Genomic DNA, 123850 nt, shown 5'->3' with positions numbered 1-123850 from the left:
CTAAACCACAGGAAATTAAAAAGTTAAAAATAGCTTGATAGTTGAGTAAAGCATGATGTTCCCTGCAGCATACTGCTCAGCGTTATTACCTAGTGACCAGAAGTGGTTGGGAACCATTGGTACAGAACAACAAGAAGTGTAGGCCACGTTTTAGTGCTTATTTTTCCTAAGGCTAATTTGGGGCATGTCCAGATGAGTGCCAATGTGCAGGTATTCCCCGTGCTGCTACTTTGCAGTGCGGGAGGGGGAGGTGGGGTTGACCCTGGGAGATATCGGGGTCAAAAATCCCCCACCAAAAAAAAAGCAGGGTGGCACATGTGGAGGCAGCACACACTGCTTAAAACTGTAGCCTGGCCAGTCGGAGCTACATTCTAGCTGTTGGCCAGGCTCCCTGCTGCAGAAGTGCTAGTTGCAGCTCTCAGAGGCCCCCACGCCCCCCAGCACAGTTGCTGGCCCCAACATCCCCTACCCCATGCAGGGTAACTTGCCGTGTGCCAGAACGTGTGTGACATGGGCGTTCCCTGGGGACAAACAGCAGCGGCACAAGGTGTCTACTTTCCTTTGTCTACTCTAGTTAGCTGTGTCCCTCTACATATATATGTGCATAAAAATTGAGTGTTTAACAGGAGAAACTATCACTTTAAATTACAATACTGTCTCATAATTCCATTAACTGTGATTCCTTGGGCAATGTTTTGGCTTAAAGAAGCTTCATCCATGATACTAAAGAAATCCTGCTGGATTGTAAGCTTACTGTTTCTTCATGCTATTCTGTGTCTCTCTTCTCTTTGACCAATTGCTGTTGTCAGTTGCTTGCAGCTATGCACAGGCCAAGCTGTGATGAGTGCTGTGGGGCTGAAAGTTCGAAACAGAACATGTTTGCACAAAGGAGAAGTGTACGTCAGGTCAGCAGAGACATTTTTTGCCATGAGCAGGGGAACAGTGCCAGTACCTGGTAGCACTGCTCCATGAGAGTCTGGAGGGCAAGGAAACTATTTAGATCCATGCTGCAAAGCAATGCATACAAAACTGACTGAGCAAGAAGCCTGGGGGCCAGGTACCCAGAAGGGCATGAACGGATGTTACATTTGCTTTGGGAGAAACTGTTTTCCCTCAAGACAACATGCAGTATTTATCCATATCCAGTGACCCGGGTCAAAGCCTAAAAATCCATGTAGGATAAAAAGTATTAACTCTTTCTCCCAGAATACCATGGAGGGTGGCTCAGTAGGTACTCCAGGCATCCCACAATGCACTGCTTCCACCCTAATCCCTGCCGCTTTTTGACTTGGGGTGGCCACTCTAGCCTTGGTGGCAGGACTCTATTTCTTGGATGTGACAGGGCACAGGTGGCCTCATCCACTTATTAGTTTCTCTGCATGGTGACTCACAAGCCAGTCACTTGCCATCTGCTTCAGGTCAGCATCAGAGCCTGCACCCACCTGAACAACTGGAAACATCTACCCACCGGGGACATCCATCCATTGGGGACATCCTTGGACTCATCCACTGCTGCTGAGCAAAGTAATTTCCACTCATCCATCACCGCCCTGCTCAATCCATCCTCCTTCAACTATAGCCCCTCTATCCATATCCAATGTCACATGCAAGCGCAGCACCAACTAGAGCAGGGAGGAGGTAGTGGATCTCATTGCCATTTGGGGAGATGTGGAGAACCAGCAGGCACTCTGTTTAAGCCACCAAAACCAGGCGATCTTTGCATGGAAACAGTGGTCTGCAGACATGACTGTGACTGGGCCCCGTGTTTTTCCAAGTGCAAGGTATTGAGGCAGCGATGCAGTCCTCACAGATGACCACAGCAGTGACCCAAGGCATGAAGCATGTCAAGGATTCCCAGGCTTTCTCGGACAGTGGTGTGGGCTTGGAAATGGACTTGAGTTTACACAGCAAATGGTCAGAATCCTTCAGCCATCCCCTGTCCACAGCATCCTGGTCAGGCTTATTACTCTGGGTCAGCATTCCAGAGTGAAAAGGCTTGCAGCCAATTCTTGGCCTTCTGAGCCCCCCATTGGTGGCTAAGCTGCCCTCCTTCCAGTCAAGGGATTCAGCGCATGAGAGGACCCAACATGTGCCAGGCCCCAAAATGTGTCTGTGAACAGCAAGTTGCAGCCCACAGCGCAGCCAGGGTAGGGATAGGCTGGGGATTGCTAAAGAATGATCAAGGCAGTGGAATGCTCCCTGTGGAACTGCATGGCCTCCCTTGGGAACAACTTTCCCTTTAACAGTGATTGAAAACCACTTAAGATAATGGCTTAACACCTCAAGCAGCCTGCCACCTTTTCTCAGCAATAGCTGGCACACAGTTACAGAGACCCTCTCTGCTCTACCTGGCTTCATGCCTAGACATCAAGATAAGGCACCAGGCATTGAACTGAGGAATATAGCAGCTTGCCCAACCCCCACTCTGGCCCTTTTCTCTCCCACCTAGGTGGCTGCTGGTCACTTGGTCACTGCTATTGAGGAAACCTGTGGTTTACCTAATTCCCCACCATACCCACTCCAGCTTGGGGCTCTGGATACACCAGGAAAGTCCTGTTGGCACAACTCTCCATCCTGTGGTTCCCCTTCATCCCAAGCAAGCATGCAAACAGAGAGAGAAGAAAGCAAGTGGCTTTTAAACTGTCAGAGCAGTCACTTGGTCAGTGCAACCCACAATGGTTGTGCAAGTCCCCCAGACAAGTCACTTAAAGCATCTATGGCCATGCAGCACAGCAAGCACAGTTTATATGTTTGCACAGCCAGGGCAGGGTGACTAGGGCAGCTGCCCAGTGCACCGACTTGGGGGGTGGTAGAAAAAAACAACTGCTGCCATAACCTCACCTTCATGCTGATGGTATGGCAGCAACCGGACGTTGCTGCTGCCCCAGTGCATGGCAGCTATCCTGGACACCCGGCTGCATTGTTATTTCTCTGTGTTTGCAGGTTCTTGTCAAAGCTGCCATCAGCCACAGACCCTGTTGTCAGTTGCTGTGGTTGCCAGGTGGCAGCATCTATGAGGAGTGGGGAGGGTGAATGACTGCCCCAACAGTCATTCAAGCTTCTCCTAGTCCTTCTGCTCATCAAACACAGTTTGTACAGTCATGGGCTATTTCACAGCTGCAGGTGTTGGTATGCAGCAAAGGCCAAACTGCAGTCCTCTGAAAGGCAGACTCCTAAGTATATCAACTTTTACATCAAGGCGTGTCAGACAAGACAGCAAGGCTGGAAGCAGAGGGAGCTGGAGCACAATGGTTGTAGTGTGGGTCTGGAAGCAGACCCCATTACACCATTAAGCTAGAGCCAGGTCTATGATGATCTTGGTCATGTCCTATAAACTGATAGTGGCTGGTTACGTACGCCATTAAATGTTCCTTGACATTCCAGGGCAGGGCCCTACACTAAAATAAGCCATTGTAGCACACCCTCCCTTTCCACAAGTCAAAGTAATCTGGGACCATCATTTCTTGCAGTAACAGTAAAGCAAAACTGTTTGGGCTGCCTTGTGTAACAACAACCAACTCCTGCTTCCACAGTGGGATCAACTGGATCAGGGTTACATCACCTAGGAAGAAGATGTCCTGGGTTGCAGACAACACAAGAGCTGTTAGGTGTCCCACCACCATCAGGTACTTATGACAGCAGGACACACGCCACCAATGCCAGCATACTTTCTTCACCCTTCTCCTCGCCAAGTGGCCAGATCAGTCCCAGGGAACCCATGGAGCATTGAGTCCTGTGGCCCTTGCTATACCCCTGCAATGTAAGGCTGTGCCTGCCTAACCCCCCTTCCCCCCCCCTCCGCCCCCCATTGTTTTGAGTGCAAGGAGAGCTGAGGGGACAGTGAATTTACCATGTTGAGTCAACAGGTTAGCTTGGCTGAAAGGCCTTGCAAGTTGCAACTTTGGTTGGGGAGTTCTTCATGCTTTCAGGGCAGCAGTGAGCAAAACAATGAATTATTGTTTTTATGCTCTCCTTTCAGACCAGACACCTGTAAATGGCAGTGACAGTAACTTGGCACCTGATAATCTCTCAAGGACTTAGACAGAGACCTGGGTCCAGAGAGTGGCCAGAGAGAGGGGGGCAGCAGCCCACACAAAGATAGACATGTGGGGATCCCTGGTGCCAGTCCTGGGTCAAAGAGTCTAGAGAGTGGTGGGATGAAGTGCAGATATACCATCACCAGTGAATGACGATGGTCAGGCTTGGAATCAAGCAGTCCTAGCATGGTGCCATGTGGCTTCCCAAGTAACATGCAGAAGTGTAGGCCTGCTACACAACATCTCTGAGTGGACAGAGGCATTGATTGAGTCCAGAAGGGTTGAGTGGAGTCCATGGAGTACCTTGCGTCTGTACTTGTGCTCAAGAGCATCCTTGGTGCTCTTTGCATCAACCCCTAATATAACAGTTTAGCCGGACTGTCCAGGGGTCCCTGAGGACACATGTTGCCACCTGGCTTCATGTTCCCACAGGACTCCCCCACAGCTGAGGTAGGTATAAGCACCCACCAGCTGTCAGCCATGCTTACCCCACAGCTGGAATCAATGTCCAGCACTGGCAGAGAGCATTTGGATACCACCTCACACAGTGACAGGCATCACTGCCACCCAGGAATGCACCATATGCTTGCCCTGTGGCCATACCACATCCTCAATATGCTTACATTCATGGGGCAGCAGTAATGGGTGCTGAGACCTTGATAAGTTGCTGGGTCTTGTAACAGGGGGAAAGGCCCCTGTTATTTTAAGATGGAGGGATAGCAGGCTTTATTCTGATGGGGCAGCTGATCTTAAGCCAGTTACTGAGTAAGCCAGGGGTGTCCAACCTTTTTGAATGTGGGGCCGGATCATGAACTTTTTATCACCCAGTGGGCCGGCGAGCTACATTCAAAGACCTCACAGAAAGCGGTATCACATCAGGAAGTGATGTCATGTGACCTTTGACACCAATGAAGTTGTAGGAAGTGACAATGGAATGGGTCTAACCGGTTCAAAACTCTCCCTCTATAGCATCCACCTCTGCCACTGTTCGGGACAGGATACTGAGCTAGATGGACCATTGGGATGACCAAGCATGGCACTTTTTATGCTCTTATGTTCTTTGGATGAGCTTCCAAAATAGGGCTGAGACTTGCAAAAAGGGGTAGATAGGCATGTTACAAAGTTGTCATAAAAGATTTGGAGCCTTCTAAATCCCATTCATTTTAATGGAAGTTGGCCTATTGACTCAGCTTTGAAAATCTCAGCCCACGCTGCCAACCAAATAAATAAAAATATATTTTGCATTTCTATGCAGTGCATCTATGTGGGGCTCTCCAAGCATTTTACAAACATTAAATGAACCTCAGGACATCCCTGCTTTTCAGAAGAAATGTGGTGGTGAGGACATTCTGGGAACATCTCTCACTCTCTGTGTGTGATCTGCTTCTGCTGTCCTTGGACCACCCTAGAAGGGCCCTCACTACCTCATTTCCAGTTCAGAGCAGGTAAAAGTGTAAGTGGGTAGGAAGGGCTTATTTTTTGGCAGCAGGTCTGAGTGGCTTGAAACTAGTGAAGAGATACCCACAATTAATCACTGACCAGAGTGGGAACACAGTTGTCCTCGGTTATTAACATGGCTCCAAGGCCCTGCACTGTCTCTGCCTACATGTTGTTCTCATGTCCTTTTGCTTTCCTAAATATCATGAGAGTAGAGGATTTCCATCATGCCTCCTGGACTGCCATCACCGGATAGCTGTCCTGGTTCTAAGGTTGTGCTTCTGACTCTTTCATGGCCTCTTTTAGGGTGCACACTTGGAACTCTGGCTTTTCCTTTCCGCCCATTTTGCTGAATTGTGATTATTCCCACGGGGCATGAATTTAGTTCAGTGACTATGATTCTGCTTTCTCATACAGAGGCAATGACTCTCACAAAGTATGGCATATTTTAGTAGGATAAAAACATTTTGAAGGCCACACAGAAAGCAATAAGCAGTCTTTACTCACATGAGCTTACCAGGTATCAACCACCTGCTACTTGGGTTCCTGGCGGGTACAGACACAAGTTTATTAGCACATTGTTCCAGAGTGAGTCTCTGTGCCATAGCCTACATCAGGTCTCAGATCTAGGGAGCCTGACCCCTCCCCAGCCATAGGCTTGTCACGTTATACCAATCTGCTGGCCGGTGCAGACCTGGCTGGGCTCCTCTCATCCCCAGCAACACATGGGAAGCCAGATTCAGCTGCATGCCACTTTTCCTGGCTGGTGCTGACCTGGCTGGGTCCGTCTCATCTGGAGCAGCATGCAGCTGAAGCTGGGTTCCCACGAGTTACTAGGGACAGGAGGACCCCAGCCAAGTCTGCACCGGCCAGCAGAAGTGGCGGCGGAACTGTGTGCCACTTGGGACGGAACGAGCCCGGCTGGAGCAGCAGGGGCTGAGCTGCATTTTCCCTCTGCTTGCACTGGTCAGTCCAGAGCAGCACTTGGCTCCACCACTGCTTCTGCTGGCCGGTGCTGACCCAGCCGGGCTCTTCCTGTCCCCAGCAGCACGTGTGAAGCTGGCTTCAGCTGCATGCCGCTTTTCCTGGCCAGTGCTGACCCAGCTGGGTCTGTCCCATCCAGAGCAGCATGCAGCTGAAACTGGCTTCCCACATGCTGCTGGGGATGGGAGAAGCCCAGCCGGGTCTGCACCGGCCAGCAGAAGTGGCAATGGAGCCGTGTGCCGCTCGGGACGGAACGAGCCCAGCGGGAGCAGCAGGGGCTGAGCTGCATTTTCCCCCTGCTTGCACCGGTGAGTCCCGAGTGGCACATGGCTCCGCCCCCGCTTCTGCTGGCCAGTGCCGACCCAGCCAGGCTCCTCCCATCCCCAGCAACACGTGGGAATCCGGCTTCAGCTGCATTGATCTATACAATGTGTCGATCTGTACACCACAAAATATGGTATATAATATAGGCTGACTGTGCATGCCCAGTTTGCCCACATGTCTAAAGTAGGTCATGGTCCTGTAGAGTACATAAGTTCACTATATACAATGTGACCACTGTGGCTGGGGCCAACCTCAGTAACTATTGAGCATGGGAGTTGGGGATACAGCCTCTGAATTAGAATTCCCTGGACCTTAAATGCTGGAGGCTGCAAATAAGAGAGGGGCAGTGATGAAAAAAGCCCCTGGTCATAACCAGTTAACTCTCCCTTTCAGCATCTGTTCTCTGCCACTGTGTGACAGGATACTGGGTAAGATGGGCCTATGGTCTGACCAAGTAAATGGCAGTTCTTATGTAAAGAGAAGCAGGTGCCAGTGGTGCACAGAGTGGAGTAGTGGATTTTGGGGGGTTGTTGCCATTACCCAAATGAGGAGGAGGTGGTCTGGCAAAGGAAGGCCAAGTGCAGACCCAGTGGACACTTGAGGACACTGGGGAACACCTTTGTAATATAAAACACAGTTCTGTCAGGGTGTGGCAGGAAGGACAGTGAAGTGGTCACCCTGAGGAGCTGGAGTGGGGGGCAAAGCTGGCTTGGCTGTCAGGGGGGGCCACAGCTGCCCCTGGGGCCGGGCCTGTTGCAGGTCTGTTCATTTGTTTGGGTGTGTGTTGAGGTGTCAGGTTGCTGCATCAACTGTGTTTGGGGTCTGGTACTGCTCATCGTGCTTTGGTGGTCTTTGTTATTTGCTATTGTGCTGTCTTAATAGTCCTGCCTGCTGCCTGCCATTCAGCCATGGCAAGCACTGCAAATATAGAGCCAAAGTGCCAGCCAGCTGACACTTGACACAGTCAATCTTAACACAACACCCTAACCTGCTACAGGGGACCATGGCAACTAACATCTTGCTGTTCTAAAAGTTCTGAATATACATGTAAGAGATCCCAGGTAGAGGGCCATTAGGGTTGCTATATATCTGGGTTTTCCCAAACATTTCCTATTTTGAGGTCCTCTAATCTCCATCTGGATGGTTTAAAAAAATATGAACAAGTGTCTGGGACTTTGTTCTACTGGTATCAAAGTTTTTCCTGGCACTTCCTGGCTTGCCTTAGTAAGGAACTGCTTGGGGCATGCAGCCAGGCAGGGTGGTAGGAGCAGTCCTGGCAGCTGTTTGCAGGCAAGTCTATGTGGGGGGGCGAGGGTTGGAGGACCAGGGCTTGGGGCCGTCTGGGGGTGGGGTGCCTGCTAGTGTTGGAGGAATCTGTCTGGGCTCTGGGGATGCAGGAGTGGTGGGGTGGAGGTGTCCTCCCCTCCAGCGGGGGAAGGGGGCAGTGGGGAGCTGCGCGGCCAGGCTGGGCCTGCGGCACTGGGGCTGGTACCCTTGTCCACACAGGCAGAGTGGCCAGGAGACGCTGCAGGGCTTGTGGGGAGCAGGGGTCTGTGGCTTGGGAGTGAGGGGCACCAAAAGGGCTGGCTTGGGAATGAAGGGCACCAGGGAGGGTTGGGGACTGGCAGTGCCAGAGGACTGGGAGTGAGGGGCAGCAGGAGGGATGGGGGAAGGGTGATGTGGGCTGGGAGTGGGGGGCACTGGCCAGGGGTCTGCAGGTTAGGAGTGAGGGGCAGCAGCAGGGCTGGGCGGGGGTGGGGCTATGGCCTGGGAGTCAGGGGTAGGAGCAGGGCACTGGCAATCATATATCTCTTTCCCCCCCACTACCAATAGAGTTACCATATTTCCATTTTCAAAAAAAAAAAGACACCTAAGGGCCATGCCCTCCACTACAGAGGAAGGCCAAAAGGCTCACAGTTCCACAGTTTGTACAAATCTGACCAGGGTGTAAAATTCTTTCTTGACCCCAAAAGTGGTAATTGGTCTGACACTGAGCAGAGGGGCAAGACCCTCTAGCTGGGAACCTCTGAGTTTAAGTCTCAGCAGGAGCACTTGCATACCCCAGTCAAAATCTCCAGCCTTAGCTGCAGCCAGCACCCCATGCCTCTGTGGAAGGCTTAAAAATTCCCTGGACACATTTAGCAGCAGGGGCGGGCCCTCTAAACCCCATGCAGCAACCAGCAAATCCTAGGAGCATGGGAAATACCCCTGGAACATAGGCACAGCTAGGCCTAGATCAGGGGTTGTCAACTTGGGGTATGTGTACCTCTGGGGGTACTTGGGAAGGCCCTAGGGGGTATGCACAGGTGGATGGGGATGGAGCACTGCCACCCACCACCCCAAGCCACCTCCAAGCCACCACCACCGCCTCCCAGGAGCAGGGCCCCCGGGGGGGTGGTGGTGCATGAGGGCAGTGGCATCCCTTGGCAAGCCACACAGGTGCCACCTGCCAGGCTGGATATGGGGGGAGCCTGCACATGGCAGTGGTTGCTGCCAGCATCCAACACCCCACGCAAGCCCCCCCACACTCTGTGTCTGGCTGCTGCCACGCCCCCCAGTCCCCTCTCCGCCAGAAGTGTACCCAGAAGGGGCATACTCCTTAAAAAAGGTTGAAACCCCCTGGCCTACATCATCCCCGACCAGTGGCTGTTTAGCCTCTGCTTGAACACCTCCAGTGATGGAGAGTCCACATCTTCCCTAGGCAGTTTATTCCACTGCCTAACTGCTCTAATAGTGAAGAAGTTTTTCCTGATACTCAGTCTAAACCTAGTTTGCTGAAACTTCAAGCCATTGGTCTATGTCCTAGTCCCTGCAGCAAGAGAAAAGGGGTTTCCTTCTGTTACAGCAGTCCTTGAAGGACTGTTACAGCAGTCCTTCAAGTATCATAGAGAAGTAGGGTTGGAAGGGACCTTCAGTGTCCAACCCCTTGCCTGAGGCAGGATCATTCCTATCCAAACCATCCCATACAAACTGTAATCTAAACTCTGCATAAAATTATTGTCAACCCTGACACAATACAGATCTAATAACCTAACCTGCCACAGGTAAAGCAGGGGATCGATGGCAGCCAACATCCGGCTTCTATGAAATGTTGTCAGTATATGCTCAAGTGATCCCAGGTAGAGGGTCAGGCCCCCTACTACAGAGGAAGGCAAAACCCTTGCCATCCATACCAATCTAACCATGGGGTAGAATTCCTTCCTGACCCCAAATATGGCCATTGGTCTGACCCTGAATGAAGGGTCAAGAGGCTCTAGCCAAGAACCTCCATCTTCCGTCCTTGCAAGAGCACTGTCACACCTCAGTCAAAATCCCCAGCCTTGGAGGTAGCCAATACCTAATGTCTCTGAGGAAAGCATAAAAACACCCTGACACATATTGCAGAAAGAGAGGGGAGCGGGGAGGGCAACCAACAAAGCAAAGAAGCATAGGAAACACCCAGAGTAGAACATAGGCATAGCTAGGCCTAGCTCATCCCCAACCAATTGCTGTCCAACCTCTTCTTGAACACTTCCAGTGATGGAGAGTCCACAACTTCCCTAGGCAGTCTATTCTACTGCCTCCCTATTCTAACAGTGAAGAAGTTTTTCCAGATATCCAATCTAAACCTATGTTGCTGCAACCCTAGCCATTGGTCTGTATCCTCCTTTCTGCAGCAAGAGAAAAACGGTGCTTCCCCTCTTCCATATGGCAGCCCTTCAAGTATTTGAAGACTGCTATTATGTCCCCATTTAAGCTCTCTTCTGCAAGCTGAACATGCCTACTGCCTTCAGTCTCTCCTCATATGACTCACCTCCCAAGCTCTTGATCTCATTGTTGCCCACCTCTGGACCCTCTCTAACTTTTCCATGTCCTTTTTAAAATGTGGAGCCCAGAACTGCACATGGTATTCCAGATGAGGCCTAACCAGTGCCAAGTAGAAGCACAATCTCCCATGTCTTGTACCCAGTGATTCTATTGATGCATCCCAAAACCACATTTACTTTTTGTGCAGCTGCAGTGCACTGCAGACTCATTGTGTGCCTGTACACAAGCAGGGAGACTACTCCAATGCACTGTAATTACAGCGTGTCAGAGCAGACTCAATTCACTGAGTCTGCTGGAGCATGGTAATTGCCACGTTCTAGCCAGCCTCCATATCTCATGTATCAGCGTTTGTATGCTTCAGAATGGGGGCAGGGGCACTTTAAATAAAGCTTGTCAAATGAGCGTTAGTTCAAGTGACCCTGCCACCATTTTGAAGTGCAGGGATGCTGACACATGAGTTGCTGTGGCACTTTAATTAGAGTGGCTCTCAGAGCCACTCTAAAGCATTTCCCCCCTCCCCACCCACTTCTAAAGCACGTGTAAAAGTGCCCATTGAGTCTCTGCTCTACCAACATTCCCAAGTCCTTTTTCATAGGTGCCATCCAGCCAGGTGTCACCCATTTTATATTTGTGTTTTTGATTATTCCTCCTGAGGTGTAGCACCTTACATTTGTCAGCATTAAACTTCATCCTGTTAGCTCCAGCCTATCTTTCCAATTTGTTGCTATCCTTCTGAATTACTCTCGCATCCTTTAACATGTTTGCCTTCTCTTCCAGTGTTGTGTTTTCTGCAAACTTCCTCCAGAAGCTCTTAATGCCACGATCCAAATAATTAATAAACACACTGAACAGCAGTGGGCCCAGGACAGACCCCTATGGGACTCCACTGGAAACCTCCTGCCATTCTGATATGGATCTGTTTATAATTATCCTTTGCTTGAAGATTTTGAGCCAGTTTTCTATCCACCTGATAGTAGTTTTCTTCAGCCCATATTTCTCCAATTTGTTTATGAGACGCTCATGCGGGACCTTGTTGAAAGCCTTGCTGAAGTCTAGACACACTATATACACATCATTCCTTTCATTTTCCCAACTAGTTACTTTGTCAAGGAAGATCAAATTTGTTTGACATGATTTGTTTTAATAAGTCCATGCTGGGTGTTTGTGATGAGCCTTTTGTCCTCCAGATGCTGGCAAGTGGACTTCCTTAGGATAAGCTCCAATAATTGTCCAGGTATTGAGGTGAGGATAACCAGTCTGTAGTTTCCCAGGCCTTCCTTCTTGTCTTTTTTAAAAGAGATTTGTTATGGCATATTCAATAGGGTTGCAACTTTCCCTAAACTGGCTGGCTTTTATGGCAGGAAATTCTCAGAACATCTGTAAGATCTAAGTTCTAATCCCCTATTCATTTTGTCTTTTCTCTGAGATTCTCCTTGAGTTACAGGAGGGTTTTAACAGGAGTTAGAGCCACCTGAAGCAGAATTTCCAGAACCCTTACTTTCTGTTAAAAAAAAAAGTCCTCTGACTAGTATTTTTTTAACAAACCCAAATTTGTTAGAGTTCTAAAACTTGAATGAGCAATACATTTATTGTTCTTTCTTATCAATAACCTTTGGAGAGATGACTCTTATCTCTGCTTATGCAGCACCTTCACCAGTTTTGCTGCCAGATAACTAATTCCCCCATTGAAATGAATGAATCATTCTGTACTCAGGTGGTTTCTTACACTAGTACTCAGTTCTGATATCAAATGGCTATTCTCTTTTCACCTAACATGGCTAACTACCTCTCTCTGCTAAGGATACTAGGTTGTTTTAGGAGGCTTGCATTCAAATACAAAATATTTGCAAACAAATATCACAAATGGAGCTTATTTAAGGAATAAACAAAGACTTTTTTACTTTTAATCAGAAACATAAATTTAAAAATAGTCTTCTACAAAATATTTCTCAACTATAAAAGCTCTATTTAATATTTGGGGAATTAAGGCTTTAGAGTGTTCATAAAAGATATTTTTACACAATGTATCCCAAACATTCTTACACAGCCTGTTACTCGAGATAAAAATTCAGACCTCTACCAGGCTTCTGTCTCATACCAGAGGGAAGTGCTTTGATCTCTGATCAGATAGTCTTGCTGTTGTCCATTTTGACCAAATGGACCTTAGATTTAAGATTTGCTGTTTGCACTACATTTATGACTTGCAGTAACAGACATCTATCAAATTATACACAGCACAAATTGCAACAACTTATTGTGTATACACATGGCATAAAAACAGCATTGGAGGTAGAAGCAAGACAGAAGTTACAGGAAGTGAATTTTACTTTCACTTGGAGGTTGATGGCTCAGGAAGGGTTATGGCCCTGCAACCAATTTACAGAAAATGGATTTCTTAAGATGCTTCTTAGCTCAAACATTTTGTATAATTGAATAAACAACTAAAACCAAAAAACATGTGTTGCTAGTTTACTATGCATCCTGTACAGATATAACTTTTGCTGAGTTTAAGAGATATTTTCAAAGCTCAGGCCAATCATGACCAAATATTATAAGAATACATTATAATACTTGTATTAATAGCCAGTTATGCATCAATATTAGCATCTACCATCTAATCCCTGACACATTTCATTCACATCTAAAAATGATGCATTTTCCCATGTTATTACAAATACTGTCTGATAGGCTGGATTCCTTTACTGAACAAATCAAAATAAATCTCTGCTTCCTATCCCCTCATCTTCCTGTGAAGGAGGAAGATGATTATGTTATGCCTTTAGCAGGTGATGCTGTCCTACTCTATGCAGTCATCATGTCATCCCCACTGCGTGTGATCCATTAAAGCCATCATCTGTAGAAATGGGACTTTTTTGCTTATCGGAATATCCCTTTCTGTCTTAAATACTCCTATTTCTTTCTTTTCCCTGTAGTAAAAAGACGTTAGCCCCCATAATTTTGCAGTAATGCTTGAGCAACAACCATATGATAGAAGTGTGTTATGACCATCTTATGACCCTTTTGTGTAAAGATCAGGAGGTCTAATGTCCAAGCTGTGGTTCTTACTGCTTGCCTTGCATTTTGAAATTATCTCTGTCCAGTGCCTTAAGGTTACGTTAAGATAAGAAGTTACTAAAGTTTAACTAACTTTGTTGAAAATGCTCTTTTCTTCTGAGCATGCTGCAATTCTACCTTTGAGTGCACACGTACTAACCCTGATAAGTCACATTAACCAATAACTAGTTAAGTACAGCCTACAAGATAAGACGTCACAATTAGGAACTGGTACTGCAGCCAATAAGCTTCTAGTACGTCAAGACTCTGTTGAATGTAAGCTATAAAAATGTGATTCCAGGCCGGACTCATCGTCGGCCCTGATTTGAGCTCTCTGCTCCTCGGTCGAACTGTTTGCAAACAATAAACCTAGATGGACCCAGCCTGTATGTATGTGTAACTCTTTCCTTGAGGGTAATTGAACAAGCCTCCAGGGGAACGAAACTAGCTGTTTTGGCAACATCCCCTTGAATGCTTAGCCTAGGGGTGGGCAAAATATGGCCTACAGTCCAGATCCGGTCTGCCAGACCATTCTATCTGGCTCACGGGGCCCCTAAAAATGTAGAAAATTAATATTTATCTGTAGTCAGTAGGACCCATGGGAAGCCATGGCAGGATCCTGCAACAAGTAAAGGTCCATCTGACCCGACACCTCTAGCTGGGAGCCCCTGCCTAGCAGAGGCTTCTGGCCTGGGACTGTGGGGCTGTTCATGCCTCCCTGTGCCAAAGCAGGAAATTCAGGTGTGGAGGGGGAGCCAGGGGAGGACCACAGGTGATTGTCCCAGTCCAGCAGTCTGGCCATGCAGCTGGGAGCCACATTGTGCAGAGCACCTGGCGGGTAGGCAAGAAAATGGGGAAAGCAGTGGTGGGGATTGGGGGAGGGGAGTGGAAGTGAGTGGGCGTGTGGGAGCTTGAGGCCTGTACCGATGTCCATGGCCAGTGCCAGCGAGGCCCAAAGCAGGGCGGCAGGAGCACAGGGCACAGGCTGTCATGGGTCTATGAAGCTGGGCTGGGCTGGGAGAGAGGGGAGCTGGCCTGGCTCCATAGAGTCCCTGCCAGTCAGGACTTCATGCTCCTGCCGCCCTGCTCTGGGCCCCACTGGTGCTGGCCCTGGGACACCAGTGCGGGGCCTGCGCTCCCATCTGGCTGTCACTGGCTCCTGTGTGCCCACTCACTCCCAGTGCCCCCCGGCATCAGCCCTGTGCTATAGGCGGGGACCAGCATGCGTAGCCCTGACCAGGTTTGCCCTGTGCTCTCCCATCTTGGCTGAGCAGCAACAGTGCAAGACAAACTGTTGTTCAGTGCGGCAGAAAAGCACCCCTCCCCATCCTGCTGTTCGTGCTTCCTGGTGCAGCCACTTGGAGTCCACGTGGGGCTATCCTGCATCTCCACCACATCACCACCCCACGGGGGCAGTGTTGGCAGCACAGACCAGACACAGGGCAGCCCTGCATGGGCTCCAAGTGCCTGTACGAGGAAGCGCCAACAGTGGGAGGGGGAAGGGCTGCTTTTCCCCTGCACTGAGCAGCAGTTTGTCTTGTGATGCCACTGCTTAGCCTGGGCCCCGTGCCAGCTCTGGACTCTCCCGTCGGGGCTGAGCAGCAGCAGCAGCTAGGTAGAAACCACCGTTTGGCATGGGGAAAGTGGCCTTCCCCCTCGCCGCCACTGGGTAGTTTTTGCTGTGGCCACCTGTAGCCCGTGCCACACTAGTCTGCAGTGCGGCTCCTTCACTGCTGCCTCTGGGCTGCCCAGTTAGCTCTAGGCTGCAGGAAACTAATAAACTCTGTAGCAGGGTAACTTGGAAATGCAGAGGTTTTTTTGTGCACCACAGTACATGTGTAGATGCTGATCCAGCTGGCTAGGGCATGAGGGAGCTTCAGTGTGGGGGCTGCCTGGTGGCTAACCCAGTGCTGAAGCACTCTCATGTCCCACCAGTACCTCTGCAGCACTTTGAGCCTGGTTGGATCAGCCCTGGGCTTTCTTCATAAACAAAAGAAAACATCAAAACAATAACCTGTTCTTACCCTGCGTCTTAAATCCAAGAATTCAGTTCCTACACAACTCAAGAGATTTGAAAGCAGTTTGTGTCTCTGGCATCTCTGCCAGGACCTCCTACATTTTCTTGTCAGCCTGCTTTCCTCAGCCTCCTAGCTGAGGGCCTGCAGTCTTCCCTGTATCCAGGAAGACTAGAGACAAAACCTTGCTCTTAAGGAAAGGCTTTAGTATAATTTCTTATTTGGCTATTCACATACATCACGTATTGGAATCTTAAGGGGCCCATAGGATGCATGTAACTTTGGGTATTTATACATGTGTGTGGAGAGGAACAGGCAAGAGCACTGGAACAGATGAAAAACCTCCCTGCTGGGAAAGAGGAGCCTGCTGGGGAAGAGATGGCACTGGAGGAAGAGGCAGTGGGAGTGACGCTACTGGAGCAGCTGCTCTGTGGTAATAGAGTGGTCCTGGGGAGCAAAAGGTGGGATGCAGGAGGAGAGACAGATTCACTTGGAAGCCTGGGACAGCGGGCAAGAGGGAGCGAATCCCCAAAAACCGTCTCTGAGTTGGGAGGAGAGCTCAGACGGGCTCTACTGAGCTGGGAGACTGTGGCTGGTGAGATACTGCTGAGAAGTGCAAGTGGCGGGAGAGCCCCGCCCAAGACAGGCATGCTGCAGGAGAAGCAGCTGCCACAAACAGGTTCCAGCTGAAGCTGGGGCTTTTTTTCCCCCTTTTGTTGAACCTCAATTGGGTTCATTGGAACTCCCTGGGAATAAAAGTTGTGGAAAGGGATTTTATTTTTTTCTCATTTTGAACTATTTAATTTATAATAATTATGGGCTGGGTACCCTGAGAGATTGCGACAAGTCAGGCCCTAGTTCGACCATATGCAAGACTTACCTGATGGTGGTGGAAGCCAGGGGTCCACTTTCTTCTGGTTTGTTAAGATTTACAAAGATAAAACCTAAAAAGAAAAAAAATAAAGAAAGTATCTCACTCAAGAAAGCCTATGATTTCAATTGGCAGCACCTGAGGACAGGCTAGTGATCCAGGCTGACTTGGATAAACTTAGTAAGTGGGAAGATACAAACCTTATGACGTTCAATACTGATAAATGCAAGGTACTTCACCTTGGGGAAAAAACCCCCACAGCATACTTATAGGTTTGGCAGGGCTTCATTTGCTAGCACCACAGCTGAAAGAGACTATGAAATAACATCTTGATGCTACTAGGACGCAGTGTTGGCTACAAATGTCCAACTCGGGATCCTTCAAATTCTAGTTCATTAGGCGGATTGAAACACTGTAATCATAAACCTTGGGGCTGGTCCCCACACACACACACATGCGCACATGCACACACATACACACACACAGTAGCAGGCTACAGAGTCAGGTATACCTATCCTACAAGTGCTGAAGTCTGTCGTTGAGGCTTCTTTCAGCGTGGTGTTATCTTCCAGAAGGGGGTCGCCGGCTGGTCCTTCTGGCTGGACAGGTCTGGTCGTGTTGGAGGTCCAGAGTGCGCCACTGAGGGTCACTTTTCACTGCCTTTTATCTGTCCTTGGCAGACTTTGGTGACTCCCCAAGGGGAGCAGCACCTCCCCTTTCTAACAGGGTAGCAGCCTCAGCCCTGGTCTCTGAGGAGCACTGACGGAGCCCCATAATGGGACCCCTGAGCAAAGCCCTGGCTCATGGGAGAAATTGGGGACCCTCAATTGGGATCCAGGAGGGAGACCTGAATACCTGTTAAGGTGGGAACTCAAGGGCATACCAGTGCACTCCTGAACACCGGAGCTGCACTAAATGTATTCAGGAGGAAGTGGGACCTGAATTGGGAAAATGGGTACATGTGTCCCAACTGAAACTGTTTAAGGGGGCAGAATAGATCTGAAGACCCTAAGTCAGGTCAGGAGAGGACCCTGGTGCCTGAGGTGAGTGCAATCACGCGGACCTCAGTCACTCGGGATGCTCAGGGAAAACCCACAGAAACCACACAGGTAACGGTCTCCCTCAGTGGAGCTGATCTAGCAGCCCTGGGCAAGACCCTGGGATCTGCTAACATTAGGAATTTGGGACAGTGGTTGCAGAAATCCCTGAATGTAGTAGAGTGTGAAACTCTGAGTGGCCAGGAATGGCATTGCCTGCTAAGGGCTTGCATCACCCCAAAGATTCAGGCATCTATGGATCAGGAGGACAGCTTTGGGGGAGACAATATTCTCCAGAGCATAGTGGGTTTGGGGATCAGTTTGGGGAGAAAGACATTTAAGGGACAGTTTGGGGCTAGCCACCAGACACCTGGGGAACCTGTTAGGGACTATGTGATCCAGTGTGTTATGTTGGGATTGCTGTCAGGGACGGTTCTGCCCCTAGACAAGGAGAACAAATGGATATCGGACATAAGAAGTATAGATTACCCTCCTGGGTTTTGGAAGAAGGTACAGGAAGGCATGCATTAGCCCATAATTGGACTGATGGGGCCGCTCCGAGAGACTGGGAGATATTTGCTGGGAGAAGTCCTAGCCCAGGCTCAGGATGCAGAGAGGTTAATTGGATGTCAAGGGGGGGCGATTGCAGCCACCCAGTTCAGAGAAAAGTTTAATGACACACCGAATTATATGGTTACCTGTTCTAATGAAAGTGCATACCCCAAAACTGATAGGGGGGTTGGGGGTCCAAATTATTGCCCCAGCCCACACTGGGTTAACCCCAGGGTATCAAAGGAAAGAGAGGGGGAAAATGGGATTCGGTCAGCAGTGTGGAAGTTTTTAATGCAGCATGGGGAACCGAAAGGGAGATGGCATGGAAAGCCTCTAGCCGAGCTGCTTATCAGAATGGCAGAGCTGACTGGGGAGGGAGCAGCACCTCCCCTTTCTAACAGGGTAGCAGCCGCAGCCCTGGTCTCTGAGGAGCACTGACGGAGCCCCGTAATGGGACCCCTGAGCAAAACCCTGGCTCATGGGAGAAATTGGGGACCCTCAATTGGGATCCAGGAGGGAGACCCGAATACCTATTACGGTGGGAACTCAAGGGCATACCAGTGCACTCCCGAACACCAGAGCTGCACTAAATGTATTCAGGAGGAAATGGGACCTGAATCAGGAAAATGGGTACATGTGTCCCAGCTGAAACTGTTTAAGGGGGCAGAATAGATCTAACCCTGAATCTAGCCTTATTAATAGGATTCCTTGTGTCATGAGGAGAGCATCCCAGTGACCCAGCTTGGAGAAAAGAAAAAAAAAAAAAAAAGTGAGCCACCAACCACCTGACCCTCGAGGAACAGGGCAACCAATCTTTTAATCCTGCCGGCCACCCTTCTTGGCTAGCAGGAAGGAACGGCTTTGAGCCGTTGGAAAATACGCATCGGACGGGCTGATCAGTGCCCACCTTGATGTTGAGGCAGGAAAAGGCCAAAAATCCTTAACTTAGGATGGCCACCCTCCTGTAGGTAACTGCTCCACTTTTTTAGTATAAAAGAAAAGCACCCAAAGAATGGAAAATGCTGTTTGCACTGCCACTGCACATGTCAGCATTGCACTTTGTAAGTATGAATAATCAGCCACTGCAAGGAGTTTTCCTTGGCAGGTTTATGTGTGTTTGTTTTCTTTTGCAGAAGCCACAGTGTAGTCAAAGGTGACCGACAAACCATGAGGCCTCACTACCATCAGCAGCATCTTCCTCATCACAGCCATGGCAAAAATTGTCTTGTCTGTTTGTGGTGTCTTGTTATATGTTTTGTGTTTGTTTGTTTGGTTTGTTTTAAGTTGTATCAGTATAACAAGATGTGTGTAAAAAAAACCCCAAACAACTGCATTCAAAGTCATATTTTAATAAGCAAAGAGACAACTATACCATTGTAACTGTTCAAATCAACCTCGTTATGTTATTTTCTCTCTCCGCCCCCCAAGGCTTTTCTAAGTTTTGTTTTAACTTCAAACCAGCTGAAGATGACACACCTCCTGTCTACATAGCTGAACAATGGTGTTCAAACAATATAGTGACATCACCCTTGTGTAAGGCTGATGCCAAGAGGGGGAATAATGTAGCAGAAACCCCCCTTTTCCTCTTGCCTGCATTTAAAATTTGTGTGTGCAAGAGGAAAAGTGGGGTTTATGCTACAGCAGTGTAAGGGAGGCTGGAGCCCAAGAAGAAATCCCCGTGTGCGTTGCTGGTAGCACACTGTGGTAGAGAACAAGCAACACTTCCCAACTAATAACATCAAGGAAAAATCAAGATGTGGCAGGAGAGAGTCAGAACATACCGCAGCGAATCAAGGCCAAGCAATAATGGTAAGAAGGGATCAGGCCAAGAAATTACCAACCTGCCAAATACTTACGCTCAACCAGAGGTAACCCACCCACAAAGTGGTGCATTGGCCGGGAACTCAACAACAGCGTAAGCATTACTGGCCAAATGGAGATCCAGACAGGTGCCATGGGAGGCCCTGAACCTCTCCAACAAACATTACATTTCATGGGCCAACTGCTACAACAGCAGGCAGCTTGACAAATCGCCCTCAAAGAAAAGTAGCTCCAGCAAAAAGCATGGGCTCATAGGAACCAAGTCAAAGTGAAAGTCCCCAAGATGACCCCTCAAGACGACCTGGAAGCCTTCCAGGAAAGCTTTGAGCGGCCAGCCTTAGCCTTGGGATTAGACCAAAGCCACTTGGTGGGCATGTTCTTGATAGGAAGAGCACAAGCGCATACCAAGCTATGTTGTGGGGAGAAGCAGTAGATTTTGATAAAGTAAAAAAGACAATTATGTATCAGTTGGACATCAACCCAGAGAGGTACCATCAAGCCTCCTGAGCAAAAAAGAAGAGGGAAGATCAAAAGAGGGGGCCTGGTGGGAATGACAGCCTTCCCACTGTGGATGCTGAGCTGGTGCAAAACCAACTAAAAATGCTAGACATTTATAAGTCAGCAGGACCAGATGGATTTCACCTGAGAGTGCTGATGGAGCTGGATGAGGTATTTGCGGAACCCCTGGCAAAACTCTTTCAGAAATCGTTTCACACAGGGGAGATACCTGAGGATTGGGAGAGGGCCAACATTGTGCCCATCTTCAAGAAGGGGAAGAGGGAGGATCCGGGCAACTATAGGCCAATCAGCCTAACCTCCATCCCAGGGAAAATCCTGGAAAAACCCATTAAAGAATTTATGTGCGATACACTCTTTGAGAGTAATATTCTGAACGACAGCCAGCATGGCTTCGTCACAGGTAGATGTTGTTTTACCAGTCTCATCTCCTTCTATGAACAGGTCTCACCACCTGGACATGGGAGAGAAGGTCGACATTATATACCTAGATTTCCAAAAGGCTTTTGATTTAGTATCTCATGATCCCATTTTACAAGAAATAATAGCCATTACAAGAAATAATGGCCATAAGCTAGCAGAGAGCAGAATTAGACTAGACATTAGGAAGAACTTCTTCACAGTTAGAGTGGCCAAAGTCTGGAATGGGCTCCCAAGGGAGGTGGTGCTCTCCCCTACCCTGGGGGTCTTCAAGAGGAGGTTAGATAGGCATCTCGCTGGGGTCATCTAAACCCAGCACTCTTTCCTGCCTATGCAGGGGGTCGGACTCAATGATCTATTGAGGTCCCTTCCGACCCTAACATCTATGAATCTATGAATATCCTTGTGGAAAAATTGAAAGATTGTGGGCTTAACTGCTCAACAGTTCAGTGGGTGGAAAACTGGCTGCATGGTAGGACCTAGGCAGACAAGGTTCCTTGGGTCCTTAGACCAACACGGCTACAACCTAAACCCCTGGTAGGACCTAGAGAATTCTCATGAATGGATCTGTGTTGTCCTGGTGAGAAGTGGCCAGTGGTGTCCCAGGGGTTTGTGCTTAAACCGGTGCTTTTCAACATCTTTATCAATGATTTGGATGTGGGGGTGAGAAGCTCGCTGGCCAAGTTTGCAGACAACACCAACTTATGGGGGAGTGTCATCATGACAAAAGATAGGTTGCAGATAAAGGCGAACCTGGGCAGGCTGGAGAGTTAGGCGGACTGGAACCGGATGAAGTTCAACACTCAGAAATGTAAGGTGCTCTATCTGGGGGCAAACAATTCCCAACGTGGCCAAAAGGGACCATCGCATGAACATGAGTCAGCAGTGCAATGCTGTGGCCAGCAGGGCAAACAACACACTGGCATACATTAAACATTGCATCTCATGCAAAACTGAGGTAGTGATACTCCCATTGTACTCTGCACTGGTGAGACCACAGCTGGAGAACTGTGTCTAGTTCTGGGCACCGCACTTCAACAAGGAAGTGCAAAAACTTGAGAGGGTCCAGAGAAGAGTCACCCGTATGATCAGGGACTGGCAAGACAAGCCATACGAGGGGAGGCTGAGGGACTTGGGCCTCTTCAGCCTACAGAAGAGAAGGCTGAGAGGGGACTTGTTAGCAACGTACCTCTACATCATGGGAGTACATCAAGAACTTGGTGAACAACTGTTCACCAGGGCACCCTTGGGGAAGACCAGAATACAAACTCCTGGATGGCCGTTTTAGGCTCAGTTCCAGGAAAAGCTCCTTCACAGTCGGGGTGTCCAGACTGTGGAATAAACTCCCTCCAGTGGTGGTGCAGTCACCTACCCTGGAAATCTTCAAAAGATTACTGGACAGTCACCTCACTGGGGTCACTTGACCCCAGTTGTCTTTTCCTGCCTAGTGCAGGGGGACTGGACCCAATGATCTACAATGTCCTTTCCAGCCCCTAACAATTTATGAATCTATGAAATCTCCGAGGATCTTGCTCCAGCATTTGGCATACCTGATAGAAAAGTAGTTACGACCACAAGAGATGTCTAAGGTCAGCCTGTGTGACCAAATTTTGCTAAAACAATTTCTACTGGATCTGGATGAAAATACACAGTTATGGTTGCAATGTCACCATTGGAAATCTTTTGCTGAGACCGTGCAACTAGCTGAAGATTTTAACAGTGCACAAGGAGTAGGTAACTGAGATTGAGGCCCAAAAGAGGGGCCAAATCTCACACTGCAGAAGACTGACTGTAAGGAAGTCCAGGAAGGGTGACGTGCTGCAATCACATGTTTCTGGTGTGGACAGATGAGACACATGGAAAAGGAGTGTACAAGTGCTTCCCACCCAGTATGCAGCTTTGGAGAGCCTCATTTCGAAGCTTGGATACAGCAGAAGGACCCGAGGGATAACAGTCCGGTGAAGATGATGGACTGCAGCATAGTCCAATCTGGGATGCAAAGAAGGAGAAGCCCATAGTCTGGACCAGCGTGGGAGAGAAGAAGATACAAGCCATCATAGCCACGGGTTGTCCTCAGACCCTGAGTCAGGCAGACCTAGCTCCTCAAGATCGGGCCCCAAACACGACAGCAGTCCAAATGGTATGCATGCATGGACAACCCTCTACATACCCTTGAAGGAAGTATTGGGTGAAGGTGTTAAACATGGCGAGGGAGATGCCTGTCAGTTTAGCCAAAGATCCTCCTTATCTGATGGTGTTGGGCTGAGATTGGGCTGAAATTTACCATGTCCTGAATGTGGTGAGAGTGTTGGCTATAAATGTTCAACTCGGGATCCTTAAAATTCTGGTTTATTAGGCGGATTGAAACACTGTAATGAAGTTAAATCATAAACCTTGGGGCTGGTCCCCCCCCCACACACACACACAGTAGCAAGCTACAAGAGTCAGGTATACCTATCCTACAAGCGCTGGAGTCTGCCGTCGATGGCCAGTCGAGGCTTCTTTCAGCGTGGTGTTATCCTCCAGAAGGGGGTCGCTGGCTGGTCCTTCTGGCTGGACAGGTCGGGTGCTGGTTGAGTTGGAGATCAAGAGGGTGCCACTGAGGGTCACTTTTCACTGCTTTTTATCTGTCCTTGGCAGACTTTGGTGACTCCCCAGTTTTCAGGTTTGCCCAATCCAAGGGTCATTGACCCTCGTGGAACTTCCCCCCTCAGTGGCTACTGGATGGCATCTGTCAGCCCCAGGGGTCGTCTGCATGTATGTGCAGGTTTGGGAGTCCATTGATGAATTTTGAATAGGGCTCTGGGAGCGGTTGATCTGGAGCTGTTTTCAGAGGGCCAGAGAGGTGGTCCAAGACCACCTCCTGCAAGCACAAGAGAAGCAAAGGCCTATTATGACAAAAGGGCACAAGAGCGGGAGCTACATGAGGGGCAGAAAGTTTTATTACTCCTACACCACAAGTAAATTCCTAACCTGCTGGCAGGGGCCATTCAAGATAATTAGGTGAGTTGGCCCCATTGATTATGAAGTCCTCTGTCCCAGGCTCAAGAAAGAAAAACAAATTTTTTACATCAATTTGTTGAAACTTTGGAATGAATCTGAAGGCCTGTTGTCAACCCCAGTAAGGGAACAATCTGAATTAAAACTAGAACCAAATAAATTACAGGGAAAACAGGAGGACATCAAAGCGCTTAGGAGCTCAACTGACGGAGGGGCAAAAGGAGCAATTGAGGCTTCTAGTATGAGAATTTGGAGATGTGTTTAATGAGAACCCAGGCTATGCAAAGGGGATAAGTCACAGCATTATCACCCCGGAGGGAAAAGTAGAGAGAGAAAAATGGAGGAGGATTCCCTATCATCTCTATGATCTAATTTGGACAGAGATAGATAAAATGTTGGCTTAGGGAGTTATAACAGAATCTCACAGTACCTGGTGGAGCCCCTTAGTAGCCATGCCCAAATGAGACAGGTCACTATGGTTGTGTGTAGACTTCAGAAAATTAAATGCAATTGCAAAGTTTGATGCTTTTCCTATGCCACAGATAAGTGAATTACTAGAGAGAGTATGGCAGGCTAAATTTATACCCACCTTGGACTTGACCAAGGGCTATCGGCAGATACCTGTCTGAAAAGAGGATCAAGCAAAAACTGCTTTCCACATGCCATGGGGGCTTATATGAATTCAAGTGTATGCTGTTCGGCCTACATGGGGTTGCGGCAATGTTTCAAAGACATATTGATTTGGTCTAGCCCCTCACCAATGATATGCTGTGGCCTACATTATATCATTATTTACTCTAATGAGTGTGGCCAGCACCTAAAAGCCCTTCAGGCAGTCCTCCAAGAACTAAGACTAGCCAGTTTGACTGCAAACCTGGAAAAATGTGCATTAGGGAAGGCGGAGACCAAATATCTAGGGTTCTTGGTGGGCCAGGGCTATATCCATCCACTAACAGACAAGATAGAGGCTAACAGAGAATATTTACTACCCCAAACTAAAAAAAACAAATGTGAGCCTTCCTTGGATTGGCTAGTTACTACTACTGTTTCATCCTGCATTTTGCGGAGGTAACAACCCTGGTAATGGACCTATTGAAGAGAAGAGCTAACGGTCCTATAAGATGGGACAAGTTGCGTTTGGAAGCTTTTTGGAAAACAAAAAAAGCCCGGTGCTGGGACGTGGTCCTTCAAATGCCCAACTTCTTGCATCCTTTTGTTCTACAGATGAATGCCCCCATAAGGCCATGGGAGCCGTATTGTCCCAGGAGAGGGATGGAATGGAATGGCCAATCACCTACACCAGCCAAAAATTAAGTCCCCAGGAGCAAAGGTACGCAACAATTGAGCAGGAATGTCTGGCGGGGTAGACTATTTCTGTTACTACCTCCTGGGATGGGAGTTTACATTAGCAACTGATCACACCCCCCTGAAGGGCTTAAAGACCACACAGACAGACAACTCACAGATAATGCATTGGGCCCTTGCTTTACAATTGTTTAAATTTAACGTTGAATTTAGGTCTGGCTGTGCCAACATGCTGGCTGACTTCCTCTCTTGGTGCTGTCCAGAAGAAGAGTGTCAAGAGAAGCACACCGCTTGTTTGGGTGAGTCCAACAAAACTGAGGAAAACTTACGGCAGGCTGGAAAAAAGGCACCTAGTGGCTTCTTAAGGGGGAGGATGTGTGGAGAGGAACAGGCAGGAGCACTGGAACAGATGAAAAAACTCCTCACAGGGTGAGAGGAGCCTGCCAGGAAAGAGATGGCACTGGGGGAGAGGGAGGAACGCCGTGGGAGCGATGCTTCTGGAGCAGCTGTTCCATGGTAATAGAGCAGCCCCAGGGAACAAGGGGTGGGGTGCAGGAGGAGAGACAGATTCACTCAGCAGCCCAGGACAGCAGGTGAAAGAGAGTCAATCCCCAAGAGCCGGATCCAAGTGGGGAGGAGAGCTCAAATGGGCTCTACTGAGCCTGGAGACTGCAGCTGGGGAGATGCCACCAAGAGGCATGGCACAAGTGGCGGGAGAGCCCCGCCCAAGACAGGTACGGCATGGGAGAAACGGCTGCCACAAATAGGTTCTGTCTGAACCTGTATTTTTGTTTTTTTCCCTTTCATTGAACCTCAGTTGGGTTCACTGAGACTCTCAGTGGGTCCACGGGGTTAGAGTGCCAGAGTGGCAGTGACCCCTCCCAAAATTCTGAAAGGAACAAGATTGCTTAAAACCACAGGCTGTGGCTGGAATCCGGCAGTGGGCAGGATGACCTGTCAAGGAAGCCACAGGTCAAGAGACTGAGAGAGGGGTAATAAACCCCGGGAATAAAAGTCCCAGAAAAGGGATTTTCCATTTTTTAAAATTTTGAACTATTTAATTTATTATAATAATGGGCAGGGCACCCTGAGAGGCTGGGACAAGTCAGGCCCTATTGTGACCATATGTAAGACTTACCTGGTCATTGTGGAAGCCAGGGGGTCCACTTTCTTCTGGTTTGTTGAGACTTACAAAAATAAAACCTAAAAAGAAAAAAATAAAGTTATCTCACTCAAGAGAATCAATGATTTCAATCAGCAGCCTAACATCTGGGTGGTGCTAGAATGGGATGTAGGGGAGGTTGGAGCCCCAGAAGAAATCCCTGCGTGGGTTGCTGGTAGCAGACTGCAGTAGAGAACAAGCAACATCTCCCAACTAATAACATCAACGAAAAATCAAGTTGTGGCAGGTGAGTGTCAGAATATATCACAGCGAATCAAAGCTGAGCAATAGCGGTAAGAAGAGATCAGGTCAAGAAATTTCCAAGCTGCCGAATATTTACACTCGACCAGAGGTAACCTACCCACAATGTGCTCCAGGAAGCTGGGGGTGGGGTTGCTTTATTAGAGCAGCTCCTAGAGCCGCTTTAATTGAAGTACCCAGAGTGTCGAACAAGTTTTAGTTAAAGCACCCCCCACTGCCATTTTTCAGCACAGGGACACTGATGCACGGGACAGCGGAGTCTACTGGAGTGCAGTAATTACCATGGTCCAGCAGACTTGATTAACTGATTGTGCTCTGACGCATTGTAATTACAGCATGTCGGAGCAATGTCAGTGTATGTGTATAGGCTCCCTTTCTGACCTGCTAAATGTGTATGTGTTAACCAGAGCAGAAATCTTTGCTAATCTAATTAAGCCCAGAAAAATATTTGTATCCTTTCAGACACACAAATTGCCAACTAATATCCTAAAGATCCTGCCTCTCACTTAATTTTCCCCACAGTGAAAAATGTACTTCCCTTATAACCTGAAAACCCAGGTGTTATACATATGGGCCCCTTCTCTTAAAATGTAAATTCACCATTATCTGAAAGGACCTGGTTTATGTGTCTCAGAGCAGGTTTGCAAGGGTGATGAGTAAAGAATTCATGTTGAATACTAATTCTTAACAATTACTGCTGTTCAGCCACTTAGGCGTTGAGCCTCTCTGGGGTACCAAATAAATTAATTGTTTATCACCTGGAAGTCATTATCATATTGTGCAATCCTGGCCCTATAATAACATAACAAATACATTTCATATCAAACACCCCAGTGCATATAAACATAAGGATGATAAGGCTAAATACAGCTCTATGCTACCGATATGTAAAGACTACACATGCCTTATTAGTAGAAGAAACTCAAGAAATGTGTGTGACATCCAGTGAATCCCTCAGATCAGGGGTCTTCAAACTTTTTGGGTCAGTGTAACCGTGGCGGCTGTGCGAGAAGGCAGGTGTCCCCCTGGCATATCTCCAATTGAAAACCCCTGCCCCAGACCATAGTGGGGTTCTTGACACAATACAGTAGCTCTTAGGTACCTATAGTAAAACAGCCATTGATTTCCATTGGAAGAAACTTAAGCCAGCAGACAGGGCAAAAGCCTGACTGCGCTGAAGAGAATGGCAACACCACATTGATTTCCATGGGGCCAGGATTTTTGTGTGTGTTCTTGAAAATCCCACCATTATCCCACCATTGCTTGTATGAGCTGTGCAAAATAGATGGAGCCTTAAGAAAGACGAGACCAGGTTAATATCATGTTTTGAAGTGAATCAAAGCATGGCTATTTTCCTGTAGCAAAAAAATGGTGCCTTCAGCTTTGTCTAGATCAGAGATGGTCAACCCTTGGCTTGTGGGCCAGATGCGGCCCCTGCTGCTGTGTCATCCAGCCTGTGGGGCTCCTCATAGATGCATGGGGAGGCTGGTATGCTATGGCCCTGCACACTAAATTGTGTGTGTGTGGCAGCATGGAGCCAGATCATGGTGTGCAGGGCTGAGCAAATTGGCCTGGGGTCCCGATTCCAGCACTCAGGGCTGGGCAGAGGCAGTGCAGGGCTCCAGGCCCCTAATCCCAGCATGTGGGACTAGTTGGAGATGGTATAGAGTCTGATCCTAGCACACATGGGCCAGGCAGAAGCAGTGTGGGGTTGTGGACCACCGATCTCTGCATGTGGGACTGGCTGGGGACAGCAGGGAGTTTGATCCCATTGTGCAGAGGACAACCAAGTCTTCATGGGGCCTGGTCTGGGCAAGCAGCCTGATCCTGGTGTGTAAGGTTCAATTTGGTGTGTGGCTTGGCCAAGTACTACTCATCTGATCTTTGTACCCAAAGGGTTGAGCACCACTGGCCTAGATCTTAGTAGGTAGTGATGTCATAATAGGAGCCAAGTGTTCAGTAGCTTCCTGGCTGCTTGTGGGTTACATCCTTAGCAGAGCTATGGTAAGATAAAACCAAATTATAATTTTAAATGCTTGTTTAACTGTTTAAACCAGTGGGGTTTAACTTCACACATGCGGGCCAGATGGGACCATGAAGCTGGTGTGAACGGCCTGTCACCAGCATGTCAATGCAAGTGAACACTCATGCTGCTTCTCCCTGTCTTCTGCTGCTAAATTCAGTGATGGGAAAGGAGGGTATGAGCATCAGTGGTATTTGCCTGTGCTGATGTGCTGGTGAGCTCAGAGCTTTCATGTAGCTCCAGAGTCCATATGATCATACCCATATGATGATATGCCATATGCATGGCAAGCCATACGAGCAGAGGCTGAGGGACCTGGGACTCTTCAACCTAAAGAAAAGAAGGCTGAGAGGGGACATGATTGCAGCTTATCGCTATATCAGAGGTGTACATCAGGGTCTCAGTGAACAACTGTTCACCAGGGCGCCCTGGGGGAAAACTAGAAACAACAGCCACAAACTCCTGGAAGATAGTTTCAGACTGAACATTAGGAAAAACTTCTTCACAACTAGAGTGTCCAGACTATGGAACAAGCTCCCCCCAGAGGTGGTGCAATCATCTACCCTACAGGTCTTCAAGAGAAGACTGGACGGTCACCTGGCTGGGGTCACCTGATCCCAGATGTCTTTCCTGCTCATGCAGGACGCTGGACCCGATGATCTTTTGGGGTCCCTTCCAGCCCAACAATTCCATGATTCTCTAAGAGCCCAGGAGCTGAGTATCTCTGTTGTTCACCTCTCCTTGCCCCTCTCCTCTACTGAACTCAGTGGTAGGGAAAACGGGTGCAGCAGCAGCAGCCGTTGCTCAGCTCCCAGGTTCTGGAGCTGTGCGAAGATTGTGGCTCTAACTAGATCTTATGCTGACATGCTGATGAACTCAAAACGTTCACACAGCTCTGGACCCCAGGAGCTATGCAGTATGAGGGGACGGGAGGGGAGGCAAACAACAGTAATGCTCAGTTCCTGGGCTCTGGAGCCCTGTGGAAATGTTGGCAGCTAGAAGAGGTGGAGACCCATTTTTGGTGGCCCCATGCATTCACGTGTGGCCACAGGGCTCTGGTGCAGCACAGGGCTGGCTGCAGTCCCTGAAAACAATAGAAATTATTTCAAAGTAAGCCTCACTGCTCTGGTAGTGTATGACAAGTGATGGTGTAGCCATGATGGTCCAGAAATTAAGAGAGGCAAGGATTTCGTAGGGTGAGATCTTTTGTTGGACCAACTCCATAACAAGAATAAAGTTAGACAAGCTTTTAAATGCATGACATTCTTCATCAGGTCTCTGATCACAGGAAGCCAGGCACAGCATAGTGAAAAAATAGCAGAGCAGTAGGGCTTTCTTTGAAATAACTTTCTGTTGTTTTCAGGGTCCCACCAAAAGTGAGTCTCCACCTTTTCTAGCTGTCAATGTTTCCACAGGGCTTCAGAGCCCAGGAGCTGAGCATTACTGCTGTTTGCCTCCCATACACAATTAGCAATAGAGATAAGCTGATTACTAGAAAATCAAGGAAATCAAAAGGGAGGATGGTCATTCTCACCTTTCTGTGGAAAAAATCAGGAGTTGGATAAAATATACTGTACCATGAACCTAATATTAATGTTTAGTCTTGGTTCTTAGTGTCCTTACAGCTTATGAATTTTTGTTCCCAAGTTCTTCTTTCAGGCATGTCTCCAGGTTAATGTCTCTTAGTTTAGTATGTAGTATAAGTGAGTACCTCCTTTTTAAGTAGATCCCTTTTGGAGTCAGTTAGGTGAAAAAGATGGTTTCTAAGTTTTCCTGAAGTTCTTCTGCATAGTTGTGTTGCATAAATGGAGTTGTGTGTGTTGAAAGACAAACTTGGGAACAGTAATTCCACTAATTTTGTGATACTACCCTTGAGCTATTACCCTGAGAAACCCTTGACACTGCTGTGGGACAGAGCATAGTCCCGCATTGACCACAGTCCCAAAGCACAAAGCTCACTCTTCAGGAGACATTGGTAGGGAACTGGGAAGTGCAGGGAGCTGAGGTAAGATACAGTACTGCCAGCTGGGCAATTTCCATTTGTTTTCCCTTCCCACAGTCCTGAGACCCCACAAACCCACATTAACACTAAGAACTCGGAAACTAGCCAGCTGGCCCATCAGCCTTAGTCCCTACTGCTGCATGGGGTACTATTTAATTTTAAAGTTGAATTTATTTTTATAAAAATTAGAATAATACTACAGAATGGTGAACTTTTTTGCATCAATAAGCTTAAAATGCTAAGAAATATATGCTTTTCCTTTCTAATATTACTTCAGATACTTAATATTAGGGTATTCATAGATTCATAGATGTTAGGGTCGGAAGGGACCTCAATAGGTCATCGAGTCTGACCCCCTGCATAGGCAGGAAAGAGTGCTGGGTTCAGATGACCCCAGCCAGATGCCTATCCAGCCTCCTCTTGAAGACCCCCAGGGTAGGGGAGAGCACCACCTCCCTTGGGAGCCCATTCCAGATTTTGGCCACTCTAACTGTGAAGAAGTTCCTCCTAATGTCCAGTCTAAATCTGCTCTCTGCTAGCTTATGGCCATTATTTCTTGTAACCCCCAGGGGCACCTTGGTGAGTAGAGCCTCACCAATTCCCTTCTGCACCCCCATGATGAATTTATAGGCAGCCACAAGGTTGCCTCTCAACCTTCTGTTGCGGAGGCTGAAGAGGTTCAGGTGCAGTAGTCTCCTCGTAGGGCTTGGCCTGCAAGCCCTTAACCATATGAGTGGCCCTTCTCTGGACCCTCTCCAGGTTATCCACATCCCTCTTGAAGTGCGGCGCCCAAAACTGGACGCAGTATTCCAACTGCGGTCTGACCAGCGCCCGATAGAGGGGAAGTATCACCTCCTTGGTTATGTTTGTCATGCATCTGCTGATACATGATAAAGTGCAGTTAGCTTTGCTGATGACTTTGTCACACTGACGACTCATGTTTATCTTGGAGTCCACTAGGACTCCGAGATCCCTTTCCACTTCCATGCTGCTGAGCAGGTCATTCCCTAGGCTGTAGGTGTGCTGGACATTTTTCCTCCCTAGGTGCAGCACTTTGCATTTCTCCTTGTTAAATTGCATTCTATTGTTTTCTGCCCATTTGTCCAACCTGTCCAGGTCTGCCTGTAGTTTTCCCTGCCCTCCGGTGTGTCAGCTTCTCCCCACAGTTTTGTATCATCCCCATAGTTTTGTATCATCCGGTATGTCAAAGTATAGACTATAATGTTTGTCTTCATAACTCTTGGCCCATTTCTAATTTTAAGGATTGGCCCATGTGTAAAAAAGGTTGAGCACCACTGGCATAAAGTGTCACTGTTTAAAATCATGAGAAAAGCCACAATAGATTTTATTCAATAATAAATGTATTCCCAGTCCCTTCCCAGATGATGAAGAGAATGCTCACATGTTGCCATACAGGGCCTTATTCATTATCAGCTGCCTCTGGGCTATGGAGTAGGCACCATTATATAGCGCCCTTTATTTTTCTGCGCAGGGGACTGCAGGCCAACTACACATGCAAAGGTCACTGTACTATTTTGGTTATTATTCTTGGAATACTCCCAAACCTGCAACTGACATTGTGGAAGTCCTGGGACAATCCTGAAGATTAACTGAATGCAAACAAGTCCTTGACAGTTTCCCCCTGCCAAACAACCTGCATCTTGTCTTGCCACAACTGCTTCCCAGTCCTACTCCACATGGAGTCCCCTGGAAACAGGGGCCTATGAGGCAATTCTACCTGTAGCGGCAGCAGGACAGCACTGTTTCAAGGATTTTGCAAGACGCTGGTTGAAAATCAGTGTTCTAGAGTCATCTCAGAAATCACAAACCTATACCCTGACTGCCTATGGCAATGCCAGGGCTTCTTTAAAGTTGGTTCCATGCTTTAGAGGGTCCATATAGATAGCTTAATAGATTCCTAATTCTTCCATGAGGAAGTCATGCTGTGAGGCTGGGTAGGATGAATCACACACATCTTTCAAACAGCCTCTCATACTGGGGGCTTGTGCATGGCCTACTTTTGCCCCTACTCCCTTACACAGATCCTGACCTGAGAAGAATTACTGGAAGTGGGTGGCAGAGCGAAGTGGGCAGATGACACCTGTTTATGGAAGGCCCTTCTGCATAAAGTCATAGACTCATAGGGCTGGAAAGGACCTCATGAAGTTATTTAGTCCAGCCCCCTGCTCAAGGCAAGATCAACCCTGACTGAACCACCCCAGCCAAGTGTGTGTTCAACCCACTCTCGAAAATTTCCAGGGATGGAGATTCCAAAACCTCTCTAGGTAGCCTGTTCCAATGCATTACCACCCTCATTGTCTAAAAGTTTCTCCTAATCTCCAACCTAAATATCCCTTGCTGTGGCTTGATGCTGTTGCTCCTAATCCTGTTCCCTGTTGCAACAAAGAACAGTATATCACCATCCTCTTTATAATCACCCTTCAGGCATTTAAGGACTTTTATTTAATCCTCCCTCAATCTTTTCTTCTCCAGGTTAAATAATCCAACATGTGGATTTAAAATTATGGTTAAGCAGATGTATTGCCTTTGCTCTTTCTTCTGGTCACTCCAGTCTGTTTCATACAGACAAAGGGTACCTTACGACTTAGAACATAGCATGACAAGACATTCTCAAGCAATGAACCACAGCAGGGTATGCCTTCTTGGGTGCATCTACATGAGCACTTTACTGTGGTTACTGTGGAGTTGACTAATTAGCTCAGCAGTAAAGTGTCACTGTCTACACATGTGCCCGTATAGGGTGCAATAAATTAATTAACTCCACCATAGGATAGTGTTCCAGCTGCCAGCGGAGGGTTCAGGATTGAGAGTATGGTTGGGGATAGAAAGGTAAGAAAGGTTTATTGACTTAACAAAAACACGATTATGCACAGATAACAGAACAACAGACAGACAATAATAATTCACTTCGGCAACTTATCAGCAGTCCCCTCTGATGCCTGATGTACAACAAGTTTCTCTTCTGCAAAGCTCAGCAAAGTCCCCGATCAGCGCTGTCCGAGGGGTACTGGGAAGGACGCTGGTATTCAGTCTTTGGGCTCCTCGAGGCCCATGGGTCCACTGATCCAGGCCAGCAGCTAGTCTTAAATCAGTACTTCTTTCACAGAGCTACATCTTCCTTCTGAATGATTTCCGTGTGCCAGCTAATTTATAATTTCTGAGCTGTGCTGATGAGTTACAGCCATTCAGATTCTTTTTATTTCAACTGTCCTTAGACTGACCAATAGCACTACAAGCCTTGCATTCTTTTGATAAGTTTAATTTTAACTATGCCACAGGGCCTTCCTACTTCAAGGGTTTGCTAAAGTTACTAGGCCTTACTTTATACAAGGCCTTACTACATCTTAAACTTTAATTAGGCTCTTAACAACAACATATAGCTTAGTATCTGAACAAATGACAGAAAAACACTTGGTCTAATCTTCACAGATCCTTCAGCAAGCACCTTTATCACACAGAATTAATTTTCAGCTGTCACAGAGAGTACTGTCCAGGACAAGTACTATCCTATGGCGGAGTAATTTACACTGCTACAACTCACATGTAGACAGTGACCGGGGATGACTGGGGCACGAGGGTGCTGCAGTGCAGGGTCTGTCTGTTGGCTAGCTCCATGCTTTAGTACCCTCATGACCCAGTTAGCCCCTCTGCTGCTCAATGCTGTTAGCCAGACTCTGAGGCTGAACCCCTAGGCTTCTTGTCAGTCTGTGGCTGCTCTGCCCTGGCTCAAGGTGCTGTGGTCCCAGGCACATGTGTAAACACTGCACCTGGGACAACTAAACTCTGGTGTAAACTGAGCCAGACTTTATTTCATCACACTAATTGCATGTGTTGATGTACCCCTTTGGTTTCTCTTGGCACCCATGAGGGTGAACATAATTGAGGCATGTACTGCTGGGTCCACTGCTTGCTTAAGTAAGCTTAGGTTTTTTGGGGGAATTATTATTAAGCAGCAGGGACAGGAAACTGCATTGTCTGCAACATTAGCAAAAGAAAGAGGAGGAGGCAGCTCCCATAAAGCAGAACTTGTTGGGGTTTGTCTGGACTTGTGGTTGCCAGCCACAAGAAGACTTCAGCCCTCTAGCCATGGTTCTGCAGTGATCAATAGGCTGGCTGGACAGCACAATGCCTATCCTGGAGAGTTTACTTTCTAAAGATAGACCATGTCAGTGGGAACAGTTCTCATTGTATAATCCAAGCAGGTGGCAGAGGGGATGGACCAGGAAAAGAAAGCATGCAACAGCGGCTGGATTTCTCATCAGTAAAAGATCATGAAAAAGACTCTAAATGCCAGCAGGACATGCAGCCATTTAACAAGGCCTGAAACACCAGGGTACAATTCTCCAAACATCTCTAGCCACTACATTATGTTTTCACATGATAGACAAAGTGAGCAATATGTTCCATACATGGCCAAAAATGTTTCTACAGCAGCTACCAAGCATGGAGTTAGTATGGGACCTCTGGGCTTGCATTCTGTCCGGTTGCATGTTCATGAATCAGCTGTCTCTGAGAAAATGGGGAAAGATGCTGCAAGGTCCATGTATTCAGCAGGAGTCCAAAATGAAGACTATAACACCAGCTGTTCAATACCCAAGCAGGAGTGTCTAAACTATGCCCAGGTTTTCAATTTCAGTGTGATGGCCCAACATGAGGCTCCAACCCAACAGCACAGAATCCCACAAAGAAAAACAAGGCAGCATCTCCAAAAGGAATGCAAATCAGCAACAGTCATTCAGTCTGCCCGGAGAGGTGACCAAGTCAGATGGGAGATGGAGGAGATGAATAAAGCTGCTGCCAAAATTCAGGCAGCTTATCGAGGCTACAGAACACGGCAGGAATTACTTCTTGGATCCAACACACGTATTAAAGGCAAAGGCCTAAAACAGAATATGGAAAATACAGCAAAAAACAAGTACCTACCAGCTGCTTCAGGGTACTATCAGCAGTGGGACTGGGGCTTCCAAACACAAGATGTTATCACTAAAAACAATAGATCAAGATGCCACCACAAGAATAAGCACAGCACAGTCTCTTTTGTCATTCCTACATCAACGTTCCTGAAAACAGAGTCTTCTGTCACACTGGACAAGGAAGAGCTTACAATTGGTCATGGCTTATCTGCCCTAAAGGTCTTCAAAGCCATGACACAGCAGCAAGAATTCAATGATGCTGCAACCAGAATCCAAGCTGTATGGAGGGGATACCATGTCAGAAAGCAAATGAGGGAAATAGAAAAACAAGCTAAGATCTTGGTGGAGGCAATCCAGTCTTTTTCTGATGAGTGTAAAATCAGCCCAGAGAACCACAAGAGCTGCTGGGTTTCAGGAACAGCTGCTGTCATGGAAACTCAATCTTTGTATCTTAAGCAAGAAACCACAGTGCGAAAACCTGAACCTGATCTTGATGTGAAACCAGAAGCAAGCATGGAAAACAAATACACCAATACAGAAAGCAGTGCACCGTTGTTTAGAAATATTAACGTATACACAGTAGTGAAGGGCAGGCCATCTTCTCAACAGTCCCTGATAACCATAAGAGTGTCCAGTCCAAACGCTCTGGTACAGGGATACCACAGAGACACAAGCAGAGGGACCCAGGGCCTTTACACAGTCAAGCATCACAATAGTTCAAAGCCATCTCAAATCTTTGTTCAGATAAACTTTGTGGAGAAGGACGTTCATAAAACAGGAGAAAGGGAATAAAAGCTGGGGACTGTATTGTGCTGGGCAATGCTGTTATTAATGCGGAGAGGGATGACTGCTAACGTGCTTCTGGGAAGCTGTAGTTGTGATAGAGATAAGGGAGCCCACCCATGTGCTGTTTTTCATGGGCTTCTGTATGGAAACAGCAAAGACACAGCCATGATCAGGCTCTGTCCTAGGAGTCACCAGACAGCTGAGCCTCCTCTTCCATCCAACAACCCCCCTGCAACCTTGTCTAACATACACTGGATTATTTTTATTGTATGGGGCTGCTTAAACTGGACATAGTTCAGGGCCTCAGCATATCATAATCCGGCACTATGTACATGTCTGCCTCATAAATGGGTCTAGGCAGGCAAGTTTCTTTGGGCAGATGTGATATCTTTTATTAGACCAACTGAGTCTAATAAATAAATGGGCCTTTCATTTCATAATCCTACAACCCAGGTCATGTGTTTGGCTTGTGTGTGGAGGGCAAGCTTTGTAATTTTGTTGGAAAACCACTAGGTGTCCCCATTGCCCTTTCTACATGTTCAAATTATTTGCTTCTGGTCAAGGCGCCAGCCAGAACAAATCTTTGCATAAGAGCTGGAGTTTCATAGATTTCATAGATTTTTAGGGTCGGAAGGGACCTCATTAGATCATGGAGTCTGACCCTCTGCCCTGGGCAGGAAAGAGCACTGGGGGTCATATGACCCCAGCCAGGTGCTTATCTAGCCTCCTCTTAAAGACCTCCAAGGTAGGGGAAAGCACCACCTCCGCTGGAAGCCCACTCCAGATTTTGGCAACTCTCACCATAAAGATTTTTTTGCTAATGTCTAATCTAAATCTGCTCTAGAAACAGGACCAGATGTTTGTGCAAGGGTCTCAAGCTTCCAAAAACGTGAGTACCAGCAGAACAGAATTAAACAGAGCTTATGGCATCCACATTATGTGACAAAATGTGTCATATAATAATTATCTGGGATTCAGATCTTCATGCCCAGGCACCTCATGTTAGGCTTTTAAATAACTTTTACACACGTGAGCAGCTTTTTATGCAGGGGCAGTTCCAGTGAGTTTGATAGAACCAGTTACATGCGTGAAGTGACTTGTGTTAGCCAAATCACTGCCTCCAAGAGCTGCTGCCTGCTGTGTCTCAACCTGGCCATCAAGAGGTGCTGCAGCAACAGAAAAGAAATGAAAAGTATCTGTAAGAAAGGGAAAATATCTGTAAAAGAGTTAAAGGGGGAGAAAACAGGCACAGGAATTGGAAAACAGAAACGGGTGTGTGGAAGGGAAGATAAATAGTGATATGTGAGAAGTAAAATGCAGGAAATGATGGTGATCATTTTGGGCTGTCATGGGAAGAGAAGATGAGGAGATCTGGGTGCACAGTGGCTGTATTTGGGGGGAGAAGTGTTGTGTGTGAGAACAGGCAAGAAGAGAGGAGAAGCTGAGAGAGATGGCTTGTGGGGAGTGGCCCAGGAGAGAAAAGGTGGCTGTGGGAGTGGGGTTCATGCCTTGAGGATATCTGCTGGATTGGGGAGGGGGTCTGAGTCCACAGCTATTGTGGGGAGGTGGGAGTAGCAATGCTGCTCTGCCCTGCAAAGTGGTGTAAGTGAAATAGTAGATCTGAGACATGGAGGGCAGGGGAGGGGGACAATGCAAAGGGAAGGTACCACTTTTCTCTTTTGCAGATCCTGGCAGGGATAAAGTCAGCTCCTGTAGTACTTCTTGTTGCTGTGACCCACTGCCCTGCTTTGAGATGTGCAACGTCCAACCACCCAGGCTGACGATGCACCAAAACATCTCTAAGGGCCTCTCATCCCTCTCTCAATGTAACCCTGGCACCTTCTCCCACCCCTACTCCCTGCCCCTGCCTCAGGTCCCTATGGGATTCCAGGGTCAGTAACTCAGGAGTGAGAACTGACAATATGGAGCTCCCCAACCCATCCTCTGCTCCCCCTGCTCTGTGTCCCCATGCATCCGTCTACTGAAAAAACCACAAATCCTCACCTCTGCCTTGTATGCCCCTAATTGCCAAGAGTGGTGTTCTCAAGTCTGTGGAAGAGGCTGCTCCAAATACCCCCAACTTCTTTGCCACTGCAGACCCCCTGATCAGAGGGCTGGTTTGGCAGAGTCTCTTCAACACCTGCTTGAATATGACCTTCTCTCCAGAAATGATGTGGGCTGCAAGGACTTTACTGAACTGTTTTAAAGCTTTCATGGCAGGGAGCTGGGACAGGGTACTGTGTTGTACAAGAAACCACTGCTTTGAAATTCCTCAGTATCTTGAAGTGGGAGAACACTCCTTGTCCCTACAGGTTTTGATGGTGGCAACCATCAATCCTCCTGGATCATGGTGTATGCATGAGGGCCACCCAGACCTTCAACGCATATGCCTGGGCAGGAATTTTTGGAGGAGTAGAGACTGCCCAGACTTTCCATCCTCCCTTTAGGTCACTGAGACAGAATCCAAAGACCAGACTGAGTCCAGATATTTGGTGTCCCCCCTGGTTGTAGTGTCTGGGAATCAAACTCAGGTCTCCTGTGTGGTAGATAAAGAATCCACCACTGAACCACAGGTTTTGATGGGGACCCATTGGAAATACCCACTACTTCAGAACTGATGCAGATTCCAGAAAGCCACTGTTATTTAAGAGGTGCCAAAGAGTCCATTGGTCATGGCCCAGAGCAGCCTTGGATGTGAGGGACTGTCACAGGGGCTGTCCTCCAGGCAGGTGATGACAAAAAAGAAGAGCTATTGTACTGGCTTTGTAAGGGTTGACCAAGGTGGAGATGATCAGCCTGAGTAGAACATGTTAGCTGAGAGGTCTACCAGAGTACAAATTAAGGTCAAAGCTGGGTGTCCATCCTAGTCCAGGATAGCAAGCTCATGGTTGAGATGAAATCATGGTCAGGGTAAGCAGTTCATCCAGTCTGGGAGGTCTAAGGCAAGAGCAGGAGTGATCAGGACAGGAGCAAGCATGAGAGTCCAAGCCAGAGGTTTCAACACAGAAAGTCAGGTCTTAGGAGTTTCAAACAGGCCAGAGCCACAGCAAGGCAGTTGCCCAGACACATGGTCCCTCTTGCTGCTGTCTGGTCCAAACTCAGATACACCAGGTAGGTGAGCCTCTTCCTGAGGGGAGACTCAACCTGATTTCCTGATTACTTCCAGCCGGAGCTTGGGACTGGCTTTGCCTCAGCTAGGCCATGGCTCATTACAGACTTCTATCCTGGCTCCTCTGGTAACCAGTAGAAGTTGGCCAAAATTCACTGCTGTGGCCTTTAGCCCTCACTCTGTTCCATGAACTCCTCCTGTGTGGTGGGAGATGTCAGCAGGGCACTGGTAACAGACCAGTACCCTGTAACTTTTACCTGTTTCTCTAATACTGAGTTGGGATTGTTCATCAGGCAGTGTCCTGACTGAACTGCCTCATAGCCCAGGAAAGCTGAATACCTTCCCAAATGGCACCTGAGTTTAAATGTCAAACTAAGTACCTTCCTCTGGCCTTGCACTTACAGGTGGCTGGGAGGGAAGTTGGGTGTCTCCTGCACCGTGTGGGAGATCTGAATAAATCTCTTCTCATGCGGTTGTATTTGTTTATATCATTCCTGTCTTCTTTCGGCATCTAGTTCTTCTCTCTGCTCCCTCTTCCTGTAGCTGTGTTCCCTGGTCCTTGGAGATCTCGTGTGTGATAGCTGAGCCTCTCATCTTCTGCCCTCAAAATGTCCTATCATTGTTCTCCGTGACACCAGCTTCCTTTGATGTCCTATCTGAACCCTTAACTTCTGCTTTCTCACCTGTAGTGATAAAAGTTATTATTTAGAGACAATCTGCAATAGAGTTGGTAATTGGGAGATGGTCCCTCAGTTAGGGAGTAGCCAGCTAATTAGAGAGACTAAAAGTCTGCAGAGGCTTGCCTACTGTTCCACAATAAAGCTTGTTTAGTTCTTATTCATGCCTGACTGTCTTTATTGAACCCAGTGATCACTATATGGTTTCAGAAATGGTGAATGAGAAAGGGCTTGAAAGAATTTGAGTTCCAAAGCAGAAAAGAAGCTGGAAAATAAAAACAAAGGGAGTGACACAGCCATGTGGAAGGACAAAGGCCTTTGTAAGTGATCTGCACAGCCATGTAGTCTAAATCAAAGGTTTTCAAACTTTCTGAAGTCACAGAACCCTTTCCTATCACTTCTACTCCTGCAGAATACCTACCTCTAGCCTATAGACTGACATGGAGCCAGGTCACCTGGACCAGGAATTGTGATGCACCACCTCCCGGCCTGCTCCACCATTGCCCTCAAATCTCTTTGTGGAGTGCGTGATAACTAGGGGGTTCTACTGAACTCAAGAAGGTGGCCAGCTGATTTCATAGGCAGATCCCGGGGCTAGACATAATTTTTGTGGGATAGATGCAGAGGGGCCCCACCATGTCTTGGATTGCCCAAGGGGCCCCAGCTGTCCTGCCACATGGCCCCAAACCACGGTTTAATTACTCTGATTAAGCCTGGGGAAGCCATTAATCCATGTGTTATTAAGCATGGATTAATGGCTTCCCCAGGCTTAATCAGAGTAATTAAACTGTGGTTTTGGGTCATCCTCAAGTGGCAGGCTCCACACTTTTGGTGGGCTCACTGCAACACCCCCCCTCCCCCCCAAACAAAATCAAAACAATTTATCAGCAAGCAGAAAAAAGCATGTGGGAAGCCCTGCATATGGAGGGTGGGAAGGTGGAGGGCAGGGAGAGAGGCGGGGTGGGGTTGGGCGCAGCTGTGAACAACAGTCTGCTGTGAACAGGTCTGCCCTGCCCTGCCCTGCCCTGCCCATCCCCTCACCCCCTACCCTCTTCCCTCTGCTTTCCCTGCACTGTGCTCCAAGACTGTAAGGCTTCCTGCGTGCTTTTCTTTGCTTGCTGAGAAAATCATCAACAGCTGATAAAATTAGAAGCATAGCAGCCAAAACACCAAGTGAAGGAGGACCATTAAAAGGAACAGTGTTCCATTCATAGATTGTTAGGGGCTGGAAGGGACCTTTCAGATCATCAGGTCCAGGTCCCAAAATGGAGATGCTAGGGATTGAACCCAGGACCTCTTACATACAAAGCATGCACTCTACCACCAAACTACATCTCCCTCTTAAAATACTATGTGACACTACAAATAATGGCACTTCTCGAATGTACCACTCCAATGACATGATCAGACTGAAATTTTAAGACTTGGAGGAAAAACTTCTCACAGAAAAAATGGGAAGCCAGATCTGATAGTTTGTCAGTCTGAGAGGAAAGTTAAACCTCCAGAAAGACTTATAGGCTGCCTATCCGTGTGCTTGTTCATATTCTAATTAGTACGTGTTGGAGTGGACTTGATTAATGAAGTCTGCTCCATATTCTAATTCTTCCTGGTCCTTCCCTCTGCAGTGGCGGCATCCCCCAGGTGGCATTCACCCACTAGCATGCAGCCTGGACCATCATGGGGCGATCGTCACTGCACAGCAAAGCACCAGGCCCCACGCAGCTCAGGGGCTATGTGACCGTGGCAGCAGCTTGTGCAGGCAGGCTCGACAGGTAAAAAAAAAAAAGCAGCAAGGAGCCTGGTCTTTTTTTTTTCCTCCCGGAGCCTGTCTGCCTGCCTGAGCTGCATGTGGCCTGGTGCTTCCTTCCGTGGCGTCAGTGCCCCCGGGCAGCACCCACCCACTAGCAGCTCACTTGGGTGGTCCCAAGGGGTGCTGCATCCGCGGAGGGAAGCATTGTCCCTTGAACCTTCTCCCTTGTTCCCTGGGGATAAGGTGTGCCACTGCTACTTGTCCCTGGGGGAACACACATTCCCGCTCTTGGGGACATGTCCACAATGTACAGTCTGACATTCATGTAAGTTACTTGGAACCAGGGTAGCATTTTTCTAGGAAAACTCTTCTGGGGTAAAACTCCCCTTAAACTCCCCCTTTGCTAAGTATATGTGTAATTGACTTCCCTTAAGGAGATAATCCAAATGTTTGGTAAAAATGTAGCAGATGAAGTTACCTGGATCCTTCAGAGTGCAAGGAAACCTGGGAGGAGAGCTGGAGGAAGGAAGAATGGGTTGGGAAGTAGAATGTGTTGACAGGATGGCTGGCATATTGCCGTAGCCAGGATGGTCAAGGAAATGTACGAAAGACAAGTGTTTTTTGGGATATCTTTTACTGGATGGTTTGATCCAAATCCCATTTGAAGTCAATGCTTTTCTTTGACATCAGTAGGTTTTAGATCAGGTCCAAGACAGCTCAAGAAGACAGAAATCTAGGAAGGAACCTATTTAACAGTTCTCCCATGGGAAACTAGTATATGTCTTTTAACAGTAGACTGTGAGGACAGTATGTTGGGATATAACACTGCAGTACACAGTCCTGCACTGGGAAAAGCTGGTCTTTTTCATCTTGGACATCTTTAATCCATAATATAAGATAAAGTCAGGGGATAGGCTCTGTCTTGGCTACCTACTCCTTACATTTTTGTGCTGTTCCTGAACTGTGGCTACCCAATGCCGCTTAGCAGATAAGGGCATTGGCTAAATAAGTCAGAGTTTAGGACCCAGGGACATTTTTTTAGGCTTACAGGATGTGACAGCTAACTGGAAATCAATGAAGTGTACTTTAAGAAGCTTCATAATGATGCAAGATAAGGCTGGAAATGTACTCCCATTCCTTGTAGACTCTGTTCCCCTTCATGCTCCTTAATTAGTTTGTATTAACCGATTTCTAGGATGGAATTTGGTTATGCGTGAAAACGAATGATCTGCTGTAGGAAGCTTCCACAATGCTGGTGCTGGCGTTCATGCCTCTCATTCTTTGTCTGAGCAAGTCAGGTAAGTGCAATTTCTTCCCTTTTCAAGCTAAATGGCAGAAATGCATTTTATTTTTTGAAACGCAGTTAGGTGTCTGACCTTTGAAATCAGGCACTGGCATTTATTATTACACAAGTTCCTCTACTTCTTTGCAAAGCAACTTGGAAGACCTACATTTGTCCCTTGTATGAGTTGCAATAGCAGCTCGCACATTAACAGTGCTTTCTTCAATATTAAAAGCCTTTTAAATCGGTGCAGATGCTACTTTGGCAGAGATGATGTGAACAAAAATAACAGACCTGTTTTGTACCCAGAACAGCACAGCTTGTGTTTCAAACCCAGTTTCACAAAATATACGGCAGGTTGGAAAGGACAGCAATATGTTTTTGGGAACTGAGAGACTCAGAGAGTGTGTTCTTTTTCCCTAAACAGTGCGAGGGGTAGATTTCCAGCATTAAGAGGAGAAAAAAGCCTGTTAGGTGAGGCAAGAAAAGGCTAAATGTGCCATGTATATGTCTCTACTGCACAAATGGTGTGTAATAAGCTTATGACACCATCCAGGCTGGATTTCTATTCTTTTATCAACTCACCTGCTCATAGCACCTGAAGGTCTCCCTGGCACATCCCCCTGTGGATGAGAAAAAGTTAACCAGGGCAGAATAAGCAGTATGGCAAATGTGATGAATTAAGCTTGCCTGTCAGAGCAGTCAAAGGAACAGTGAAACTTTTTTTGTGTGTGAATCAATAACATTAGAAATGAGTCTGAGTTCTGATGGCTGCCAGTCCTATCCATCTCTAAGTTTGATCCTGGTCCTTTCAGTATATTCTCAGTTGCCTTATCTGCAGTCTTGTAAGCAATTCAAGCCACACTGCTCTTTGGGGAAGTAAGATCCTGGTAGAACAGACCCCTTTGGACGGACATGTTTTTCAGCCCAATTTTATTCTGTGTTCCATGTTACTTTATTGCTCTTAAATATATGGCTTCTCTGAACCAGCCTCAAATCTGCCTCCCATCTCTCTGCTCTCTTAAGGCCCAGAGTAAACAGAGACTGGTTCACATCAGTATGCATCAGAACTTACCATTTGCACCACAGCTGAATATGGCCTGATTTATTTTCCCTCTTCTTCATTGTTCTGTGCCTCCTTTATTGATTGTGCCCTTCAAGGGCAGGTTCCCTGCAAAAATTAACTTTTTAAGCTAATTGTTTAGAACAGGGATATTGCTGTGCTGGGTTCAGGGAGGTGAGGGTGGGGATGGTTGTACTGAAGTAAACTGAAGGTTTTGTAGTCCACTGGTGTGCAGGAGAGCATATCCATGCTTCTTCTTAACATTCTCTGGGGCTCTAAATGACCCTGAGGCATGGAAGACAAACCAAGCCCTGCTTCCTTCTCCTGCTCACGGATTGGGTGAGGAGAGCAGGGGATGCCACCCAATGAGCTGGTACAACAAGGGGTCAGAAAGGGATTTTGAGGACAGGGGATTTTGTGCGCCCCTTGTGGGCTGGTTGTGTGGCCACCATCTTCCCTTGATGAAACGGGGGATCCTGGACCTGGGGGAAAGCTGCTGCCTGTGAGGACAGAAGAGTGGAAGGATTCTGGAGGAGCCTGGAAGAGAGTGAGAAATGGACACCTGGCAGAGCAGAGGAGCAGCATGAAGTTCCTGCTTCCCAGCGGCCTGTAGTACATACAGATCTCACTTTGCAAAATTCATTCCCACTGCGGGTTGAGCACAGGGACGGGGAGAAGGAAGAGAGGAGGAACAGTGGATGACTCCAAATTTCTCAGGCTATACCCTGTCATGTTTAAAGCTGCTTTCTTGCAAGTCCTTAGCCAGTGTGACCCATGGTGCACAGAACATAGGACATGGCTCTATGCGTGGTTTCCCAGGCTGCCTGCTTTCCTGGTACTCCCAGTTTGCCATGCAGTCATTGCTTCCCCAAGTGTGAAGAACTTCCTAGGTCAGGGTTTCCCACAGAGTTTCTACCCCCTCCTTTATTAGGGAATTGGACACCTGCTTATTTAACCTGGCAGGTCTTAGATCAGTGGGGAGGGGTTAACAGGAACAGCAGCTTTCTCCAAGATGTATCACCAATACCCTGCTATGTTTGCTTCCTGCTTCAGCGGGTCCACAGGGACAATGTAAGATGAGGTCTGGCTGGCTCTTCCAACACCCTTTAAAATGCACATTAATAAGCAATTAGCAATACTCCCACTCACAGTAAAAAATCCAGCACTAACAGAAATGGATCAAACCCCAGCTGGTTTCCACAGCCAGTCCACATTGGAGTTAATTTACCTCCCTTCCCCCCTTCACTGTTGGTATTGAAAGCCCAAGGACTCAATTCCTCAAGGTTTATCCATCAAGCTTCTGGGAGGAAGCTTAAGTACTTGGTGTCATCTGTGCTGCCTTTCCTCATTGGCTCTTTCCTTCAAGCAGTGCTCCATGTCACATAGTCACATGCACAGACCCCCTCCTCCTCTCTCTGCTTTCTTTCAGCTTTGGCTTCCTTCGGCTCCATTGCTGAGAATGAAGATGCTCTCCTGAGGCACTTATTTCAAGGGTATCAGAAATCGGTTCGACCGGTTGAAAACTCCAATGATACAATAAAAGTCCTCTTTGGATTAAAGATATCTCAGCTAGTGGATGTGGTAAGCAACTGAGAGGACCTTTAAGAAAGAACAAATCTTGACTCAGGAAACTCACACTGCTGTCATTATTGTCTATGAGGGAACTAGACTCTAGGAAAGCTTACTTAAGTAACCTCTTCCCTTGCGACCGAGGAAGATAGTAGGGTTTTGAGGCAGGTAAGTGACGGAGAGGTAGATGGAGTGAGGCAGGTAAGAGATGGAGAGGTCACAGCTTCCCTCACATCCCTGTACCTGATGGCTGCTTACTAGGGATTCCTGTGTCTTACTCTCACAGGATGAGTATGAAGCCCCTCCATTTCTATATCACCCAGGAACCAACCAAGAAAAGGGCCTCATTGTCTACTGGCACTGTGCAGATGCAGAGCAGCAAAAAGACACTGCTCCATTGGTGTGAACCCTATGAATAGGCTGGCTGGAGAGTCCTACCCTAACATACCTAATAGTCAGGTACTCTGGGAGGCACAGATTCAAATCATTGGTCCAAATTTGGCAGGGCATGTCCTTGAATATGTGACTCCTGCCTTTCTTGTGAGGGGTCTAACCAGGAGTTCATTGGCTGGTATTGAATTATTTGTCTTGTGATGATATTTTTCCCCTAATGAAATTGACTGGATCTTATTGCAGCGAAAATCCCAGCCTAGATTTTCAAGCCCCAGGGTCTCCCCAGGGTCTCCCAAGGTCTACTGGGGGCTGAGCTTTCTGGAAACCCTGTTCATTTCACCTAGGTGCCCAAATGGGTGCCAATTGCTTTGGAGATTCTGACGCTGACTCCAAAATTCCTAGGGCAGTTGAAGCCCATTCAGTCAGATGGGAAAATGGAAAATGTTTCTTTCCTCTGGATAGTTTTAATTTCGATGCTCTGTGCTTTTGGTCTCTCTAGGATGAAAAGAATCAGCTGATGACGACAAATGTGTGGCTGAAACAGGTAAAGCAGGCTGTCCTGTTGTGTTAAACACTGAGTTGTTTGATTGTAGCAGGGAGCATTTATTAAACAGTCACCCCCAGGGCTGGCATCAGAACTCCATCAGGAAAATAACAGGGGGTGCCTGTACACATGTGGGGAGGCTGCTCCAAAGCACTATAAATACAGTGCATCAGAGGAAACTCGTTTAATCGAGTCAGCTGAAGCATGCTAATTAGCATGCTGAAGCCAGCCTCCATGTCTCATGTATCAGTGTCCCCGTGCTTCAAAATGTCAGTGGGAGTGCTTTAACTAAAGATTGTTTGATGAGCTTTTGTTAAAGCACCCCAACCACCATTTTGAAGCATGGGGATGCTGATACACAAGACGCTGCAGGCGCTTTAATTAGAGCAGCTCTTGGAGCTGCTCTAATTAAAGCAACCTCCCCCTTACCCCAAGCACATGTAAAAACATCCAGTGTGTTTTACTTCCTGGCAGAGCCAGAGAAGGGCTAGGACCTTCTGGTCCTTTATGAAGTTGACGTTGCTCTGCTCTTACCATCACATCCTTGCATGCAATGGGAGGCTTTAGAGAAGCGTTTAAGGGGCAGAGAGTCTGAGCTAAGTGCCTTCCTCTTCCCATACTTGGTAACAAGTCCATAAATATGTCCATGTGCTCTGCCCTTCCTGTTCCCTGTTGCTGGCAATGGTCTTGTGCCAGCTGTAGCTTAGGAAAGCAGCCTCTTGTGGTATTTCTGGGAATCCAGCTAAGGCCACTTTTAGGATGTGGTGCACACTGTTGTTGCCCTGAGGGACTCTCATATCTCATTCTGAGAAGGCATCTGCATGCTTGGCAAGTGTTGTTCATGGCCTTTCTGCAGCAAAATGCAGCAAACAGAACAATAAAACCATCAGCAAGTTTACCAAATAATTAAAAGACTTGGGATTCTTGCAAATTAACCATCACTTTATAAATTGTTTGTCCTTGGTGGATATAGTCCACTGTAATTACAGATCGTTATACAAATACAAGATGGAAATTCAGTAATTATTTCCCTTCCAACATATCTTCTCTCTACCTACCAGAGAACCTTATTTTTCTCAAGGTAAGTTTTGTTAGCTTATTGGCATAGGGCCAGATCCTGCCCCATCCATTATGCACCTAAGTCAGGGGCTGGAAAATATGGCCCATGGGCCAGATCCAGCCCACTAAGCCATTCTATCTGGCCTGCAGGGCCCCTAAAATTTTCATAAATTCATATTTATTTGCCCCTGGTTGCCTGTTAAAGATGACAGGAGCCTGGGACAGTAGGACCCAGCGGGAGCCGGCAGCAGGAAACTGGAACCCAGCCCCATCCCACCCCCAGCCATTTCCCTGCTTCCTGCCTGCCCCCCGCTCTAGCATCATGTGCCCCCTGGTTGCATCGCTGACATGGGGAGCATCAGTATACATATACCAAGTCAGTATGTGTGTGTGTGTGTGTGTGTGTGTGTGTGTGCACGTGCAGGCAGGGGCAGAGTGTGTATATATTTGTCTGTGTGTGCATGTGTGTTCCATAGGGCGAGTCCCACACACACATCCCACCATACACATGCACCCACAACCCCCTGAAACTGCCATACACGCAGACCCCCACACCCACACCCCCCCTCACAGCCCAGCCACCCTCCCCCACACACACAGTCCCCCACAAACCACATACCTGCCCACATCTCACATATCCACACACACATCCACATGCTCCCTCATCCCACATACCCACACACGCAGCCCCCCACACACCTATACCCACCCCCTCTCAATATACAAGAGTAAGACTTAATATTAATCTATTGTGCAATCACCTGTATTTGCACTGCACAAAGACATGTAAATCAGGACAAAAATATTTTTTGAAATCAAAATTAACAAATGTTGTAGATGTTTGCTTTTTATAATATAATTTGGTATTTTTCCGGTTCCAAGATGTCAAAACCCCTTGCTAAAAGGAGTACTTCTGGGGGCAGGGGGGAGGGACTTCTGGTGGCAAAGGTCAGTGGTTAGGGGGCAGGACTTCTGGTCACAAGATGACGACTAGGGAGTGGGGCACCTGTCAAGGGGCAGGGCTACCTATGTGGCCCTTGACAGCTTGCCAAAACTCGGTAAGCGGCCCTCCATCCAAAATAATTGCCCGCCCTTGACCTAAGTGGCTTTAGGCACATAAATATAATTGTATTCTACTTTGCTCAGGTATCTAGAAAAAATATTAATGCAAAGAATGGGTGTGTCTTCCTCCTCCTTGCTGTTCTTTGTGATTTAGTCTTAAAGCCAAAACAATCACATGTTACAAAAAGAGTTTTTTTAGGGTCTGAAGCAAGGTTGAATAGGATTGCACTTAGATGCCTAATATATGGAAAAGAATTTGGTTTGTCATGACAATCATAATTAGTTACCAACCTGCTTTGTCCTATAAATGAGGGGTTGACAACATACAACCAATGGGTTGAATGTGGCCTGTCGAGTCTTGACTTTGATAATGGGTAGCTCTCCTTGCACCATGCCATAGCCAGGCAGCAGGGAGAAGTACCCACCTGCTTCTGACCTGAGTTAGGTCATTCTGACTCCCTTCTGGGAATTGTTGCCAATCCCTACTATAAACAAGTAACAATGGGGCCCAAGGTGAATTAGAGCACTTGAGGGATTGTTCTAAATTATGTCACAGGTGTCAAGTTTCCAACAGATTATCAGCCAATGGTAGAGAGATATAGTGAAGCTCAACCCAACTATTTTCCTGTTCTTTATTGCTTATAATACTAGAGGACCCATGGTCATGTCTACACTCCTTTGTGCTGAGCCCAGAACTGCATACATTCATTCCTGCCTAGCATATACTGAAACCCAGAAATGAGGCAGTGCCTCCAGGCTACCTCAGCCCTGAGCCTTTGCCCCAGTGCCACTCTCAGGGCTCCTGTCTTTGGTGTGTTTCATTGTGAGCATTCACAGTGCTAAGATGGCTTCCCTGCCTAAAATATCAGCCAGCTCCTAAACTATGCCAATAACAGGATCTCTAGGAAGGTGGGTGGACAGATCTGGCCAGTACTTTCTATGTCAGGACAAAGGATCATATGATCATACATGACCTTCTTCATCCGGCTTTGTTTTGTTGAATATGGGCTTGAATGTACTGGAAGAATTGCTAGACTATTTTGACAACCGCAAGTTACAGAGACCTGGAGTCTTATATGGTTCATCTGATTAAATGTCGCAGGGAAATTCTGTGGCTTTTAACTTCAGCCAAAAAGTCTCAGATGTCAGGATTCAGGAGACAGCAGGGAAGTCAGGCACTTTGGGATGGAACGAGCATGAGAAATGAGAGCTGGAAAAGGCCAGCAGATCATATTGTCTGTAACCTTCATCTGTATCTGACAAGGGCAAGGGTCCATGTCCACGGGCAATGCATTTTCTCTTGGGGTTAAGTGCTGCTGTGAGGCCTCCTTTGCCAATGGCACAATGAGGCAGCTGTTAGGGAATCTTAAATACTATGCAGCAAGCAAAACACCCAGGAGCCTATATCTGGACAAAGGAGTCAGACTTGGCCCTCAGATAAAACAGAGGAGAACAGCAGAGCTGACTTCCAAGAGTAGCTTTAATGATAATGTTAAAGAGCAAGGGGCCTCCTGTAGCACATTCCCCCAAGCTGTCTGCAGCACACACCAGTATAGTCCCTGTCACCAAGGAGCTCCTGAGGCGTTTCCCATTATAAACCACTCATCCTTTAAGGCACCAAATTGTATTTTTAGCACTTGTAACATGACATGTGGCTGGTCCCCCTGCAGACACGAAGCGGTGCTTTGGCTCAGAGAGAAATCAATGCAAGGGGAGGAAACTGTAAAGCTAGAAACAGTTCATGCACTCAGGTCTTTTGAACTGCAGGGACTCCTGTCCCAAGGCCTGTCTGGAAGCAAATTATGTCTCCTGGATTCTGCCCCAAACCATGGGTGTGAATTAGAGCAGGCAAGTGGCTGCTCTAAATTGTGTAGCCAGCTAGTTGTGTTCTCAGTGGGATGATATGCCAATGGGCATGTCAACATGTGCATTAATGTGCCGTAATTACAGCGCATTAAGTTTAGTACCTGTAATAACAGATACTAATTTAATGTGCCATAATTGGCACTACTGCTTAGTAGCACTGGTGCATGTCTTTTAGGTGATGCTAATGTGCAGTAGACTAATTCTTCTGCACATTAGCACATTAGTACGACTTTCACTGTGGCGCACTGTTGTAGTGCAGAATTAATCTATTGCACTTCTAGCATCTCGTATAGACACATCCACTGAAAATGATCATAGTGCAGACATACTCTGCCCTGGCCCTTGTTGTAAGGTGGGGGCAGATCTGTAGGTGAATCTTCACTGGAGCAGATCAGAAACCAGCCTGTAACTTGGAATACAAGTCCCTGGTCCTCTTTGCTCTGGGCAGGGGTAAGTTCTCTCCCAGGGTCCATTTGGCCATGTCCTCAGGCTGGCCAATAAGAAGGCAGAGCCAGGGCATCTCCTTTTCCTGCCCTCTTGGTCATGGGGGGTACAGCATGTGTGGCTCTTGCCCTCTCTCACTTCAGCAGAATCCCAAGGGGGCAGTGGATACTTTGTCACTCAGTGTCTTTAAAGAAAGACAAGTCATCCTTCAAAGACATGGATGGTAGCTCCACCATTAGGTACTGGACTTTATGCAGCCACTGCAGGCAGGGTGGTAGTCTCTGGATTCTATTATGCAGAAGGACAGATGGATGACCACAGTGGTGTCTTCTGGCCTTCACACCTGTGACTCTGTGTACTTTTACAGTCCCTACATCCTGATTGGGGCCCTGGGGTGGTATTGTAATACCACAGTGCAAATTATCATTATCTAGCAACAATGACAATGATAATACTGATGGGAAATAGAAGGCGGAATTGGCCATGGAGCAGTGGGCCCCCCCCTGCATCAGTAGTGGCACCTTCAGCTCTGAGTCCTCATTGACATAGTGTCGGACTAGAGAAAGTGCATGTGACCAGAAATCATTCTGCATTTCCTGCTGCATTGGTATGATCCAGGAAAGCAACATCCTTGCTGTGACAGTTTCACTCCAAACTCTGCCGAGTCATAGTCTGAGGCCAAAAAAGTATTGCCTTTTGGGACATGTTTAACCAATCAGGAGGTACCTGGAAAAGTGTTTCTGGGGAAAAAACAGGGTTATTTAAGCCCCTGTCTCTGGAGCTTTTATGGCAAGCTGCTGTTATTATGAATAGTATTGATTTGAGTTTACATCTTTCCTCTCTTTGCATTCCCACGGGGCACCCTAAAATCCTATAAATAATGAATACTGCAGGAGAACTGCTTTTCTCTGTGAACATCATGTAAATCCCCAGGTCCCCAGACTGTGCACTGAGCTCGCTGAAGCTAACAAATCAAACAAGGGAAAAGGAAGGGGAGTGGAAAATCTGAGTGTTATGAGTTTGTCCCGATTTACTCTGAAGGCTCCATAAACTCATTTGTGTCACATCAACTACTGTGACACTTGCATCGTCAAGGGGATATCCATAGCCATAATTAATCATTAAGATTAATCATCATTTTTTATTATATTATGGGACACGCTAGGAATGATTGATGATGATGATGATGATGATGACAATGATGATTGCTACTTTTTATGTTGAAGAATCACTGTTTAGGTGGCAAATTCAAGTGCACAGAAGTTAGATATTATCAGCTTTTTGGTTGCCTGGGCAGTCCTGCACCTTTGCTTGTCTCTCCTGTACACTGATGGATGCAGGCATCCTTTAAAAAAGCTTATATATGATCATGTAATTAAAGACTGTATTATTATGCCCAGACCCAAAGAGGGAAAATTCACATGGCATAGACAACTAGGAAGCTGGCATTTCCAAACTTTGGAGTGAATGACTTTGCAACCTAAAAATTGCTCTTTCAGGATAGGCTCTCATGCAAAATTTGCTAGTTCATTATTATTATTACTATTGACAAAGATGAAGCTACACTCTATTGCATGTCTGCAATAATCTGAAACTGGTAACTTCAGCAGAGGTCAAAATCTGCATCTTTAGCTCTGTCCTATAGACTTTTCGTCTTTCAAGAACAGGACCAGCCACATTAGATAGTAGCAAAGGAATGCTGCAGTCTTAGAAGAGATTTTATATATCACTGGCAGTGCAAGGTTGATGAAGGTTGGGTCTGGGACCCTTGGTAGATGTTATATTTATCTTGTGATTAGTGTGTTAATTATAACATCCCGCACATTCAAGGAATTTATCGCCCAATAATAAGCTGCAAAAATGGTGATCTAGCAACAAAGACATGACTTGAAAAATGTAAAATATCTTTGCTGCTCATTTGTATTGTGTTTTAATATGCATGCATAGTATGTTACATATAGAGTGATAGTGTTGGCTAGGTCCTCCAGCATCCCAAGTTGGACTTCTCTCTTTTTTTCTGCTCCTTCCTGCAAGAGGACTATCTGGAACTCATGCCGAACTTTGCTGCCTCAGGGTGCTTCATCAGATGTCATGTCTCACTTCCCCTTCTTCATTTTCCCAACCAGCCTTCAAGGTCACTTCTTTAAGCGTCCATTAGCACCTTTTCTCTGTAAGAGACAGAGTGTAAACAAACACTCAACATGACATGCTTTACTTGCATATAATAGGAGTCTGGGTGGGGGGAGGGATTTGTTTGGAAAGCTGGGGTGAGGGAGACAGGGAAGACAAGATGGGGAGAAAGGAAAATCATAAAATATCCTGGGAGAGTTTGAGGCTCCCCACTTCTGCCCCACAAGAGTTGGGTGAGCAGTTCCTTCAATCAGGGGAGCTCATCTCAGCACTCACTTCTCATTAGCAGCACAGCTGAAGCTGGGGAGGTGTTCTTCAGTTGAAGCTTAGCTGTTCTTCAGCTCCCCTTGCTTAGGGTTACCACATTTCTGGGTCCAAAAAAGAGAATGCCTGTCATGCTTGGGGGGGGGGGGGGGCAGGACACATGCCGGTGCCCTGCCCCTGCCCATTCTGTTGCCCCTCACTGCCAAGCCACAGCCCTACCTAGCCCTGCTGCTGCCCCTCACTCCCATCCCACACACCAGCCCTGCCAGTGCCCCTCACTCCCAAACTGCAGTACCCTGCCCCCCTGGGCCATGATGGTGCCCCTCACTTCTGACCCACAGGCCCCCCACCCCAGTCCCTGCTGGTGCCTCTCAGTCCAGACCCACAGCCCCCTGGTGCTGCCAGTGCACCCTGTACTCCCAACCCACAGCTGACCCCTGACCCTCCCCCCTCCCCCCCAGTGCCCCTCACTCCCAACCCACAGCACCCTGCCCCCAGCTCTGCCGGAGATGCCCCAGCTCTCCCTGTCCGGACCAGGCCAGAATGTGGTGGCTCCAATTCATGCAGGAGGTAGCGGAGTATGTCAGGGCCCAGCAAGGGCTGGTGGGAAGAGGAGAGGAGGCTTGTGCCCCCCCGCCCTGGGATGGGGCTGCTGTGCTGGGTCAGCCAGCCTGGCCATGGGTCCCCTCCTTCCTCCCCTCCCCCCGGGCAGCGTCTCTTGGCCACTCAGCCCCTGCAAACACAGAGGACAGGCACCGGCCCCTGTACTGCCTACTGGCCACAGAGGTTCCTGCTGCCCTCAGAGGACCCTCAGCAGCCCCCTTCCCCCACTGGAGGAGCAGGCAGCCCTTCCATCCCACTCCCCCTGCCCTATCGCAGCCCCATCCCCCAATCCCCCTGCCCTGACCAAATGTCCAGGATTTAGCTTGGGAGCAGGGGGAGGGCAATTGGAGGCAGCAGGGAGCGCCACATGGGTCTGCAGGTGCCTTTGCAACTGCAGGCAGGTAGGTCTGTGCTCTCTGCTGCCTCCAATAGCCCTCCCCCTGCTCCCGCCAGAGGAGGAAAGCAAATTCCCAGACATTTGGGCAGATTTAAAAACCTGCCTGGACAGAAATGAGAGGGCTCAAAAAGAGGACATGTCTGGGAAAACCCGGATGTATGGTAACCCTACCCTTGCTAGTGAGTTCTGGCAGAACCAAAAAGTTCCCAGGGCACTTTTCCCCTCTCTGGCTAGTTTGTCCTGTGACTGAAACAGGTCACATGGTGTGAATGACATTGAGCATTATTATCTGTTGCTTGATGGAAATAACATCTGCCGGGGCCCAAGAGGTCTTATGAGTGAAGCTTGGCTCAACACTTCATCATCAGCTGTGGGATCTGAGGGAGTTCCTGCCCCTTGTGATGTCCTTGGGGACGAGGGGAATGGTGGGTCCACAGGGGAGGTCCAGGGAGACAAGTAGGAGGAGCTCAGCTTGGTGCTCTCTCTTGGTCCTGCAGGATGTGGAAGACCTCCTACTCTGTCTGGTGCTCTACAGGGGGTTGGGATGATGGGATACTTGTCCTGGGGTGGAGTAGAGCAGGAGTCCTGGGGAGAAGCCCAGTTCTCTCTACACTGTAGTGCTCTGGTAGCCCATAGGCATGCAGCATCTACTGCTACTGCTGATGTGTTGGTGGTGGCATGAGCCCAGCCTCAGAATGGTCAGTGACCTTGGCAGGCTGCCCAAATTTTTCTGTGGAAAGCAAGGGAGAAATGGAAAAGATGGCCTTTAAATGCACTGTAGCTTAGTCAGATCTAGATGGAATTTCACTGGACAAAAAAGAAAGGCATCTCTCTACCTTGAGAGGGTTTCTCCTGTAGGATATCATAAGCAAATATTCATAGAAGCACAAATAACTTCAAAGAATCCTTAATAATGGAAAACGGTATGTGAGCTAACTACCAGTGTGACTACTAGCATTTATGTCATGATAGTGTTGCTGTGTTATTAACATTGTTGCTGTGCTGGGCCTAACAGAATCAGTGCAAATAGCCATGTGCTTGTGTATTAAAAACTGTCAGAGGCAGATGAATGACTTGTTTATCTGCATGAGTTTGTAAGCGTGAGAGGAAAGAGGACGTTGTTGGCTCGTTCCAGGAGTGGGTAGACCACAAGCTGTGCTGGAACCCCCAGGACTACGGTGGGATCACAGCGATCCGCGTTCCTTCAGAATCGCTCTGGCTCCCAGACATTGTTTTGTTTGAGAAGTGAGTATGAGGCTCTTCCCTTTCCCCTGTGCTGCTCCTTCTTTGAGATATATGATGTCCCTTTAGACTCATGAGCAAATGAATCATGTTCCTCCTATGTTAGCCACAACTCCAACCATGACAGCAAGTACTGTGTTGATGCTTTGAGCTGAGCAGTTGCAGAGCTGGATGGGGAATGGGCTCCCCAGCCCCTGCCAGCAGGGAGCTCCCAGTGCCAGCTCTGCACTGCGGGGCCAGTGCTGGGAGACCCTTATCTCCCAGCACCAGCTCCGTGACTGCAGGGCCAGCACTGGGAGATCCTTCTCTCCTAGTGCTAGCTCTGTGGCTGTGGGGCCAGCATTGAGAGACCCTTATCTCCCAGTGCCAGCCCTGCAACTGCAGAGCTTACGCTGGGAGATAAGGGTTTCTCAGCCCTCTGCTTACCAATCATGATGGCAGAGCAGGGGCTGGGAGATAAAGATTTCCCAGGCTCCCCCCTGCTCCGCAATTGTGATCTGGGAACAGGGAGCTTGGAGGTCCCTTCTGCTGTGGCAGGGGGAAAATAGTCCCTGCCTGGGCTCCTATGGCAGAGCCCACCCTGGCAGCAAGCAGCTCCCAGGGGCAGGGAGCAATCTTCCAGCCCCTGGTGGACAGCTGACTGGGAGCAAATTTGCTCCTGGTCAGTCATCTACACAAGCGCTATTGTGCTGTTACTAATCAAAAGTAAATTTGCTACTTGCATTTTCAGGTAGCAACTTTACTTGTGATTAATGAGGTTTACTGCATAGTAAGCCTGTGCAAGTGTAGACACACATGCTTCACAGTGAAGTATGCTTGTATAGATGCACCCTCTGACTTCTAGCCACCACAGCACAGCTCAGGTATTATCCAGTCCTTTCTCAGCACTCCTGAAACCAGCTCTCTGGGCAGCAGCATATGGGGCTAGAGGACATATTGCTTAGTATGGTCCTGCTGGTCTGGCAGGAGGGGCCTTGAGTTCTACCCGGGTCTTCTCCCAGTGAGGCAGAAACTTCTCCCTGTACTCTATTTTTTCTAGTTATCATTTTTGCAGTTTAGCTTCAAAAGAGGGAGCAAATAATGCCTGCCTGTGATGTGGTGGTTAGAGTGTTGTGCTGGTAAGATTGTGATTCCCCACATTCATATCTTCTCTGGGTGAGGAGACCTAGAACTGGACTTCCATGTTTCCAGGTGAGTGTGTTAGCTACTGAACTGTGGGCATAAAAGTAGGGGAGGGATAGGCATACACAGAGTCCTTATCTGTTCCTGAGACTAATTCCAGGAGGTATGGTTTTTAGCCAACTCCATGTGTTTTCCTAACCAAGAACCATTTTTAAGTAGCTGAGAAAAGGAAAGCAGTTTGCTAGGAACACAGTTTGGTTTCTTTCATGAGTTGTGGCTGACATGCAACCCTGAAATTTGTACAGAGGAAATCTCCAGAACAGGGAGTGGTTCATGAGGGGGAAGGAAGGGGAGAGGGACTTGATGCAGGCAGAGAACAGCCTGTGTGGTTATACCCCATGAGCCACCTCCACCATGCAGGGGAACTGAGTAATGCCTGATGCACTAGCTCAGGTCCTGATCCAACAAAGCACTCAGACATGGACTCAACTTTATTACTCTTTATGGCACACATAAGAAGTATACCTACATTACAAGATCACTGAGAGTTCAAAGCTAGGTACTCAAAATCAGGAGAAGACAGAATTAAATTTGCCCTTGGGAGCCTTAGAGTCCATTTCTGATTCTGGAGAGGGAGGGATTCTACACGCCCAGCCAGTGGTGTACTGATGGGGGCCTGGGTGGGGGGTGCTGGTCAGCCCCTCCAGGGTGTACTTGGTCTCAATTCTGCCGCTGGCACTTCTGGTTCAGCCGCTGGCGTTTCTGGGCTCGGCGATCAGCTGCTGGAGGACCTCCCCCAACTCGGCGATTGAGTGGGGGGAGTGTGGGGGGTGCAAATGCAAGTATTGGTCCCTGTGCACCGGAGACTCATCGTACTCCACTGCCCCCAGCCACTCCTCTGTCTTGACTGTCCTCCCAACCCTGACTTCTTTTCCTAGTTTTGTCTAGCTTTTCCATCTTTTCCATTCTATTTCTTCCTATTTATCCATCCCAAGCCCAGTCTTCTTGTCCATTTGGAATCCATATCTCCTCTGGGTTCACTTGAAGAGTCTCCATTTCTTCCTTCCTTGGCTGAGCCACAGCCCTCCCCTCTGCCCCACATCCCAGGTGCCTCATCCTAGGATCCTTTCCTAGAAAGCCCCACTCTTCCTCACAAGCCCATCCAATCTTGTCTTGATTTCCTTGCTCAGTTTAGAATCATAGAATCATAGAAAATTAGGGTTTGAAGGGACCTCAGGACAGCATCAAGTCCAAATCCCTACTCAAAGCAGGAGCATCCCCAATTATATCATCCCAGCCAAGGCTTTGTCTACTTGGGGTGTAAAACCATCTGAGGATGGAGATTCCACAACCTCTCTGGGTAACCTGTTCCAGTGCTTTACTACCTTCCTAGCGAGAAAGTTTTTCCTAATATCTAACCTAAACTTTCCATGTTGCAACTTGAGACAATTGCTCCTTGTCCTATTATCTGCCACCACTGAGAACAGTCTAGCTCCATCCTCTTTGAAACCACCCTTCAGGTAATTGAAGGCTGCTATCAAATCCCTCCTCAGTCTTCTCTTCTCCAGGCTAAGTAAGCCCAGTTCCCTTAGCCTGTCCTCAGAAGTCATGCGCCCCAGTCCCCTAACCATTTTCATTGCCCTCTGCTGGCCTCTTTCCAATTTGTCCACATCCTTTCTGTAGTTGGGGCCCAAAACTGGACACAGTACTCTAAACGTGGCCTCTCCAGTGCAGAATAGAGGTGAAGAATCAATTCCCTCAGTTTGCTGGCAACACTTCTATTAATGCAGCCCAGTATGCCATTAGCCTTCTTTACAAGAAGGGCACACTGTTGGCTTGAATTCATCTTATTGTCCACTGTAACCCCCAGGCCCCTTTCTGCACAGCTGTTGCTTAGCCAGTCAATCTCCACTCTGTACCAGTGCATGGGACTGTTCTGTGCTATGTGCAGGACTTTGCATGTTTCCTTATTGAACTCTATGAGATTTCTTTTGGTCCAATCCTCCAATTTGCCTAGGTACTCTCTGAATCCTAGCCCTACCCTCCAGTATACCTACTACACCCCACAGCTTGGTGTGATTTGCAAACTTGCTGAGGATGCACTGTATCCCATCTTCCACATCATTGATAAAGATATTGAACAAAACTGGTCCCAGAACTGACTCCTGGGGCACTCCACTTGACATTGGCTGCCAACTAGACATCAAACCATTGATTACTACCTTTGAGCTCAACAGTGCAGGCAGTTTTCTATCCACCTTGCAGTCCATTCATCCAACCTGTACTCCTTTAGCCTGCTTGTGAGAATGTTGTTGGAAACCATATCAAAAGCCTCACTAAAGTCAAGGTATATCACATCCACTGCTCTCCTTACATCCACAGAGCCAGTCATCTTATCATAGAAAGCAATCAGGTTGGTCAGGCATGACTTGCCCTTGGTGAATCCATGCTGACTGTCCCTAATCACCTTCTCCAAGTGCTTGGAAATAGAGCCTATTTCTTTCTCCCACCAGTCCCTATCCCTCTGCTCACACTACCATCATCCACTCTGCATTTCCAACTCTTGTTCTCAGTACTGTTAAGGCAGGTTGCTTTCACCTTTATGCTTCCAGTTGGGGGAACACAGGGAACACAGGAGAGGGGCTGTTGCCTTCCTTTGTAAAGTGTGTTGAGATCTACTGATGACAAGAGCAAGGCAGGAAGATGACAAATCCCCAGCAGCAAATGAGCAGTTACATGGAAGATCTCACTTGGCTCCTGTAGCTTGGGGATAGAGCATGCCAATGTCAGAGAGACTCTTTGGCAAAAGTGCCTGTCCAATGCGAACATGTCTCCTGTTATCATGTGCAACAGGAACATTTTCAAAAGCTGCTCTCTCCACCAGTTCTGGCGTGCTTGAAAAGGTGACCTACTGCACTGCCCAATTTCATGTCCTTGCTCCAAACAAAAGAAGTGCTACAGCATCTCAACCAAACACTTGTAAAAGTTATTTAAGCACAGAAAAAACAACATATATTTCCTTGAATCTCTTTCTTGAAAGCAGTCCAGCAAAAAGCAACCAAAAATGATTAGCGATTTTAGCAACAGGATATGACCTTTTAGGAAAGATTGGAAAAACTGTGATTGTTTAGCATGTGGGAGAGAAGATTGAAAGCGGATTCGATAAAAGTCCCTGAGAACAGGATCTTGTAATGGGAAACATCAGGTAACCTTACTAATAGGCTGTGCTACCATTTCTGAGGTGTTATAAACACCCCAACCAGGCTCAGAGTCCTGCTGTACTAGGTGCCCTATGAATACATGGTAAAAGACAGTCCTTGCTTCAAAGAGCTTGCCATCTAAGCAGATGAGGCAGACCAAGCCAAGAAGACAACACAATTCCAGAGGGGTGAGGGAAGTCACAGACTCCCAGTTGCCTACACTACCCAGTAGATAACAGTACTTCTCAGCTTCAAGCATTGGAGTAGCTCCTATAACTAGGGACCAACTAAAATCATGATTTCATGATTTTTGTGGAAACCACAATTTTAGGCAGGCCTCATAAAAAAGCATGGGCTCCCTGAAAATACAAAAAAAAACTTACTGAAAAGAAAATGCTGGTTCCATCTAGGTAGTCAGCAGTCCTTGTGGCTGCTGTGACCCATTGGGGGGGGGAGGGGAGGGAAGGGAGAAGGGGGGCTTCTAGCACAGCAAGATGACTGCCGCCCCTGCCCCTCACTGCAAGGGATGTCCATCATACGGCCCTGTCCCTTGCCACCAATCATGGGGAGGGGTGGGGCTTCATGATGGACAGTCCTCACTGCCACTGATTAGCAATGAGGGGCAGGGCCATGGGGGCCTCTTGGTGAATCAGAGGCATGGGGGACCCCCACCATGCTCTGCCCATGACAATGACTGCTAGCTCCGTGGTCTGTCTGGGAAACTGACTGGCAGCCGCCTCTATTTTGGTAGACCCCTACCTATAACCACTGGACTGTTGTGCACACTTGTGACTCACAGGGCAGGGGAGCTAAGCAGCCTGGAGGTTGGGGTCTACAAAACAAGGGAAAGATGGGTGCCGGATAAATCCAATCACCCCATAAGACCAATCATCTGGGGTATCCTGAATTGAGGGATAAAGTTGCTGGAATCTTTTGTACCCCCTTGTCTGATAATATCACTGCTGTTAAACCTTAAAGCTTTCAAATCTTCCAAAATAAAGGAGGAGAAAGCAGAATGACATTTGGAAAAATCAAGTAGTGCAGTCAAGCCTAATGAAATTCTGAAATAGTTTATTTCCCTTTCCTCAGTGCTGACGGACGGTTTGAAGGCTCCCTGATGACCAAAGTCATTGTGAAATTCAATGGAGTAGTTACCTGGACTCCACCAGCCAGTTACAAGAGTTCCTGCACTATGGACGTTACATTTTTCCCATTTGATAGACAGAATTGCTCCATGAAATTTGGATCTTGGACATATGATGGCAGCATGGTGGACTTGATCCTAGTAGATGAAAATGTAGACAGGAAAGACTTCTTTGATAACGGAGAGTGGGAAATCCTAAATGCGAAAGGCATGAAAGGCAACAGGAAGGACGGGTTATATTCTTATCCATTCATTGCTTATTCCTTTGTTTTAAGACGCCTCCCCCTGTTTTATACTCTTTTCCTAATTGTCCCATGCCTTGGATTATCTTTTCTAACTGTGCTAGTGTTTTATTTACCTTCTGATGAAGGAGAAAAACTTTCATTATCTACATCGGTTTTAGTCTCGCTTACTGTTTTTCTTTTAGTGATTGAAGAAATAATCCCGTCTTCTTCCAAAGTTATCCCTCTGATTGGTGAATATCTATTATTCATTATGATTTTTGTAACCCTTTCCATTATTGTGACGGTTTTTGTTATTAATGTGCACCACCGGTCCTCAGCAACGTACCATCCAATGGCTCCCTGGGTTAAGAGACTCTTTCTTCAGAAACTGCCTAGGCTGTTGTGCATGAAGGGACATGTAGACCGCTATTCCCTCTCTGATGCTACAGGAACTGCCCCAGTGCTAAAATCAAAGTTCTCAGGAAAACACAAGCACAAACAAATAAAGGATGGAGAAAAAATTGTGATTGCTTTTTTGGAAAAGGCTACTGATTCCATCAAATATATCTCTGGGCATGTTAAGAAGGAGCATTTCATCAGACAGGTATGTGAACATGTAAAGGGCATGTGTTTGTTCTAGCAGAAAAACATGAATACTTGTTTCCATCTATAGTATATTTCAGTGCATGCCTTTCTCTAACACATATGGGTAGGTTTTGTAGTAACTTAAAGGCTTCCTCCTTGTCTTACATTAGTGCATGACAGATTCAAATAAAGTGTATTTTCCTCTCCAAACTTCCTTCCATCCTTAACACTCCTACCCAGCTGTCTGTTTTACATTTTTTTTAAAAAGTAAGTACCAGTTATGGTGCTCAAAATGTGAACTGATACAAAGATAACATTTTATGGGATGATGCTTACAGGCAAATTATGAAAAAGGAATGAGGGATTTTATTGGCACCATGCTAACAAAGGAGTGCTGTTTGTCATAATTGCTTTAGTAACAAATAATTCATTTTAATTAATCAATAAATATTAGAAATAAAAGTCATTAACTTATTTTTCTTCTGCTACTTCTTTTTTTCCAGGTAGTCCAAGACTGGAAATTTGTAGCTCAAGTCCTTGATCGGATCTTCCTGTGGCTATTTTTGGTGGTATCAGTGACAGGTTCTGTTCTAATCTTTACCCCTGCTTTGTGGATGTGGTTAAACAGCAGTTTGTAGAAAAAAAAATCAAGGATTGGTGTAGGCCATGTTTTAAACGTAGTTTCACCTTCAGACCTCCATTCAGAAGTGCAGAGCAAATGAAGGAGGCAGTGAGAATACTTCACCTCCTGTTCTCAGTAAATGATGTTAAGGCTGATTATGTCAATGGAACTTGTCATTCAAACAGGGCTTCACATCCTTAAGTTGCTGTAGAGTTTGAGGGCTCCATTGTGTTAACCTGAAGGTGGTGAGGACTTACTCACCCATTGAAATCCATGAGACTACACAGTGTGCAAAGCTTCATCACTCAGTTCACAATTAATTAATCCCATTAAGCCTGATTATATCAAAATATGATTCTCTGAGTTTTTAAATAAGACTATTTCTTTTGGATGCAAATATTCTTTTAAAATGTGGAATCCTCATGTATTTAATGTGTTACATTCAAGGAGAAGTTAAATAGTCTATGACTATTATATAGGCGCAGATACACTGAGCTATGCAGTATACTTGATCTTTAAGTGTAATAAGCATATGCATTTTCTAACCTATCTATGTTGTGTAAGTAGCAGTTACATGTTATGTGTTTGTCCACAAGAGAAATATAAACACACGTGAAGCTTTTAAAAGTGCTTAGTTTTGGCTTCACTCAATTTCTACTGAAGTCAACACAATGTGCATCTTAGCTGGTCTGTAGGAATAAAAACTTTCTCTCCTTTCAGAGGGGAGATGGGGCACATTTCAATGCAGCCAGGCTATCTGCATATACTACTCTCTGTTTCCCACATTGATAAATCAGGGAAAACAGTAGGCTTGTCTGGCTAGCCGGAATAATTTGTATATATGTTAAATGTTCCAACAGGTGCCCAAAGTTATACTACCTTGAGTTTTCACTACACTGTCTTTACAAATTGTGATACATCTTCTGTATAATTGCAGGTACATGGAAGGGGACAAATGGGAAAATATGGGGTGGCTATCTGAAGGGAAAGTGGGTCTATCCTAGCCTGTCATAGATCAAGATTGGATAGCTACACCCAAGTTGAACGGAAATTCATTCTGAGCCCTTTTTTTTCTAGGCTTCTAGTGCAACAACAACTCTAGTCAAACATCCTAAACAACATGGGATAGTTGTTAGGAACTAGTACAGGGGTGGGCCCCAAAATAAAACCTGTAGGCTAGATCTGGCCCACCAGGCCATTCTATCCAGCTGGCAGGGCCCCTAAAAAAAATTAGAAAATTAATATTTATCTGCTCCTGGCTGCCTGTCAAAGATGACAGGAGCCAGGGGCAGTCTGACCCAGGGGAAGCCATCAGCAGGATCCAGCAAGGCCTCCCCACCCCTGCTCCCCCAACCAGAAGCCCCTACATAGTAGAGGACTGTTTCTGCCTCCCTGCACCAGAGAGGGAAATTCAGATAGAAGGGCGGGGGTGGAGGGTGAGGAGGCAGGGGAGGACTGTGGGTGATCACCCTAGTCCTCAGGGCTGGGCCAGCTCCTGCTGAGTCCTGTGGTTGTAGCCATGCAGCTGGAAACCATGTGGTGCCTGAGTACTGCAGCAGTATGCAGGGATGTGGGGAAAGTGGCAGAGGGGGGTGTGGAGAGTGGGAGCAAGCGGGAGTGCAGTGATAGCTGGTCAGAAGCACGGGGCCACACTGGTGTCTTGGGGCCAGTGCTGGCAGTGCCCAGAGCAGGGCAGTAGGAGCACAGGGCATGGGTGGGCAGGGGTCTATGGAGCTGGGCTGGGCTGCACCAGCAGGGAGAGAGGGGAGCTGGCTCAGCTCCATAGAGCCCCTGCCAGCCACGACCACGCACTCCTGCTGCCCCACTCTGGGCCCTGCTGGCACTGGTCCCAGGACACCAGAGTGGGCCACTCCCACCTAGCTGTTGCTGCGCTCCCATGCGCCCACTCGCTCCCACTTCCCCCCTCCTGCCACTGCTTTCAGGACTTCCCTGCCCACCCGCTGGCTGCTTCTGCACCATGCGGCTCCTGGCTGAAAGTGTAGACCATGGGAGCCTGAGGCCTGTGCTGGTACCCTGGGTCCAGGAGTGGGAGGGGTGTGTGTGTGTGCAGGGAGGGAAGGACAGAATGTGTGTGTGTGTGTGTGTGTGTGTGTGTGTGTGTGTGTTCATAGGGCAAGTCCCACAACCATACCCAACCATACATATGCACCCACACCCTCTCTTGCACTGCCATACACACAGATCCCGCACCCACATCCCCTCACACTCTGCATCCACCCTTCCTCCACACACAACCCCTCACAAACCCTATACCCACCCACTCCCCACATATCTGCACCCGCACGCTCTCACCCCCCACCCCAACACCTATCCAACCCCTGCAAACCCCCCATACCCACCCACACCCACATCTCCCCACAAACCCTATGCCTATACACACCCCACATATCCACACACACACTTACATGCTCCCTAACCCCACACCCCCACACCTATCCACCCTGCCTACAAACCTCCCCCACATACCCACACCCTCCCCCACACCCCACATACCTACACATCCACAGCCACCAAAAAACCTATACCCACCCCTGATGTCCCCACCCCTCCACAATATACAAGAGTAAGACTTCATTTTAAGCTATTAGATACAATCACCTCTATGTACACTACACAAGCACATGTAAACCAGGGCAAAAATATTTGTTGAAATCAAATTGATGAACATAGTAGATGTTTGGGTTTTAGAATATAATTTTGTATTTTTCTGGTTCTGAGATGGCAGAAATCCTTTGCTGAAAGGAATACGTCCAGGGGCAAGGGGAGGAACTTCTGGTGGCAAAGGTCAGGGGTTAGGGGGCAGGACTTCTAGTCACAAGATGGCTATTAGAGGGTGGGGCACCTGTCAAGGGGTGGGGCTACCCATGCGGCCCTTGACAGCTTGCCAAAACTTGGTAAGCAGCCCTCCATCCAAAATAATTGCCTGCCCTGAACTAGTAGCATGTTACCTGGTCTGCTCAGATAGGAACCGGTGACAGCTTGGAACAATTTTTCATCCAAGGTGAATTCCTTGGACACATTTAAATGAGTCGGGGTAGGGGCTGTGAAGAATTTGAAGGTGAGACTTAGGTGGGGCTTCTGCTGGGATTAGGGCATTGATTTAGGAGAGTGTTGGTTAAGACAACACTGTATGTGCTTACAAGAGGAAGAGGTAATTGTAGTCAGGACGCTTGAATGCTAACATTTCTAAAGTCTAGGAATGATTGAGTTTCTAGGTGAAGGCTCACACCATTCATTTTATACAGAGTCCCTGGCCTTTAGTCCTATTGGTTTTGGGTAAAACAATCCTGCATCTCAATGGGAACAGAGTTAAGTCAAATTTGAATTCTTTTAACAATCCCACTTTTACATCTTTAGGTTGAAATTTTCAAAGCTCTCTAAATTTGGCCCCCAAAACTTCTGACTAGCCATGAAAATCTAAGTATAACAGTAAAAAGTTAGGAAGATTTTAAAATACCTTAGTACATTTGCATGTTTCCATTGTATGTATACACCAGACTGATCAGTCACAATCCTGTTTTTGTCAACACAGAACATTCTGTTCACTTGTATGAACAGTACAAATAAAGCTATACTGAGCAAATCATTTTCTGGATTGAAACAGTGTATTGCTGATAAATAAACCAGAGAAGAAGCTCCAAGTGGGTTTCTCATGGAGGAAGAAGCACAAAGATTGCTGCTTTCGTCTATAGGCAGAGCAGGATGTAAAATAAGCTGGGGTAAATTTGCATTGAGGTACTGGCTTCATTGGTGCTGTACTGATTTATATGACCTTCAGCCCTTTTTAGAGATGTCTTCCTTAAGGCATGAAAGTGATGAGAACGTTCCCTCAATGATTCTTACCCCACTTGACTATTTTCCCTAATTAGGGATTTAAGGGCCTAACTTAAGAGCCTTATTATATGGGAATGTTTAGAAGCATACAGATTGTAGGATCAAATCATATAGGTTTTCTTTTAAGGGTCCAGCTAACAGGATATAGTTGTGAGCTCTTCCTGAGCATGATGGAGCAGGCTGGCATGGGTCAACATCTCACATTAGTAACCCTATTGTAAGTACCTGATTGTTGTTTATGACCATTCACTGATTAGAGCAAGTGCTATGTAGTAAGCAGTTGATTAGTGAGAAATATAGTTGAAGTAACTATGTAAATATTCCTTGTCCTTAGGAGGGTTAAAGAATTTTCAGATGGAGTATTGATGTGGTCTATTGAATTTCCAACATCACCAAAATATATTTCAGTGTATTTTTGATGGGGGGAGAACGACCTATTTTTTCAGTGTCCCCGTCCCCCTCCCCCCTAGTTAGGTCATATGGCTGGATGTCCTTATCTAAAGAAGTAGATTCATTTTTCTGGAAGAGACTGAAGATAAGGTGCTGTACTTAACAGTGTATTTTCACTTACTTGATGCCTGTTTGTTTGATGTCAGGTTTAACACTGCTCCAGTGGGGTGACCCCCTTGTTACAAATGACAGAATACAGTCCTGACTAGAAGCTTCAGGTATGCTGATGGCAAGTAGGACCAACCTCACTTTGTAAAATTTCAGCTGCTTGCCCAACAAACGTGTTTCACATCCCTTAGTTCCCCTGTGGGAACAGACACCTGCTTGTGCACCAGTGCACTCCTATCTCATCCAGCTCGTGTTATGTGATAGTATAGCCAGTTCCTGCAATGCTTTTCAAGCCATAGTCTGCTGTAGGTGTTCCCTCTTCCCCATAGATAGTGGCAATTCAGCTGTCTAGTGTTAGAGTTTTGACCTTTGTGTCCTTTGTACCAGTACAGTCACCGTCTCTCCTGTGAATGCTTCAGTACAACATTGCCATGTTGCAAGGGAAGTTGATTGGACTTTCAGTCTTATCTGCCACCCATCCTTGGTGTCTTGACTCTAAGGTGCTATGTTAGGCCATATCTGATGCAGCTTCCATATCTAACACTGTCCGAATTGGTTTTCCTTTCAGTACTAGTTTACACGGATGCCCTGATTGCGAGGCCTATCCTTGTAAAGTGATAGCTACTTCCCAAGAGCTTTCTTTAGCACTCCTCAATTTGATGGGAGTTTTGGGAACTCAGAATATCACAGAACTGGGCACATAGGGTGTCTAAGTGTCTAGTTTTGGATGTCTATAGGATATTTTTGGCATTTATGCATCCAGAGGAACTGTTTCTGGATACATAGCTGTACACATATACATGACTACAGACATATCTAGACTGGCAGCAATCAAGCAAATGAGACCTCCCATCTTTCTTCTAGGTAGCTCAGTGGCTAGGGCATTCCCCTGGAAAGCTGTAAGCCCTGGGCCTCCCCTCAGCCAGAGGGGTTTGAATGTAGGGTTTGTCTGACTTCCCAGAAAAGCACCCTAATTACCACATCACAGGTCAGCCATTAACCAGTCCTTTCTCCAGCATGCCTTTGGAAGCTGGCCACTTGGGAAAGTGTGAAAGGAGGGTCTGGGGGCCCAGGAGGAAGGGAGCAAGCCAGAGGGTTTGTGACTCAGTGAAGTGGTAATTAGTCTGGAAGAAAGGGAGCCCTGGGTTTTAGCTGGGGCCCTTGCTTCTTCACTGCTTTCCATCCTTTTTTTGAAGGATTACATCAGTGACTCTGCTTCCAAAGGAGTGCCGGAGGAGGCAGTGAGTAATGCCTGACTTGTGCTAGGATGCTTAGAGTACTGTGCTAGGAAACAAAAGGAGCTTTTGTTCAAACTTCCTCTGGGTAAGGGAAGGCTAGGGACTCCAGCATCCCAGGTGAGTGTTTTAGTCATGGAGCTACAGAGAAGAAATGGGAACACACACACACCTTTTCTTCTCCAAAGGCTAAGTCTAGTAGTCATGGCATCTGGTTGACTCCATTCTCAGGTATCTGAGTCCACATCACATCCACAAAGGACTTGCAGATGGCCATTATTGCACATGTTCCATTGGAGCAACTATGTAGTCCAGCCTAGTCATCCAGGTGTGCAGGGCTACTAATCCAGGAATAGAATTCCCTTGGGTGTGTAAGTGCCAAACATGCTTGGTAAACATCCAAAAATACTCTCTTAGACAACCAGGAAAGTCTAGAATGCCTCACATAGTGAAGATATGCAAAATCATTACTTCTTCTGCCCTATTACCTCTGGTTGATGCTCATCCTTCATGTAAAGCCCGCACAATCATTTTCATATTGCTTTTTTTATGCAATCAAAAGTTCCTGGGCAATTGCCAGTCTCAGTTAACTTGGTGACTGTTAATGGATTAATTGATCCAATTCTACATATACAAGACAGATAAGCTACCAGTGCATTTTTTTAACTACATCTCAAACCAATATTTAGGACTGCATTTTTGCTGTCCATACTTTGGCTACAGCTGCCTCTTAAAAGAATCTCTGGCTAAAGCCACACAAAGGAAAGGTTTTAAATGAGCAGTCTATAAAGTTAACCAAGAAAAGAGCATTTTTCATTGCTAATTCCACCCATATAATGCAACTGATCGTGCAGAAAGATGCATTGTAGTTTCCACAGACCATACTAAGCATCTTCAGAATAGATCTAATACAAAATTTAATTTATATCTTTTTTTTCTTACTTTTTCAAAATTCAAACACTTTCAACCAACTGATCTATAAAATGGGAGAGAAAATTTTATAAATGCCTCATTTCAAATCTTTGAAATTCAAACACTACTAACAAGCACTGGTTTTCATGAACTTGCTGCTGTAGGAAGAGCCACTGAGAGGGCAACATGTAGCATTAAATCAAAAGTAAACAAATGCCATGAGCTTCTTTAATAATTCAGGAGGCTTCAGTTAATATTTGGGAGCATGAGAGAAGATATAAAGTGAGATAGATTTGGTAAGAATTAGCCCCTGAAGCACTGTCTTTGAACAAATTAGTATTTGATGCTGTGATTTAATTATATTGCTGAGAGAACAGCATTTTTGCTGCTGATGCTGCAGTTGCCAGGGCACAGGACACAATAATGAGTTTAGCTGATGTCACACTGGAGTCAATGAAGGGAGACATTTAGAACACTTGTGCTTGGTATGTGCTCTGTCAGGCCACTGTGTAAGCCCAGGTAAAATGCAGCTTGCTCTAGAAACTGCTTCAGCACTTGAATGATGTTGCTCAGGAGCATGGGTGACTGGTGCCACCTTAGTCTGGGGGCACATGCCCCCCACTGACCAATCAGTGACCAGGGGTGGGGGGGTCCCCCTGTGGCCAATCTTCCTGACTAGGGAGGGAGGGGGGCCCCCCCGTGGCAAAACTCACCAACCAGGAAGCGGCTGCAGTGCTCCCAGAAGTGGCTAGGGGGTGCATCAGAGCTCTCAGGGGGTGCACATGCACCTCTGTGCACCCCTTATGTATCACCACTGCTCAGGAGACTGTTGGGTAAGGTCTGCCTACTGGCGCTTTCAGATATGAACCTACTTGAGCCTTTCACCTGAGCCAGAAGTCAAGAAAGCTGGATTGCCAGCTGCTGGGCACCCTGAGTTTGCAGTGAGAAGCAGAGTTCTTGGGAAGAGTGGGAACTGTAAACTGGGTGAAGGATAAACTGCTGGATCTCATCACTTTGACACCATTACAGCAGTAGCATTTTTACTAAAGAAAGCATCCTGTTGCTTCTGGGTTGTTAGCCCCACTGCCCTGGATTCTATTGGTACACACCATCAATCACAGTTCTTTCCACAGCTGTTTGCCCTTTGCTTGTGAATAACAGCAGCAAATAACAGAGAGCGGATGCTACCCATGCAAGTATAACCCTTTTAGAACCAGAATGCAGCCTCCTCCCCTGCCCGCACCCACTCCCCATTCACTCCTCTACAAATGAGAAATTAAATCATTTGACATACTGCAGTAGTTGGCTTGGAAGAAAATAAATAAACCATGAATTCTTCGAGACAGTGCATTCCAGAGTCTTTATTTAGCAATGCTTGATCAGACACCTGTATAACAGTCATTGTGGTTGTGCAGCATTCAACTCTATTAAAGAGAGCACTAGTTACACTACTTTTATATATATATCATGTCGTACTATACACTTTAAATACTGCATTGAGGAATATTCTCTTCTTAACAGAATGTTCCCTGGTACTTATCAAGCCTTTCTTCTTTTCCATACTCATTTTAAATCATCAGTTTACTAAAGTTTTAAGTAACTCTAGTTCTTAAGTCTTTGCTCTATTATAATACCAAAAACAAAAACTGGGCCTTTTTTCATAGGAGATGGTGTTGGTTCAGGAAAGCAGGAAGTCCAGAACATGTAGTAGACATCAAAACCACAGCACTGCCCCCACACCTGTGTCCTTATGTCTTGTCTTTCTGTATGGGACAGGGTTTGAGTTATATGTATTTAGGTCCTGATCTTCCACTGCATATTCAGGTTAAAAATGGCCATTGACTCCAAAGGGCATCTTGTCTGTTAGCAAAGAAGGCAGGATAGAGTCCTCAGAGCCAAGCTAGTAAGACTATACCCAGGCATGTCCCTTGGGATAAAGCACCTGGCATAAAGAAATCCCCTGTGGCTGACTTGTGGGCAAAACACAGGGTTCAAACCAGATAGGGCCTTAGTTACTGCAGCACCCAACTCAGAGATATCTGGCTGCCCACTATAACCCTCAGCTCCCAAGTTAGGTACCCAGATATCTCACAGGGGCAGTCAGGAACAGAAGCTGCATGCAGAGTGAAGAGCCACTGAAGCTGGCCTGTAGGGAAGGACAATGACAGGAGTGCTGCCTAAAATCAACTGCTTGGAGGTATTTAGGTGCTTAACTCCGGTCTGGCAAATGGCACCTATTTTTGATCAAGGTTCACACCTTGAGAGGGGCTGACTGTACCAGCTCTATTTCATGAAACAGAGAGATTGAGAAAGAGAGAGAGAGAGAGAGAGAGAGAGACCTAACCCTGCCCCTGCTTTAGATTCATCAGCCCAAACATGTCAAACTCACCCACCTCATGGGCCAGATCTAGACCCAGCAGCAGCAGGGTGCATGGTGCTGTGGACTGTTCCTTTCTTCCCCAACACCAACATACAACCCCAGTGGGGCTTCATAGCTAAAAATTTGGCAGCAGGCCCTGCCCCTGAATTCCCAGCCCCTGTGGGCTGTATCTTTGACACCCTTTCAACAACTTGCTACCTATGCTCTCCTGGGATATGGGTAACAATCTGAAACAGGCTCTCCTTCCCAACCTTATTCACTGATCTGTTGGTGGAAAACCCCCTGCCCCAAAAATGCCATCATCAGCTGTCTTCTGCATGGGGCCCCATCCTGTGGATATGTTCTGAGAATGCCTGTGAGATCAGGCTCTGCAGGTTGGATAAATGGGGAATCATCTCCTTGGAGAATCCTGCAGGGGTCTGGGCATGGGCCAGGGCTCTGAGCAGCTCAGTGGAATAAGGAGCTGGTGGCTTTGCCTATGCTACAAAGCAGAATCTTAGAGTCTTAAGGACTTTGGGCATCTGGCAGCATCAAGGGATGGGGGTTGGAGGCTGAGGGTCTTAGTGGCACCTAATATTGAACTTTGGCATCTGAACTGGCACTTGGGCGCTAAAGCCCCTTCTGGATTTACTCTTTATTCACATGTTGCTGGTTTGCCCTGTGATCAGTCGCCCTGGAGTCAATGAGCTTCTGTGCAGTGAAAGTAGGAAAGCATCTACATCTCTGCAGGGCTGGTGCCTTAAGCAGATACTTAGGCCCATTATCTTCAATGAGACATATGCTTAGAACTAAAGCAAAGCACATGTTCAAGGGCTTTTTTTGGGCTGAATTAAAGCTTTCATTGGAGTATGCACTTTGCTGGGGGTGGGAAGTTTTGCGTTTTCTAACCTCTTCCAAAATGTTACAGGTTTTCATTTTTCAATTACGTTGATGGACGTGCTAGAACAACACAGCAAAAACTAACATCCATGTGTTCTGTATGACTGAGTACACGATCCAAGCTCTGCACTGAAGAATATTACACAGCAAAAGGTACAGGAAAATAAACACACCAGAAGTTCAGGGTGAGCTAAACCTAGAAGAAAAAATCCCTAAGCTATTCCAAGGATGTTAGGGTGGGGGGATGTTCAAGAGTGGTCAGTATTGGCCTGACTTTGTCCCCACTGAAGGCAAGGAGAAAAACTCACTTTGACCTAGCTCTGCTGATGCAGTTGTGTAGTCATTTACTATTGACTTCAGTGACTCTTGAAAACCCTCCCCCTAAATAAGTAGTAGGCATTGCTAGAGATGCCACTTTGGTCCCCAAAGGGGTGAAGTGCTTCCTCTACCCCTCTACTGGCCACCATCCCTTGAAAAACAAACCTTGTTGGATGGCAAAGGCAGCTTTATCCTGTTTTCTTTTCCAGAGAGGACATCACAGTAACCTCAGCTCTGCAGAATAGGGTGAATGTAAGGGAAGAAGAAAACAGGACAGATGGGGAACTCCATAAGAAGAAACTGGAATAAGACAAAAGGAAAGCAAAGCAGCACTGTAGAAGTTATGTGTCTCCTATTATTGGCTGTAGAAATAATCCTACTGTCCCAGACACGCAGAGAATGATAAATACCCAAAGGAAGACCCTGTCTATCACCATAGCCACATACTTCCAGTCATCTTCCACCTGCAATAAAAAAAGGATAAATCATATTTAATAAATGCTGGATTAATATTATCTCATGATAGAAAGAAATCCTATGAACAGGGTGAACTCAGCAAACTGGATTATACCCAGATATTTTTTTTTTCAAAAGTGGCAAGTGATTTTGGATGCCCAGTTTAAGACTTATCCTGGGGTCTGAGTCTGATGCTTTGTGAAAAATCAGGCTCTGCTGAAGTATGTCACACCAAACCCCCCAAATCACTTATCACTTCTGAAAAACCCTGGCCAAGAGTTCCCAATTCAGCCCAAGCATGAAGCTTCTCCTGGGAACACATATACGCACTTCCAATAACAGGACTATGCCAGACTTGAGCAAAGAGAAATTCTACCTGGAGGTTCACCAGGGTTAGTTATTTTAGATTTATGCATATGAACATGAAAGCTGAATTTGGCTCAGAAGGTGACACAAGAGACAGTACACATGCCACTGTATAATTCCAGATTTACTCCATTGATTTCTCTAGTGAAGGACCTAATCTATGTGGTGTAGAAGGGCACTGACTGAGCATAGCAACTACATGCTTGGTTATGCACTCTCCTGAATCCTGAACTGAGTACTCTCAACACAACCCAGAGATATGCACTTGTTTCCCAGGGAGTTCCTGCCCTTTGAAATACTGCACTAAACCACTTCCAGAGAAGGAAAACTTCAGAATTAGTAATACTTACAAACATTTCTACCAGACCTAATCCAAGCATATTGCATTATATTACATTGCCATTCCAGCCTGTTTTGACTTCATGGCTTTTTAGGGCAGCTTATCAGCTGAACATAGAATTATAGAAAAGTAGGACTGGAAGGGACATCAATCATTTGTCCAATTTCCTGCTTGAGGCAGGATCATCCCCATTTAAACCATTCTAGACAAGTATTTGTCTAATCTACTTAAAAACTTCAAGAACTCTTTTCATACACAACTACCAACAGAAGGCCTGAAGCATCAAAAACACCCTTTAACTTGCCACAAGTAAAGCAGGTGGACAAGGGCACTCACTTTAAGGAAAGGAAGTAATTAATTGTATACTGGAAGCCCTGTGAAAGACGCTGTTTCTGCAAGATTTCCAGCCAACTTTCCTGGGCCAGGAAGTAAATATAAACTACAGGTAAGCTTTTAGGTGAATCAAACTAACCTCCAGATCATCTGAGAATCAATTAAATAGTTCCTAGTACTATAATGTGCACTTAGATTTAGGCAGAAATAAGTTGATGATGTCCCTCTAACAGGATTTACTCTTTCATTTCTCCTTCCCTTTACTGGCACGGGCCAGGATGCCTAAATGTTTTAAACTTTTGTCTCAAATTCAACACACACTGCTGTTTTTTTGGCTCTGGTTTTTGCTGTCTAGTGGACTCTTCTGCAGGCTGAAAATGAGCAGGAAGTAGCATTCTGATATCTGCAAGGGTGGGTTCAATGTTTTTTCTAGGATAAAAATTATAACACCCCTCCCCCCTAAATTTCAAATAGAAGCAAAATCTACAGGTGAAAAATTCTGGTTTCCATTGGCACTGTATTTCCAAAGGTTTGTAAGATAAATACATATCTGGAAGGATCATCATGTTCAATAACTTGTCATCAATGACTCTGTGTAGCTGGGAAGAGGTATCCAGTGGAATTCCCCAAGGGTCTGTCCTGAGTCCAGTATTGTTTAATATCTTCATTAATGATTTGGATGATAGGATTGACTGCATACTTAGCAAATTTGCAGAAGACACCCAATTGGGTGGAGTTACAAACACTGTGGAGAGTAGGCCTAGGATCCAGAGTGATCTGAACAGAGTGGAGAAATGGTCCACAATCAATCAGATGAAATTAACTAAGAAGAATTGCAAAGTCCTGCATGTGGGACAAAGTAGGTGCATACACAAATAGAGCCTAGGGAATGATTGGCTAGGCTGCAGTACTGCAGCATAGGACCTGGGGGTTACAATAGACCATAAAGCGAAATAAGCCAACGGTGTGCTGTTTTGCAAACAAAGCCAACAGCATACTGGGTTGTCACTTGCAAATCAAGGGAAGTTGTTTTTTCCACTCTATACAGCATTTGTGACACCTCATCTGGAATATTATGTCCAGTTTTGGACCCCAGATTTCAAGAAAGATGTGGACTGATTGGAAAGAGTCCAGCAGAGAGCAACAAAAATGATTAAAGGCTTGGGAGGCAAGATTTACGAGAAAAGGCTGAACGAACTAGGATCACTAATCTGGAGAAGAGAAGACTAAGCAGGGATCTACCTGAGGGGTCTTTAAAAGGAGGCTTGATAACTACCTAGCTGGGGTCATTGGAGCTTAAACTTAGTAGGGGTTGTATGAGCCCTGTATTCATTCCTGCCCAGGGCAGGGGGTCGGATTAGGTGATCTGCTCAGGTCCCCTCTGACCCTGCTTCTATGGATCTATGAATCTATGAATCTGATAGCAGTCTTCAAATAGAACCATAGAATCATAGAAAATACTTGAAGGGTGATTATAGAGAGGATGAAGATGGGCTTTTCTTTGTGGTAAGAGGGGACAGGACTAGGGGCAATGGCCTCAAGCTGCAGGAAAGGAAACTTATGTTGGTGATTAGGAAGAATGTTTTAACTATGAGGATGGTCAAGCAGTGGAACAAACTACCCAGAGAGGTTGTAGAATCCCCATCCCTGGAAATATTCAAAATCGAATTAAACAGACACTTGGCTGGGATGGTTTAGTCAGACATGATCCTACCTTGAGCAGGAGGCTGGACTAGATGACCTTTTGAAGTTACTTTTAGCCCTTTCTTCCTATGATTGACAAAGGCCTGGTTAACAAAGTGCTGCTAATAACTCTGGACAAAGAGTGCTATATAAACTAGTTTTAGAAGCCCTGCAAAGGGAACCAAAACAACAGCCACTGGTAGGGACTTATGAAGGGCTATTAGGTTATGTCTGTACCTTCTCAGGGGTGGATTCATGCTGCTCCCAGGATCCCAAGTGGCTCCAAACCCACCTTAGCTTGGTGAGCCAATGAACTGGCTCTCACACAGAACACCAGCTCTGTTTCATGGAGCTGTGTGATTCAATGTATTAGTGTGGCTTAAAGTTGCTCTGGTGGAGAATGGGGTTCTTGCTGCACCCTGACCAGGCAGGCCCCGAGTCAGACTTGGTGTTTATGGCAGTGTGTAAATGAGGGGCATGTGTGCACAACACTTTAAAGCATGTTAAATGCTTTTGCACCACTTTATTGGTGTTGGTGTTTGCATGCGGTGGCGTATTGCCCTGTAATTCCAGCCATTGTAGCAAATTCAGTGGTGTAATGCACCTTAAATGACGTGGGGTGCAGATTGCTGCCCTACAGCCGTGGAGCAAAGCATCAGGCTCTGTGCAGCTCAGGGGCTCTGCAGAAAGCCCGTGCAGGCACCCTAGCAGCAGCCTCCACGCAAGAAAAAAAAAAAGTGGTGAGCCTGATCCTTATTTTTCCCCCCCCTTGGAGCCTGCCTGCCTGCCTGAGCTGCACGGGGGCCTGGTGCTTCCTTCTGTGGCTGCAGTGCCCCTCAGGACTGCCCAAGCTGGTGCCTGTGGGCGGGTGCCACCTGTCGGGGGCCCCACTGCTGCCGCAGAGGGAAGCACCAGTGTCCCTCCGCCCCACCAGCCCAGGGACCGCTCTACCTGCTGGCAGCTCGCTCTGCCCTCCCCGCCACCGGAGAGGCAGGTAAGTGTGTGTTTGTGTGCATGACACGGGGGTTTAAAGGGCTCTAAATTGAAGTGATGTTTTTAAAAACCCACCACTTCAATTTAGGGCCCCCATTCCATCTACATACACCCTATGGCCCTATCCTCATATCAGTGTCCAGTTTCTTCTTTGGAGGGCAGTAGCTTTCAGAATTAAGGTGAATGAATAGGGTAGTTCACACTTCTCAAAGCAGTTCACACCCCTTGCAACTGGCATTTCAAGCTGTCTGGAGCCTCAGGCTGGCATCAGAAAAGCTTGGCCATATTTCAGTCATTTTCTTTTGCTTTAATAGGGGTTAAAAGGCACATTATATAACATGGCAGCTCAGATTCTGGTCTCCTCATGTGGCTCTACTAGCTAGGCCAGTAGGCATAACCCTGCAGTTAGAGCTGGGGGAAATTTTCAGATAAAACCTATTTTTACTGAAAAATTCAGTTTTTGTTTGATAAAAAACTTTTCATGAATTAGTGTCACTAGCAGCAAATAGCTTTAGTCAAGTCAAAACCAAATACCAAACCCTGGGGATAAAAATTCCCAAATGCTGTAGCTTTAATTTATAAATGGAAGGCTTTGCTTCTTCAATCTGAAATGGCACTTTCCACTGAAGTTACTTCAATGCTATTAAAATATATTTTTTAAAACTGAAAACAAAAGGAAGCATTTCATTTCAGGATGAAATAAATACTTCAAACAACTCCAAACATTTTTTTTTTCATTTTCCCCAGGAATTTTCATATATCTGTTTCTCCAGGGGTGGACCCAGAGGAGTGCAGTGCACCCCCCTTACTGACCATGAAGAAGGTAGCAGCAGCCAGGGACTTCTTTAAGTCCTGAAGAAGATAAGAATCCCTCCCCTCCCTTCCACTCCATGCTCAAAAGCACATCCTCACCCCACTCAGCTCCTTGCCTCCCCTTCTCTCCCCTGCCTGTGGCTGCTGCTGTCCCCACTGTACCTGGGTGAGGGGAGCTCCAGAGCTTCTCCAGCCTGGGCTGCCCCAGGGGCCAGGCTTAACCTGGGATAGTGAAAGCGGTGGTGGCAGGCAGGAGGGTTGCCCCTCCTGCCTGGTCCCCCCAGGTGTTCTCAGCCAGTCTGGTACAGGCACAGGGAGGGGGAACCTGCCTGCCTGCTACCACTGCCCCTGCTTTTGCTTTGAGCTGAGCCTAGCTCCTGTGTAGCTTGGCTGGAGCAGCTCTTGAGCGGCTCTCATCCCTTGGACAGTGTGGGCAGGGACAGAGACAGGCCCACAGGGACAGAGACAGGTGGGGTGGGGGAGATGGGAGGGGAGGAGATGTGTCTCTAAGCAGGGTGGGAAGGGTGGGGAAATCTCACCAGTTTTAGAATTTAGGAAGTCCCTGGCTGCTCTTGCTGTGGCATGGTCTGACCCCCCTGATGAGGAGTGGGGAGGAGACTGGGAGTGAGAGGGTGTAGCAACCCCTGTAGCTCTGGTCGCTGCTCCCACACCCTCCTTTTAAAAATCCATAATTGGCTTCTGCGTCCATCCATCTATCTGTCTGTATGTCTATCTGTTCAGCTGGTGAACTGCAAAAATCAGTGGTTTGCACAGCTCTGCCTATAGGGCCTATTCCTGAATCCAGGCCTGTTCAGAAGCCCTGTACATCTTAGACCCAGTTCTTTTAAAGCCACATTTTGGCCTCACATGTATCTTCTTTGCAAACATGAGGGGCCAGCTTTTCAGCTGGTGTAAAGCAATGAGGCTGCACTGAATTCCAAGGAGCTGCACTGACCACGTAAGTATCCAGCCCCTGATTTCTGAGATGTCCAAAGTGCATGTTCAGAACATCATTTTGGGTGACAGCTCTCTTTGGTCATCTGGAATATGTATTACTTTGGACACACAAACCTATTCGTTCAAATGCTGAGTCTCAGTTTAAAAAACTTTGCTTTTTCTAGTTACCTCCACCCCTGAAATTTAATGATCTATTTTTTAAATTTTTATGTAAATAAAACATATGTTGCCAGCCTCTGCAATTTGACAAGTAATAGGAAATAAAAAGAAAAGTCTCAAACATACCCTGGACTAAGCCTTTGTACAGAGCTTTTTGTTCTGAAGGGAATATTTGTATTCAGCTTGTCAGTGACTGAAAATATTCTTCTCAAGGTTAACCATAGTGCTGCTTAATTCATTTCAATCTACAAAGAAAAGAACTTCCTCAGCTCTCTTTCTCCTTTCCACTCAACTTCTGTATCCATTGGCTCTGTCTGCCTAGGCAAAACTCAGCAGGGTGTGGAAGTCCAGCAAAATGCCTGAGCATTAAATAAGTCCTTCAGCTTGTCAACTCAAGTAGGATACTTTATGATTAATCCCAGAGTGAATTTCTAGCCCAGGCAGTCAGAGCTGAGTGCTGGATAATGCATATCCTTTCTTAGGCTAAGTATTAATATTTTATTATTGTTTACTGGTTCTGCAGTACAAAGTTTCTGGGCTATGCCACTGTAGGAGGCATGTGACCTTGAGCAGAAGGAGCAGAAGGGAAACTTGTACTGAGTTATCTATATTTATTATTTCTTAATAATAATTACATTCCATATACAATGTTGGCCATCTATGGATCCCACTGCATATTATAGATACTAATGAAATTAGCACTGCTCTCAGGGTAGTCAGTGGGATTTGAATCTCTGTCCTGCAGTAGTAATAGTCAGATTTAGTCCTGTGTGAGACAAACAGCTAAATACTTTTGCTAGAAACCATACCAGGCTCATAAACCTTTCACTCAGGTTAGGTACCAGTAGGACACAAAGATCCGTTACTAGGGTTACTAGGACTGTTTGAAAATATTCTGTCAAACTGGTTTTTCATCAAAAATTGTTTTCCAATAAAATTATTTTTGTTGCAAAAGGGATCTGCTTTTCATGGAAAACCTAGTCTTTTTGTTGAAAATCAGAACACCTCCAAATGAGAAAGTTTTCAGTTTCTGGCTGAAGATCAAAACAAATCATCTAAAAAAAAATCTGAAATACTGTTCTGAAATGGGAACTCAAGCTCCCCTTCTCCTGTATGGGTAGATGGCTCAGGTTCCTCATTGGTACTATTGTTTTCTACAATGTATCATGCTGAGGGACTCTCATGATCCCCTGTAGTGGCTCAGCAAGAGCCAGATTGTGCTGAACACAACACTAACACCTAATGAGAGAAAATCTCTGCAGTGAAGAGTCAGCAGTCTAAGAAAACATGACAGACACTGTCCCCATGAGGAACTAGAGCTCAGACTAAGTGACTTGCCCAAGGTCACATGGAAAATCTATGGCAGAACTGATAAATGAAACTACATGCCCATAGCTACAGCCCAGTGCCTTCAGGCATGTGTAGACAAAATGGGGGCCCTAAATTGAAGCAGTGCATTTTTAATAACACCGCTTCGATTTAGGGCCCTTTAAACCCCCGTGTCGTGCACATACACACTTACCTGCCTCTGTGGCGGTGGGAAGGGAAGGCAAACTGCTGGCTGGTGGAGTGGTCCCTGGGCTGCAGGGGGTGGGGGGGACCTGGTGCATTCCTCCGCGGCAGTGGCACCCCCCCAGGCGGCACCCACCTGCAGGCACCTGGCTCACGCGGTTCCAGGGGGCACTGCAGCCACAGAGGGAAGCACCAGACACCCGCACAGCTCAGGTAGGCAGGGAGGCTTGGGTGGAGCCTGCCTTCCCAGGCTGCTGCCAGGCTGCCTGCAGGGCTTCCTGCACAGCCCCTGAGCTGCATGGAACCAGGTACTTCGCTCTGCGGCTGTAGGGCAGCAAACTAAAACTCCTTGGAGGAGTTTTGGTTTGCTGCGTCCCAAGTCATCTAAGGTGCATTACGCCACCAAATTTGCTACCGCATGCAAACACCAACACCATTAAAGCAATGCAAAAGCATTTAACACGCTTTAAAGCATCATGCACATATTCCCCTTGTTTCGTCTACACACGCACAACTAGCTAAAGCAAGTACTAAATGACTGCACAGTAACAACTGCACAGTTGGGTGCATGTGTAGATGTGCCAAGTGTCTGCTAACCATATATAAACAAGCCAGGCCTGCTTAGAGACTTCTGGCTGCTCAGACTGGTTTCTGGTGGTTCCTGTGACAAAACATGGTGAAGCCCACTAGAGGGCTACGAACCAGCTCCCAATACTTGGGTCCCTGGCACCTGTTCATTTAATGCCAGGAATCATGATTTTGGGATTAGGGATCAGATCCCAATGATGTAATTGCTACTTGCCTATGTAGGGAGAGCTTGGGATCATGGTCCTGGGCTTCCCCTGCACTGGTAAGTGGCAAGCCAGGTGCTCACAACCTGGAATAAATCAGAGAAGTCCTGGGGCCAGGACTGACAATCAACTGATTGTTGGTCCCAGTCCTGGCACCACACTGAGGTCTTGTACCAGATCTGGTTTACTGTTGCCATATGTTCAATTTAAAGTGCAATGGAAACCAGCCACAAACATATCACACACATTTTGTGGAATAATTTTGTGGCTGGTTTCTTGTTTTGTTGGGCCATCAATTTCTTGAACATGGCTGGGTTACTCTTCATAACATGATTAACAGGGTAATCGTGTCTTAGGTATAATGTCTACCAGGGGGCTTAGATTAATCTTAAGCAGCATCTCCCTTCACAAAGAGCGCCCTCTAGTTTAACAGTTACTACTTGTGCACATAACTGCTTGCCATTGGACAGGTCTACACCTGCACATTTACTGTGTAGTAACTGAAATTACTGTGCAGTATGGGTTTGCATCTACATGTGCACACCTGTATTGCACAGAAAAACATGGTGATATATGCCCAATTAGTTACTGCACAGTAATGCACATGTAAATACCTTACTGCACAGTTAACACTGTGTATGTGAACTGACTTTAGTCCCAAGTTAGTCCACACACAGCATTACTGCACTTTAACTGTTGCACATGTAGATGTCAGCCTATTCCCGTTTACAGTGCAGTAAATTTAAGCCATCATAAATGCACGTGTAGACACACCCAGAGGGAAGAACAGGTTCAAAGCATGTCCCTGTGCTGGTGACGGGGTGACCACCTCCCTTACCTCTTTTGTTTCATTTTGATTCTTCATGTTCTCTGCAATGAACTGAACATTACATATGACATCCTTGATCTCAGGGGAGTACTCCACATGTTCTGTTACCCACTTCATTGAATGATGGCTTGCTCGTCTCTTTTTACTGATAGCCAGGTCGTTCACTTTGTCACAATGGCAGCATCTCTGCTCCTTGTATAATTTAGCATCACTGGATTTGCTGTGCTTCATTTTTCCACGTGTACTGGGTGGTTCCTTCTTATTTTGTTTTGAACCAACCTTGCTCTGCTCTTCCAGAGGTCTCCTCATCATTAGGAGTTTGGGCAACAGGTTAAGGAAGACAGTTTTCACCCATTTGGGCATAGTGTGTGTGGTGGGAGTCCTGTAATGGATGTTCAGAACAAACACTGTGACAACAATTGATAGTGTCACAAAAATCATGGTGAAAAGCAGGTATTCTCCAACCAGCGGAATGACCAGAGAGGTGGATGGAATTGTTTCTGTGATCACCAATAAAAACACAGTCAATGAAAGCAGCACCGAGATGCAGAGGGTCACCTTTTCGCCACAGTCAGATGGAAGGTAAAATACTAAAACAGTTAGGAATGAAATGAAGAGACAGGGAATAATCAAATTAATGGTGTAAAACATTGGTAATCTACGAATATAGAAGGAGTATGTTATATCTGTATAGATCTCTTCACAACAGTTATATTTTATATCATGTTTATAGCCAGAAGCATCAACTATTTCCCATTCACTGTTTTCCCAAAAATCATTCATATCTACTTTGGAGCCAATGATCACAAGATCAATTTTGGCTTTGTCATATGTCCAGGAGCCGAATTTCAGTGAACAGTTCTGGTGATCAAAAGGGAAAAAGGTGATATCCATAGGACAGGAACTCTTAAAAATAGCTGGTGGAGTCCACGTGATCATACCATCATATCGAAGGAGCGCTTTGGTTTTTCCTTCCACTTGAAAATCCCCAACAGCACTAGGAATACAGAGGAGAAATTGTGAACAATACGAACATGAAAGCGAAAGAGCAGTTTCCAAGGACTATGGAAACCAGGTAACTTTCAAAAGATGGGAAAGGCAAAAGATGGAAAAGGTAACTTTCAAAAGATGGGAAAGGCAAAAAAAATCATACTTATTATACAAGACAATGTCAGGTTTCCAGATTTTATCTGCTGGTACTCGAACAAATTCAATGCCATCAAATTCCATGGGATCCCATCGCAATTTGTAGTCATTCCAAATCTAGAGGAAGAAAGAATGATCGCTGGAGTTTTCAGTTCTTTCAGCCTAGTCTTTTAATTTGCTCTTAGAGAGTGGAAAGGAAAATGTGCTGTGTGTACAGAAAATGAAGGCTCAGCACTTACAGAGTTTTGGGATGAAAGCATCAAGCCAGAAAAGAGCCATTAGCTTACCTCCAGTGATCCTAGAGCTCCATGCAAGTTGATCTAAAGAAGGGGCAGGCAATTATTTTGGGTGGAGGGCCACTTACTGAGTTTTGGCAAGCTATTGAGGGCCATGTATCCCTCTTTGGTGCAGGGAAGTAGGAACAGCCCCATGTTCCCAGGCTAGAAGCCTCTGCTAGGCAGGGGCTTCTGGTTGGTGGGGCAGGGCTGGGCATGCCTTGCTGCTGGGTCCTGCCGCTGGCTTCCCCTGGGTCCTACTGCCCTTGTCTCCTGTCATCTTTGACAGGCAGCCAGGAGCAAATAAATATTAATTTTCTAAATTTTTAGGGGCTGTGCGGGCCAGATAGAATGGTCTGGCAGGCTGGATCTGGCCCTCAGACTGTATTTTGCCTGCCCCAATCTAAAGAATACATGAGGATTGCTGGAGTTAAACTAATGTCTCTCTTCTAGCTTGATGCTGCCTCCATTATCTACAACCATGCTCACCTACATGAATCTCCTGTAGTGATTCTTCTGTGGCACTGCAGTCACTGTTATCACAATAGTGCCTGTAAGCCCAAAGATGAGTAGCAATACAGCTATATAGCAAGAGATGCCCCCTTCCTAAAGACTTTGCTGTCTACATAGAGAGGGCTAAGTGAAGATGGGGAAATGAAACTATTTATGTACTGTAGGTGTTGGTTTACATAGCAGTGGATTGCCTGTGTTAATGACCAATATAAAGATACCAATCTATGTTTGCAACTGGAGCACAAACACATATCTCCTTATAGATTCTGATAATTTGATAGTTTTTCTCACTCAGTTATGCATAGAACTGGACACATAAAATAATCAATTTATGAATAAATCAGATACTTAAATTGCTTTTATGAAACTATTCAATATGTGTGCAGAGCTGTATATTAAATTGTCCCTCAATATGCTTGGATTAAGCCCAGTGAAATGAGATTTAACAGATGAAATGCATGGTAATACATTTGGAGGAGTAAATCCCCAAAGGAAATATGAAAGAACATTTTACGTAATTTCAGCTATTATGCTACGTAATTTAGATGAGGTTTCAACTGTATGCTTGGTTAGATTACTGCTTCTCTTTATCTGTGCCCTTGAAGACAGCGTTACAAACAGATGTTTGTTCTTCACATTCAATTCCTGTATTAACACACATGTGCAAAGCGCAGTGCTGAAGCAAGACACATACTGATGCATAAGGCTGTCACTTACATGTCGCAGCCACAGATTGGTTTCCATAATCTGATTGACTTCATCCTAAAAATAAATAAACAGATGCATGGTTTACCTTCCCACAAATCAACTTCAGCATCTTCAGACAGCTATATGTTATTCCAATACAGACAGAAGCTAGGGTGTCCTGTTACTATACGGGCCTTGATCTGGGGAATAGCTATGCCTATCTTTAAGCACAAATGTGGTCCTACTGTAGCCAGTGGAACTGATCATGGATTTAAAGTTATGCCAGTGTTTATTATGTGCATCGCTAGGAGGCTTGAAACTCTGTACCTATACAGTATAAGAACTTGCAAGAAAAATTCCTGAAAGGCCACTATACTGATGCTGTCCAAACCAATGCAACCCCTTACTGCAAAGGCACTGAATTCAGTGTCTGACAGATTAGGGTCTTATTATTTTTTTATTTGTTATGCATTATTTGTATTATGGTAGCACCTGGGGGCCTAGTGATGAACCACATCTAGGCCCTGCACTAGGCCCTGCAAAAACACAGAACAGAAAGGTGGCCTCTGTCCCCAAAACCTTACAGTATACAGAGAGATTGCAGAACCTGAGGAGCACAGGCTGTTGTTTGCTATCAATGTCCTAGTGAAACTCTTTCTTTGGATGCTTAGTAAAAGGTAAGCATTTTGGGCCATGTATTTACAGGTATTTGAGTGGCTAATGATGCAGATACGTGCCTAGAAGTATTTTAGAAATGCCTATGCTATTAGGATTTAGACATTTAACTACTTTTTAAAATCCCACAAGGTACCAAACCAAATATAAGACTCAGGCCCCTATAATAAAGCACTATGATACCAATATTATTGGTGATTCTGACCCTAGGGAATCCAAAAACCAGAATTAAGCATCAAACCTCTCTTTGCAGTGCATGGGGAGGGTTAGGTATCTCAGAAGGGTGATTTGAAAAGCTTTAACACCAGTTGGAGTTGCCAAGAGCTAGACTATGAGAAACACAAAGCACAGTTGGGGTCTGAAATCCCACTCCTGTCTGGAGCATGTGAGTCAACACTGCAGGTAGACACCTCCATCCATTCAGGACCGGGGCCGGTGACTGTGAACATCAGAACAACCCGGAGGTAAGAGGGAGCTGAAGGGTGGTAAGGAGGCTCCTGGTCCTGGGCATGACCTGAAACTGCACCCTGCCGGGAGTGGGTGGTCTGGTGGGGCTCTCAGTGGTGCGGGAGCCCCCAAGAAATGCCAGGCCAGTTATCACCCCGGTGGAAGGCGGGTTGGGGTGCCTTAACCCCTAGCTCCCACCACCGGGTGGGTAACCCTATGTTTGTGGAGGGGCCCAGAGTGCGGACCCCGAGAGAGTGAATGATTACCAGGCGTGATGCTGCGGTGACCCCGGGAAAAAGGGGGCAGTAGTGCGATAAGCCCGAAGCGAGAGTGAGGGGCTAGAGACCCAGCCCGAAGGGGATAGTACCCTCGACTGGCCCATGCTGGGGCCAGGACCAGAGAGGGTCAAAAGGGCCAGGGGCCCACTGCGAGGGATGCCCAAGAGCCAGGGGCCTGGGGTCCCGACTGGCCTGGAGGTGGGCCAGGGCCAGGGCCAGTTAGCCGAAGGTCCCGGGGGGACCACACCCGAGAGGGGAAAATGACTTCGGGAGGGCTAGTAGCCCGGATGAAGGCGGAGAGGCCGCCTGATCAGAAGGGATCATAGAGGGGTCCTGTTTAGGAGATTCTGGGGCCCAGTGTGGGGGCCGGAAGAGATGAACACCATGATGCCATCTGCGAGACTTGGGCTGCGGTATTAGGGGAGGTCGGAGCCGCAGAGCGCCCCTGGCATTGGGGCATTACAATGAGTAGCCTCTCGCTTAATTAACATCTTAATTGAACTAATTATCATCAAAGGCATGGCGGGCGAGATAAGCGGGCGGTTGCCCAGAGACAGGTGGGCGGGCCACGAAGAGCTCGGCCTTGAGTAGGCCTCCCTGTCATGGTGACAGGCGGGCGGGCCAGGAAGAGCTCGGCCCCAGGAGGCCCCCTGTCACAGTGAGCATCTACAGCAAAAGAAATTGCATGAGGTTCAACAAGGGCAAGTGCAAGGTCCTGCACTTGGGATGAAAGAATCCCATGCACCACTGCAGGCTTGGGACCAACTGGCTAAGCAGCAGCTCCTCAGAAAAGGACCTGGAGATTATAGTGGAGAATAAGCTAGATATGAGTCAACAGTGTACCCTTGTTGCCAAGGGCTAGGGACAGACATTACACAAAAACCGGTCTAAGTGATCAGAAAGTGGTTTAAACCTGTAACAGAACAGACATTCAGTGCACATAAACCAGTTTGAGAATGGCTAAAACCAGTTTGAGATAAACCTGGTTGAATGTAGTATCCAATTTAGGATTTGGGTCAAACTGGTTTATGTAATGTCTGTTCCAGAACCTTTCCTGGTTTAACTTACATCAGAGTCCCCCAGCATCCCAGACACTTTGCAGCCCTGGGTGAGAATCTCTGCTGGAGAGTCCGGCACAGACAGCAGGCACAGCAGTGTCTGCCTGACTTTTCTGTGCTGCACCCCCTCACCACTCCTTACTCAAGCAGGGATTCCCCCGCTTCCCTTCCCCATAGCATAGACCATAGCCAGCATGTGGTATGCTAGCTAATGCCAAGAGGTGTCAGTGTAAGGCAGACAGGATAAAGGCAGACAGGACAGTATCTGCTTAGGGCTTTCTGGAGCTAATCAACAGGTAGCTGGTAACATCCCTCCATTCTTTCCTTGGAAAAAGTTGTTTAAGAGGAGCTTGAACTAATGAGAGAGGCTTTTGTTTTCTTGATGGGGTGTTAAACACTGTGTTATCAACTCTCTGCTGACTCCCTGGCTGGTCAGGAGCAGCAAGGTGGGGGGAGAAACCCTCCCTAATCAGATCATCCTGCTGGGGCCTGGCCAGCCCCCCCCAGCTCAGCACTGTGAAAGGGAAGGAAGGGCTGCTTTAGCAGTTCCCCGGCTTCCAGCCTGAGCCACTGCACGCATGTGCCTGCATTTCTTCAGCCCAGAGGGAATGTCTGTACAGTTGCAAACCAGTTTAGCCTAGCCAGGTTAGACTAATCTGCAAAGATTGAATCAATTCAGGCTCAGGCTTTTTGAATGTCTGTCCCTAGCCAAGAAATCTAACAGCATACTGGGCTACATTAATATAAGCATTGCCAGTAGATCAAGGGAAATAATTATTCCCCTCTATTCTGCACTGGTAAGGCCAAACTTGGAGTACTGTGTCCAGTTTTGGGCCCACCACTATAGAAAGGATGTGGAGAAGTTAGAGAGAGTCCAGTGCAGGGCAACAAAAATGGCTAGGAGGCTGGGGCACATGACTTATGAAGAGTGGCTGAGGGAACTGGGCTTATTTAATCTGGAGAAGAGAAAACTTCTTTTTCTCTCATATACTTCATTTCCCCCTTTACACATCATTAATATGGTGGAGCCACACAACTGCTTTATTGTTGATGCTTGCCAGGTCCTCATCCTGAGTGTGCGGGTATGCTGCACTAATGAGGAGGAGGTCAGCAGTCTGTGATGCATCACCACACTCACGTATTGGACTGTCCTTTAAGCCAATCTTATAAAATGTAGCATTAAAATGTCCAGCTCCAGAGCAAATCCTGTTTAGTTTAATCCATAAATTGCGGGGAAGTGTGTACCTGTTTAGATACGGTGTTTGGTTGCTTATGAAGCACATGAGACAAGAATCAGTCTCATCCTACTTTTTGTGGTGTCATTCAAGTGCCCATAGGGCACTGTTCCCACCCCCACACTATTGCAATAGTACCCGCACCTCCTGTCTAAATGAGTTTCTTAACTTTTGATGCTTATGTACTGGTTGCTCCAAGATTTCAGGAAGCAGGTGTTCCTGGTTTTGTTGGGCATGCTGAGCAAGGCCAAGAGTTGCCTTCTGTCTTCTTAGTCGGAGAGGTAGTGCCCCTGATAGTATCAACAGCATGTCGACAGGAGTATATGTTCAACCTACCTATCAAGAGAAGACTGAGGAGGGATTTAATAACAGCCATCAACTACCTGAAAGTTGGTTACAAAGAGGATGAAGGTAGACTGTTTTTAGTGGTGGCAGATGACAGAACAAGGAGCAATGGTTTTGAGTTGCAGCAAGGGAAGTTTAGGTTGCATATTAGGAAAAGCTTTCTCACTAGGAAGGTGGTGAAGCACTGGAACAGGTTACCTAGAGAGGTAGGGGAATGTCCATCCTTGGAGGTTTTTAAGGCCTGGCTCAACAAAGCGCTGGTTGGAATGATGTAGTTGGGGCTGGTCCTGCTTTGAGCAGGGGGTTGGACTAGACTTCCTGAGGTCCTTTCCAACCCTAATTTTCTATGATTCACTGCTTTCCTTTTAAAAAGATGGGGGTGGTCGTAACAACAGCTACCTTCTATACAATACCAGAAAGAGAAACCCCTAGGTTTTTTAGTTCCTTCCTCAGCCTGTGAGGACTTAAACTCATATCTTCCACTTCCCAGAGGAGCACCTACACCATAAGGCAATAGACTAGCCTGGGCTTGGAGTGGGTATCCTATCCCTCTCCTAAGCAGCTAAGCTCAGAAGCTGTTCCATTGTACAGAAGGAATGTAAAATTTGTGGGGCCAGGGAAAGAGCGCTCAAGGAGCGTGATACTATAGTACAATAGTTAGGGCACTCATATGCATGAGAGAATTGTGGTAACTGTTATGTTTGTCCAAGGAATTCGTAAATAAACAACACCAACCACAAATGTGAGGAAGAGTGCTGCCAGACTGTCAGGCACAGAATATATTGGAAACATAAAGTAAAACTATACTGCATTGGCATTAGCAGATTCAACAGAACTGACTTTAGATTCATATGTGCAAATTCAACACATTCACATATCTCACAGTAATAGCCCTAGTATTTGCATGTGTAACCACTATGATTACACTTGCACCTGTAGCAACGGTGTATGCAAATCATGTGCATGCAAGTGAGCTGGTGTTTTTCCCTAAAAATCTGCATCTACACATATTACCAGGGTTGGGTAATTAATCTTACCACATTTGCAAGCTGTGTAATTGCCACTTCAAAATGCACTGTTACAGGATCAGACACATTTTCCACTGGTCTGATGAAATGGTTGTAATGGAAAAAGAGTTTATGGAATAATCGTTCTTCTGATTCACACAATGAGCAACCTGAATGGACAAAAAAGAACAAGGAGTTAAAGAGGAAGGAAAAATGTTGGATAGTGTCCTTGGATCTCTTGGGCATATTTTAACAAGCTGCTTGCTTTCTTTGCAGTGGCAGGACGTAAATGGTGCCCTCATCTTCCTTCTTTACTTATGGTAAGCTAAAGGGTGTTTTCAATCCTTTTGGTGTCATGTTATGCCTGGTAGTTGCGCTTTGAGGGTTATTTCTGGAGTTTTGAAGAATAAGTTAGATAAACACTTGTTTAGGTAGAGATGTTCTGCCTTGAGCAGAGGTTGGACTAGGTGATGTCCTAACATCCCTTCGGGCCCCACTTTTCTATGATTCTATACCAGGCCTGATTTTCAGTAGATCCCCAGCTCGGTCTCCACTAGCGAATGCACACTTATGGGGAACCATGACTGCTGTGAACACTTTTTTTTTGAGAGAAGAGGGCTTATTAATCTAATGGGCAAATGATCCAGTGGGTAGACACGAAGTCTAGACAAATCCTGAATAGAAATAACTTGCACATTTTTAGCAGAGAAGGTAATTAAATTATTGGAACAACTTATCTAGTTAGATTAGGCATCATTTGACTTTTTAATCAAAATTGGGTATTTTTCTAAAATACATGCAGTAACTCAGAAGTTGTGGGCTTGATGTATGGAATACTGAATGAAATTCTGTGGCTTCTCTTTGCAGCAAGTTAGAGTCAATAATCATAATGATATCTTCTGGCACCAAAATCTATGCCTGTATTGATGCTGGGAACTATTATTCTTTTTTTTAAACTTCAGTTTGTCAAGCAAGGTAATTTCTCTTCTACAGGAAATTCTGACATCTTGAATTTTTGCATGCTGAATCAGAAAGCAAACCCCAAATTACAAAATTTCCCATAGATTGAAAATCCCATCCCCACAAAATGGCTTAGGGCTATCTAACATTTGGTTTCAATCATAATAGTGTCATAGAGAAGTAGGGATGGAAAGTGTTGACACTGGATTTTAGGAACCCAGCCCTTATTCCTCTGTTTCGGGCGGGCACAACTCTCAGACTGACCACAACACCTGCCAGTTGATAATAGGTGAATTTATTGGTACAGAGCGATAACAAAAAAGCAACAATACAAACAATCTAACAATTCTATATCTACCAATTCTAGGGCTGTCATCAGGGTCAAGGTACATCTGGTCAGGATGCAGGCTCCACTCTGAGGCTCTCTCTCTTAGGTCTCAGCAGTTTAGAGGTGGGATGCCAAGGCCCGCAGCCCCCCTCCAGTGGGATGCATGAGACAGACTGCTGGAATACCCTCAGTCCATGGTGGCTTCAGGGACCCTTCCCAGGGGACAGGGATGGGGATGGGAACCCCTCTTAAGGAAGAGAAGGAGGGACAGGGAAGGACGGGACAAAGGAAGGGACCCTTTGTTAATCTCAAGGCTCTGCTTTTGTAGTCTCCTTCCCCCTTGATGACATAAGGTTGGTTGTCTGTCTGTGGTCACGCGTCCACATAGCCTTCCGGGCCTTCTCCTAATTTGGTCTGTTCCCCCAAAACTGGGACTCAGCCCCCCTGCTGCTCTGGGGCCTTGTAGCTGGTGTCACTTATCTTGTGTTATGGGACAGTATGGTACATACTTCTTTAGTTCCCAGGCTGTGTGTCCTTGTTGTGCTAGACAACCTGTTTGCCTTGAAGGCTGTGATCTCGTGTTTTGGCATGCCCCCCTCAATTCTCAGGCTGTGTCCATCCGTTGGCCTTGTTGGGCTAGACAGTCCGTCTGCTTTCAGGGCTATATGGAGCTCTGTGTGTGAAGCCCATGCTCTTACTAATCAATTAACCCCTGCTGCCCATCTTGAACCCTTAAAATGCATATATCTATACCTATAAGCCAATTCCAAAACAACAGGCCTTTAAATACTGTTTCTAAGCCAACAGAAGGGATCTCCAGAGATCATCTAGTCCAGCCCCCTACCTGAGACAGAATCATCCCTATCCAAACTATGTTATACAAATCCATTTTCTAATTTATTAGCAAAACTACACAGTCAACTCCAATACAACCACAAAACATAATACCCTAATCTGCCACAAGTAAAGCAGGGGAACCAGGGAGGCCAAAGTCCTGCTGCTGCAATGGTTGTTAAAATACCCTTTAGAGATCCAAGGAAGAGGGTCATGTCCCAGAACTACAGAGGAAGGCAAAAAACCCCACAGTCTGTACCAATCTGTTTATGGGGTAAAATTGCTTCCTGACTCCAGAAATGTTCATTGGTCTGACCCTGAGCAAAGGGGCAAGACCAAATGATGAACAATATGGTCTAAAATATTAAATATACTGTGTCTCCCTTTCATGCAATATTAAAATGAATCAAGATGATAAAGTTGAAATGTTTTGACATTATCAAACATTCCAGCATAATGAGAACAGAATGAAAAGGTCTAAACAAATCTTGATTTGGTAATAAAATTATGAAAACCAACTGATTCCCCAGAAATGTTTTAATTTGAATGAAACTGCCTTTTAAGATGCAAAATTCATACATCAAAAATCCTTTGTCCAGTCTTCCTCCTCCATTGTTTCCTCCATCTCCCATACACTGCTAATATGCAGTTAGAGTCGCTAGTGCTACTTTATGTATATAATACATATTTCTATATAAAGCTACTTAGAGCTTTCACAAACACTTGCAGAGAGAAGCAAAAATAATTTTAGTCAATTTCCCAGCTGTCCACAGGCATCTCAACAGCAGCAGCCAGAATTGCCAAGATTTTATCTATTGTTCACTCTGCTGCAGCTTGGAAAAGCTCTGAGTTGCAGCAGAGGCACTAGAGGCATGGCTCAGGAAAGCAGTTCTGAATCAGTTATGCTCAATTCTCATTCTCAGAATGATCTTGGCATCTCTTAGGGCTACAGACCATTTTATTTTTGTTTTAAAGTGAAACTTTAGATCCTGCAGGTATTCAGGCACATGAATGGGAAAGTATCCTGCTTGGATGAAAGGATATTTCAAGTGATTACTCTAACACTCCAAGATGGCATGTTTCATAACAAAAAGTTTTAGGATTTGCTCTTCACATTGAGCAAATCCAAACTGACAAGGCTGTATTTGGTAGCCAGAGATGTAAATTGTCTAAACAAAGACAAATTTTACCCATGTGGGTATACTAAAGCAACTGGTAGGGGGCATGCCACTGTTCAGATCCTAACATATTTGTTTCAGTGATGTACCTGCTATCCACCTCCCAGATTGTGGAGATTTTTAGGGACAGAAGGGATATTCATGATCCTCTAGTCTAACCCTTGGTAGAGCTCAGACTAGAATTTCACCTTGAGTTTCTGCCATCCTGCCCAATGGGCTGTGACTGAGCAGTTTTAGAAAGATGCTCAACCTTGATTTAAAGAAGTAACATCATGTCATGAGCCCATGGTTTCGTACAACTATTAAAATGACGTTTCTCCCTCAAAGGTGAAAAGGAAGTGGCCTGGAGTTTCGCAGACAGTGTAAGTATTTAAAATATTGGCAATTAGGAATGGCGGGGAGTGTGGGGGGGGGGGGGGTGGAAGAAATTAGCATTCTTAATATTTTGTTGCATGTCCTTGATGTTTGCCTGTTCTTTATTGTGGCCGTGACAAAATGAATGCACACAGCTCTCCTTTTCATCACCTATCCCATTGTATCAGGGAGCTAAGCTTTCTGTGTACTGTCTGTGGGGCAGAGAGAGTCTGCACAAAGACTCTTGGGCTAAGCCCACGTTTCCCAACACTCTGACATTTGCTGCAGACGAAGAGGAAAAAACCCACACTCACCAGGCAAGGATTCCGAGATTTAAAGAGGAGCAGAGAGTGGAATGGGCCCAAGAACATGACAATTTGCTTGAAATATTCCAGACAAATATACCTAATGGGTTTTCAATGGCTGATGCCCTGCATCTGTAAACTGAAGTAATTTTTTGACCCAGGCAAACATTTGGGGTTTTCTCAGCTCCCATGTTTTCACTCATTTTTTAAAAATTGGTTCAGTTATAAAACAAGGTAACATATTTTCCTTTGAGTTATGCCACAGCAAGAGGATATTGATACAGAGGAACTCCAGGGTAGTGTTTCACAAATATAGACTCCTGATAATTATTAAGGGCCTTGTTACATATTAATTTTAGGCAGCTCAGGGAGCTCTTAACCCCTGGATTGTCTATACAGTAAGATGTGTAAACTAGTTTTAAGCACCCTTCAGGAATCTTTAAATTATGCCACTCCAAAGCAGGTTTATTTCTGATCTGTGTGATCCAGCTCATCTTCCCTGAATATGTGGCCACTTCCCAGAGATAAACCATCTATATTTTTAGCCCTCCAGCATCTCAGGATGCTGTGTCCCCTCCCCCCACCCTGCTGTTCTGTATGGCTCCCAGCTCCCGAACACTCATGTCCTTCTGTTCCTGGTTGTTCCCTCAGACCCTGAGTGACTCCCAGAGCTGGCCACCCCATGACCTGGTGCAATAAATTGCCTGGACTGCATTCAGTGAAGGGAGAATGGCATGGAGTCTCTTTCCTTGCCAGGGCCCCGGACCTGACTGCCTCAATGACTGCCACTTGGGGAGAACCGCAGGTCAGATTAGATCAGCTGGCCTCTGCCTATCATGTCCCGGAGGCCTGGGTGCGGCAGTTGCTGACAGAGAACCAGTCCCTTCAATCACAGGCTGCATACCAGCATGAGGTCAGCCAGCACTGCTGTGACGAGATCTGCCAACTCTGTAGTGAGCTGCTGTGCTACTGGCTCATTCCAGGGAACCGTGCACATCCTTCCCCCTATGCAAGAGATACAGTGGCAACCAGCAGTGCTTTGGGGGGTTCCTCATGCAATTCTGCCTCCTCTTCTTAGTTTAAGCTGGAGCCTACCTGGGACCCAGTGAAGGTGAGCTTGGTTACTAGCCTCCTAACGGGAGATGTCCTGAACTGGGCTTCACTGCTGCTGGAGCACAATAGTTCTGTTCTACAGGACAGAGAAGCATTTCTCAGGGAGTTTTCTATCTTGTTAGATGACCCCCCCACTGAGCCTAGATGGCAGAGACTGTCGGATGAAATCTGCTCCAGGGAAAGGGCTCTCCTGTCATATATGGCTCCCTTTTCTGCTGTCACACAGTGGACATTCAATGGACCAAAGCGCTATCAGTTCTAGTGGAGGCTGCAGCAGGAGATAAAGGATGAGCTTGCTCAAAAGGAACTGCCCCCAGGGTTTCATGCATTTGTAGATTTGGTAATCGGGATTGACAGCCATCTCAAGGAGTAGAAGGAGGAGAAGAAGGCCTCCCTGACTTTCTATGGGCCATTTCCTACTGCAAGTACTCTTGAGCCAAGGCAATTGGTTGAGAGTCACTGGCACCTTATGCCTGAAGAACAAGAGTGACACCAGCAGCTGGAGCTGTGCCTTTATTGTAGGGCCCTGGGGCTTACCAGTTGTCCTAAGAGATGGAGCCAGAGGAATGAGCCACCTCAAGCTCCTCTCACTAATGCAACATACAAAGCCCTCAGCTGCTGTTATCTATCCACATCCCAGATCCTTGGGCAGCTGAGGCGAAAGGCCAAGCCTGAGACAACTGAAACCATAGGTGGCTCCTCTCTGACATCTGGACTCATGGAGTGGGAAACTACCACTCTAGAAAATGAACTTCTGTAGGTACTGGGAGATGCTGTGCTTTGGGATGATCCATACCCTGTACTACCTCTTCATCTTGGGGTTCCCCTGGCTCACCTACCATGACCATGTAGTCAGGTGGAAAGCCTAGATCTGCCAAAATTCCAGCCCCTGTCACCAGTACTACTGGAAGCCTAGGGTGGCAGCACACCCTGGGATTCAAGCTGGGGTCCCAACTATGATTGCCTCCAATGGATGCTGCTTCCAGAAGCCAAACTCAGCCTTTCCCAGAAATATAAAACATTCATTAATGTATTTGAGAAGAGAAATATGGAAATTCTCCCACAACATGAAGACTATGACTGCCCAATTGACCTGTAATTCGGACCAAAGATCTCATCAGGGTGTAATTATGTTATTCAGAACCTGAACTTTCCAGCCTCCATAACCTGGCCTGGGGATTCATATAAAGATTCACCTTACTTTCTGGAGCCCCTGTCCTCTTTGTCAAGAAGAAGGATGAAAGTCTCTGCCTCTGTGTTGATTACTGGCCCCTGAACCAGGTTACCATTCATAACCAGTAACCCCTGCCTCTCATCCCAGAGCTGCTTGACAGTCTCAAAACTGCCTGCATATTGATTAAACTTGACCTCCAGGGAGCCTACAACCTGGTGCAGATCAGAGCTGGCGATGAACAGAAAAGCATATGCTGGACATAGTTCGGACACTTTGAATGTTTAGTTATGTCTTTTGGGATCACCAATGCCCCCAAAACATTCTAGCGCTTTATTAATGATGTGTTGCAGGACCTCCTAGATCAATTAGCTAGACTTCCTGGTTCACCAATAGTCAGATTCTGCATACTTCTTCTGTTTCTGGTTGCTCCCCTAGACCCTGAATGACTCTCAGACCTGGTTGCCCATGACCTGGTGTGATGCGGGGGACTTTATAAACTCAGACCAAACAGCAGCAGGTTGTCTGGGCAACAGACTTGCGTGCTATGCCACTGGCCTGCTTGGAACTCCTAAACCTGACTCCATGGGTGACCTCTAGCTCTAGACCCTCCCACCTGTTTCTGTCTTGGACCTCCCAGTCTGAATCAACTACTTGTCCTGGTCACAACATCATCTTGATTCTTGGCTTGATATTCTGGATTGGACTGATACCTGATTTTGACCTTGGCTTCCGGTCCAATAACCCTCTGACTTAGCATGATCCTATGGTCCAGTCAGCCTTACAATGATCTGGTGAGTGTGGTCAGTGCCTATTGGTTACAGCACCCATTCAGGAAATGAGAAACCTGGGGTCTTTATCCCCACCACCACAACCAGCAACCTAAGGGGGTTGAAATTCACATAATTTACCATCTGACAGAGGTCTCCAGTGATCAGACTATATAGAACAGGATACATAAAAGCATATGAAGTTGGGCCACTGGGAGAAAGGAATGCAAGACAGTAACAGAGAGAGAGACCAGGAGGAGTCCCGAGGGCTGGTCTGTGCTCCCAGGATTACTTTTTTTTCTTGTCCAGTGCAAAAATTCATACCTAGTCCTTGACACAGGGATCTCTTCCAAATGAATCATGGGCCATCATAAACTACAGAGTTAGGATCTCATTTGTTCTCTCTCTCTCCAAGCCCATGATTTTTTTTACATTTTTGGCTGCACAGTAGCCCAAGAAGGGGGACATGAGGCTTCCCCCAACTATGTTACAGCCTGGTGGCTTGGGTAGCCTTCTAGGAAATGGGAGGTGTGGGTTTAAATCCTCTTCAGGCTGAGGAGGGCCTGAAACCCAGGTCCTCCACTTTCTGTGTGAGTCTCTAACCAGTAACATGTTGGGCAAAAAATGGGCAGCAGCAGGTAGACACCTGCTTTCAGAAGAGGATTTGGTTCACTGGATCCCAGTGGATGGAGGCATCTTAGCAGCCAAGAGTTAGGTACAGAGGGATGTGGGAGTTCAGACACCTTCCTGTACTTAATGATTGCTTTTGGCTGGTTCTAAGCAGCTTCCCACTTGGCTTCTGATCCTTAGGATTGTCCCCTGGTGGAACCAGTTCTCCTCATCAGCTATATGGGAAGCCTGTTCCTTTGAATCACCCACCCAGGGCAAGGTGCCTCACTTTTAGCTGTTGGAACCCTAAGTGGAGATGCCTGTGGGCTTATCTATTGCACATCCACAGCAGTAGTTCTTGGGGAGAAGAACATTGACCATGCCCCATCCATATCCCACCTACCCGAGTCAACTGGCATGCTCCAGATCTGAAGCTGCTCCGGACTTGTCCCCAGTGCCTACACGTGAGCCCTTGGTCTCTGCTGGATCTGAGAGTAGGTGCTGGGGAAGAATTCAAAGCAGGTTCATGGGCAAGCTTCTGGGTCTGGTGCACATCAGTGGACTTAGAAGTGAAATGTATTCAGTCCCCACGAGACCCACTACTGATGTGGTAGAGAGAAACCCCCAAGGGAAATCAGGAATTTGTTCTGTGTAACTTAGTAGCATAAGTCCCTCTGAAACTCCATGATACTTGTGCTGCAACACTGCTTAAATGCTTTTTAAACACAGTATGACATAACTGAAGCAAAAAAAATAAAATCAGCGAGCAATATCTTACTTTAAAACATTTTAGTGCAAAACCTGCACTGAACACTACATCCTTGACCTTTCTATTTTCAACTCTGGTGTGATACTAACTATAGCTCTTATTTTTCGCCAGATGCTAGAGGCATTTCCTTGCTCCATCATCAGACCAACATGAAGAATATATAAGATAAAACTAGCATAGTTTTAGCTTTCCTTACATTCAGTTTAGTAACAATAACATGTCTATTGTATTAAGGCTTTTACACATGAAGGTTATTTTTAGTTAAAAAATAATAGTTAAAAACTTTGAGTCAAGTTGTATCCAAGAAATTAGAGGCAAGAAGTGGTTAAACAATCTCTTAGACAGGATAAAAGGAAACCTACCTTTAATCAATAACAGGAAGATGTACGCCCACAGATAGACACCAGAATAAAGAAATCCCAGACACTTCTTAGAAAGCATTGTCAAAATAGAACTAAACTGCCCTTTTGAAAAGAGGGATTTGGAAAAGCAAAGGAACAGAAAGTAAGAAGATGCATCAGACAACCAGATCAAAAATGGGTTCAGCGAGGCAAAGCAATATCCACAGATAGATGATTCTTAACAAAGGTTCACTGTTGCTCCCACAGTTACGGGGAACTGATTGCTCACGCTGTGCACGGAGAAGAGAATCAAATGAAAAGTGTCAGGTGACTTAGCACATTTCCAGCTACCCTGCATACTTTCCAGGTGATGTGTGTGTGTGTGCATGAAATAGAGACAGCAAGAGGGAGCAATTGAGAGAACGTGAGTGAGAGAGGATTTTCAGAACAGCAGGGCGGCTTTGCCTGTCAGAGAGGGTGGATAACCATTAGCAGTTAGGAGACCAGCCCAGCCCAGCCCAGCCCTCCCCCTGACTGTGCAAGGTTTGCCCACAAAGGAACAGCTCACTTTGCTCTGCGGTGTGGTTTGTAAGTCTAGCAAAACATGCAAAGGAAATAACTTCGCTTCTGTAGTGAAGGAACATTTCTGCAGAGGGCAAAATGCATCTTATCGAGATTAGAAACCTCAATCTCAACAGTGAAATACATACCTCACTGTGGGCTGTAAGTGTTTGTCAGCTTTTAGTGATGTGATATGTGAGATGATATGATACAAAATTGGTGACTAAAGCTGGGCAGAAATTTTCCTTCAAAATTTTTTCCAACTGAAGATATAGTTTGTACAAAATAGATTATTTTTTGTTGTTGCAAATTTCAATTTTGCCAATTTTTTTTTTTTTTTAGTTTTCACTCAGGAAAACTATCTATTCTTCTTGTATCCAGTCTCCCAAATCAAACATGTTTATGTTGGGTCAGTCTGACATTAATCTGGGTCCATAGGAGATGCCTCTGTCTTATGGGTAGGGGTCTATTGAATTTGAGGTGACAACCAGCTGATTTTGTGTGCAGATCCTGGGGCTGGCAGTCATTTTCAGGGGCTGAGCATGGTAGGCCCTCCTGCACCTCTGATTAGCTGAGGGGCCCCAGTGGCCTCATCTTCACTGCTGACTGGCTGCAAGGGCTGTCCATCTTACAGCCCCATCCCTTGCCACTGATTGGTTGAAAGGGCTGTCCATCATGCGGCCCTACCCCTTGACACCAATCAATGGAGAGGGGTGGTGCCATATGACAGCTTTTGCAGCTCATCAGCGGCAAGGGGTGGAGGCAGCAGCCATCTTGCTGTGCCAGCACACCACTCTGCCTTTACCCCTCCTCAGCGGGCTGCGCAGTCAGGCCACAGTGGCAATGAGGACCTTTTTGGGGGGTCAATTTTGTTTTTTTTCAGAGAGCCTGACAAAAGTGTGGAGCCCATGCTTTCTTGCAGAGCCCGTCTAAAATCACAGTTTCCACAAAAATCATGCAATTGCCATTTTGGTAGGCCCCTGTTTATGCGTATCACACATCCATGCCTTATGCCCCTATTCTTCCTCATGGGAGGCTCCCTAGCATGTTTGTATCTCCCATGGTGCAAGCTAGTCTTCACTCTACCTGAGCTGCCATGGTACACCATGGGAGTCCTGTGGCTGTAGTGCATCATGGGATACGTAGTCTTATTGAGAACCAAATACATAGGCTAATGAGGGGGAATAAGGTTCCTGAACTACAACTCTCATAAAGAAAGTACAGTGGAAGCACAGGAGACACAATTCAGCATTGAATCGATCCAAAATAAAACATTTGGACATTTAAAAAAAGCCATTATCCAAAACTATTTGTTCTACAAAAAATCCGAAGGCAGGGGCTGGTAGTGTGGTCAATGAACAGATCTTCTAGGTGCAGTGCAACTTAATTGTGCAGGTGTAAAAATTAGGAGAAGCAGCTTGTGTCCAATGCAGAGGTGACAGGGAGACAGAAGGGGGATGGCAATGGCACAGTGGGAAGTTGGGAAAATGCTTTTTGAGCGGCTATGGTGGTGTAGTCAAGGCCAGACAAATTGGTCAAAGTGAGAGAAGATCACAGTACAGTCCACAAGGCTGGGGGGGTGGGGCAAGGCCCCTCATTACTGATGCAGCCCACAGGGTGTGTTACAGCAGCGTAGAAGTTGAACAACCCTGTTTTAGACCAACCTTAGTAATTAGAGTGAGGCTTGTGGCTCTCTTTGCCTTTGTAATGCAGTGATCTAACCATCAGGCCATGTATAAATCAGGCCTCCTTTTGCAGTGGCCCCCTCAGCAGCTAAGAGAGGGAGATTTTTGTGGCCAGGAAGAAGAATTAAAGCTACAGGGTATGTGGCTCAGTGAGATGATACCTGTTCTGACTGGTGGAGGGCTCTAGGTTCTCGGCTGGCCCTTTGCTCTGGGAAGAAACTGCTCTTTATTTTAGCCAATGACCAGTAAACAAAAGGTGCAGTGGCAAGCTTTAAGAAGCAAGTTGGTAAAGTCTAGCTTGTGGCCTGATGGTTAGAACACTCTTGCTGGAAATTCAGAGAGATGCAGAGCCCAACCCCTTTTGGGTTACTGCGGTGGGTACTAGAAGTAGGGTATCTTCCAACTCCCCTTGCTGCTTGTCCATTTAGGCTGTAGGGCTGTGCGAGGCTTCAGACCGTGCTTCGGAGCCAGAGAAGCTTTGGACACTTTCGCATCTGAAGCAGTATGTCCGGATCAAAGCACTGGCTTTGTTAGGCTTTCCGAAGCGGTTTGGAACTTCCAAAGTGCTTTGAAAAAGCTTTGGAGCCGCTTCGGAGATCTGGCCATAGGGTATAATGGGGAATCAATGAAATATCTATAACTTTGTTGTTTTTTGTCTGATTTGAACAAAATTTGCAGAGATGCTAGCCTTTGTTGATAGCATGAAGCCTGCCAAGTTTCATGAAGATTGATGCAGGGGTTCAGGGGAAACTGCACCATAAATTCTTGAAAGAAAACTTATGTCACGTTTATGTGTTACATCACAGTGGGGTGAAAACTGCAGGGGTAGTAGCCCCTGGTGAGAACACAAAACCTGCCAACTGTCAAGGAGATAGGTGCAGGGATTCTGGATTCTGGGGTCCTGCACCTCTAACTGCTGACAGGCAAGACTCGTGACATAGGTGCTTGTGCAACTGTGTCTGTCTGGGGGGGTGGGGGGGGTAGAACTACTGCAGGCCTGGCTGCTAAGTTACTGTGTTACCAGTTACCAATCAATCATGATTCACTCAGGGACCAGCTCAATACACAGTTGAGGTGCAGGGAACCCCTGCGCCTATCTCCTTGACAGCTGGCAGGCTTCATGGCCGCAGGAGGGGCTACCATCCCTGCAGCTTTCATCCTGCTGCACCTTAAAACACACAGTGTCACCCATGTCATGAGTTTTGCTTGTCTGCAGCTTGAGGTGCAATTCCCCCCAAACCCCTGCACCTGTCTTCTTGAAACTTGGCAGACTTTGTGGCCCCAGCAGGGCCTACCACCCCTGCAGTTTTCACCCCCCTGTGGTGTAACACATAGACGTGACACAAGTTTTCTTTCAAGAATTTGGGGTGCAGTTTCCCCTGAACCCCTGCACTGATCTTCTTGAAACTTGGCAGGCTTCATGCGCTCAGCAGAGGCTAGCACCCCTGCAAATTTCATCCAAATCAGACAAAAACAACAAATGTATAGATATTTCATTGATTCCCCATTATACCCTATGGCCAGATCTCCGAGGCGGCTCTGAAACTTTGGTGCAGCTTCAGCTGGATCAAAGTGGGAACCCGGTCCGGAGCTCTGGATCAGATCCCTGGCATCCAAAGCAGCTGGATCCGAGGCCGAATCGAATAGCTGCCTACTCACGCAGGCCTATTAGGCACCAATGATACTGCCAGGAACGACACTGAGAAGATCAGAGGTAATTATGAGGATCTTGGCAGGAGGATTAAGGAGTCTGGAGTACACATGGTGTTCTCATTAATTCTTACTGTGGAAGGCAAGGGTCCAAGCAGAGGTTATTATATCTTGGAAATGAATGCGTGACTGAGATGGTGGTGTTGGTGTGAAGGTTTTGGCTTCTTTGACAATGGGCAGATGTTCTTGGAAGGAGGACTGCTATTCAGAGAACAGGGAAGAGCATCTTTGGGCATTATCTGGCCAAGCTAGTAAGGGGGGCTTTAAACTAGGTTCCACAGGGGATCATGATCAAAATCCTTCAGCAACAGAGCACACAATCCAGAGGAGAAAGGACTCTAAGAAGCAGCTGCAGGAGTGGTTGCAGGACTTTCAGAAGCGGTGTGGCTGCTTTTTGGTGAGTGAGATCGACACCCCCCCCTCCCCCCCAGGTCACTGACTGGTATCGGGGGGCACATGCTCCCCCTGACTCAAGAGGCACCAGTCACCCATGGTTTAAAGTGCCATTTTCTAGTACCTGCATTTATCATTACTAGCAGATTGTACTTTAATCTACTGCACAGTAATTGCTGCACACATGTAGACAGTAACACTTTACTGTGCATTAAATTAGTCTAATGCATGGTAAAGTGCATGTGTAAACACATCCTCTTTGTAGCAGGGGCATGGCCTGGGATCTCTTGAGCATATATTGATAACATTTCATAGAAGAAGGATCTTGGTTGCCATGGTTCCTCTGCTTTACCTGTGGCAGGTTAGGTCTGTGTTATGTCAGGGTTGATGGTAGTCTTATGTAGAGTTTAGATTATGGTTTGTATAGGATGGTTTGGATAGAGATGATCTGGCCTAGGTAGGGGTTTAGACTAGATGACCTCTGGATGTCCCTTGCAGCCCTACTTCTCTATGATTCTATCACTCTATGTGTGGACATTCATTAGAATATTTGTAGTCTTATAAATATGAGTCATCATTTGCAGTGGCTATATACAGGCAAACCCAACACTATACTTGTATACCACTTATGATGCATTCTCCTTATGATACCTCCCCCTCCCCAAAGGAGAAAACTCATAAGGGCATTTTCATAGCTTCCTCTTATCTTGTTTTGTACAGACAAGGTAATACATTCTTTCTTCTTGGTATGCCCTGCAATTAGTACAGCATTATCTAGTCAAAAATTTACAGACTAGTTTTTGCTATTTTAATTATAATATTCTCAAAATTCAGCCAAACCCAAAGACACCTTGTGCTATCTAGACTCTAATACAGAATGCATGTCTACTCCATATTAATAGAATCATGTTGCTGGGCTTTATCTGGCACTATTATAATTCTGGTGCCATTTAGCATAAGTAAAAGCCTTCTAGGAATACAGGACATAGTTACAGAACTTAGGTTGAGTACTAAGCACTTTATAAACCATAAAAAATAAGCAAACAAGACAAAGTTCTAGCTAACACTGACAGAAGTGAAAGAAGTACTGGGGAGGATTTGGGAAGGAAGATAGAGAGTTTGGTTTCAGCTCTGTTAGGGTGATGGTGAGATGTCCAGAACACAGGATGAGATGCAGGCTTGTATGAAGAGGAAAAAGACACGTGTGAGAGATAAATATTTGGGAGATAAATATTCGTGTCATATGAGACAGCAGGCTGCTGAAGCTGCACAAGCAGATAAGATTATCTAGTGCAATCCAGCACTGAACTATAGCATGTCTAATACCTTTCAATGTAGTCTCAAAGTAGTAGGTGAAGACACTAGAAATATGAGGTTTGTCCTGAGTTTAGTTACTCTTCATCCCATTCTCTCTGTTTTTAACTGCAACAGAAGAAACATTTAATTAGAAACTTAATACATGCTTTAACCAAGTATTAAGAGTGAACTCCAAAGAACATACTGAACTAATTTCAGAAGAAAGCATAACTCATGCAAAAGATAATGTGCAGTTTGATAGTACTGGTAAGTATGACATCTGGGAGAGCACAACATCTGCTCATTATAACTAAGAAGAGTTATAAAGAAGACACAGTTTCCTTGCCAGAGAAGTTTTTATGTTGATAGAGGTGCAGCTTTGGCTCCTACGGAGCCAGATCTCTACATTATGATGATTGAAATAGCTTCTGTAGACTTTGTAACTACATTTTGGGCCAGTAGGTCAATGTTTTACATGGTATCAGTTACGGATACTGAAGCTTGGATTTTGGTATAGATTGGACATGTGGGTTTCCCAAAACACAAGAGAGTTCAGAGATGGGTTTACATCCCTGAATATTTATGTTGCAATTTATTTATATATAATTTATGTTCCCATTTATTTCTGTTAGGAGAAGGTATGCACTGAACTATCAGGTAACACAGATACACTCAGCATCTCTCACTGTGCCCTTGCTGTGACCACCCAGTGAGATGATGCTCACTGGGAGGGTTCCAACACTGCGTTCTTTTCTGGGCTCTATACATGATTCTGCTTGGCCTTAGACAACTAAGTTCATCTCTCTGTGCCCCTCTTTCCCCTGTTATCTTTTACTTGTCTTCTGTCTTCAGACTGGGAAAAGTTAGGCCAAGGGTCTTGCTTTATGTGTAAAGTAATTAGTACCTTGGAACAGTGATTTTTGCTAGGGTCACTGTGCTACCATAATACTCTTGATAAAACTGATGCTACATGAAGGAAAGGTTTTATTTATATGCTCAAATCATTATCTAATACCCTTATAAAGGCAGTTTTATGTGATGAATTATTGATTCCATAAGCATTGAAAGCTTGAGGGGCTAAGGGACCTCTATCCTGAGCACTTATAAGCACTTAAACAAAGAGAAGATTTTTTTTTTATAGTAGAAGTCTCTTTAATCTGTAGACCATGGTATAACTGTATTCAGAGGCTGGAAGCTAAAGCCAGGCTAAAAATAAGGCACAACTTTTTAACAATGAAGGTAACTAACCATGACAATTACTCCCAGAGGTGGTAGATTCTCTGTCACTTGAAGTCCTGAAAACCCTCTCTGTAAAAGGGATGCTCTAGCTCAACTACGGTTAAAGGCTTCACAGGGGAACCATTTGCTAGCATTCTCAGGCCCATATTTGCTAGAGATCAGCCTAGATAATAATATTTTATCAGTCTTGCCTCTGCTGATGAGTGTCCAGCTATCATTAAACATGAGCAGAGAGACGTAGTTAGTCACATTAGTGCAAAGTCAGTGTAAGCAGTGGATGAATTTATCAGATGCTGCTTATGAAAGCTTACACATCTCCGACTTAGTCTATAAGGCAAGAATGAATGAGGATTGTTATGTCAAGACCAGTGTAACAGGGGCCCCTAACCCCTGTTACAGAGTGCAGGCTGTAAGTTGCAGCGAGAAAGACTGCAAAACTGAGCACAGTACTTACAGGGAGAGGCAGGCTCCAGACCAATAAACTGCCAATTAGTAGGGAGATTCCCCTGTGTCCCACTAGGAAATGGGAGCCTGGTGACTAGAAGGTAGTGGAGCCAGGATTTAAACAGAGCTAAGAGGCAGTCTGACCCAGACTAGCCTCAGGGGAGGAGCTCTGCAGAACTAGAACTAGGACATAGGAAGATAAGTTTGCTTATGGTTTTGTCTCAGGGTTTGCATTTGATGTGAGGCATGAGTGGCTGAAGCGAAGTAAGGAGGCTACTGTGGGTACCCAGGCAAGGCATTGGGAGTAGTTTAGTTGGCCTAAGGCAGGGGCAGGCAATTATCCAAATTGTACACTAAAAGTGAAACACGTACTGTAACATATTTTAATTTTATTACAAAAAATATTTGTCATGATTTGTGTTTGGGTACTGTATATAAAGGGGATTGCATAATTAAGAAATAAAGTTTTTTGTATATTGGGTGTGAGGGCGTTTGTGAGGGGGTGTGGCTGTATGCGGAGATATATGGTATATTGGGGTGTATATGTGGGGGGGTTGTGTGGGTGTGTGAGGCTTGTGAGGTATGGGGGGGGTGTAGGGATCCCCCACACACTCTCCCACATGGCGTGCAAGTGCCACTGCTGGCAGAAGCAGCAGGCAGGCGTGCCTGGGGCACTCATGCCCCATGCAGGCACTAGTGACTAGTGGTGCGTGGCTTCGGCCGGCACTGCACATGGGGGTGAGAAGCACAGCCTGCCCAGCCTGCCTCTGGTGCGCAGGGCTCCTCATGGTGCATGTGTAGCTCCCGTATTTGTATGGCACTGAGGGAAGCCGTGGGATGCTGGAGCCGTCCATCTTCCCCGCCCCCTGCTGCGCAAATCCCGGGACTCCATCCCCGGGTCCCGGGACTCTGCAGCTCCTGGGCTCTCCTCCACTTTCAGTGGAGTCCTGGGACCTGTGTGGCAGGGGGCAGGGAAGGCAGCCAGCTCCAGTATGGGGCTTCCCCCAGTGCCATGTGAGTGTGGGAGCTGAACGTGCACTGGGTGGAGCCCCTGTAATACAGGTGTGCCAGGCAGGCTGATCTTCTCACTCCCATGCACAGCACTGACTGGAGCTGTGTGCCACTGGGCACCAGCACCTACACAAGGCATGAGTACCCTGAACACCCCCACTGCCTGCTGCTGCATTCCTATGCGGCTGCATAGGAGTGCATGATCATGCACTCCTATGCAGCCGCTCGAAGCGTCTTGATGCTCCACTAATTAAGCTAACCTTCCTTCTGGCAATTTTGTTGTCTTTTAGCTACTCCTGGTCTCTCATCTCTTATTTCATAGTCTTTTAAACTTGTTTTTTGCTGTTTTGAGAATCGCAGATCTGCCCATATAGACCAGTCTTTAGCAGGAGCTAGGGTTTCAGCTTTTGCTTATGAAGTAAAGGTAGGGTGAGTGAGCTGAAGATCATGTTCTGTCCCTTCTCTATAAAACCATAACTCTAGAAATATCTTTTTTTCTTCATTTTGCTTTTTCAAAAGCAAGGTGTGCATCTTATTTGGGGGTGTGTAGTATGCAGGAAAATATGGTATATGTAGTCTAGTACTTGCACTTACATACACTACATACATCCCAGCACACTTGTGTATAGTACACTAGGTGACCATCCTGCACAGCCTTACACACAAGCATGGACAACCTGAATTCCAGCCTTTCCTAACATTAGAAAGCTCAACTTGGAACCATAATGTGGGTTTTCAGCATGTTGGAAACCAGCTTTGGAGTCAAAACAGAGACCCTGACAACTTGAGGTAAAGGAATGCCATCATGGACTGTCTGCCAATGAATGGAACATAACACACAGTTTGCCTACACAATTTGTTATGTTCCTTTTTATCACCCTATGCCATCTTTGTCTATTTTGATTTTTACCCCTTTTGGGTCAGGGACATCCTGCTAGTTTATATTTATGTAGTGCCCATTGTTTCACGGCCCCTGTGTAAAGTAGGTTAACTATAATAACTGTACTATCACTCCTCTAAAAAAACATAAGAAACAGGGGAATATTGGGAAACATGTTTTCTTTGGCCTAGTTGCCAAATGTCCAATAATCCCACAAGCATTTCTAGTGCTGCACTTCCTTCAGCCATTCTTTACATCCCGTTAATGTTGGGGGTCACTGTATGCTTATGCCTCTGACTTTTTAACAAAAGGGAGTAAAGGTTAGGGACACAGGAATGAAAGGGAGCTCCTGGCCTGTGAATCTAGACCCACACATTTGTAGGCAATCATTAAGGCAAGGAATTCCCATTACTCCCACATCAAACCCTCACACTCAACCAAAAAGCTATTCAAGGTTATGTAGTATGGGATGAAATTGCCAGTGTATGTCCCAAACAACTTCCCAGTGGACATGCCACTTCACTGGCTTAAAATTCATGTGCCAGAACTTTCCTTCCTTCCTTCCTTCCTTCCTTCCCCATTTATTTTGCAGCAAGCTGAACCTATCTGTTTGCTATTCTACTACCTCCCCATGGCCATCCACTCCAGTGTTGATCTCTCCTACAGCAGGCAGCCATTATATCAAGAGTTAACTTAAGTGCTCTCTCCCTCCTAGAATTCCTGCTCCTAAAGGCTTAAATCCCTCAGAATACCACAAAAAAATCTGTCTTTTTTTTAAAGCCCTAAAACACAGAAACAACACATGTCTTACAAGAGCATCTAAAAGGACAATTAACTATACAAATACTGGGTCAAATATTAACACTTACTAGGTCCAGTGATGCCATTGCAGCTAGGACCATTTAACAATTACACATTTGTCCAATTTAAGGATGCTCATTTGGATTGACACAATCCAATCCATTTAGTCACTAAAAACAAAACAAGTCCAACCTTATTAATAGCTTTGAATTTTTGTTATAGGGGACAAAAAGGATTAAAAAGGCACAGTTATATAAAATGTTTATGGGAGGCTTCCATTATATAAGAGTCTTTATATGGTGTGACCACACTTTGTGTAGGAACCCTGTATGTTTCCTTCGCATGAACAAACATTGTGTCAACCTCCTTTCGATAAAATGTCAGCTCTTCTTAATCTCAACAGTAGAATCAAGGCATTTTTTTAACATCCCTAAAGGAACATAATGGAAACAAACCAGCAACCATGCAGAGCAAAAGCAATACATTATTTATAAATTTAGCTATGATAACATCAATAATTGAAAGACCATGCATGCCTGTGTCTGATTTTTAGTAACTATTTGGTTTTACATTGACATTTACAATATCTCCTGGAAAGTGGATATCACTGTGGATAACTTATAAGATTCTTAGCATTTTTAAAATGGAAAACTAACAAACAAAAGTGTATATGAAATTCATTAAGGGGATTATATGATGTGGTTTCCTGTAATAGCAGGGGACTGGACTCATTAACCCAGGAAATTCCTTCTGGTCCTGTGTTCCTATATCCAAAATAATGGAGAGAAAAGTACTGCATGTTGATTAAGCACCAGAGATTTCTAGCACTGATTTGTAGCACTAATTGGACATCAGTGGTGGGTTGTTTTTTTCCTTTGACGGATGGTAAGTAGGAGTTCTACAGGCAAATCATGATGGAGAATTATAGGAATGTGATGTGATTGGTCACTACCAGGTCTGACTGCTGAGAGGTTGTCCTAGAAGGAATAGAGACTTTGAGGGAAAGATCATTAAGAGGAACCTGCTTAGCAGATTGGTCAAGAGTGGATGGGGAAGGAGAACACACACCAACCCCACCCTGAAAATGGATCTGCAGAGAATATAAGGATGCACATGCCAAATACTGATTACATTCTTTAGGGACACCTTAAAACAAGGCCTAGAGGAAGGTTCCTCTTAGAAATGTTTTGGTTGATTGTTGGGTTTTCAGCTAACCATTTTTTTCCCATAATGTATCTGCTCTTCACAGAATCTTTTTTTTTTTACATTTCTATCGAAAACTCTTTAACTGAGAACCAAAACTATCCATATCATGAATAAAATCTGAAAATTGGGTTTGGGAGGAAAATTCTTTAGTTTTCTAACAAAACTCCACCATGCTACTTTGACCCAGCTCTACAGCATCTGTATAGACCAGGTGCTTTAGTGGGGATTTTTGGCATTTTTAGCTAAAGCTGATTCAGTCAGCTGTTAGATAAAAGCCCCACTAAAGTACCCAATCTATACAGACATTGGGCGAACCAGGTCCAACTAACACGCTGATTCTTCTAGGCATGTGCTGCGCTCGTCTTAGGATTTAAAGCACCAGTTTTTGGGGTTTTTTAAAATGTCTACAAGAAAGATATCAACTATACGGGCTGTTTGTCATAGTCCAGAGGGGGACATTGGGAAAGAGGCATCGCTGCATATGCATTTTGAGAGAACTTAGGCATCTTTGTCCATTACACAACCCAGATGCAGTGGAGGGAAGCAAATGGAGATACAAACACTGAGAAGTTTCATTCAGAACTCAAGCTTCACTACCCATCAGATTCCACATGGAATAGAAAGGTTAGAAATGTATTGGCTGTGGGCAACAATGCAGTCACTACACAGTATTTATCTGACAAAGATGGTCTCTTAGGAGAGAAATTGGACAGACACTGACTGTGGGGAAAGCTTTTGGCAGGCCTCGCCCCTTGCCAGTGTCAGACAAAATTTCTGTAAGCACCTGATGTTTTACAATCATCACTCAGAGCTCACAGCTTATTCAGCATCAGAGAGCACACTTGAGAGAAACCATAAATAGTTTATACTGGCTACTCTGATGTCAGTAGACTTTTTGCCATTGATTTTCCCCCAGCCAGACTTTTACCTGCTGGCTAGTTGCTTGCTTTTCCTTTTCAAATTGCAGGAAAATGCATAGAAATTGCTCAAAATTTGAAAAAGATAAAGTTTATAGCCCATGCCTGATCTTGAGCTATTATTGTGTCCCGAGTCCCTACTTTGGGGTTTTAAAACATTGACTACATGCTCCAGTGATACCTTCAGTCTTGCTGGTCATCATTTCTCCTTTGGAATTTGAGAACTGGAGGCATTTCAAAGTTTCATAGTAGCTAGGGTCAGGAGGGACCTGATCAGATCATCTAGCCTGACCCCCTGCCACAGGCAGGAATGAATGCTGGGATCACAAGACCCCAGACAACCTCCTCTTGAATATGCCCAAGGTAGGGGCGAGGACCACTTCCCTGGGAAGTTGGTTCCAGATTCTGGCCACCCTAACTATAAAATATTACCTTCTGATCTCTAACCTAAACATATTCTCCATCAGCTTATTACCATTGTTCCTGTGGTGGTGCAGGGGAGAATAGGGCTCTTCCTATTTGGTGATGATCTCTCCTGATGAGTTTGTAGGCAGCCACCAGGTCCCCCCTCAGCACCCTCTTGCTGAGGCTGAACAGGTTCAGGTCCTTCAGTCTCTCCTCGTAGGGCCTGTACTCCTGTCCTCTCACCAAATGGGTGGCCCTCCTTTGAACCCTCTCCAGGTTGGCCACATCCTTGTTAAAGTGCGGTGCCCAGTACTAGACGCAGTACTCCAATTGTGGCCTGACCAATGTCATGTAGAGGGGGAGTATCACCTCTCTCGACCAGCTTGAGATGCACCTTTGGATGCATGACAAGGTATGGCTGGCCTTGCTGGCTGCGGTCTGGCATTGGCAGCTCATGCTCATCTTGGAGTCAATAATGACTCCAAGATCCCTTTCCGCCTCTTGTGCTTTCAAAAGGGGAACTCCGCAGCCTGTATGTATGCTGTGGATTCCTTCTCCCAAGGTGCAGCACCTTGCATTTGTCTACGTTGAACCCCATCCTATTCTTGTCTGCCCACTTTTGTAGTCTGTCTAAATCTAGTTGCAGCCTCTCTCTCCCTTCAAGTGTGTCCACCTCGCCCCACATCTTAGTGTCATCAGCAAACTTGGACAGTGTGCTTTCCACCCCCTCATCCAAGTCGCTGATGAAGATATTAAATAGTGTGGGCCTGAGGACCGAGTCCTGGGGGACCCCACTGCTCACATGTCACCAAGTTGAGTACGACCCGTCCACCGCTATTCTCTGGGTGAGTCACCTCAGCCAATTTTTTACCCATCCAGCTGTGTTGGCAACAATGCCACAGTCGCCTAATTGATTGATGAGGATGGGGTGAGAGACAGTGTCAAAGGCCTTCTTAAAGTCTAGAAAGACTACGTCCATGGCAACATCATCATCCAAGGATTTAGTTACCTGGTCATAAAAGGCCATCAGGTTGGTCAGGCAGGACCTGCCTTTGATGAATCCATGCTGGTTGCCTCTGAGCATGATCTCCCCTGCTGGCCCCCCACAGATGTGCTCCTTGATTATTCTCTCCAAGATCTTCCCGAGGACTGAGGTGAGGCTTACGGGCCTATAATTACTTGGGTCCTCCTTCCTCCCTTTCTTAAAAATTGTGACCACATTAGCCAGTTTCCAATCCCCTGACACCTGGCCAGGTGACCACGAATGCTCATACAGCCAGGCCAAGGACTCCGCGATGACTCCTGCCAGCTCCCTCAACACCTTTGGGTTGAGGGCATCTGGACCTGCAGATTTAAAAATGTCCAGCCCTTCCAGAAGATCCGTAACTACATCTGTGCTGACCGAAGGCCTGACAGAGCTATCCCCAAGATTGTCCCTACCTCTGGTAGGAGGGATGTCCTGGTCCCTGTTCAAGAAAACAGAGGCAAAGAAACTGTTAAAAATATCAGCTTTCTCATCTGGCGTAGCCACACGATTACCATTTGAATCTTGCAGGGGCCCTACATTGCCTGGTGCTCTCTTCTTGCTCTCAATGTACTTGAAAAAGGACTTTTTGTTGTCCTTAATCCTGGATGCTAGCCTGAGTTCCATCTCTGCCTTGGCCTTCCTAATAGCCCTCCTACACTCACGGGCCGAGGAGGAGTACTCCTCCTTGGTGATAGCTCCTCTCTTCCACTGGTTGTACGCCCCGCTTTTAGTCCTCAGGCATTGCTGAATGCCCTTGCTGAGCCAAGGGGGTTTCTGAGCACTCTTACCCCCCTTGCTTTTCTCAGGGACTGTTACCCTTTGGGCCTGGAGGATCTTTCCCTTAAGGTACGACCATCCCTCGTGGACTCCCATCTCCTCTACCTTCTGGGCCCTCAGTGCCTCCCCCACTAATCTCCAAAGCTCATTGAAGTTGGCCCTTCTAAAGTCAAGGGCTTTAGTTTTGCTGTAAGCCCTTGACACCCTACGTTGGATAGTGAATTCCAGCAGGTGATGATCGCTATTGCTCAGGTGATCAAGGACCTGCAGTCCCCTCACCAGGTCATCCCCCGTGGCCAGGACCAGGTCCAGCAAGTCGTTACCCCTAGTGGGGCTGTGCACTTCCTGGATAAGGTGAAGGTCCTGTAATACAGCCAGGAACCTATGCAAGCGGTCAGACTTGGCTGTCTGCTCCTCCCAGCAAATGTCTGGGTAGTTTAGGTCACCCATGATAATAACCTCCCTTGACCTAACCGCCTCCATAAGCTGACTGGCGAAGTCCTGGTCCAGCTCTTCCCCCTGGTTGAGTGGTCTGTAGTAGACACCCACCGTAAGGTCCCTTTCGCCATGCACCCCTTGTAGTTTGACCCACAGTGTCTCCGCCCGACCCTCCTCTAACTTGAAGCTAATCCTTGATGTTGTGAGGTGCTCTTTGACATAGAGCATGACCTCCCCACCTTTCCTCTCTGTCCTGTCTCTTCTATATAGGGCGTATCCCCGAATGCCCACCACCCAGTCATGGGTGGGGTCCCACCAGGTTTCTGTGAGCCCTACTAAGTCTGGGTTGTTACTCTCAATCAGGAGGCACAGTTCCTCCTGCTTGTTCCCCATACTATGAGCATTAGCGTAGAGGCACTTGAGGCTTCCTGAGGGTGCACGCGCCTCCCCCCCACTCACAGGACAGTTGTGGCCCCCTACTCCCAGGACGTTGTTGCTTACTTGGGCATCCCTTTCTCTTGTCACCCTGCATGCTGGTGAAGCATCCTCTCCACTTGGAGTGGCCCCTTCCCCTGGTGAAGCTAGCTTTGTAGTCACTGTTATTGACTTTGTAGGCTCTGTAGCTGTTGTTATATCCACAGACATAGCAGATACATAACTTCCAGACTGTGGACACAGCTGATAAGGATTTGGAAATACTGAAATAAAAATGATCATTTAGTATACATTACAATAAGGCTACCACAGAAACATGAATAAAATCATGGCTAGCTACTGTAACTGTAAAGGTTGCCTCCTAAACTGGAAGCATGGCATTGGCATTCCTGAATAAGTGGGCTCTTTGGCTCCAGTCACTCAGCTGTGTTAAAATTCACCAACCTGAAGCACTGCATGAATCTGTCTACACTGCTTCTGGGTTAGAAGGCAGCCCCAGCAAAACAGTATGGTATATTTGAGGGCACTGCTGCCTGGTATGGAAGTTTAGTATGAAGATATGCCCCCAGCCTTTGCAGCATTGAATTTGTGGGCTTTCATTCTGCCATGGGACTTGTGGGATTTTCTTCTGTGCTTGTGTTCAGCCCTATGGACTTCACTGGCATCCGGGAATAGTACAGGGGTCTGCTGCAAAGTGTAGGATTGGGGTCTCCATCATATAAAATGAGTTGCATCTTGACAACATGAATTCAGCATGTTCAGTTGCAGTGGATGCAGTGTTTGAACAACCCACAGGCTGAGGGCCTTGTCACATGGGACACTTAACACATGTTTTATATAGATTGTAGTGAACATTACCACACTGTAATGACAGAACGTGTTCTGAACAGTCCAGGGTAATGTTTACTATGATTTCTAAGGCCCTTGCCACATGTTACACTTCGCCTTGATTATCCAGTTAATTATGTCTTAATTTGCAACCTGGCCACACATTAAAGCAATTAATGGCATCCTAAAGGGAATAAACCACAAAGCTATTTCACAAAAAATGTACGATAACTTTGTGGCTTCTGGTTCCTATGACACCATTAATTGAACATGTGGCTAGGTGTGCCTCCTTGGTGGGAGCCCTGAAGCTGATGGGGCTCCCAGCTTTGGGAGCTCGTGGAGTGCAGGGTGTGCATGGTGCTACTTGCTGATGCAGAGGGAACTTGGGATCATGATGCTGGGCTCCCCCTGCATTGGCAAGAAAGTGTGATGGGATCTGATGCTCAGTTCCACAATCATGCCTCCTGCCATGCATGTGTGGCATGGCAGGAAGTGTAATTGCGTGGATCACGTAACAGATCCCATCACACCTTGACCTGTACCTGTGGTAGTTGTGGTATGTGTAACATGTGAAATGATGCAGGACTACATGAAGTTGGCTCAAGACTCTGGTATGGTGCTAGGGTTGGGACCAACAACTAGCAACCTGGGCTGGTATTATTTCAGTGGAGCAATTGGACAATAACTGAACACATATTACTTCATTTGATCTTGAGATACTCTTCCCCCAAACTCCTAACTTTGCTATAATACGAGTGCACTTAGCATGTGTTTTAATTCTTGGTTGGTAATTGTTCCCTTGCACCTTTTCATAGATTCATAGATTCATAGATGTTAGGGTCGGAAGGGACCTCAACAGATCATCGAGTCCGACCCCCTGCACAGGCAGGAAAGAGTGCTGGGTCTAGATGACCCCAGCTAGATGCTTATCTAACCTCCTCTTGAAGACCCCCAGGGTAGGGGAGAGCACCACCTCCCTTGGGAGCCCGTTCCAGACCTTGGCCACTCTAACTGTGAAGAAGTTCTTCCTAATGTCCAATCTAAATCTGCTTTCTGCTAGCTTGTGGTCATTATTTCTTGTAACCCCCGGCGGCGCCTTGGTGAATAAATACTCACCAATTTCCTTCTGTGCCCCCGTGATGAACTTATAGGCAGCCACAAGGTCGCCTCTCAACCTTCTCTTGCGGAGGCTGAAAAGGTCCAGTTTCTCTAGTCTCTCCTCGTAGGGCTTGGTCTGCAGGCCCTTAACCATACGAGTGGCCCTTCTCTGGACTCTCTCCAGGTTATCCGCATCCCTCTTGAAATGCGGCGCCCAGAATTGCACACAGTACTCCAACTGCGGTCTGACCAGTGCCCGATAGAGGGGAAGTATCACTTCCTTGGACCTATTCGTCATGCATCTGCTGATGCACGATAAAGTGCCGTTGGCTTTTCTGATGGCTTTGTCACACTGCTGACTCATGTTCATCTTGGAGTCCACTAGGACTCCAAGATCCCTTTCCACTTCCATGCCACCCAGCAGGTCATACCCTAGGCTGTAGGTGTGCTGGACATTCTTCCTCCCTAGGTGCAGCACTTTGCATTTCTCCTTGTTGAACTGCATCCTGTTGTTTTCTGCCCACTTGTCCAACCTATCCAGGTCTGCTTGCAGCTGTTCCCTGCCCTCCGGCATGTCCACTTCTCCCCATAGCTTTGTGTCATCTGCAAACTTGGACAGAGTACGTTTCACTCCCTCATCCAAGTCACTGATGAAGACATTAAAGAGTATTGGTCCAAGGACCGAGCCCTGCGGGACCCCACTGCCCACACCCTTCCAGGTCGAAACCGACCCATCCTCCACGACTCTCTGGGTGTGACCCTCTAGCCAGTTCGCCACCCACCGAACTGTGTAGTCATCCAAGTCACAGCCTCTTAACTTGTTCACCAGTATGGGGTGGGATACCGTATTGAAGGCCTTCCTGAAGTCTAAGTATACGACATCCACCCCTCCTCCTGTGTCCAGGTGTTTCATAACCTGGTCATAAAAAGAGACTAGATTGGTCAGGCATGATCTGCCTGCCACGAACCCGTGCTGGTTTCCCCTCAGCATAATTTGTCCTGCCGGGCTCTCTCAAATGTGAGCCTTGATAATTTTTTCAAAGACTTTGCCAAGGATGGAGGTGAGACTGACTGGCCTATAGTTGCCCGGGTCCTCCTTCCTCCCCTTCTTGAAAATGGGGACCACATTGGCCCTTTTCCAGTCCTTTTTCCCTCATTTGTATCTCAATGGCTTTGTATTTGGAAGGAAGAGCTCTTGTATCTTGACTGGTTTATGTTGATTTGCCATTATGCTGCATCTTAATAATCCACAGGAGAACTTTAGTGTGTGTCTACTTATACGTACATGCACATGTGTGTGTACGCATATGTGTACATAATTTATATGTATATAATATATATATATGTAATATTATGTATGTGTGTGTACACACACACACACACACACACACACACACACACACACGTTTTAAAACCAGGGAAAAGGGACGTAAAAAATTTAGCTATGAATGGCCTCATTCTCCATCAGTTTGCAGTTCACAATGACCAAAATAGAAGGTGGCAGTGTTGACTAATGGACAGGCCACTGGACTGGGACGTGAGAGACCTGGGCTTTTTTCTTAGCTCTGCTACTGGCTTTCTGGATAACCTTGGGAAAGATGCTTAGACTTCTTCTGTCTTAGTTTCTGCATCTAAAAGAAGGGGATAATGATACCATGTTTCTTTGTAAAGTGCCTTGAGATCTAGGGATGCAAATGCAACGTAAGGGCTAAAATATGGGCAGCCTTTCATCGTGATACACTTTTTTCTTTAGCATCAGAGTGGTTAAATAAAGCCATTTTGTCCACTGATCCTGAAGAAGCCATAAATGTTCTTAAACATATGAGAGGTACAGCAACTGGTCCCTTTTCCATGCCAATTGGATGATGTTGTAATGTTTCTCTTAATTCTGTACATCTGCTACTTTTTTAGATGCTGTGCATACTTTTTAAAAAGCAAGAACCAGCCATCTAGCAAGGCAGGCCCTTAGGGATGGAGTAGTCCTCCTGGACCTTAAGGGTCAATTTCTTAGCTGTTACATGGACAGTACATCTAGGCTGAGCTTTCTAAAGCTATCTCAGGAATTTGCCATTTACAGTAAAAATGCATGGAAATTGGGAATCCAAATGCGGAAGATTTAAACACTCTTAATTCCCTGTTTAAATTGGGATGTATATTAGGTAGCCCTATTGCTTTCAGTGTTTAATAGATCCATGTGACTATTTGGGAATCCTCAGTGCTGGTCTTTTTGACGATGGATTGAATCTCAGGCTAATGGATGCTAATGGATGTCTGGAAGCTTTACCTTACAATACCCAGTCACCTCACGGATCTGACGTAACTAAAGTAATGAAAACCACAGGGGTCAAAGAACTGGACACTTTGTTGTTTATGCACACATTAAAAAAAATATTTACAAAATGTGCTTCCATTTCATTAAAAATATTAGTTTTATTCTGGAAAGAAGCAAAATCATTATTCATATTAGGACTAGCAGTAGCACAATATTTATGTAATGAATTTACAAGTGGTACAATAAATGTGGGGAAATATGTAAAACTGTATGTGCAAGGTAGGAGGCTATCCACCTATTCTATGTCAAAAATGGTAGAATGAGCTGTGGCAGACATCACTCTGGTTTAGCCTTTCCAGAGCTTCAGAGTCAGTAGATCAAAGAAGACCCCTTTCTAGACCACTGCAAGATGAGTGGATATTAAATAGATGCACAACATCCTCAATAGCGTAACAGCTACACAGAGGGCTGTTACTGAGACCCTCAGGGTTGTTCATTTGCTACAGCCTTCACAAGCCCACATTTGAAGTATTGGAGAATACACAGGATTTGGCATGGCACTTAAAAGCCAGGCTGACTCAGTTGTGTGATCAGTTTGTTTGGTTTTTTTTAATAGAAAGGGAGCAGCTTATTCCTCTCCTGTAGTATCAGCACACAGCACGGAAATGATTGGTAACTAATTCAGGTTAGTTTTCCTGGTAATGAGTTGGTGGCAAGTCACCTCCTGGAAAAGAAGCGTGCTACTTTTGTTGCCTGGATTTTTGTCAAGGAGGTTGTTTGCTGCCCATTTAGATTCGAATGTCAGAGAAAACAATTGCAGAGCCAATGAAACTGATTAATATAGAACGATCCTGTATGTTTTTTGGTCTCACAGGTCCTGTAATTGTTTTTGCTTGCTCCAATTGTATATCAGCTAATAGTATGTAGCAATGTTTGCCCATTAGTATCCTAAACTGAGACTAAGATTATTTAGGAGGCTGTATCTGCTCCATCTTCTGTGCTGCTTTGCTTCAAAGTGTTCAATCTATAATTATCATATTTACCTGAATCCAAAATTACTTTGAATTTTAAGACAACCCCCAAAATTAGATTATAGGCAAGGAAAATGTATACATTTGTTATAATTTTCCCATGTACAGAACCTAATTATTGGGGAGTTATCTTCGTCCCCTCCTATGCTGCACTGGGGCAAGCAGCAGCAGCAGGGGAACATGTGGTAAGGTTGATAATCAGCCTAACTCCCACCTTTTCCCTGCCAGTACCTGTATCCCCTGCCACCCCCCTCTGCCTGCACCACCCCTGCACCTATTTCTCCTGCAGTGCCAGCACTTCCTCACAGCCTCTATCCCCCTGCCTTTGTCGGGTAGCCTCTGACCCTCCACTGGTCCTCTTCAGCCTCTGTCCCTGTTTCTTCCCTGCTGCCCGTCCTCTCGACAGCCATTTACCATCAGTTGTAGCTGTATCCCCATTCCAGCCCAGAGCAGAGATCACAGGGGACACTGCAGGGAGCTGCTGCCACTGCCATCAATGCTGTGTGGCTGGAATGGGGCCAGAGCTGTGACTGACAGTAAGCAGTGGGAGTGGGACAGGATGGCGAAGAGAGGCTGCAGGGGGCAAGCACCATGGGGCAGAGGCTGTGTTTGGGGTGGGGGCTGAGAGGGGAGAGGGAGGTGGCTGCTGCAGCTTTGACTCTGGCCCTGATTTAGGGCCAGAGCTGGAACTGCAGTAGCCACCTGCTTCCCCCTCCCACTTCTTTGTATGCAAATCCAAGACTAGGGATGCCCCCTACCATATTGAATGGGGAAGAAATAACTCATCTTGGATTTGAGTAAATACAGTACTCTTCCATGTATTGACTTTGCTCATGTATTAATCATTCACTATTCAAGAAGATATTACATTCTGGTGTAACACTGACACAACTGAGTTGAAAGCAAGACAACACTGGCCGTGATACATCAGGCTTAAGTCTCCCCTTCTTGCACTAGTCCTGGGGGACATCAGTGTCTTGGTTCAGGTTGTTCTTAATCTTTCACGAATCTGCCTCCTGAAATCAGGCAGATGTCATCTGCACACATGAATGGGTTGAGATATTGGAGGCAGATCAGTCAGTCATATGTTCAAAAGACTTGAAGCAAGAAAACATCTCCAAGAGAGTCTCTCTCTCTCTCTTTTTTTTTTTTTTTGGAGTCTCCATTTATTCAGCGGGCATCCTTTAGCATAGCCTGTCTCAAAGTGTCAAAAAGCTGCCATCCTGGCCAGCAGACAAGTGCACTTGGTGGTCTATCATGCTGTCAGATTGAAAAACACAGCCTCTGTTTTTTTATGCTTCCACTACAATCTAGATATGGCGGCTCTTACTGGTGTAGCAAGCTTAACTTTCCAAGCTTGGGTTGAGTCCCAGGCTCGGGATTCTGCTGTTTTGATTGGTAGAGCCCATCCACCAATCAGGAGGCAGCCAAGGAGTGAAGCTGCGCCCTTTTCCTGAGGGGAGGGAGAGAGGAGATCCACGGACCTAATTGTAGACTGCAACCCTGTCAGGTCCAGAAAAGCCCCGAAGAGTATATAAAGAACAGCATGCCCAGCACGAGGGGGATGCAACGGGGGAGCCGAAGACGGAAGATCAGAATGAGAAAAGCTGGGGATGAGCTAACCCAGAGGGGAATAGCTCTGAGCTCCTGAAGATCCCTGGGAGGGTGAGACCCTCAGGCTCAACACGGTGCTCATTTCAGTGCATGGAGCTCGGGCTTTGACAGCTGTGAATGACGGCTGGAGCCTGCAACCCTGGCAGGTGGCCAGGCATCACGGTGCGTATTTCGGCATGTGGAGCTTGGGCTCTGGGAGCCACGAATGGTGGCTTCAGCCCACAACCCTGAAGGGCCAGCGGGCCACACAATGTGCTGGGCAGCGCATGGGGCAAGGGCCTTGAGAGCTGTGGTGAGGCAGGTCAGGCCCCAACTCCTGGCAAGCAGCCAGGTCCCATGGTGCACAGGGTGGTGCACGAGGGAGCGGAGCCAGGAAGCAATGGAAGCTGCTTGGGTTAGCCACCCAGTGTGAGGCCAGAGTCTGAAGAGCCCGGCCTCTGCTAAAAGAGCCCTCAGTGCCAAAGCCAGGGTACGAGGAAACAGTAGTGCTACAGCATGAGGCCTAGCACCCAGGAGCCAGCAGCAGCGGCGCAGCAGCTGAAATGACCTAAGCCCTCGGTGGCCAGAGCACAGCACAAGGTGGGGAGGAGCGCAGCAGCATGGGGAAGACCTGGAGCGGCGCTCCAGCGGCAGCATGGAGACCCCAGTGAGCTGCGCCCTGACCACTGCCACCTGAGGGAGCGTGAGTCATTGGGCCCTTGAGTCCCACAGGGGAAAGACATTTGGGGCAGGCAAGCCCAGAGAAGGGGCTGGGTGAGCAGCCCCTCGTCCAGTCAAGGCCCTAAGGGGAGGGACCCCTGGCGCTTCCTGAACACCCCCCATGGGACCCCTTGGAAGGAGGACTATCTCTTGCCATGGGTTATGTACTATATTAAAGAATAGATGTTATTAAGATTGTTTATGGTTGCGCCTTATATTGAAATGTATTGTGATGTTTTACGGTGTGATGCTGCTGAAACTGTTTATTTGTGATGGGTAAATAGTGCTATCGTAGGACAGAGTAATTTCTGAAGAACACCCTGTTGGTTTTTTTGTTGGTTTTTTTTTTTTCTTTTCAATACTAAGTCCCCTAATGGGGTAGGGGCCCATTTGATGTCTAACTTTCTGCATTAAAAAAAGAGGGAACTGTTCCTCTGTAGGGGTAAAATCACATTTCCACTGTTATATTTTGCATGACCCTTTAATTGAGTGCAAGTTCCCCACTGTGGGGTGGGGAAGCTGTGGGTTCATTGTGGATATATATTGTTTTCCATGGGTGTTGTGGTTGGGAGTGATTCTCCCACAGTGTTATTTAGGGTTTGACCTTGATTATTAGTTAATGTCCCCTGTGTAAATATATATAATATTATTTAGTTTTATATTTATGTATATTATATGTTAATAAATACTGTAAATAGTTAAGAGCCTGTCTCGAGTCTAACTCTTTATAGAGGTAGGAGGGAACCATGAGTCAGTGGTGGTGACCCCTCCCACAGCACCCTCACCTCTCACCACTCCCTTGTGATTGGGATCAAGGCACACCCTTGGGTATACCCGGGCTACACTAGGATGATCACTGTGGTCTGTGTGAGAATGAGACAATCTGCTTGCTTTTCACTTCCTACATGCACAGAGCACTATCACAGAAAAGTAAAGCTGGAAGTAATCTCTGGAGGTCATCTAGTCCAACCCCCTATTCAACATCCCACTAAACATATCCCATACAAGTCCTTGTCTAACCTATTCCTAAAATCACACTGTAACAAGGAAACCCTGTCCCTGTTACTAGGAGGGCTTGATTAGGCAAAGACCCAGAGGTCAGGCAGTTAATGAAGTAGTTGGCTACACCTGGCCCTAGGGGAGAAGGGCAGAAGGACCAATCATGTGACTGGAAGGAGGCTGGGCTGGGGAATATAAACTCCAGTCCCTGGGTGGACAGGGGACAGCCCCAGTTTGCTGAAGGAAGAGAAGCCTGGGAGAATGGAGCTTCCTGGGACAGGCAGGCTCTTGCAAGATGTCCTGGGAGGAGCCACAGGTGAAAAGGCCCTGATGAAAGGTGGGGCCTGTGGGCAACACTTTACCCCGAGTGAGGGAGACTATCTGTTGTGAAGCAGTTGGCTCATGTTTCGTTTTTTCATTTAGGACTTGTGACTGGAGGACTGGGGTGTGGATACAGGAGCAGAAAGAGGCCATAAACTGCGGTGCCTGAGTGTGGTCCCCTGCAACAGGTACTAGAAATCAGTGCCAAAGCAGAGGGGCAGAGGCTACCAAGGTGAAAGTAGACTCCCAGAAAATGTTGAGGCTGCTGTCAGGGCAAGGTCAATTCCTGGACACTGAAGTCTTGAATAGTGGGCCAAGGCAAAGGGTACAATCCACTTCTGGGTCTGCCAAGGAGCGCACGCTGGGGGGCCTCCATGCCCCCCACCCCCACCTCCCCCGGGCTCAGTGATTGGCCTCAGGGGGATCCTGGGTGCTCACCCCAGACCCAGGTGGCACCAGTCACCAAGCCGGGGTGGCACAGGGGCCCCTCAGCACAGTCCGCAGTGAACCAGCAAGTGGACCAGAAGTGCAGTGAACCAGCAAGTGGACACTGGGGAGGCTCCCCAGTGTGCTCAGCAGCAGACCCAGCAGTGGACCAGAAGTGCTTCTGGTCTCTGCTGCTGAGCACACTGGGGAGCCTCCCCACGCTGCTGTGGGACTCTGCATCTGCCCCAGCACCACAGGGTTCAGAGCCCTTCCTACCTAGAGGTAAGTAGAAAAATCATTTAAAGCTGTATCTATGCCCAAATCGCTGAATCTGCTCAAATCTTGCCGAATTGATTTGGAGAGATTAAAGGGTCCTCTGATTCAATTTGGGTTCGGAGATTTGGCTGCCGAATCTCTGCTGAATTGAATTAGGAACCAAAGCTTTGAACAGTCCTATTAACAACCTTTCCTTAGTGCACACGAATGGAGTTCTCAAACCAGCCTGAGAACTTCTGGTCTAGATGAAAGCTTGTATTTCCATTATGCTAATGTGAAAAATGTGTCAAAATAAAAAGTATAGATGAATGGAAAAATAAAAGTAAATTTCCTCTGAAGAAACATTCAATTTGAAAAAAAAAATTATTCAGATAGCATTTTTTTTCTAATGTTTCGCTTAACAAAATTGTCAATTAAGTCACCATAAGTAATATTTTGTAAAGAGGTGCTTTCAATTGTCAGTATTGCCAAACTTGTCAAATATTCCTGACTCATCGTATTTCACAAATAATTTTTTACTAGTTTCAATACAGAAAAAGAACGTTCACCAGAAGCATTTGTGACGGGTATTGTTAAAAATATTTTCAGAATGGTT

General features: G+C 46.5%; 2 protein-coding genes across 2 annotated transcripts; one reads left to right on the top strand and one right to left on the bottom strand.

The window, feature by feature from the left end:
* Positions 1–43007: 43007 nt before the first annotated feature.
* On the top strand, positions 43008–66306 carry CHRNB3 (cholinergic receptor nicotinic beta 3 subunit). The gene is made up of 6 exons (XM_006276963.3): positions 43008–43182; positions 45659–45810; positions 46691–46735; positions 55696–55805; positions 61214–62096; positions 62581–66306. The coding sequence occupies exons 1-6, from the start codon at positions 43134–43136 to the stop codon at positions 62713–62715; spliced, it is 1374 nt and encodes a 457-aa protein (XP_006277025.2). The 5' UTR covers positions 43008–43133; the 3' UTR covers positions 62716–66306.
* Positions 66307–70624: 4318 nt separating this feature from the next.
* On the bottom strand, positions 70625–98919 carry CHRNA6 (cholinergic receptor nicotinic alpha 6 subunit). Its single transcript, XM_006276967.2, has 6 exons — positions 98488–98919; positions 89765–89904; positions 84720–84764; positions 83222–83331; positions 82078–83065; positions 70625–73300 (listed from the first exon to the last, which is right to left on the bottom strand). The coding sequence occupies exons 1-6, from the start codon at positions 98564–98566 to the stop codon at positions 73178–73180; spliced, it is 1485 nt and encodes a 494-aa protein (XP_006277029.1). The 5' UTR covers positions 98567–98919; the 3' UTR covers positions 70625–73177.
* Positions 98920–123850: the final 24931 nt, after the last annotated feature.

Source organism: Alligator mississippiensis, chromosome 3, assembly GCF_030867095.1.
Source record: "Alligator mississippiensis isolate rAllMis1 chromosome 3, rAllMis1, whole genome shotgun sequence".
Lineage (NCBI taxonomy): Eukaryota > Metazoa > Chordata > Crocodylia > Alligatoridae > Alligator > Alligator mississippiensis.
Note: the sequence above shows the minus strand (reverse complement) of the source record. Positions and strands in the feature narration are given on the sequence as shown.

Bases quoted from the DNA above. Each gene is read 5' to 3' on its own strand.
- CHRNB3 (XM_006276963.3), top strand. From the start codon at position 43,134: ATGCTGGTGCTGGCGTTCATGCCTCTCATTCTTTGTCTGAGCAAGTCA. The intron at 45,811-46,690 runs GTAAGCAACTGA...TGGTCTCTCTAG, and splicing joins TATCTCAGCTAGTGGATGTG to GATGAAAAGAATCAGCTGAT. The intron at 62,097-62,580 runs GTATGTGAACAT...CTTTTTTTCCAG, and splicing joins AGGAGCATTTCATCAGACAG to GTAGTCCAAGACTGGAAATT.
- CHRNA6 (XM_006276967.2), bottom strand. From the start codon at position 98,566: ATGCTTTCTAAGAAGTGTCTGGGATTTCTTTATTCTGGTGTCTATCTG. The intron at 89,905-98,487 runs GTAGGTTTCCTT...TTGTCCATTCAG, and splicing joins CTTCCTGTTATTGATTAAAG to GTTGCTCATTGTGTGAATCA. The intron at 73,301-82,077 runs GTAAGGGAGGTG...TTTTTATTGCAG, and splicing joins ATCAAAATGAAACAAAAGAG to GTGGAAGATGACTGGAAGTA.